We start from the raw sequence: 110,602 nt of genomic DNA, 5'->3' as shown, positions 1-110,602 counted from the left end.
TGGGCAAATTTTCCTCACGTGGCTGACATGGTGATGCTGGGCTTGTTCTGAAGTCTAGCTGTCTTCAGCTTCCACAGCACAGTCCTTTTCTTTTTGCCACAGCAAATTCCTGATACAAGGCACCATTGCTAGAGGCTTTCCTTCCAAGGCTGTGAATCTACAATGCCTTTGTCCCCGGAGTCTCTTCTTCCAGCATCAGCTGTGGTAACAAAAGCATACAATCTGAAAAGACTTTTCTAAGACTTCTTCCTATACAATGCAGATGGTTGGGGCTAGAGCCTTGAGATCATTCCTAAGAAATGTAATAAGTTGCAATTGTTATGACTCCTTTCATATACAGAGATATACCTGGGATGACACTCTGAAACCAGCTGGAATCAACATTCAAATAATTTACCAAAATTTCCAGTAATTCATGCATTACTGAGAGAACAACATGGGTATTTCAGGGCATTATTGTTCCACATTTGCTTGAGATAACTTGGTATTTAAATATGCAAAGGCTTGTTTTGTCACACTGGGATTAAGTGCTGGGAATTGCTAATTTCAATCAACCTTACATCTGCAATAATTCAGCTCTCCCCAGCAGGTTGATTAGGTTCACTGGGTCAGACAGCTGTAGGATATCCTGTGACAGGAAAGAATGACTGTTTGCTAAAACACTGCTGTTGATGGAGGCAGTTCATTTGGGAAATGTCAGCAGTGGGTGAGATGGAAAGGATGTTTCTGAAAGCTTAAAAGCTAATCGTGGGTTAGGCTCCTTGATGCAAAAGAAAGGAGAGGGATTGGAGTAATTGCTAGTTTTATTCCAACTTGCTCTTCTTTATTGGATTAGCCAAGTTAAACCCCCCTCTAAACTAATATTTAGGAACAAAGCATTTAGAATAAAAGAAATAATATTTTTGTAATTAAATTAATATGTCCTCAAATTCTCTGGTCTCCTTTGCTGTCATGGAGAGTCATATTTTCAAATGTATACACTTTGATACTATATTCCTTCCCAGCATACACAGGCTAATGTTGTTGTTGAGGCACTGAAACAATGGGTTTATGTTTTTATAAAGCAAACTAAATGTGGTACTGGTATAGAACCACTATATGTATATATATAGTGTGTGTGTGGGGGGGGTCAGGGACAAAAACACCCTTTGTTTAATCTGTATTATTCATTAAACATGATACAGCAATTGCATTGACTTGAGTAATTGTCAGCAACTAAAGAAGCCTGTGAGGGAATGCCTGGGTCTGGACGTGGAGCAGGGAGGTCTGGCTTCCATTCCCTTGGTCCCAGAGTGGGACCACTCTTAGACAAAGCATCTGTGTCTCAGTTCCTTCCTCGCACTGTGAGGGAGGTAAGGCTGACCTTCCTCTGTTTTCGTAAAACCATATTTATATTTACAAAGCCTCCTGAGAAACGTAAAAGGAACTTGTCCACCCCCAGTGTCTATGTGCAAATATCTGTGCACAAAAGATGATGTACACATCCAAAAGGAATTGAAGTGCTGAAGGGAGGGAGATCAGAGGAGGTAGCTATGGGGTCTCAAAAACCATGGAGGAAATTTCACATGGAGCTGTAAGCAAAACGAATAAAGCCAAAACAAAAGTTCATTTGGCAATTTTCAGTAGATTCCAGTACTCATGGAAGGGAAATGACCTACTCAAGAAATATTTCAAATATAATTTTTCTTTTTCTGGGTGTGATATCTGGTTTTGAGGGCATACCAAAATTAAACAAAAAAAGATCATCTCACATAGCAGATGGGAATGGATAACTTTTACAGATCTCATCATGTTTTGAAATTTAGAAATGAATTTAAAGTTCATATTGATCCTGACCATACTTCGAGCCAGAAAGCCTGATTGTAATCAAAGAAGAGCAACTTGGTTTGTTTTCATAACAATATTTTGTTAGTGTTAATAGGCAGCCAAAATGCCAAATGAAAGATGAATTGAAGCAATAGACAGGATAGAGCTGAAGTTTGCCTGGGAAGTCCTTAATGAGCAAAACACAAATTGTGTATCATTGTCAATGACCCACAAACATTTCTGGGATGAAATATTTCTTCCTGTTAAGAAGCAAAGAGATTTTCTTAAATTTAAACAAAGTGGGAAAGTGGGAAAGAAAGTGCTTAGCAATAAAAAGGCAGAAGGAGAAAGAGATTGGCAAGAACACAACAGACTGTTGGAATAGCTTATATTTTCCCTAGAGAGATTTCTCTTAATTTTCTGAAGGTCTGATCCCTTTGGTGTCAGAGTACCAAAGTATAGTATAGTGTACGTTTTAAGCCCTGGACATACATGACACAGTGTACATCTGATCTCTCTAGGGAGTTTATATGCCTGAAGTAGCTCCTTGGACACCTAGAAAATACATTCAGAGATCAGAAAATTTCAAAACTGACCATTCAAAGTCCAAGACTCTGAGCAGAGCACTGTGTAAAGTATGGCAGTGAGGTGCAGTTTTTTCTTTCTCAGGTATAGGTAGCTCAGTGGTGCTCATAAGCACTTCTGTGCGTTTGAAACTCACCACTGACCTCTCTCTAAGGATAACAGGGTTGCTTTAAGAGCATCCAAAGTTGCTTTGGAAAGAGTATCCAGAACAATTTCTGAAGAAAGGTGGTAATAAAAGCTCCATTGACCCTGTTTTTCATCAAGACCATATACCTGTGATGCAAGAAGGGTAGGTTAAACTCTTAATGCTGAGTTATGGGGGAAAAAAAAAGTAATTCCTGCTTACAAAAGTATAAGCTGTTTTCATTTTCTTAGTTTTAATAAGATGTTTTAGTGCAAAATATTCAAGGGTTAAGGGTTGTATCAAATTATGATCCTGCAGAAAACTTTTCCTCCGCAAATTCAATTTCTACCTTTCTTTTCCTTAGCAGAATGACCTCAGGCCCTGCATGGCAGAGGAGTAACATTTATTAAGCTTTAGCAGCAGGAACTGATTAGCTTAGCAAAAATGTCACAGGGGGCCATACTTGCAAGTGTATATATTGGGTAACAGTTCAGAGACAATCACTTACAGTCCAAAACAGACAGCTTCTTCATCAATGCCAAAACACACTCAGGAAATTAAATTGTTAAAAGTCGGGCTTGTTCATTCACTTTCTGGAGAGCTCGATGAAGTAGGAAAAGCATGAGAACACAACCCCTCTGGGCTGGAAGCACCACGCTCCTGCTTTGCCTGTGAAAGCCTCCGGAGGGCTGCGAGCCTCTGCTGGAACAATTTAATTACCCGGACCAGAAACTTTGCCAGAGATCACAGGGAGGCTCCAGGCTAACCATGAGTGGTACTCTCTCATCTGATCCTGGCACAAAGAGGCTACCGGGACCCTGTGAAATGTACTCATTTTTCCTGTCACAACTTCAAGACTTTTAGGCTTTTAATCTCAGAAACCTCTGGAGCAGAGAAAGAACTGATACACACTAAAGAGGTAGCAATTTTTTTGCTGTCCAGTCTGGCCATGATCTTTGGTGTACCTACTCTGCTTCTCAGCTTTCTTCTCCCTCTTTATGTTTAGAGGATGGAAAGTGTTATGGGACAGGGGGAGAAGAGAGATGTGAGGGGCTGCATGCAGGTGAGGTGTGGGTCTGGCTGTGGGGCAGTGTGATGGCATGGTGCTCAGCATGGGTCTGCCTTGTTTGCCAGCTTGCTGCAAGGAAGAGTTGTCCTGAAGGACAGTTTGGAGTCATGTGAAGTGGGTCAGTGTTCACTGACTTCAGTGGTGGTTATTTATACAGGATGGAGAGGAGGGATAATGGATGTGCTATTGCAACATAAGGCTATTTATACAAAATATGGAAGCATGGATGAGTTATTGCAAGGACATATTTATATTTACTACTGCAAGAGCACCTCAGCTTTTATGTGTGCCCACTCTTGCTCCACAAAGAAACAGGGATGCTTGCTTTTATTGATGAGTCACCCAGTGTTAGCTAAGGTACCTCAGTGTACTGCTGGGTGTGGAGCTCAGACACATCTTTTGGTCTCTAACTTAATGCTGTACAACTCCCTGGGCCTACAGACTGCCTCTTGGGAAACTGTGAGAGCTGATGTTGGCATGCAAAGCTCAACTATACGTACTGCAACCTGTACATATGACATTTCTGGAGGAGGCTATCTATGGGGGTCCACAAAGCAGAAATGACTGCCCAGGCACTCACTGCCTAGTGCCAGCACTGCCGGTGTCTGTAGGAGGTGGCTGAGGTGGCTCCTGGTGAACTGTCAGCAGCTGGAGGGAAGGAGGCGGCACGGTGTTGAGCGAGGTTTCACCTCTCAGCTCTCTCCTCAAGGGACTTTGTTGCCTAAGGGTGTGCCAGAGCTACCTGCCTTCCTCAGCGAGGAGCTAGTATTGCTGAAAGCCACAGCTGAGTACCTAACTCATTTCGGTGCTCCTCTTACCAAGTACAGCCACCACGGTGGGGCATAGTAGGGTGAAACATTTCCCTCTCCTCCAGCAGTTACTTTGCCAATTTGATTGAATCCAGCTGTCACATCCAGTCTGTGGCCTTTCCTGGCATTGCTGGGCAGGGATTGCCCTCTTTTCTTTCCCCTCCTTCCCTGCCCAGCACACTGGTGCAGGGCAGTGACTGTGGCCCCCTCCTGCCTCTGGTCTGTGTGTGATGGCGGGCTGATAGGCTGGAGCCTCTCTGCACATCCCGGTGAATGGTGACTGCATACAAAGCAGTAGGTGCCTCAGCAGGAAAAGGTGACAGCACCTTGGTGCCTCTACAGCTGTCTTGTGTGGGGAGTCAGGGAGCAGCTTTGAGACCTTGCTCACAAATGGAGCCGAGGGGAGGGCTGTAGCTCAGGTCTCACACATCCCAAAGAGCCCCTGGCTGGGGAAGTGCTGCACCTACTGCAATCCTGTCCTGCTGGAACAGGACCGCTGGGACAGGGCAGGAGAAATGACTGTTCTGGGCTTCCTGAAGTGTTATGCCACTCAGCTTTGCTTAGATGAATGCACCCCAGGCAGAGCTGCTCTGCAGGGGAAGCAGCCTGAGAGACCAAGTTTCTCGAAAACCCAGTTGTTCGGATAGCTGTGTCAGAAGTCTTCTGGGGATCTGGCTTTGTCTTGTCCATGTCTTACAAGAAGTATGTGACAGAATGGGATCTGCATCAAAGTGTCCTGTCATCCCTCTTGTTTTTCTTCAGAACCAAAGTCTTGAAAGGAAACTTCTTTTGGATGGAAAGTAATTGCTGAGGGAGGGTAAAGGAAGTTGTTTATAAAGTCTAGGTCATTGGCTCAGAAGAAAAGAAGAAAACAAAATTCATGCAATAGTTCACTGTTCAAACATCAGACTGTGACTGTTTAGAGGATTTTTTCTCAGCAAACTGTTTGCAGAAGAATGCCCATATTCTGGGATTTGTTTAGATAGAAAATAATGAAAGATCTTCTTGCGTGAAGGATGAAAGATCCTAAATGAAGAAAAAATGTCAGGTCAGGACGTCATATACTTAATGGATTAGCTTAATGGATTTGTCTCTCTCTTGAGAAGAAGTGTCTCTGCATTTTTTTTTTTTTTTTTGAATTCCACATTTGCGGACTGCTTATTTGAATCTGATTTTTTCTGACCCTGTGTTATCTCATTACCCCAAATCTTCTATAGAACATTTTCATATAAGACAGAAAACCTAGACCCACCAGCATTAAAGTGGTAGATGCAATTTTACTTTTATTCCTTTTGGGAGAGTGGAAGAAAAAGAAGCTTTGCTGAACTTGCTGGATAAATTCACATTTTGACCTTTCTCTGCTATAAAACTGATAAATATAGCAAAATCATTTTTCAGATCTTCAGGGAAGATAATTTTTGCTTTAAATGTTGCTCTAAGGCATGTTCCTTCTGTTTCAGGAACTTTCTCCCCAGCTAGGAAAAAAAAAAAAAAAAAGAAACCTTCCAGTCCTAACTGGTCTGGGCAAGCAAACTGCGAGGGTCTGCAGTTATTTAAAGTGGTACAAGAAAATGCCAGTATATATAACCTCATTCTTCTCTTCAGGAAAGTTAGGGGAAGATAGCCTGCCTTTGAGCTATTCTGTCCATTGGAAAGAAAAAGGCATTTCTCTCAAAAAGGAAAAATGCCAAGGAAAAAGCAGGATCAAAAAGCAGTGGTTCCCACCACAGACCGTGGCAGGGTATGGTCACAGCAGCTTAGAGGTAGCTGTCCTCAGAAGTGGTTTACTGGTGGGCTGGGGCCTTGCTGACTTGCTTCGACTCTTTCTGAAGACAGAGGCAGCTTCCTGGACTCGCTGAGTGTCCCCACCTCACTGCGTGGGACAGGCATCCCAAGGAGTGTGGGCTAGAGACCCCAGAAGAAAGCATTTGAAATGCTATTTGCACATATAGCTACATTTATAGGATTATGTTTCTGAGAAATCCTCCTATAATTTTCCAAATTATATGAAGCCTGAGCATAAGCTTTGTCTTTCTCTGATTGATATTAAAAACCTGGCATTTGAAATAATAAGTGGTCCTTAAGAGGGCATATAAAATAAATATATGGCCCTGTTGCTACTCTGAGAAAAGGTCTGTATCGCTGGACTGATTTGCTAAAGTATAGCTTCATATAAATCCCAGAATAATATAACTCTTATGGGGTTCTCTTTCCTTCCATGCAATTACATGGTATCATGCTTAGCCCTGGTACATCCTGACCATAGCAAGATTTCATGGACAGCACAAAGGTAATCATTATCATTATTATCCAGTTCACTGCTGCTACCATTTGCCCCTACTCAGCCAGGTAAATGCTTTAAGGTTAAGATCCTTTGCATGTGTGAAATAAGACCCATTAATTAGCTCATGAATCTTCAAACCAGTTATTTAACAAGAAGCATTAAACGGCAAGTAACAAGGTGACTTCAGGAGAGCAAAACAAAAAGCAAAGCAGTGAAACACAGCTGAGTGTGATCAAATGAGGAGGGCAGTATGTCTAGCACTGTTGTGTGTAGATCCTGCTATTTACAGCACATTCACTGGGTAGGGATTGACTTTTAAGGGGAGGCTGGATACTGTGGATAAAAGGTCACTATTATATTAATGCAGATAAACTGGCGCCCTGCAACCTGTCTGGAGAAATGTTTTGTATTTGTCTAAAAAATTGAGATAAGTTAATGAAATGCTCAGGGAGGCTGGAAACCATCCTCAAGCTTCAGGCGGATGGAGCAGCGCTGTACGGAGGCAACCACAGGCAGCACAGATGGGGAAGGCAGCCAGGCAGAATATCAGCTCACAGCAGAACCGCTCCTTTTCTGGCTGCTTGACAAAGGGACTGAAAGGGATATATCTTTGCTTTCGATAAAACTGAAGTTCCTTGAATCCACTGGGACTGCATGACTATTTACCAGCTGAAGATCTCAGCCCATTTCTATGAACAGAGCAGGTTTATGGCAGCTGCTTTATTTTGCATGAAATAGTGTAAATCTACTGGAGGGACAGACTGTAGCATGCAGTCACCAGTGGGGCAAGACTGTGCATAATTTCAGTTCTTGGGTGACTCTTTTTCATCAGAACTTTATTGTTAATAATATGCCAGCCCTTCTTTCCATCACCTTGCTTTCCGTGAGGAAAAAAAGTGCTATCTATCCCAGTAGTACAGAATCATAGACCAGGTTGCCCAAAGCCCCATCCAGCCCAGCCTTGAACACCTCCAGGGATGGGGCAGACACAGCTTCTCTGGGTAACCTCTTCCAGTGCCTCACCACCCTCAGAGTAAAGAATTTATTCCTTATATCTAATCCAAATCTACCCTTTTTTGGTTTAAGACCATTACCACTTGTCCTGTCAGCATAGGCCCTGGCAAAAAACAAAACAAAACAAAACAAAAACAACACTTTCTCTATCTTTCTTATAAGCCTGCCCCATCTTTCTTATAAACCCTCTTTATCTATTGAAAGGCCTCTATAAGGTCTCCCTGGAGCCTTCTCTTCTCCCCAGGACTGAAAGAACTGAACATCTCCAACTCTCTCAGCCTGTCTTCATAGGAGAGGTTCTCCAACACCTCGATCATCTTTGTGACTCTCCTCTGGACCTGCTCTAACAGGTCCATGTCCTTCTTATGGACATAAGAGCTGTGGTCCCATCAGAGTCTAATATTGTCCACAGGCTCATGTGTCACCAGGCAGATACACGAGAGCTCTTTGTTACAGCCTCACACAAATACCCCACTAGCTGCCAGGTGTTACAGGGAAAAGCTCCTGACACAGCCCCTAATTTTGTAAATTCCCTTTCCATACAGCTGCTAATGCTCCCCTGAGCCACTGGGCAGCCTCAACAGCTGGTCTGTGGGTGCAGGTGGGGTGAAAAATAAAAGCATCTGCTGAGAAAATCACATTTAATTAGAAGGGAATAAAATGCACATGATGAATAAAAGGAGACTGGAGCTGTTGCAGAAAGGAAGTTGAAGTAATCCATCTGGGAATTCTCTGAATAATGACTATTATTAATAACACTGAGCACTTTTGCAGCATTTTTTTGGGTCAAGTTCATTGCTGTGAATCATCACAACAAATGCAGAATGTAGGCTATGCTTTAGTATCCAAAAGTCATGTCTGATTTATAGTCGTCTATGTAACATATGATCATATCATATTTAGGCAAATTGTCTCCTTCCACCCCCACCCTCCCCCCACCCAAATAAGAATCTCATCAGAAAGAATCTAATCAGATTTGCACCGCCTTGTTTTGTCTCCTGGCCATACTTACTGTGTGAGTATGGGATAAAGTGTGTAAAACATAATATGGAATAGCTGTTCTCATCTCCAGTGTCATTTTAAAACGTGTTGCTTTCTGCAAAACTAAATTTCAGACAAATCTTCTGTACTTAGGTTTCAGCAAACATCCTCTTAGCTACTTCAAAACCAAGAACTCAGCATGAAGTGCACCAGCGCTCACTTTGTTCTTGAAAGCCCGAAAATGAACCGATCAGCAGCCAGTTTCTCTGCTGTGTAAGTCCATGGGAGTCCAGCCTGAAATCAGCACAAGTAGTGCATCACCCTATTAAAAGCATTAACCACATAAGACCACTTTCCCTCTTCAGTTCTTTGGATCCGTCAGCACCAGCAGATCATTAATTGTCAGCAGCCAGCATCACCCCCTCGGCATTGTACTTCTGGTGATGCATTTGGGAGCTGGGTTCCCCTTCTCCAAGGTTTTAAATTGCAGCAGTTTTCCAGACAAACTCTAGAGGCACTGACTCAGTCCAACTGAGATAAGCTGGTCTGAAGCAGATCTCGACAAATTGTTTGTGTAGAGCGGTGACTGAGTTTGAAAAGCAGTTCTGAAAAGAGCTATTTTTAAAAACTGTTCATGCAAATAGCATCGTCAGGGGTATTCCTGGAATAAAGGTGTATTTTTCAGGAATAAATGGGGTTTGAGAGCTTGAAATGTTTAGCAAAGGTGGTTTGGTAGCTGGTATATTTTAGATTTTTTTTTTTTCCCCTTACTTCTGCTGATTCAACGTAAGTCCAGACAGAAAATCCCTGAAAACCCACAGACATAAATTCAGTGCTGGTTGTTTTCAAGCTTTCCCAAGCTGATGAAGCATTTCAGCTTCAGCTGCTCAGTTCCCTTGGAGGAAGGACACGTCTCTGCTACGCGTGCTGAATGCAGGGGACGTTGACAGGCTGCTGCCATCAAAAGGGATGAGGTGGCTCTCCAGGCACCTCTGCTTGTTCTTGTTGATGGTCAGAGGGCACTTGCCTCTGCACTGATGCATCTGCAGAGTTTTCTCTAACACAAGAAACTGCCCAAAAACAGGAGAAATGTATCTGAAGGAAGTGGCCTACAGCTGCTGCAGTTTGTCTTAGCCCCCAGAAAAAATAAAATTGACTCGGGGGACTTCACGTTTTAATATGTTTTTAACTTGTATCTCCATGTTCATTTCAACGCTGGAGAGAAGGCCCTGGCTGAGACCCCAGCCTCCTCTCCCATGTGTTCTCCAGGCCTCCGTGAACCCTTGTTGGGGAGAAGAGAGGGAAGTTGAGCTGTGAGCGGCCACAACCCTGCGGCCACCATCAAAGCACATGTTGCTTGTGCTGGTGTTAACTGGGAGGGCGGAGGACGTGCCACTGGCTCTTCAGTTATCCCATTCAGGGGATCCTGACCAGGCTGCTCAAGTGACCTCAAAGTTATTGTTTACCAAAACCTACTATTTTCAGAATAACATTTGTTTTTCTTCTCAGGATGAATTAAATAGCACGCATGTGTGCACATACACATGCATGCACAAACATACACACAAGATGTTTTTCTATAAATTTTCTGAAGTCCTTTTCTGTATTAATTAATCCATTTTCTTTTCAATAATTAGATGGGATTTTCTGTAGAATTTGGCATGAGTATATTCAGTTTTGAATGGACTGTTCCTACTCTGATTATGGATTATTATTCTTACTTAATTTTGCATTATTTCCTGTTAGGATGGGAATGCCTGACATCGTTGGACTGGCTGATAGCCCCCTGCTGAGATGCTGTCATGCAGCAGCGCCTGCCCTCTCACCGGGAATAGATTTAGACCCTGGGAGCCACATCCCACATTGCAGCAGTCGTCCCTGCACCACCAAGCACCCTGGGGCTGTTCTGCATTCCCAGCTTGGGTACTTATTTCAGGGTAAGCTGGGCTGCCATGTGGGGGTGCCGTCCTTCTCCACTGACGACAAGATTCTAGACAATTTAGGTATTTTAAATGCCTAGTTTGTAGTTTGGTTAAAATCAGGTGAGAGGAATCCTGCCCCAGGTAGTCAGTGGCTTTGTAAATCAGGCTTTGTAAATCGTAGCTGTTGAGAATAAACCACTTCTCTCAGGTGAGAAAGGAAACTGCAACATTATTGACATCCCTCAGGGTCATGACAGCAAAAACTAAGCCTGTTTGGGTAACATGGTGCTGGGCAGATGCCATCCCTCACCATGTTTGTATAGCAGCCTGCACAGTACAAATAGCAAATGGGATTTCATCAGAGGACTTGTCATAAGTTAAAACTCTTTTAAAGGGAATGTCGAATTTAGAACAACTGTCAAGCTTATGATGGATCATTTTTCTGTATGTGAAGCAAATAGCATTTCAGAAAAGTCTTTTTTTTTTTTTTTCTTCCTTAGAATTGGTAAATTTTAATTCTAGAAAGTGCTTGGATCCATCTTCTGCGGTATCTTAACAACATAATTCCTACATGAAATTACTGAAACAAACTTCTGGTTCTTTCCCCAGCTCCTATTCTTACAGAGTAGTTCTATTGCTTTTAGTAGAGACTGTGACAATGGCAAGTGACCTCATGGACACCACACAGTCTCATGTCTTAGCTAGGGAATTGGTTGCCAAATTTGCATTTTTTTTTTATTCCTGGACAAACTCCCTTAACACAGCCAGGGGTCAGAAAGATCATAATTTGAAAGTGATGAGTTGTTCAAATACAGCCAAAAACCCAGCTGGGAGACCTGAATTCATATTACAGGCGATGAGGCATGTGAAAAAACAAACAAACAAACAACATACCTGCTGACCCTGTAATTTCTTCATTCAGGTAGGTTCCTCCATCCCTGTAAAGCCTCATTAACTTCTGATGAGCACCATTAGTACTCAAAACATTGGGAAAAGGGATAAAGCTGGAGATATTTCCCGCTCCATTTTGCCACTGTCATCTTTCAAAGGAGAATCAGGTTATAACAGTTCTGCCATAGCAGTTGGGGCATGGAGAAACATTTGCTTCAAAAGATGCACTGAAACAGTGCATGCTGTGTTGTCATGTAAAATTGAAAATAATTATTGCCTGCTCCAGGACAGGCACCATGTGTACAGCTGTATCTGCATGTGAGTGGTGGTGTGCCTGCAACCTGGCAAATTTTAATAGCCCTTTTTATAGCCTTTTAATAGCCTTTTAATTTCTTCCAAAATATATGTTTTGCCATTTTAGAGTATACTCTTCCCCATTCCCTTCCTAACTATCGCAAATATTTTATGAGTAAAACTCATTGGTATTTTTGAACTGAATTTGCAAATAGTTTCAATCCTCCAAAACTACATTTTTCAAAACAGATGAGTTGAATTGGTTTTATTCAGCTTTAGCCTTGATTTTGTTCCAAGGTATTCACTTGATTCATTCTTGGACAGGAATTGACTGATATTTGGTGTCTTGATTTTAGCAGGAGTATCACAGATAACTCAGATAACTGCAACAATGCAGACAGTCTTTTCAGAGGTTTTACCTGTCCAGTTCAAGTGCCCTATAGAGAAGGGAAACAATGAGTTTCCAGAGGCTTGTAACCTACAATAAAAGCATTGATCTGCTTATCAAATTTAATCCATTCTCCAAAGATCATAAGAATTACCAATTGTCAATAAGACTGTCAGAAATTGTTGATTTTTTTTTTAATTGTTTTAATATACTTTCCCAAATGTCATTCTTGGAAGCAGTGGAATTGTTCTTCTGCAGCTCCTAGACAAATATAAAGGTCAGCTTGCAGCTTACTTTCAACATGGAAAATTTCAGCACAAGTTGTTCACACTCAAATAGGTTTTAAGCACACTGGACACTGGGTCTTCAAATAGAAAGATACAAGGAAAATTGCCGCTGTATCTGACATCCACATACATAATGTATGTACTTTCTGGGTTTTGAGCAGCCTAACTTGATCCTGCACAACACTTCAAATGAAGTGGGAAGAAGTGCGGTACACTCATGAAAAGTTTTGCAGGCGTTTTCTGCTCCGGAGATGCTCTGAGGAACTGTTGAATGGATACCAAAGGCACGTAGCTGCCAGAGAAGTTTTACTTGACGAATTATGGTGTTTTCATAGCCTGCCTCTAAATGCTGTTAATGAAAAGAATGACTTCGGGCAGCCCAAACCTGTGTCCATCAAAACAGTCTTGCCTGCCAGACAGCCAGTCTCGAGGTTAGCATGACCAGCTGCTTGCAGGGCAGCTTGCTGTGGAGAAGACAAATAGCTTCTTCCCCGAACTCAGTGGTCACAACGCACGGGAACAAAACACTGAAAGCAAATAGGGCTCTGAAACATACTTGCTTAAATTTTCCTCTGAAATTCTTGCCCCTGGCAGGCTTCATTTGTGATGCTGGGGAAGTTACTGTATAGAAACGTGCATGAGGACAGCGATTCCTGCTCTTGACTTCTCCCTACTGTGTCCAAAAAGGCCGCAAGCTTGTTCAGGATTTCTCCTGCTGTGTGGGTACTGGGACCTTTGCTTCCTGTGCTGCTGTTTGCTAGCAGGAGGGCTCAGGCAGCAATAGTCAGCACAGGTCCCTTCCACCTTGCTCCTAAATGCCTGCTGTCAGCCACTGCTGGAGAGGAGCAGCAGATGGGTGATCAGGTGCATCTGGATTTTAATCTCTCTCTACGAGGAACACACAGGCCTTGAAATATTCTGTTAAGCAAATGACGGCTAATGAGGTGTGAAGCCCCTAATCAGGATATATGCCTCATTCTGCCATTTGTAGTTCTTTCACCCCCTGTGCCCCCCCCATTGAACCCCCCCCCCCCCCTTTTCTTTTTTTAATTTTCCGGTAGGCATCAATTAGGTGAGGGCTTTTCATTTGAAACATTGAGATTTGTACTTGGCCTGCTAAGGCTGTCAGGTCTAGTTTGCTGCTGAACAGTTCATGCTTTGGTGCTGGACAATACATGAATGTTTAAATTGCTTGAAATGTCTAATTGAATTATCCTCAAATTACAAATCAAAATGGGAAAGGCTGTCTCTGGCTCACAGGCTCGCTCACTTGGATGTGTCTGCCATACTACTGCTTTTCTTTATATTTTCTTTTTTACTTCCTGCTATGGCTGTGTTAAATGAATCCTTAAATACTGAAAGCATTTATGTGTGCATGTGTAGGGGGAAGTGATGCTGAGCTTAGAGGGAAATTTATTCACGTTCTGGCTCAAAGTTCTTTTTGTGCTGTACAAAACCCAGTTCATGAAATTTATATCAATGCATAAGAAAGCAAACAGCCAGCTGCTATTTACAAAGAAACTTTCTTTCTCTTTCAGTCACTATGATATATAATATAAAATACTTTCAGGCAGATAAATATAAATACCACTTAACTGTTTTTTATGGATGCTTACAGATTAAGGAAATGAACAAGTCAGAAAGAAGACTAAATGTATTTAGCCAGCACCCATAATAAAATCAACTTGTTATAGCCTTGCCGTTTATACAGTGAGGTAGAAACTAAAGCCTGTAGGATTTTCATTTATAAATTGTTGGGGGAAGCAGAGCTGGGTCTCCATGGATCCCATGGACCACATTCACCATGCTCATCCCCTTCCCCAGCAGCACTGGAGGCTGATCAGAAACTGGTCAGTGCAATAATGTGTCTTTCATGGGTGTAATACCTTTATGGCATTTTATAATATGCAGTGAAGCGGGCTTGACTGCTCACCTGCAACCTTAGTTCTGTACTTAAATTTTCAGTGACCGTACCAGCAGGACAAAGGGGTGTTGGTGCCGCACCCTGATCCAAGCAGCAGCACCATCCCTCCCTCTCCCCAGGAATTCCCCCTTCAGGGGCTGCATGCTTCACCCAGGCATTGCTGCCTCCCCCTCCCCGTGGCCAGGCACAGAGCCCTTGCTGGTGCTCACTGTGCTGTGCAGACTCTCTTGGTGGGATGGGCTGGGGCAGGAGGATGCTGCAACGGCACTGCTGACATGCTCAGAGTAATCAGGAGAATTGCTAATCCCCATGGCTATGCCACACATGCCATGGTGCAAGGCAGGAGAAACAAGACAAATGTTTAAATGTGATAGTGAGTGCTTTTGTATTAACTCTGACCAAAAATAAATTCAGAACATGCCAGGAATCTTGGTATTAATATTCCCAGTATTTTTTGCCTGAATGCTAACAAAATTAATTAGATTCAGGTCACTTTCAAGGGCAACTTCTCTGCTAGCTTGCAATTAGGTAATTGTTTTTGTGCTTTAAAACTGGTTGAGGATATAATAACTATGAAAGCACCATAAGGAAATGGCTTAGATATCTTTATTTTAGATCATCTTTATTAAGTGGAAGAGCATCTCTGAGGGGTATTTTTGATAGCAAAGAAATATCTGTTATTAACGAGAATGTTGACACACTGATGACATAAGACTAATACATCAGGTCTTTTAAAACACAGGATTGTTTTGAGGGGCAAAGACTGCACCTGCATGAATCAAGCACGTCCAAATCAGAGCCTCTTTCAGAAAAGGAGAAAGATGTTATTTAAAACTAATTGTACTGGACATCTATTAAAATGATGTAGACCTTGGCAATGCACGTGTCCAGATGAAACCAGTGAAATGCACTTGATAATGATTGTGTATTACCAAAATCACATAATACACCACATCTCCCTCATTATAAATCTCTTGCTCCCACTCCAAATAATATTAAAACCCAGTAATCTAATTACTCTCTTGGTATCATAATGTTGGTTCCCAGTGGTGGGCCAGTGGAGGAAGAGCACACCAGGCAACACCAGGCTTTTCTGCGTGGAAAGTTATTTACTGCGTCTCCTATTCTTTAGGAATATTTTCAGTGAGTCTCAAAACATACCCACAGTTTTTAGGTTAGGAGATCTGCTGCTGCGTTCCAGTCTAGTCAGATTTGCACCAAATACTTACCAAAGAGCACCAGTCATTTGGTCATTTTTTAAGATGCTCATGCTTTGGTTCATGTGACCATTTCACTTGGACTAGAGCACACAAATAGTCAAATGCAGATTCTGGGTTGATATTTTTATTGTTACTAGGACTTGAGGGTCCTCACCTGAATATCACCACCTTTGTCTGCAGAATGGTGTCCAAGCAGTCTCTCCCCAGTTTCCCCAGTTGTGTAAATTTCCTCTTCCCAGTGACATGCTGCTTCCTCAGCTACAGGCTGGAGGTATGGATGTTGAACTGTCAGCTTTGATGCCTGAAGCAGGGACAAATGTCTGCTGGGGGCATTTTCTTTCTCAGTGGTCACAGGGTGATTGTAATGTGGAAGCTTTCTTTCACAGAACACAGCTGACAGTAAAGTCTGGTGGATGTCACAGTACGTGGCATAATGGTTGTTGCTGTAGTTTATTAAGCTGCCACCTGCTCAATTTACATGTGTGTCGGCCTGGGGTTTGTTCAGATCTAGAGATCCTATAAATGGAGATATAAAATCATTTACTAGGGAACAATAAAACCTACTGAGCTCCAGGAACTTGGCAGACAAATATTTGTACCATGAAGAAATCCCATTTTAGGAATTAAAGGCAACCAAGATGCCTCCACACCTGAAATAAATTTCCCCCATGTAGGCCCACATACAGCTGACCTCATTCAGGCACCTGAAGGTACCCAGGGAGTTACTTTAGGCTCCCTGTTGGTTGAAGAAGCAGGAATCCTGCTGTGAGGGGATGGCTCAGGTTGGTGATGGCTTTAGAAACCCTCACAGATTGTGTTCTTCTCCTCTGTCTGTTAAAGGCATAATATTATGTGGGGTGAATCCTGGTTAAAAGATCCACATTTGCTTCCTATAGGTCCCAGTGGATCTTTTGAAGCTTGGGTCAATGATTTGCTTTTGTTCTTGTGTGGAAAAGGGAAGGTTAAGCCCACATGATGGGTTAGAATTATTGCTGTACATTATTTCTTGCATCAAAACCCCCTCAGGCACTGAGTATAATGTGAAAAGAAAAAAAATCTTAAAAGAGTTAGGGAAACTTGCAGCACCTCAGGCATAATAAAGAGAGAGGCTTTCTTGAGCTTTGGGGGTGCTGCAGGAATGTGCTAGTGCAATTCCCTAGCTCACAAAGCACTGGCTTTTGGACCCAGTTTTCCTGCCACTCACTGATGATAGCAGTAAATTCCTCCTCTGCCAGCACTGCTCAGCGGAGGGCTCTGGGGTAAGCACGGGGTAGGCAGGGACACAGAGAGCTGGGCCATGCAGCTAGTGCTGGGCCATGGCAGAGAAGGGGTGAGGGTGAGAAACAAGCAGGGCCCAAAATCTCATGGCAGTGCACGGGTCTGGGACTGAAACTGCAGGGTTGGATGAGATGGACCCAGAACCCAACCAGACACTGGCATGAGCAGCAGCCAGAAGCTAAACTGAAACCAGAGCAGAAAGCTCTTTTAAGCAAGCTTAATTCAGGCAGCAGGAGAAGTTCCTCAACAGGCACTGCAGTCGTTCCTCCTGGCAGTGTTTCTCTTTACCATGTCTCAACCCTCAGCTACATAACCCACAGGACACAGGAAACTTTTTACAAGTACATTTTTATTTAAAATAAAAATTAATTATGGTGCCTTTTTAAAATAGGGTACTGCACAATCTGTATATGCAACACAGTTTTTGGTACGGAACATACTTATTGAGCAATATCCTTAAATACTAAATATACATTAATGGCTTGTTTGAGAAACATGACAACATTAATTCTGATATTTTTTCTCTTTAGTCATTTAACCACTGATACAGATTTCCTATAAACAATATTCGTTTTCATCTGTACATGTGGTACACAGTCAAGAAGGCAGATCTTAGAATATTTACATTCATGCATTGATTTAAACACACTATTTTGTAGTTTAAAATAATATATTTTTGTTTGTACAGATGCAGGAAGTATTGTAAATACATATCTACCACAGGCCTGATTCTCCATTGCTTGGCAGCATCTATGGTCATTACCTGGTTGGAGCAGCAGGGCCACGCTTGCTTCACATGCTGTGCATGACCATATGGCATGCAAGACTGGACAATTAGGTCTCTGCCTAGATATATATCAACATATTTATATCTTAGATCTCTCCTCGTTCCTTCCGTGTCTGTTTTTGCAGCATCTACGCGAGGTGGAGATGCTTTCCTGGTCACACCTCTGTGGTGGGTCTGCGCCAGGAAGGGCCGCATGGCCGAGGCTTCCTGCAACAAGCGGACACCTCAGATCGACCTTCCTGGCGTTGTGGAGGACCGAGGAAACAATGCTTGGCAGCTCAGGCCCTTAAAGTGCAGTCTCTGCTTGTGTCTGCTAGTGGTGATGCTTGTAGAAAAGAAGAAATTTTGAGTTAATGCTCTCCCTCAGACTTAAAAAAAAAAAAAAAAAAAAAAAAAAAAGGCGGTTTTCTGTTTTGTGAGGCTGCCTGGTGGTGGTCAGAGGGGTCAGAGCACAGCAATCGACTTCTGTCTAGAAACAGGCCACCTTTGCATCTGCTGAGAATCTGGCCATTTTGTGAATGGAGCTTTACAGGACCTTTCTGCGCCTGATATTTTGGTGGCTAAAAATAAACTTGCAATGCTTGTAGAGCTGTATTTTGAGTTGCCAGTTCCCTAGATCCAGGGTCACTGCTCAGTGAGGCCCTTATCCATCAAGACCTTTCCTTTCCCTTTGTATTTAATTATAGTACAATAAGGAAGCACAGAAGGCTGTTTTAGAAAAGCATCCCAAGTAGTCTGTGGAGTGTTAAACAAACTCTTAAGCCACATCAGAAAACTTCAAAAATCATTCCTCAGAGACACTGCCTTTCTGGCCTCACTTTTCTGAAGACTTAATCTGCTTCCAGCATACTTTTCCAAGTGACTTTCTGAAGATCACCTTAATTTTTTGGTATATTTACTGCATTGAACTGTATTTGTATGCACAGAATTCTACAGGAATGGCAGCAAAACTGCCCCATAAAGAATTTCCCATCTCTGCCAGCAATGCAGCTGAGTAAGTGCTGAAAACAAGGACTCTGGAGAAGCAGAGGAGCAACTCCCAGCCTGTCTGCTGCTCTTCTGTGGCCAGTGGATTAATGAAACACACTGGGGATTGTTTGCTTATGAAGTACCTTGGAAAGTGTGAGTATTATGGCAATGATGTGCCCAAATACATTTATTTAATATCAGCATGTTGGATATGATGACAGTATAACTCTGCCTATGCAAGTAAGATACATATACATCTCTCAAAATACTGCCACAGAGCTGTTAAGTATTTTTATCTTGACTACACAGATGGGTAAATTGAGGCACAGAGAGGCAAAATTACTTGCTAGTAAACAGCAGAGTTGGAAATAGATGCCGGTCCCCATGTGTGGCTTCTTGAAACGTGCTGCCTCCCTGCTCTGCATGAAGCCTGAACATGTGTGTTCCACTGAGGAGACCTCCGGGGCAGTAGGGGAGGTTTGCTCATGGGTTATGTCATACACCATGGTTTTCTCTCAGTAAGGACATTTTACCATTGACATCATAGAAAATAAGACAGAATCCACTGACCATTTCTTTAGACTTTTTCTTGCAAAAACAGACACATTTTGATGAACATAATGAGCTACAAATCCCTTTTGTGATTTTGGCCTTTTAGAACATGCCTTTAAAGCTTTATTATGAAATAAGTAAAATCAACAACCTTTAGGAGAAAGTGCTAATCCTGAGCCCATATCATGCTAAACTCATCTGCATTCATACTTATACTCTCAGCTAAACATGCAACCAGTCTCAAACTATGACACATTTAGGCAGAAACAACTGGAGTAAAAAAAGAAAGGCAAACATAGGTAACTACACCAAAATAAATATTATAGCTTTAAAAATATTCTAGAAATATACTTGCAATATTTTTATTATAGTATTTAGGGGCTAAGTGCTTTAGGCAATCAACATTTGGGATACTAGACTCAAAATGTAAATTCTGTCATTTTAATCCCACTTTGGATCTAAGAGCATATCACTGTATCTTGTGCAAGCACACAATATAAATATGGCAGGAAATAATCATAGTCTTGGGCAAAAGGTTACTTGTTCCCTTTCACTTTTATAATTCACTTCTCAAGAAGGTCTAGCCTTTAAAAGTAATTTTATGTAGCTAAACTTCTACATAATGGTGACAGGCTAAAAAGCTAAATGAATAACTCCATAAATTTCTCAACAGCGGTATATAGCAGCATTTCATTTTTATCATTGAAAAGATACTTATATTTACATATATCCTATTGTTCAATAGGTAATAGAAAACTAGAGATGGGCCTGAGCTGAAAATGCTGATTCGAGCATCCCGGAGCTTTTTCAGGGAAGGTCTGCAGAACATTGTCTTCCTCTACCATCAGGCCAAGCTCTACATCCCAGAGATAGACCAAATGCAGACAGGAACGCGTTCAAAATCAAGATCTGCTTTCTGCAGTTCAGGCACATCCTTACATAAAACTGAAAGCATCGGTGTGTTGCATTACCGATGGACGCGACAGCTGGGGAACAGCCACATCCCAGACCAGGAGCGGGTTGGCCCCTGAGAGTTACTCACAGACACAGAGACCCAGTGGTATTGGTGCTTGATGTCCAGACAAGAAGCCAGGGTGGACGTTTGTCTTTCACTGCGTCGCTACTTTCAGCACAGAGGTAAATGGAGACATACATGTGGAGGTGTGACACAAAGAAAAGTTTTCAGGAGGTGGGTAAAGACCAGCGGCTCGGCCAGTCCAATTGCCTTTATTCTAAGGGTTGCTTACTGAGTCTAACCTGAGATCCTAAATGAAATGGATTTGGGTGGATTCAGCTTTGCTTTAAGTAGTCTGCAATCCATGTCATGGAAAGTACAACACTAAGCTATTATGCTGAATTTGGCACGACTGGCAGTCTCTGCCCAGGAGAGGCAGAGACTGAGTTAACATGGGCACAATCAGCTTACAAGGCCCTCAAAAATGGTCCTCCAAGCCAGATCTACAACATCCTTGGTGGGTCATTTCATGAGACTTGACACTTTCAGGAAACAACACTCATCAGTGAAGGAAAAGGACTCCAAAGGGCTGCTCATCCTCTCTACAAAATCTCACCCAAATGCTCACTCCAAGATGTAAACAAAATCTTTCATGTAGGGGTTTCCCCGGTGAATCAGTGTGATGCAAACACGGGGAAATGTGTAGACTTTCACAAAGGAGGGACTTTTTAAAAGATAAAAAGGATGTGATGTGGAAAAGGAGGCTAACTGTAAAGTAACAATGTTTAAAGCACCTCTTAATAATATCTCTCTTTCATTAGCAATGCTAATTGCTAAAATAAAATACTAAAATTGATTTATTTTGCCTGAAAAGTCTTCAGCCTTGGAAATTGCATAGTCACCAGACCGCAGATGAATTTCCTGGTCACAAGTTCAGTCACAAGTTCATCCAACTTTTGGTTCCTTGATGGCTTAACAGATTTTTTTTTTCCCTTTTTAATAATGAAGTAATAAAAATGATAAGAATGAGTGAAGTATAAGGATACAAAGCTGCTAGGTTCTAGGTGAAAACACTGCACGGGCTGGCGAAGCATGTAGGTGACAGCTCGCACCTTTGACCCTCAGACACATAATAAGCTGCTGCCACTCTGGCAGATCACCTTCTCCTTGAAAGACCCTATTTAAGGAGCTTTTTGTGGGCACCCAGTTCAAACTAAACAGTGGGTGGAGAGGAAGCAGGAGGCATCGTGACGTTGCTTTCATGAGATGCAGCATGCGATGCCTATGCCTTTGTGTTGCCTTTTCTCTGGGCAGCCTGGACAGGTGAATTTATCCTCCCTTGGAGAAGCAGCAAGCCTGAAGAGCAGCCTGCTTTTCTCTTCGTAGTCACTGATGCGTGCGCTATTTCTGAAATGAAGTCCGTGGCCACAGAGCCCCTTTTGGTGCCTTATTTCACCCACCTTGCATACTCCATGCGTGTGCTTTAAAAGTTTACCACCTCCTGCACCTCAGTGGGGTTTCAGGGATTATACGACCGCACTGTTGTCAACTGTTTTGTTGTTTTGGGAGGAGGTCATTGCATATTCAGCCCGACTGGTTCCGTTCTCTTCTTTTCTCATGGGTTTCCTTAGGTGATCCCAGGTTCAGTGATGTATAGGTAGGGTGTAGGGTGGGGGGAGAAGAAAGGACACAGGTAAACATTGTTAATACAGAAAATCAAGGACACTTAAGGTGCATTATAACAGTGAATATTTCCTCTATTTTCCCTTTCTGAGCACAGGTCAAATCAGCAGTTAAATTTTGTCAAACCTTATGATTCAGCTGGAAGGTGAGGGGTCTGGTCCTAAGCCACATGCTAGGCTGTTGGTCTCCTCATGTCAGCTTACGTATAGATACTGGTGTGTGTGTTGAATGAAATGAAAGCTGCCAGAAGGAGAGCCCTCCTGCTTGGGCCATGTATGTTCCCAGCTCTCCACCGCCACCTTCATCCCTGGAGCGCAGGCACTGGCTGAGGCTCTGCCTTGGGCAACTCCTGGGCCTTTTGGGCCTTTTGCCTTGAAGTGCCACATCATTCAAACTGTGATGATGGCCAGTCGTGTTCACTGAGGACCCAGCTCACTCAGCAGTCATTATAAAACCACTGTGTTCAGTCACTAGGAGAGGACTTGTCTGAGCAGGTGTCAATATGTACATCTGTGGTGACCAGGCTAGACTCTTCACAGTCAGTGGACAGAAAGAGGTACTTTTAAAACATGATTCTGATCACCTTAAATGGATACCCAAAATATGTCAGAGGCATTCCTGTTTCTCCATATGCCTTGTGAAGGAGGCCTAGTTAACTAGTTCAGATAGTGAAGTCCATCTAGGTGTTGAAACTAGTGACTGAAAACACAGTTCCTGCTATGATCTGCCAGTCCCCCAACACCAACCACTGAAGCATTTCCCTTTGTATTTAGTGGTCATTGGCACCATTTGGTAACACTGTCTAGATCCAACAATGCTAATCGTGAGGCAATTCAGCAAATGCTCAGCAAGTGCAGAAAACCAACAAAAATCTGCAAATCACTGAGTAAAAGCATCTTCTTTGGGATTTTAAAGTGACTCTGAAAGGGAAGACCTGAGCATAAGTCCTATAACAGACCATGTCACATCATGGATTGTTTCCTCCACAATTTCTCTCCTCAAAAGTGGCATGGGCTTTATTTAAAGACAAAGTTTTATACACAGTAAGAGGCAAAAGCTCTGTGCTTTCCATGTAGATACCTCATCCAATAGCGCCTTGAGTTCAAGATGCTTGTAAGAGCAAAAAGAACACTACATACACACATATAATGCAACATTTTCTGCTAATGTTCTTGGCATTATTTAACAACACAAACATCAATCAATAAAAATAGTTAATCACATTTAATTTCAGCAGATAAAGGCATTAGTGAAAGGTTTATGGAGAATGACTACAGGAAGATAAATTTGTTTCTCTTGTAATGTTGAAGAAGATAACTCTGACTATGGTATCTTACTCCCTGGTAAGGGTTAAGGCTTGTTAATATTAGCTGTGGTTTCAGCTGTTAGAGAATGAAAATGGATGGGAAGGTGAGCCTAAGAACTCTACTGAACCCCTTTTCAGCTGCTAACATGCCATGCCTGCCTATATCTGACACGAGATCCTGAGGCTCTGGCTTTCATACCATTGTAAAGCACTGATCTACTCCAGAAATGCAGAAATCTCTCAGCAGAAATGCAGAGGTAACATTCCCCTCATTTCTCCTGTTTACCCCTTCTTTCTTTATTTTGCTGTCCTATGTGTTTCTGCCCTTCCTCCCTCCTCCCCCCTCCCCCTTTCATTTCCTGCCTGGCCTCTTTCTTTCCTCAAGAATTATCTTCCTCTCATGTTTATTTATTTATTTATTTATTTATTTATTTATTTTTTCCCCTAGAAGTGATTTCAAGAATGGCCAAGAGAAAAGAAAGTTTAGTCCTCCTGAAACTCTGCTCTGTTTCCCTTCTTCCCCTTTTTTGACTTCTGCTTCTGGTCTCCAGGAGCTCTTTTACCTCCCCTGCCTGGAGCTTTGTTTGCTTGGAGACTGCCCTACGACAGTGAGACCCTTCTGGAGAGACTGCCTGTGATATTGTATGACCTATACTAGAATGAACCAGAACATATTTTTTTCAGAGCCTGAAAATAGCAGAATGGAGATTTTATTGGGGTTCTGCTGTCTCTGCAGCCCCAACATCCTCCTCTGCTTTATCGACTACTCAGGGTCAGTGTGAGTAAAACAGAGCAAATGTCTTGGGTCTCAATGAAATGGCAATCTGAGGTGTTTATTTATATAGAATCCTAGAATCTTTCTGGTATTTTGCGATTTTTAAACCATGCTTTGGCATTAGGACACTAGCTCTTTCAGTGTTGCCAGCTCTGTGTATCACTACCTCCTCTTTTTTTCCCTCAGATTTTGTTGGCTGTTGTGATCACAGTATACAGTTTTTCTCTTATACACCAAGGAGAACCCTATTACCCTATTTTGAGCCTGATAAGTAGGTTATGCATGATCTTCCTATATGCAGGATTCCAAGCTCTTTCAGATTAAATGCTGTGGCCCTGCATTTATGTATTTTCATTTCAAGGTTGCTCTTCACTGGCAGGGAGGGATGGGTCGAATTAGTGAGGGAATGAGCAGGGAACTATTCATATCTGGCATACTCACTTGGTGGCAGGCGAAACAGGCTGTTTGCTAAGTGGTTTGCACTGCTTTACGGTATGATTTGCTACACATCATGCTTTGATGTTTAGCAAGCAAATTGGTGCACTCTTCATGCAAAACATCTGTGAATGAAAAGTAAATGCAACTCTGCACTGCTTAGTACACGCCTGAAATGATGCATCTGAGTCCATAATGAGCTCTCCACCATGTATGCATTAATTTGCATGAGTCCTAAAATCAAGAAAGCATCAAACAGCCATTTAATAGTGCATTTCCCAAGTTAAGCTTCCATTTCTGATGAGGTTCTGATCACATTTAATGATAAATCTCATTTGTCAAGGAAATTCATATTGGCTCGTACCAGCTCTTTGCAGTCCTGTGTAAAGGTCAATGTAACAATGCACAGTCAAACAGAGTTTGTAGGTTTTTGTCTTTAGGAAAGCGCTTAGAGAAAGTCTGTGTTTTAACCCAGCAGGCAGCTAAGCACCACAGAGACATTCACTCACTCCCCCCTCAGTGGTATGGGGGAGAGAAATCGGAAAAAGGTAAAAATGTGAGATAAAGACAGTTTAGTAGAACAGAAAAGGAAGGGAAAATAATAATAATAATAATATAATAATAATCACGAAAATACAAAACAAAATATGAACAATACAATTGCTTACCACCTGCTGACTGATGCCCAGGCTGTCCCCAAGCAGTGGCTTACCCCCTCTGGCTACCCCCTACCCCCCAGTTTTATTGTTCAGCATGATGCCATACGGCATGGGATATCCCTGTGGTCAGCCTGGATCAGCTGTCCTGGCTGAGTCCCCTTCCAGCACCCCCAGCCAGGAGGCTGGGCAGCATGAGAAGCAGAAAAGTCCTTGGCTCTCCGTAAGCACTGCTCTGCAAGTACTGAAACATTGGTGTTAGCACATGGAGGACAAGAAGGTAATCAGGAGTAGTTGGCATGGATTCACCAAGGGGAAATCATGCTTAGCCAATCTGATAGCCTTCTATGATGGGATGACAGGCTGGGTAGATGGCAGAATATCAGTGGATATTGTCTACTTTGACTTCAGCAAGGCTTTTGACAGTGTTGTCTCCCACAACACCCTCATAACCAAGCTCGGAAAGCATGGGGTGGATGAGTGGGCAGTGAGAAGGATTGAGAACGGACTGGGTAGCAGAGCTCAGAGGGCTGTGATCAGCAGTGCAGAATCCAGCTGGAGGCCTGCAGCTACTGATGTCCCCCCCCCCAGAATCCTGGTGGCCAAGAAGTTAACCATGAGCCAGCCACGTGCCAATGGTATCCTGGGGCCAAATTAGGAAGAGTCAAGGGAGGTGATCCTGCCTCTCTACTCAGCCCTGGTGAGGCCTCATCTGGAGTATTGTGTCCAGTTCAGGACTCCCCAGTACCAGAGGGCTATTGAACTACTGGAGCAAGTCCAGAGGAGGGCAACTAAGATGATCAGGGGACTGGTGCATCTGCCATCTATGAGGAGAGGCTGCGAGACCTGGGACTGTTTAGCATGAAGAATGCTAAGAGAGAATCTTATCAATGTGTATAAATATCTGAAGGGACGGTCTCAAGAGCGTGGAACCAGACTCTTTTCAGTGGTGCCCAGCAACAGGATAAAAGGCATTGGGAACAAATGGAAACACTGGAAGTTCCAGCTGAATATGAGGAAAAACTTCTTTGCTGTGAGGGTGACAGAGCACTGGAACAGGTTGCCCAGGAAGGATGTGGAGCCTCCCTCTCTGGAGATACTCAAAACCAGACTGGATACAATCCTGTGCAATGTGCTGTAGGTGACCCTGCTTGGCAGGGGAGTTGGACTAGATGATCTCCAGAGGTTCCTTCCAACCTCAACCATCCTGTGATTCTGTGCTATCAGCATTATTCCCATCCTAAGTCCAAAACACAGCATCATACCAGCCGCTATGAAGAAAATTAACTTTATTCCAGCTGAAACCAGGACAAGGAAACACAGTTTGGGGCACATGATCCTGTCTACTCACAAAACTCAGCTGGCATGTTTGACCAAACCCTCCCTCCTAGCTTTTGCTGCTGGTGTAAATTTGGCATAGATGTAGGTCTATGCTTGTAATGCAGTTCTGCTGGTAGTGTACTATGGGAAGGTTTGTTCTCATTTGTCTCATTTGCACACATTAAAAAAAAAAAGAAAGAGTTTTTAGAGAAAATCAATCAAATGCTGAGCAAACTGTTTATTTAATCAGGACTTTATTATGCTTTGTTGTTCACAGCCATTTGAAGCATTGAGGAGAATCAGATCACCTAGAAATTGGAATAGAAGCTTTCTCCAGAAGAGTAAACTGCAATGGAGTTCAAAAGACACATCCCAATCCACATGCTCATACTTTTCAAGTTATTTTGTGCTTTGAAGGGATGAGATTATAGAAGTAAAAAGTGACTTCATAAGAAGCCTGAACCCTGCTAGTTTTCTACTGCCTGCCTCCATTGCAATGTCTCTGTAGAATGCTGTTGCCCCATAGGCAGCATTCAGGAAGGATGGATCCCAGGGAAACCCAGCCCAGCTAAGAGCGGTTGACTTTGGGCTGGCAGCAAAACAATGTAGGAATCTTAAATTCGTCTCCTGCTGGGGCTCTGATGCTCTACTTAGCACTGCCAGAATGCCTGCCTCTGCTTGGGATTTGCTGAGGGAAATGTCTACTCTGCTTCTTACAAAATGGGAATAGAACATAATTTTCCTTTTAAAAAGCAGTCAGAGGAAGAAAAGCTACTTTGCCCTCCCTGCTGTGTGTTGTTTGAGGAGAGAAGACCACAGTAGAAGAAGCTCAGAAGACCACAGTACAAGTCTTTCCTGAATAGTGGTACAAAATTGTAAAATGCACTTAAGAGGTTCTACAGGGCAAAATAAACAGCTGGAGACCTGTTCTACCACAAGGGACACCATGACTCATGAGCCCCTCCTGTGTTGTTGGTGACTGGTTGTGTGTATGCCTGTCGCTCCCCAGGGCAAAGCGACAGAAGGGAAGAGGCATACCAGGGAGTCGAGATATATCACTTGTACGTGCAATGACTTCAAAGCTACTCTCTATAAGGATAAATATTTAATTAGCTATCAACACATAAAAATTAATGATTTTCAGTAAAATTGGCTCTCATACAACACATCCATTTGCTTTTATAGGATTGGTCTATCCTCATGGGTCTTTAGTGTACTATATCCAAGCTGTCTAGGTACCACTAGTGATCCAACTGTAGCAGCATCTTCTTGAGTTGAAATGGGGTACATAGCTGGTAACTATATTTTCACTCAGTTTCACTCCTCCCAGACTCGGATGTTATCAATACCTGTGGCAGCTATGCTTAGAGCTCTTGGCAAGACTTTGTTGCTGGAAGCCCAGACAGGATGATGTGTGGACTACCGTCACACTTCAAAAAATCCTTATTTAGCAGATACAGGTAGGAATGGAAGAATAAATTTTGTACACAGTTAGTAGACCATCTGTCTCAGTAACCTGAATACTTATAAGAATGCAAAGTAAGTGAATGGAGAGTGTTTACATCTCAGCACTGTGGGCGTTCATCAAACAGCAGCTTGATTCATGCTGGGCATCAGCTACCAGAGATGAATCAGTTCCCATAATAGCAACTGGTGGGAGAAGCAAACTTGCTTTCTAAGACTGTTTTGTGAACAGGACCGCTGCTAGAGAGACTCAATGCTCTGAAGAAAATTGCTTTCTGGGACACAGCTGTCGAATCTAGAAAGCTTGTGTGCAGCCACCCACCGTGTGCCTTGCCTTGTGACTAACCCGAGCTGGCCAGCCTGGTGCTGTGGCCTGGCCATACAGGGACTGTGTCTCCCAATAAAAGGGAAGGCCACTTCTCTGGAGATTGTTTTCAGACTCATGGAAAGGGAGTCACATTCTGACTTCCATTTGTCTGTCTCAAAGGGATCAGAAAAGTTCAATCTGGATATTTTTTATTTGTCAATATAAAGATAGAAATCAAAGAAGAAGCCCTAAGGCTTGAAACCTTAGTTTTTCTCTATTAAATTAGCTAACAGCCATATGTGGACCATCAGTCTGTCCAGAAAACAAGCAGCATACTACTCATTACTCGTAGGAAGAGGTTACTAGTTCAGCTACTTCCCACGTACAGAGCAAATGTTTTACAGTTATATTAAAAAGCATCTCCATCTGGACTTGTTACTCAATTAGTCTCCTACGTGCAGAAGGGGAGATCTGTACAAGTGCATGAGCTAGAACCAGTATACAAACCAGAAAAGTCTCTTTCACAGCACTGTCAGTCATGTTGCATCAATAGGCTTTGATCTAGCCCCAATGTACCATCTCCTAAGCAGAGTTTTTTGTTTTCTGGATATTCACAGGAGCATTTTCAAGCCCGCAATTTACAGCTGTCTCAGCTCTCCCTCACAGCCATTTTTAGCTGACCAATTTCTGGAGTATATTTAAGTGAGCTCCGCAGGCATGTGGGTGATTTCCATTTTGGGGTGTTTCACACTCCCCTGTGATAGTCAAATCCCTCTCACTGTGCTCAGATTGAATGTCTAGCCTTTGCTGACTGCTCCTCTCAGGGAAAACCATTTCCATACGGAGCCACTCTGCAGCTGTTCATCAGCACTTAGAGGCTGTTGGACTGCAAAATGCAGTGGGCAGATCTTTTGCAGCAGAGGTGTACCTACCCCAGCCTGCTGAAGTCACTCTGAGTCTATCTGAAGGGAGGATTTGGCCTACTCAGACTGGAAGTAATTGCAGTAGATTGCTGAGACACACATGAAATTTAAGAAGTGGAGTTTAGTCCTCATTTATTTTTGGTAGTGCAAAGTCAAAGTAATTCCACAGGCTTTGGTGGACTTGAGCAAGACTTTTTATGAGGCAACAAAGAAAGATCTGTCCCTGGGAGACTAAAGTGATGTAATCACATTTCCTACTCAGCCTTCAATTAAACTAGCTTCAAAATTATGCTCCTTACTTATCACCTACACAAAACCTATCTTAAGGAAGAGAAGCAGCTTTATTATTGGACTATTAACTGAGGTAATTGATAAAAAGTACTTTCAGTCACCCCTCATTCTTTGCGCTCCCTATAATGATCTTTAAAAGGTTTTATTGACTGGAGGGATATGACAGCTGATGTTATCCATTGGGTGTTTTCAGTGCAGAATACATCATTGATATGTTTTGATGACAATAGGAAATAAAATGAATGGGCCTAATGTGAAACAATGAGCTCATGTTGCTGGCCTTTCAGCCTGGCAAAAAGCCACTAAATGGAAAAAAGAAAGAAGAGAGGTTTAATGCATGGAATGAAGGCACCCTGCTTCTAACAAAGCCGAAACACATCTGGAAGATGGCCAAAACCACAATCAAGCAATGCAGAAACTGCCTGATACTGTCTATATCCATATAGCACTCTGATAACTGGGACTGTAAGTAACTCTGTTGTGTTAGGCAGGGTCTGCCTAAGCTAGTATATAGTTTTAAGAGAGCAGCCAGCTCAAATTTCTCATGGAAGACAACAAAATTTGAACTATTTAGTCTAATGAAAAGAGGAGATGGGATTGGTTTTAAGGAATACTGGAAAAAAGTTACTTAAAAGAAGAAATGGGAACTAGACACAGGTAAATTTAGGATGGAGATGCAAACAAGTTTCTTGCCCTCAGAAGAATAATGGTTTGAGTACAGATTGCTGAAGGAAGGAGCAGGGACTGAGGGAAAACAACATGGCTTCAAGAAAGAGACTGATATGTTTATGGAAGAGATCAAATGCCACATTGCTCACAATACTGGGGTCACACAGGGAGACCCGAGGGTCTTGTTCCAGTGCTATGTTACTGTGATGTTCAGGCTGCCATGCTGAAGAAGCAAAGCAGAAATACTGACTACTTCAGACATGGCTTCAGTTACTCAGGGGCTGACACTCAGCGACCACAGCAATACCTCTAGCCAGAGCTGGACATGGGCTGGGTTGCTCCACATCATCAGCCAGGGCTGGGTGATGGTTGGGAATAAGTTCAGCTGGGTAAGAAAAGCAGCAGACTCTCCCATTTTGCTCTTTTTGTTGTTTGTTCCCAATTTCAGGCACAATAGTATTTCCCAGACCCCCTCTGTGAACATCCTACAAACTGGATGCATTGCTGGCGTTATATTGGTGTCTCACTAAAATCAAAATCACGGGGCTTGTGCAGTGTTGGGCAAAAATTGAAGGCTGCCCCCAAAATGGACTGTACACACTCTGTGGGCTTTTGTGTCCAGAAGCTGAACACATGGAGGCTCGGTCCTTGGTTTCTGCATGCCTGTGAGAGCTCTCCATGACTCGCAAAGAACTCAGCCATGCATGTTCGCACAGCTGTGGCATGGAGGCAGAAAGGCCTGCTCTGCTCATCCACAACTTGCTGGTAATACAGAACCATGACTGAAAGCCAAAACTCAAAACCTTCTTTCTCCGAGTCCCATAACATTCTCCAGTCTTTCTGGTGCAGACAGAACAATGTTTATCACTGTTTAGTTCTTTCTGTCCTCTGTGCTTAACAAACATTAAGGAAATCTGGAGAAACATGTTTTTCAAGTGCCCAGCTGTATCAATCCTGATTTGTTTGTTTTATAGACATCTAAACATACACACAGAACAACACATGAGAACTACCTAATTGCTCTGCTCAGCTACAGTGAGGCCAGAAAAAAAAAAACCAAAAAAACCAACTATTTATAAACTATTACTTAGCTGGGCTTCCATGTGGAATTTGTCCTTACAAAAAGATGTCTCTTTGGGAAGTGGAGGAGGCAGTGCAGGAATCCCACACCACCTCTGGCTGTTGGTGTGTCATGCTCTAGGCCAGGGGGACCACCAGTACTGGAAAAATGTGGGGCTAGAATAATAAGGTGGCAGAGAGAGATGAGCAAGGGCTGCTCTCCACTGCTATTTCACTTTCTCTGAAGGATATTATGTCTCTCACCATCCAAGAAACTACAGATATTGCCATTCTAGGCACCGGACTTTTCCATCCCCAAAACAAAGTTGATCTGCTGTGCTACTTTGTGACCAGATTTTTTGCTGAATGTAGATAACTACCTTGCTATTTGATCCCTTGCAAATTTGGGTAACAACTTGTGTGATGGACTTGATCCATATAGAAGAAAAAGGCTACTGTAATTTCACAGTCATTTGAGCAGAAGTTCACAGAATTGTTACTTGCATTCTGTGCAGGTGAACCAAAATCCTGTTGTAGAACTGTCTTTAATAGAAGAGTATTTGTAAGGCAAATAAATGCAAAGAGTTGAGAAGAAAAACAAAATTTGTAAAATAAGCTGACCTCTGCAACTCTGGAGTAACTAGAGTAACACCACTGATTTCCAAGCAGCTGCTCCTAAATTTCTCCTATCAAGAAGAAAAGTCTGCAGAGCCAGACTTGGCTCTTTGCAGAAAAAATACAAACCCACCAAGCTGACTGCACACAGTGGTCCCAGCCTTCCCGTTCCCCAGGTGTGCAACTGGGCAAGCCCATGCAGGGGCACTGCAAGCAGCAAGTCCTATGCACCTTAATGTCTGCACAAAGATCTGGGTTTGTGTAGTTTGGGAGCTAAGTAGGTTTAGCTAATTATAAGTGGGGACTATTTCTGAGGAAGGATTTGAGTTCAGCCAGTCTCTGTACTCAGAAGAGCACAAGGCTCCCAGGGTCCAGAGCAACCAAAGGAAAGAGCCAGGTTTGTGTGCAGTTACTGCTGCTTGGGGGAATTAATGTCTTTCACAACGTTTCTCATCACCACCTCAAAAAGCAGACACCAAAGAAGACACTCCAGTATTTCTGCATCTGGGGCCTCTTTGCAAGGATGGTTTAAGGCAAAGGCTAGAAAGAGGAATGACCCTGTCTCCCCACTCTTAACAGTTGGGATCAGACCCTTCACTTCTCTCTGTGCTTCACTCCATCACCTGTCATTAGCTTGGGCAATAGATGCCGTGATGCTCCGACAACAGGCCACTCCAAAAACACCATCTGACATAGATGTTTAGCCAATGATGCTCCAAGCTGGACAAACTGGCAGCACTATCCTCCAGCCTGGTGATACTGGAGGGGTGACCACATACCCACTGGCTGCAGGAACACCGCAGGAACGAAGCAGGTGTGTGGCAGAGCAGGGCCATCTGGGCAAATGCCATCTTCTCCCACCCCCAGCTCTGCCCACGTTGACCTAGTGCATGTCTCACCCTCACGGAGAGGCTCTCCCGAGTGGGGATCAGTGTGCTGCTCAGCAACTTGGGAGTGTTATAAATATTTAGCAGTAAGTACTGGGGTATGGAGAGGGAAGGGCAGAGGGAGCAGAAACCAGGCTATGCGGCCGCATGAGCAGCAAGGGGCTGAAGGGTGGCTGCAAGCAATCAATGTGTGCCCAAGAAGGACTGCAGCTCGGTATGGAGGGACCCTGTCTGCACCCACTGCACCCCAGTGGTGCAGCTCTGTGGCAGCAACGCCACAGGAAGGAGGGGGGCCACGCAGTGTGACCCCCTTCAGACAGCACAGGGCCCATGGAGGAACCGCTGGGTTGCTCCTGAGGAGGGTTCAATGGTGCCCACGTGTGTGGATGGCCACAATCCTGGCTCTTCTGGCTCTTTTTGTGCTGCAGCAAGGGGGGTGAATACCATGAAGGGCAGAAAACGCTGGAGCCGCAGCCTCCCCTCTGCTGGGCTGGCTTGGCACTCCCACCCTGGTAAATTGGTTAGAGGGAGATAGATGGGACTTGAAATTCTGTAGGCTTATTCAGAAAGAAAAGTAGGGTGACAGTGATGAATCAGGCCCACGCTTCCCTGGCTTTCTCATTCTGACTTTTGGGGTTTTAGAGCTCCTGCAAACCTGCCGTGTCTGCTGAAGCCATGGGGAGCTGCGGCTGTTCAGACACCGGAGAAAACAGGCTCTGCTGCTTTGACTCCAGACACACTGCAAATCCTCTGTGGGAAGGAAAAGGATAAAGCAATAAAGGCACCCAGCAGGTTCCTAGGGGATTCTTTTTGTGCAGAGAGAATTTCTGGGTGATACGGAGCTAGAGCAACTGATTCCCACCCTGCTGCAGTGCCGTGGGTACAATTTCCTCTGCGCCATAAAGCAGATTGTGCTGGGCAACCCAGGCTGCTGGGTTTTCGCAGACTAACAAATACAGACTTAAGCTCAGGTGCCCCCAATAACCCTGCCAAAAACTTTCCCTAGATGTCTCAGCACACTGTCCCAGGTGCCTTTCAGACTCAGCTGTCGGTTTTCAGCATCGGGGTCAGCCACAAGCACCCTCATGTCAACATGAAAAGGGGGAAATTTAAAAGGTAAATGAATTTCTTAAGAAATTGAACTTTATTTCTTTGCCTTGAGAGGTTTTGAATATGTAAGAGTCCTTAGTTTAAAGTCAGTTTTTAGACTAGTAGGTGAAGAGAACATACGAGGAGGTGAAAACACCATTTAAAACCCCTATCTCATATTTATTCATATTACTTCAGAGGTTATGGCTTCAAGAAAAACACCACATAATAGAGACGTCATTGTAAAATCATCCAAACTGACAAATCTCCTGTTGGTTTCAAAGCTCCAGTATCTGTCTATATCTTTGAATATCACTGGGTTGAATTTCAGGAATATTTCAGCCAGTACTACCAGACTAGCACGAGCATCAATCAGGTGAAATCAGTTGTGCTGAGGCAGTTACTGTAAAATACTTGCATGTAGTGCAGGATTTCTGCCCACTTGATGTGCTAGCCTCATCCACAGCAGAAAACAGAAAAATGGCAGGCTCGTTTCTGTTAACAGTGACAAGTTAAATGCCCACAGGATTGACCATAATGGTCTACAGATTTCTGTTGGCATCTTTTTCAGTACCTCACAAATTAGGAGTGAGTAAGTGAAAAAAAATATACATTGGAGAGTATTCTGTGCAATACTCGGGGAATTTGTTTTACATTGGTGGTTCCAGCCTCCTGCAGGGTTCTAGTGATCCCTGTTTTGAGGAAATAGAGAGATGTTTTAATCATTTATGACAGCAAACCTTCTCCCTACTAATACGCACTTGGGTATAACTTATGAAAGAAAGATGGACAGAGAAATCTTCCTCTGTAAGAATTATGCAAACATGCATTGCTTATAAAAAACCCAGACTGACAGCACCAGAGCAGAGCCTCCTGCTTACCTGATGAATACGCATAGTGCACAGGCAACAGCAAAGCAAACTTTCCTGCACAGCACTGCCCATGCAGCTTGGCCCAGCCTTCTGTCCAGATGAAAGGCTATTTTATCCACCCCACTCATCAGTCCTTGATCTGTCAAATGAACCTGCTAACAAGCAGTAGCAATACTTCTGGTATTCTGCTTCAAAAATGAGGCCAACCTTTTATTTGTCTTGATGTACCCAAAAATCATTGGACTGTACTAACTTGAGTGCCCCTTTTCAAAATCCCCAGTGGTGTCATTGAGTCATCGGGATGAATACAGCTGAGCTCTGGCAACACTGGGCGTGGGTCAAGTTTTGAAGCTGTTCAGCAGCTTGTCTCAAATATGCTAGCCTGGAAATCGCCGAGCAACCAACATGCAGGCTTGGGGCTCTTTGGAAGAATAACTGCTTTTCTTTTTACCCAGATTTCATCAAATAGGACTACACTTAATAAGTAGTGTTAGCTATTGATATCTCTGTGGAGACACTCAAAACCTGGCTGGACGCAGTCCTGGGCAATTTGCTCTAACTGACCCTGCCAGAGCAATAGGTTGGACTAGATGATCTCAAGTGATCCCTTCCAACCACAACCACTCTGCGATTCTATGAACTCATTGCTTGAGGGTTAAAAAATGGGATCTCCTGCAGCACAACTGGTTGCTCATAATATTTCATTTGTTGTTTGTAGATCATCTGCAGCCTCATCTCAGAATGAGAATAAATTCACCACTGGAAGGGGGGTAGGCAACACACAGGGAGGTTGGCTGTGGTTAGAGGTGCTCAGTGGTAGACACCAAACCTGTTACTGATAAGCATCAACATTCAGCCAGCAGAAAGGGTACTCAGGCTACAACACGACTGTCTTTTTGCTCTTCCAGAATTTTGAAGTTTGTTTTTCTTTTGACTGTCCTTAGTGACATTCTCAGGCCTTTCTGATGAAGACCATATGCCCCTTTGAAAGGCACTTCCTAGGGGTTGACCCCTTTTGCAGTGCCAGACTGATTTGACATCAGGAAAGTGCATCAAAGACACACAGATCTGCTCCCACAGACCCTCTTCCCTTTGAGGGGGAACCCAGCTCTTCCACCAACTATCCTACTTCATCTAATGAGTAATTACTGTCTTTCCAGCCATCTGCTGAAAATCAAGGCACCATTTCAGTGCAAACCCATCTAATGTTTTGGGGAGAACAGAAGAGATCAGCAATCTTGATTCATCTTGATCTGTCTGTTGTCTATCACACTGCGGCTATCCACTTTACAGCAACTAAGTAGACTAGGCCCTTCTTCTGTCTTCTCTCCCCATACTGAAAAACATTGTTTTGTTGCAATAAATAACAATTTCGAACTAGACTGTGCTTAGCCTCAGTGCTTCTCATAAGAGATGGCCACATGGAGAACTATACTGTCCTTGCTCTTGGGGGTGCAAGTGGTACAAAATGTGCTGGGGAAAAGCAGAAGGCCATGGCCTTCCAGGTAGGACATGCACCTCTGCACCGTGGGACACGTTTGTCACACACAGTGGCTCATCACAGCTCTCACTCCCACTTTTTGTCCTCTTAAAGAAGAAAGACTTTTTCCCTTGTAAGCACCTGCTTCATTTTGTTAAACAAAGCTAACCTCCTGAAACCTGTTCCAACTGCTGAAATTAGACCATGCAGTACATGGCGTCCATAAATCATAGGGCAATGTTGAGTACCCTAGAAAATACCTGAGCAATGAATTTTAAGACAGCGTAAATATGGCCTGTCATTTTATTTCAGTACAATGCTTTCTTCTATTTAATTGTTATCTGAAGGTGAACTCACCACCTATTTAAGGATGTGCATATGTAGGCATTTATGGCACCTTTCTCTCAGGCTATGAGACACATACAAAGCTGTTGTGGCTTGACAAATTTAGAATAGTGAATAAAAGATATATTACGTGAAACTTTGCTATCATCAACCTGCTTTCTCTGCCAACTTAGCAAGAGGACTCTTTGTCAGCAAACCCTGTGGTACAGCTGGGAGCGGAGGTATCCGTCCTACATAAAACCCAGCAGAGCCAATGAGTTGCATCCCTAGGCACAATGGTCTGATCACAGGTCATCTCAGACTGTATGGATGTTTTGGAGATACTAAGTACAGGCTTTTTGCATATTGGAAAGCATCCTAAACACCTCCTGTCAGGTTGCACAGCCTGCATATCAGCTGGCACAGAGACCTGGATGCTTGCTTGGCCCTTGTCTTCGAGAATTGGGAGGTGGCTCCAGTATCTTAATGTTAAACAGAACCAGGGATTTATTTTTCCCTTTTATGTAAATATCTCACTCCTCTCATAGCAAGGCACTGACACAGCAGTGAGCTGCAAAAATAGGATTACAAAATGCAGGTCCCTCTCTCCCCCGTTTCAGCTGTTTATTTACCAAACTACCCTCGTTAATCCTCTTTACTGCGTTTCCTTCCCACTTCCCTCCAGTCTTACTGTCTTACCATGGTTCAGGTGCTTACATGGTAAGTAGATGTTGAAAAAAGCTCAGGAGGCAGCCACCTCCAGAGCTGATTAAGAGGCACAGAGCTCCACAGATTGTTTCGGAAGCTGCACTGATTTTTGCCAGATGAAGATTTGTTTGAGCTGCTTGCATCCATAGAGCTCTTGCCCAAGTCCAGCCCACAAACCATGTAATACTGAAATGACCTTGCTACCCCCAGCCTGTGCTAAAGTATGAATTGTCCTTGGACCCCCTTCTTTTACTTCTTGGTGACTACATTCCAGGGGAAGAGAAAGGGCAGCAGATTTTTGGATGGAGAAATGCTGGAGAAATACCTGAGGTAGTCCAGATTTGGAACCAGTAATTCACCTGCTCATTCAGTCATGGTATGTGCTACAGAAATCTCTAGCTGCAAGAGCACTTTCTTTACCCCTGAAATGAGAAGTCCCACTGCCTATAATGGGTCTGAGCCCTGGCCAGTGGTTATGTCTGTCCTAGAAATCTGCAAACAAAAGGAGTCACAGACTCTGATTACTGCCTGCACGAAGTGCCACACATTCAGCCAATCCTTTATTTTTTTTTTCTAATGTGCCTTGGAAAAGTTTCTTAAGAGAAAATTCACAGTTTTTTAAAGAGGAAATATCTCTCTGCCACCAAGACCAAAAAAACTATCTGTTCCTCTACTGCATAACTGGGGATGCTGTCACCGTGTGTATAACCACACTGCAGCACAACGCAACATCACGTGCAGTCTCTTTGAGTGCTTGATCTATGCAGCTGCATACATCTTTACCAGCGTGCCAGCCATGCAGCACCCAACTCTGCTGACCCCAGCATCATACACAGGCAATTTAGAGCCTTTGAAGAGCTGTCCCATAGGCATCTTCCCAAAAGTCTGGCAGTGCTCTGAGTATTAAAGCTCATTGAGATATTTTGATATTAGTGCCCTCATGGATGAGAAAACACAGGAATAGATTTCAGCATTTCTTATTAGCATTTCATACTGGAGAATTTGAATATTTCCAGGGGAGAGATGGGGATGGAAATAACAGCATGCTGGCTTGGTTTTGGTAGATATTTCATATAAAGAAGCACCGATTCTCAAAGTTGCATTTTATGACAAAAATGCTTAGTGTCAAAAATTGGTGATAAGCTGAAGTTTTAGCTTTCACAAGGGAAAACAAACAACCTCAGGACGAACATTTTTTAAACAGATCAAATCAAAATAGAGCTGAGTTATGATACCTTGAGGACAGGTTCTCCCTCTCTTGCTGCTACAGAAAAGCAGACAGAAGAGAGTTGGATTGGGTCTGGCTCTTTGAAACCAGTAAATGAGATTTTAACTTAAGCACAATAGGATTTTTCTTCTTTTTCTTTCTACTTCAAATTTGATTCTTATGAAAGTGAGGGATTAATACAACAGATCCAAGCTCAGTGGAAATAAAACTCTGCCTGCACTCTCTTGCTAGGATATTTAACTCTTGCTACACCCTCCAAAACCAGGTAATTGCCATTATTTCACTCTTCAGCATCTCTGTAGTGCTTACTGCTAATTAAGCTGAGACTCATGCTTTAGGCTAAATAGGATATTGAAATCATTGAAGTGGGCTGTAAAACCCACTTTATTTGGAAGACTAACAAGCAGAGAAATCTGGAATCCCATTATCAAGTTATTCCAGTTAGGTTCTTTGCAATACATTATTCATAATACTTACAAATTTGTCACTGGGAGATACATACCATATATATACTAAAGTTTAATACAGATTGGATGATAATACAAGTTTTCCCACAGATAGGTGTACCTTACAAGGAGATCATGTTCAGTGTGTTCTTTGTATTTTTAGTTTGGTTTAACTCTTTTTTTAGTTGATGGGCTGGCAAAAAATTTTAAATGATTTTTCTGGTGCTCCAAAAAAGATAATGAACTATCTGCTGCTGGCAAGGCAGTTTCCATGTGTATTGCAGGCTCTCACAAGAGTGAAGGTTTCCAGATGTGAAGATGTGGATCTCCTTCCCTGGTTCCTCCAGGAAGTGGTAAAAAAAAAAAGTCCTGAATAAAAATTCTGGTGTGTGACATGAAAGGTTTTACAGAGCGTTTGACTGGATAATAATTTTTGCCACTTCCACATTTTGACTGCTCACCAGACAGTGGGTGATGAACCTAGGTGACACCCTTGAGATGTGGGCAAATGGCTTGATATCTGTCTCAGAGAGGGGAAACTGAGCAGGAGATGGGCTTGAGGGTCATTTTGTGATGGGCATTGTAAACAGTCCCTTCTCATCAAACCTTGCCACTCTCCTGGTCTCCCTCACTGCCCTTTCAGCGACCAGGAACTGAAGCTGTGCCACCTCTGAAACCTGTAGACATGCCTGACATGGCACTAGAAGGAAGAGATGCTGTTCAGTGATGAGACACAACATTATCCTCACCCAGAGATAAGAAAAAGTCAGGGTGGGCAAAGGTGGGGTCTTCAGGCTGTGTTTTGGTTTCTAAAAAGAAACAAAGAGAGTGTGCCTTCCTTGGAGAGCAAGTTCTAATCCAATCTAGATGGTAATCAGACACACTGCCTTGGAGGTGGGAGCCAGATCTGTTGGAGATGTTGCAATGACAGAAGCCCCATTTCCAGGAGATGCACAGGGACGGGAGCCTGGGAGGACTGGAAAGGAGAGCTGGTGGGATGGAGGTGTGAGAAAGGTTGGGTCAGAGCACAGCTACAGAGCCTGGGGCCAGGAACATGCTGGAGGGACTCTCAGCTTCAGCATCAGCCAGATTAACCCCCTCTCTCCTTCCCTAGACTGCAAAAGATAGAGTGGAGGATTTCTCACACTAGCTAAAACCAATTCAGCTCAACAATATGTGATAATACTTTGTGTTGAAGACAGATATGCTTCTCTTGTGAAGTGTCTTATCTTATTTCCTAGGGATTATCAATAGATACACTTCACAATGGTTCAAGGAACCTGAACTACTGTGGGAGGCTGCCAGGCACTTCAGGGCATCCATTTGACAGAGTTGTTTAAGAAAGGACTCATTGATGAAAAGCAATGCTCTAGTTAGTCTGTAAAAATATAATTAATAAGATTGTCTTTTATAGCCGTCCATCCCACATCTGAGCAGTTTTCAGCTTAACATTTGTCAGCAGTGTGAATGTCAACAATAAGATCTAAGAGGAATTGTCATTTTTTTCTGAGCCTAATGCCAGTTCAAGCTGCAGACTTGTATGTTGATATTCACACTGCTGACAAATAACTGGTGTCTTCGTCAAGTACATGTATTATTCTTCACTGACGTGAGACACAAGAGACTTGGTTATATGAACTCCCACAGCCTTTTCAAGGCAGCTCTAAATTTGTCTGATTAAATTTCTTTTCCGTACCTCCCATCTACCAGCAGCAGAGAGCAGATCTGAAGAGCAATTTCTTGCTAGGCACAAGTTGCCCTGGAGAGTTACTGCTCCCGTAGGCATATTTTACAGCCTTGGCAGAAATCATTCACAATTTGGCATTAGGCAGACAAATACAATAGTTGTTGTTGAAACAAATACAACTTCCCACTTGGAACTGAACCAATCCACTGTGAACAGTCCTAGGTAGATTAGGAACTACAAGTAAGAAATTTTGTACTGTTACCAATCCAGTAGGACTCCAGTTTCAGTCCTCTATAGATGATTTTCTTGAAGTGCAGTAGACAGAGTGAAAGCTTACCAACTCCTCAAAAATAATAAGCATTAATTTAAACTAAGCTAGTATAACAAGAATACTTACACAAATTTAATAAGATAGTATATGCAGACTTTCTTATTTAAATTCTTCTCTTTTGATGCTCTTGGACATGCTGTCCTTCAAATCCTGAATAATTTTTTCAGACAACCAGAAAGTATGAGCAATGCTCCACCATTGTGATATCCCTGATGGGGCTCTTCAAAAGTCTTGCATTTGCTTTGAATGCAAATAACTTTTTCATGAAAACTATTTTTTTTTCCCTCCAAAAACCCTGTGACTCAGATGTCACTGCAATATCTATTGAGAGTTATGGGTTGAATATTGCACTCTTATCTGTGAGCCTGGTCACCCACCTGTATTACAACCCCTGCCTGAGACCCCCTTCTATGAAACAGTGACTCAATGAAAACACAACTGTAGGGTGTCCTCAGAGCAGCACTCAGACCAATAGAGGAGAAAAGAAACTCCATCCAGTTGTGAGAATACAATTCCCACAAGGTACTTCCTTTTCTGAATCAATTTATTGGATTTAGATTTGGAGTCTTCGTACAGATTTTCAAGTTTTGACTTTTTCTACTAGAAAGTTGAAATCTTTAGTTAAAGAAACGATCCCCTGTGACATTTTTCTGTGTAACTGAAGTCAATACTTTCTAAGTGCCTGGGATCTATGCAAGCACATCTATCACAGAGGGAGAGGTAGGGGAGCTGAAATTGTTGCTACACAAAGTGTTGTACATAGACTTCACATGGGCTTTTAAATTAAAGGAAGCAGGTTTTGAATTTGATTCTGTAGATGATCATTTTGAAGCAAGAATAAACCGGAGGTAGAGTCTCCAAAAGAAAAATTACACCAACAACCCTAGAGTTTGGGTTAGAATAGCTTGCATAAATTTGAAGTGCTGAAATTAGTGATGGGTCTGGGTCAAAAATCTCACATCCCACGTGTACATTTTAAAACAAAAACCTATCAACATTACTCAGCACCCTACAGCATTATAACTTTGTCAAAGTTCACATTAATCTGAAAATTGAGGCTCTGTCCCATATTTATTTATTTTTCTCCTCCTCATGCCCATGGCTGTGCAAAATTGAACTTTGTCCTTTACACAGGCAGGAAAAGGTACATACAGAGACTTTGACAAAAAAAACACAACACACCACCACCAAACAAAACCAAAACATTGAGCATTGGATGCCTCTGTCTGCATTTTGCCTTTAGGATGCCTTTGAAGAAAACAAGGTGTTAGCAAAGACTTGGGTCAGTCTTTGTGGGTTTGCATTACACAGAACATATTAAAAGCATCTGTAGTCTTACCTTTTTATGGCTTTGTAGCAAATGATGACAACTACAAAGAGGAACACTAGTGTGGCACAGCATACTGCAATGATAATAACCAGGCCTGGCCACCAGGTCTCTTCAGTGGGGCAGAAGGTAGACTTGGGAGCTGTAAAGAGAGTGTGGAAAAATGCATGAATTCTCCCACATATGTAGTGTATAATCAGATACACTTTAGTCATCCATATAATAGCACTATGCCAGGTCAACCGATATATAAGAAGAGGTTATTTCATGTTTAGGACATTTATTTATTTATTTATTTTGCCTCAAGCAGTCTATCTCCCTGCTTGGTACTAGATATTTCTTGCCATGCTATCCAGATGGCCGAGTTCTCTGTGCCAGCGTTGTCCACAGGCTGGCACCCAGCACAGAGGAGAAAGGCTCAGCTCTGCTACCCACAGGAAAACTCTCCCCCCTCCACAATCTCCGTCTCCTGCTGCATCAGCCTTAGTCTTAGAGAGACGTCACGCTGATAAGGGTAGGCTTTCAAACCTCATTAGGGGAGGTTTATCGGGGAGCAGCAGCAGTGCCTACCAATCAGTATCGCAGCCGCTATCATTGTAACCTTGGAGCAAGGAGGGGGAATTTGTTTTAAAAGAACAGGAATTTTATTACATTTATTAATTGCTTTTAGAGGACTGTGGCTATCAAACTTCCTTCCAATTAAATTGTCCGATGTTTAAGAAATGTTAACCTTACGAAATGTTAACTCATGAAAGCATAAGTAATTGTTATTGCATTTTTCTTATTCAACTTAGGGCTAGAACTGTGCATTTAATACTACTCAAAACAAGCACTATTTTACATCAGAAGTAATATTGGTGGCATTTAGCTCAAATCTTTTCTTCCAGAGTTATATTCTTTTTCCCCATGCTTTAAGGGACACCTTTCTTGAAGGATGGTGAGCAACAGACAATGACAAGAGCAGTACTGGTTATTGCAGAGGTGGAAGAGCCCCTTCCCCCAGTGTACACAATCACGTAACCTCCATGAGAATTTATGCCTTGCTAAAGGAAATTTAATAATAAATCAGTTAATGGGAATAACTAAATCTGCATGTTCATAAAGCAGATAAGAGAATCAAATATAGCAAAAGGCACTTTTTAAGTCTAATTATATGATCAGATATATCCTATATTCTGTACTTCTTTTTGTACACATCACAAACAGCTGTACAAACTAAAATATGTCATCACACTTATTTATTGTGAGCTGACATCCTCCGTGCATCCTATGTTTAAGAATAAACATTCACATACTTTGCTAGGTAAATACTGAAGTACACAATTACTGTGCACTTCTGCTTTCCACTGGTATGATTATAGAAGAACCGATAACATTAATCCTGAGAAATCTGCAGGAGCATCTTAGACTAGGTAAAGAGCTCCTGGTGCAATAAAGAAGCAATCAAAATAATCAAGCCATCAGCTTGATAATTTATAGGCAGTTCACCATTTGGTGCCATGAAGTGCTCACGTTTCTCAGGTGCATCAGCCTTCAGCACATGCTATCACTATGATCATACTTGCCTAGCAAATATTGACTTCAAATTACTATACATACATTGACTCTGAGGGTGTTTTCCTTTGTTTCTGTTTGTTTGCTCTTCTTTTGTGTGTGTGTTGTTCTGTTTTGTTTTGTTTTCCTCAATAGGAGAAAAGAAACAAAGCTGAGATTTCAAGTGATTTGTAGAACTAAGGGTTACTGGATCCTCTTCTGACAATGAGTTCACTTCAGCAACAGAATTTCTGCTTTCTTACCATGATGTTAGCTGCAGAGTCAGCTTTCACTATAGATGGAACTATTTATTGTGTTGTGATATGAGCTGATATTTTCTGAATTATTTCAATACTGTTATTTTCTAACATAACAGAGGGGATTTCAAAGATGAGAAAATGTTTGTACGAAGGAGCATGCAGTCTTAGGGCCAACTCTACCCTCTTGATGTTGCCCTGAGAAACAAAAATAGTTCCACTGAAATCAAACGAAACACATGTGTCAGCATATGCCACATACAATTAGATACAATCATACAAAATGGTAGGCTCGTCTTCCTCCAGTGCAGGATCAACCAAACTAGTCACAGAGCAAACCAAGATGGTGAGACTGGGCTGCTCTTCAGCACAACAAACGAGACTGACAAACGGCAGAGAAAGGGTCTAAAGCAACACCTCTCATGTGCCTTTGTAGCATGTGCTCCTTCATGACTTATCATAGGATTTTTACATGGAGAATAGATAAATTCGGAACAGAATAGTGTATATGACTCCTGACAGCCTACATGTAGTTACTGACGACAGGAAATAAGAGTTGCTGATGTAGAGATAACCCCTAATTCACACTACTCAGTTCCCTTCCTCACTGGTCCACACCAGGCACTCAGAAAGAAGTGCAAGAAATCACAGTGGAAGCAGTCAAAGCCTGTTTATTAGTAGCTGGTGGTTTACACAGCGTTAAAAAATATCCTCTATTTCTAATGCTTACTCTTGCAATGCTAGGTAATCTTGTTTGCCTTAGACACATCCACTCTTCCCAATAAACTTCTGGTTGTGTGCTAGTTTCTGCCTTCCTCAGTATGCATTCATATAGCCCTCATTACTGTGACATTTCTACATCTTCAATGCATTTCTCCTCACAATTACTCTCTGAGGAAGAACAGAGCTGCTTTAATCCTCTCATACTAATGGGAAGACAAAGCCTGGCCCATTTGGATGTCCCATATGCCAGGCGCAAGGCACAGGAGTACTGCATGCCTATGAGCTGCAGCTGAGAAAGTCAGCATGGAGCAAACTTTCCCAAAGCATCAGCAAGGTGCCCAGGAAAGTGCCATGTCCTCAGAAAGGCCCCCATTTGGCTGTCAGTGCTAGGGAGACATTGATGTCTCCACTCCTCTGGGCTGGAGTTTGAAGTCCTGACCTGCTCCCTGTGATGCCCGCGTGCTGGGATGGCTCTCCATCCTATGCCAGCATCGCAGCTCTAAAGTCATTGCCTGCAATATAGAAAAATCACCATGGGGCTACCAAGAGCTGAGGGCTGGCCAGTGTGGCCACAACATCTGTACCCTCAGCCCCCACCACTGGCCTCACACAAGTGGCTTCAACTGCTCACAGCATGACCAGCTCCTGATTCCACTCATTCCCATTTGCTCTTCATTAGTCTCAAGTTCTGCCAGCTGGACAAAGAAAGTGATTTTCACAGTGCAAAGCAACTCAAGGAAAACGTGCTTTTTCTCCTAAGCCCTGAAGCACTGGTCTGTACGTTGAACAAACTGTTGGGTGGGAAGTAGTAGGAAACTGATGACATTTTAAAGAAGTTAAGCAGGGTGAGCTAAGTAATTGTAGTCTGTCATCCTAACAAAAATCTTGCCAAAATATTGAAGATCTCACTCAATTAATAAAGTATTAAAGTAAGTAACTGATACTAAACAGCATAGAGACCAGATATTTTCTGAGGAGATTAATGGTTTGGTAAATACATGTATTAGTGCTGGTGTGATAAACTTAGACTCTGGTATGACATTTGATGCAATTCTACATGATGTTGAAGCTATGAAACTGTAATGCTACACAGTAAGTTTAGCACAGATGAACTGACTTAAAAGCCAGGGGCCTGTTATGTCTCAAAGTCTACCTATACATGGAAAATCACTACTAGGAGAATTTGTTTTTCAGCAGTGACTCCCTCCTTCCCCCCAGAATACGGGACTAGATACTGGTAGAGTTTGTAAATTACTCAGGAATGTACTCAACTACAAGTGGAGACTGAGTATACTTAGTTTAGAAATAAGATAATTATTATCATTAAGTGTAATTATCCATTTCAATACTCTATCAAGTCTGGTGGAGTATTTCACTGAAGAAAATAGTTTAAGGTAGACTGTTTACTTTTCCTAAAAGAAATCTAAATTCAGCTGCAGACACTGACTCAAAAGAAGAATTAAGTCAAGAAAATGCTCTGCTTCTGGGAAGTACAGATGAGCACAATGCCTTTTTTTTTTTCCCTTGGCCTTAAAATTCATGAAGTACAAATTTTGGTTATGTTTACTTTTAGAGAGCAGTGCCTTCCCTTACTCCCAACAGCACCAAGCCTAAATAAACAACATATCAATACAATGGATAGAGACGCAGTTCAGACCTGTGGGTGGCTGGATCCAACTTCTTGAAAACTAACTCATGAAAAAGTACATTTAGAGTAAAGTAAGTTTAGAGTACATTCAAGGGTGCTTGTGGTGACATAAAACTCACACGCTTTCTTTGACTAAATTTGTTTTGGAGTCTCAGCATAAAGACACAGCTCCAATTCTAATGTTAGCAAGCATTTGTATACAAATGGGTCTAGCCAGAAATGTGCATGCCAGGAAAGATTAGCTCAGCAACAGAGGGTTTCCCTGAATGTCCAGGCACAAAAATAATAGTCACGTCACTGGAAAGAAAGTTTCCATAAGATTATAAAGAAATATCTACTTTCTCTTTAGCAAATCTCAGTGTGGATCACTCTCAGAATTGTCCTGAGTTGCTCAAAACAAAACAAAAAATAAACAGAACAACCAGTCAGTGATGAAGCTGTTTTTAGTCATGTCTTTTGGATCACCATTAAGTGCTTGTGTGTATGTTATAAAAACAACATGTACTTGTACTGCCTGCAACAGAATATAGAGATGGGAGTTGGAATCCTTGAATACATCCTCAGGTTTTCTTCAGTGACCACAGCTGTGCTTCATAAAGCTTAGATTTTGGAGACTTAGCACTCCCATTATTTATTTTGATGAGGATTACTATTTCCATTGCGATATTGCTTGCAAACTAATTGCTCTTTGCAAGGGAATGACACTACACTAGAAATTAACAGCCCCAAGCCTGCCAGGAGGGAGTAAGGGCTACTTTCCACCACAGGGACCATGCTGGGTTGAGCACCAGCCCTCCACAGCACCAGAGGGGCAGAGGAAGCAAGGCAGCACCAGGGCACTGCTTGTCCCTTCTGTCCTGGCCATCACTCACCAGTCAGCCCAGCAAAACAAAACAAAGAAAACAAAACAAAACACAGGCATGAGCCAGCAAATAGATAGGGGAGGCAGCGACCCATGCTCCCACGTAGAGTCCCAGGGGAAGCATCCTCTGGCCAGGGTCTGAGCGTGTCAGTCTGCCACAGGCTCGGTCCCAAGCAGCTGGTGAGTACGTGCTGACATGAAGTGGAGGGGTGATGGTGCCCCCTCACCTCCCTACAAGAACACGAACTTCATGCCTAAAAAAGGAAGAGCGCTTTCAAGATAAATCAAAACCGGTTATTGTTTTTCCTCCCGCTTTTATTTCTGTTCTTGCAGAAAGGTCAAGAGTGCTGGTATAATCATCTTTATGAGACATCTGCCCATTTTTAATATTGTATATTCACAACAGGCTAAACCCATCCATCTCTACGCCTGCAGCACTCTTGCTATTGTAGGGCTGTCTGAATCAGCCACACAATTTTATTTTGCTTGCTTGGAAGCAAAGTTGGACTGTGTTTTGAAGGCAGGCTCATATTCCAAAGGTCTCAAGTGTTTTGTCAGTCTTGGCTGGAACCTGAAAGGAACTGGTGATACAGGCAATGCATTACTGCTGACCCATACATATGTCACGTATGTCTCTCAGGATGCTTCGTGTCTAGTTAAACATGGAGAGAGATGCTGGATTTAAGGCAGTCTGGGGCTCTTCACATTGAGGTGTCTTATTCAAACCCTGATGGAATGGAGGGATCCAATGCATCTCCTAATTAATGTGAAACACCTTGGGGCTGGCAGGAATACCTACAGAGCCCTGCAGAGCAACAGTTACACACACACAAACACCAGGACTTGGGCACTGACTCCAAAAGCACTGTGTTGTGTAACAGATGAAAAACAAGGAGAGCCTCCATCACATGTGCACTTCCTTTTTGAGAAAGCTGATTTCAGTGCTGGGCCTGAGGTCTCCCACCTACTTTCTTGTAACCCCTCCTTGCTCCCTCCAGGAATGTAAATGAATCCCAAAGTGAGTGTATTAATGTACAATTGACTTAATTGTACATGAAAATGAACCCTTGGACAGATTAAAAAAAGGGGAGAAAGAGCTAAGGTGATGTAAACTGGTGGAAGTCCACTGAGTCACGAGACTGGTGCCAGCTGAGAACCTTCTCCCACCATCTCCCAGCATGTGATTCTGCCTGTAAGCACAGCTCCAAACTTTGCTGAAGGTGGGGAGCTCAGTCCCCTGATGGCTCTGGGCTCTTTGGGTGCAGATTTTGTTACCTAACCCCAGGCAATGTGGAGAGATCCGTGAGTCAGCATCAGCTCAAGTGTCCCCTGCTTGTTTGTTGCATTTCGTCACGTAGGAACAGTTACAGATGTGTTTGGATAGCCTGTGTGGTACAAACACACTGTGCACGCTGAGCTGCTAAGAGGGAGAGGCGGCCAGCATGGAAAAACAAATCTCTCACAAAGAGCCATCTAATGAAATGTGGGGTACTGTTAGACTTTGATACAAATATAGATCTTCAGCTGTTGGTTTTAAAAAGCATTTCAGGAACAGGAGTAGTGTGTGTCCTCTTAGGGCCTTATCCAACAAAATTAGTGGATTTGAGAGTGAAAATTGCCTGTGAGGATGGGTGAGATGAGGCTGACCAGGAGATGGGGGCCTTGGAGCCCCCTCCCCAAAGCAGAAAGCAGTAGGTATGTTTGTACCATGCAGTGGGTCCTCCACTGCTGTTTCTGCTCCCTCTGCCCAGCACTTGAGATTCCTGGCACGAGCTGAACATAAACACAAACATTCACATTTGGGGCACCTCCGCCTGAGTCTAAAACAATTCATTTTGAAGATATAGGAGCTCTATAAGATATGAATGGATGCGCTTCGCTGTCTCCCTGGCAGGTCCCAAAATCACCTCATCAACCTCCCTTCACAGTCATTGCCTGTGAACAACACCACCAGGCCACGCTTGAGCAGCCAGAGGGGAGCTGCGGGAGCACATCAAACTGCAGGCCAAAGGCAGGGCTGGTATCAGCACAGGCCATGGAGGCTGGGCCCCCTCCCTGCCTGGGTATGGCCCTGGGGACAGCCTGCAGACAGCCATCACCTTCTCTGCTCGGCCTTCAGACCGCACAGCAGAAACATAACCTGGGTTTGGCCACATAGGCTGTGGGGCCACTCCTTTGCCCGGTGGCGAGCCATGGTCATAACCAAACCCATCTAGCTGGTGGCTGGAGAGCTTTGGCCACAGACTGCACCCCTCCTGGTGCCCCAACAGCACCTATGCTCCCCTGGGAGAAAAGAAATGGCATAGAGGAGCAGACCACCTTGGAGGAACAAGATGGTTCCCCAATATGCAGTAGTACGCTTGCATGGCTTTTCAAATGTCCAGCATGGAGATGTCTGGGCCAAATGTTCAGGATATGACTCTGGCCCTGCTGCTGATTCTCCCTTGCTTCCCCCTGAGAAGCAGAAACAAAGCAAGCTCCAAAGAAGAGCTCCAAATGCTAAAGCTGTACTTATTGAGTGAATTAAATCCAGCAAATGCAATAAAATATAAGATTCTCAGAACACCATGACTTCCCAGGGCTTTTCCTGAGCTGAAGGACATGCTGTTGCTTGTTCAGAGAGTATGGGGGGGATGTGGTGGAGGATGGGCAGCACAGAAAGCCATTAGCATCCATCATTAATTTGAAGGACTGGGCCAACGCAGCAGGAAAGTAAAGCAGGAATGGATGACAACTTCAATAACAGATGAAGTCAGTTTGGGACAAATTCATCTCCATTAAATCCAAACATCATGGAAAGGATTTGGATTATGACAGTCCCCAAAGAGCACTGACCTAGAAAGCCACTCTGTTGGACCTGTTCCCTGAGATCCTGCCACAGAGAGCAAGCACCAGAGGAAGATGCTGCCCAGTGAGGAAAGTCCAAAGAACTCTCTTAGACCAGCAATGTCCTATCCTACCATCCTCACCTCCAGAGTATGGCTGCAGCTGTACAAGATGTGAATAGACTGGCTTATATATAATAAGAACTGCCTAAATTTGCAGCAATTTTTGGTGCACATATACAGAGAAAAATGAACAAACAACAAAAGCCAAATGTCAATTTCCGTTCTTTCCTTTTTTTTTTTTTTTTTTTTTTTTTGTATTTCTTTCCTTTTCCTTTTTTTGGTCTCTGCTCTCTTCTCCTCTCCTCTTTCTTTTTCTTAGTCCTGTGCCTTTTCTGTTGCTTCTAAACTTAGGGCCGTTTCCAGAAAGCCATGAACTACTCAGGTAAACAACTACTACCAAGCAATAGTGGTGTGCTCAGCAAAAAGCCTGTCCTGATTTACTGCCTCCCTCGAGTAGCTAGGTTAAATAACACTGGTGGATATCAGCTATTCCTGTAGCAGATGATACTTCTGTTTATCACATTATGTTGCAGACAACTTTATATCAGGCAGCTGCTCTGTGCATATGTTCCTACTACAGTTTTAAGGGGGTACTGCTATCACTGTGCAGTGGGATCTTCTGCTGTAATAAAAACATGTGTGGGATGATGCTGGAGAAATTCCCTCCCCCACAGCTTTTACACTGTAGACGCTGTTTTTCTATACTTTCAGTTACCTCCTTTCTTTACCTCTCTCCCCCTTTTGAAAAATAGTTTCCTTCTGAAACAAGAAACATGCTAATTTTTGTGCATGGTTTTGGAGGATGGAGCAAGAAGTGGAAGAAAGGGGCAGTTTTGCAGTTTTCTGGAGGTCATGAGTGACAGCAGTGCTGCTGTACTACCTTAGAAGGTCTCATGAGCTGCTTTCCCCTGGCAGATTTTAGAGTCCTTTAGAAAATGAAACTTGTCATTAATACCAAAATAAAAATAATACGAGATGACAGTATGAGTCGCCCAGGCATAAGTGAAGCACATTGAAACAAAGCGGCTTGCCTGAAGTCATCACAGCTTTGTGAAAAAACAAGGAAACAGAATGTCTTTTGACTCCTGAGCAGTCTTACATTCTGGCTCACTTTGCCTCCTCCTTGGGGGTCAGAGGGAAACACTGGCTTCAGTCATAACTACATGACTGGGGTGGAAGCAGCAAGCTCCCTGGCTGACTTCCCATACAGGTGCCAGATCTCTGCCCCATGCATGCCATGCCCAGCACCTCTGTGCGGCCGAGATCCATGGACAGAGCCAAGGTGGCATCCCATCGCGTTCCTAGGACGGGCTGGTACTAAGTTTGTAGGATAACATATTGGCTTCAGCATCACTGCAGAGCAAGAACAGTTCCAAGTCCTACATGCTTGTGGAAGAATGATGATGCAGACAGCAGAGCAAACAGAGGAGCATCAAAAAATTAGGAAGGGAAAGTCTGTGCTCCAAGCACTCAACAAGCTGAGGACCAGATCTGCCAGCTTTAATCCTATTAGGTTGTTGGTGGAGCTGATGAGACCCAGCAGAACTGAGGTACGACTCTGCAAATAGGAGCAAAACATGGTTTCAGCTGCCAAGGTCCTCTGGAGGACAGTGGGGTTAGTGAGCGCGGAGGGAGAGTCTGTTCTCTAAAGCATGATCTGGAGAAGCAGTAGCACTTAGAGGCCTTGTGGAAAAAAGGCTTTTAAGGAGATTACATCATAGCTAGTTTCTGTGTTAACACTCTGCTCTGGCATTTATCTTTACAACAGACACTCACGTCAGCCACTGCCCTCTGATCTTACTTTGTCACATGTTTTTCTAACCAACAGTCTCTGAAGAGATGCTGTTTCCCCCTCTCCATCTGACTCTCCCTGAGCAAAAGAACAAAATTGTTTTTACCTTGATTAAATCACACACTATTGATTTCTGTCCCAAGCAAATCAGAATTGAAACCTGTGGCTTGCAAGGCAGTCTCCTCCTTGCAACAGTACAGTCCTTCTGGAAAGCCTGGTGGGCACTGTTGCATTTCCCTGCTGTCTGTGACCTGGACCAGCACCAGACTTCGCAGCATGGAGGGAGCTGACACCCCACATATCCCTAGTGTATGAGAGCCATTGCTCAGGCACATGTTGCTGTGTCTGGTGGCCTGCTTTTCGAAATGCAGGAGGAGCTGATCAGATTAGTAGGTATCTGGTGCCTTCAAGAAACAGGTCACAAATGTCTGAAAATTTGCTGTTAAATTCTGGAATTCATTTTAGAAGGTGACCTGATTTCCAGAGGTTCTGAGCACTGAGAGCCAGGATGCTTTAACATGAATACAGATATGCAAGCTTAAGTTTAACCTTATGAATTTTATGATACAAGGATCAACCTCTCTTTACTTAGGCAGAGTATCACTCTGGGTAGAGGACAGAAATTCTTCTGAGGACATAGGTCCTCCAATTTTCCTCCAGGACAGGGACAGTTGTCCCAGCTTTCCAAACAGGTACAAGATAGAAGGATAAAATGTGCAACATAAGGCTGCGTGTTAGCACCGTTGCTATTAATTTCCCAGCTCTGTAATAAGGTAAATATTTTTTACCTTTAAATTGCACCTTTTCCCTTACAAGTACTTCAACTGTATTTTTCTAGTATTTCCCTGGCTTTCTCATCGACCATGTATTCAAGCAAGCACAGCAGCAAGGCTGCAGACTGGGGCAGGACAACAACAGCACAGCCCTGACCTGAGGACAGTGATCCTCAGTTCTTTTGAACAGTGGCACCACTGAGAGGCACAGACATGCGCCAGCGCAGTGCCATCCACTTCATTGCACAAACACACAGCCCGGCTCTCCAGCAGCAAGCAACGCATGCAGGGAGCATGGGTTGTTCTTCAGAAGGGAATATAAGTGCTGGGGATCAGCTGCTTGTCCCAGCAAACCGCAGGACCCCCTCACATTACAGCAGTGAAAAGAGCATCCTGGAGGAAAGAGGCCTGAAAACACTGAAGTATCGTGCTGAGTCTGCCTTTGCCTTTTTGGTGCTCTAATACCTGATTAACAGATTTCCACATCAATACTCAACAACCGCATACACATGTGCACGTACATGCATCTCTGCAAGTATCTATACGTGCATCTCGTAACGAGGTTAAAAAAACAAAGGCAATTGTTTTTTTTGTGTTTGCAGTGGCAGGACCTCTGGCATGCCATGGAGAAACAAGTGTTGAGGAGCAAAGGTAAGAGTAAAAATCATCCTTGTCCTCCCTCATGACCTCCTGGCCAGCACCCACCTCAGCTCAGCAGCAAGAAACCATTGAGCAATAAGCACTGAGAAAGCATCATCCTCCCTAAAATAAGGTGGAGTGGGCCATGGCTTAGCACCCTTACTCGGTGTTAAGTGGTTTGGAGAGCCCACTGAGAAACTATCTGCGCTTTTAGGTGCTTAAAAACCCTTTAAAAGCTGGCTGTTGCTTTTACTGAGCTTCGGGCAGCCTTGGATGAAAGGCATGCCCCAGCAGCACTGTGAAGGCAGGTACGGCAGAGCCTTATCAGGTATGGCTGAGCCTTATCAGGTACCAGTGATCTTTTCTGTCTGGGACAGAAATCAATAGTGTGTGATTTCATCAAGGTAAAAACAATTCTGTCCTCTTGCTGAGGGAGAATCAGATGGAGAGGGGGAAACAGCATCTCTCTGGGAAACTGTTGGTTAGAAAAACGTGACAAAGTAAGATCAGGTGGCAGGTAGTGCCACCCCTATGGACACTTTCAGTACATGTAGTGATAGCCCTTACAGACTTTTAATTCCCATATCTGCTGATACACGTTTTTTTTTGTCAGGTGTTGGATGAAGCTGTAGCATCACTGACAGAGGACAAATAAGAAATGAACATAGTGATGCCCTGGTACCTCAGGCTGCCTCCTTTCTCTTTACCAGGTGGTGATGGCATGGCTATAGGCTCTGCCTATTCCTCCTGGCAGGGCAAGCACCTTATTCTCTTCGGTGCATGGTAGGACAGGAACTTGCCGATCACTTCTGTAGCAATTATTGTTCATTTTTGAGCCTAACACTAACAATATTCAGTGCTTCACATCCACTAGTCTCAGATCCAAACTTTACAGAGCTTCTCTGTTTCAGACATGGTAGGGGTGAGTGGCTGATGGGTTAATTGGCCCTCGTGGGATCCCACCAGCAGGTTAGTGGAGAGGGAGAAGCAGCACCCTGGACTCTCTTGTTGATGTTCCTACAGGGAGGGAAGGCACCTCTTTTGCAAGAGTCACAGTACACCACCATGAAGTCTTCTGAAAGCTTATCCATCTTTCAGCTCTTGCAGTCAACAGGCCTTCAAAGGAAGGATGATGTAGGCTGAAATCCAAACAGATGAAATATGATTTCGGAAGTCTAAGCTCCTACATCGATGACCAGTCTTTTGGCAGAGAATGATTAATGAGATACCTCAGGGCTGGCAGATTCAATCCCACAGAAAGATGACAGATTTTCTCTTTATCATGTTCTATATACAGATCAAATTAAAGTCCAGATCTGCACAACTTCTTCAGGCTGAACGGTATTCACAAGAATGGTGCCATCAAAGACAATAAGGCTATGAAATGCAAGTAAAATTCAGTACTACTGCTATGATTAAGATATTATCTCTTAGATAGTGGCTTTTTAAAGAGCTCAGGAAACTCCAGACAATAGCGAAGATTGGACAAACCTCACAGCTTGGAGCTGAAACTTTCTCCAAATTAGTGCCTTCAGGGAAGCAAATAGAAAAACAGCTTCAGCCAACTGAAGACTGACTTTCATAGCACAGATAATAGAAGACTTGGAAATGCTTGGAATATTTTCTTCATCTGTTAGTAGCAGCAGTTTCTAAGTCACTGGTTTGTGTCTATCTCTGAAAAATTAATGGATTGTGTGTTGGGCATTCAGATGCTATATGGAGAGTGGTTGTAGTAGACATACACTTTAGATTGATAACTACAGATGGCTTTAAAGAGTTCAGTTTACAAAGAAAGACATTGCAAGTCACATGTCTGAGTTTTAGGGAACAGCTGGTTTACTATGTAGCAGATACTTCTGTTAGTGTACAGCATCTACCTAAGCATAATGTATTACAAAGTTTATTCCTTATATCACTTCAGTGGCTCAGTTTTTGCTGGAAGGGCTTCAACTATCATTTAGAAAATGTCCCTGGGACCAGTTAGTAATTCCCACACTTAGTGCACTCAGGTTCCTTTTCCAAATTATATTTGGGTTTCACTAAGAGAAGTATAGCTAAAATTGATGATCTGGCTGGAGTGAAATGGAACTAAAATGTGAAATGCTTTCCAAACAAGAGGTATATTTAATCCTAATAGTATAAAATTCCATTTATCAACTGATAGATTCTTTTGCAATGCTCATAAAATATAGAATAGTTAAAATGGCAATTATATCATGTTAACAGATCAAGTCATTTCACCATGCTAAAGGCCCAACAGAAAATCCTCAATCACCACTTGGAGTACACTTGTAACTCTCTGAAAGCCAAAAGGTAAGGTACAACCTACCTCACAGTCACAAAAGCAAGCTACTTGGTTACTGGTCTTTTCTCTGCACTTTTCTCTGTCTTCACACAGAAATCTAGGCCTGCATGGTAGGCAAACACTTGCAGAGATGCTGTTGACCATCACTCCCTCCTGAAGCCTATAGCACTTGGCAGCCAGTGCTAAAGAATAAAGCTCTGTAAAGATGAAACAGCACCTGCAACTTGCTAAATCAAAATGAGGGTTAAAACAAACCCTCCCTTTGGTCCACTGAGAGTCATTTCCTTCAACAGTAGCTATGACATAAGAGTATACCTTCCTTCCAGAGGGAAAGGAAAATGTTCAGTGATCATTCAATAGAATTTGCTCCACTGGCTCCCTCATAAAATTCCAGTTTAACAGTATAACTTGCCAAGGGACAGACCTTTGTGTAAAATATTTTAAACTAATGAAGTGATGAAATATCAGCTCCATTTAAAAGACACTCTTCAAAGTTATAAAATGATTCATTTTAATAACAATTAGGTATTCATTATTTGCTAGTATATATATGCGATTATAATGGGATATGATTTACTAGGGCAAACGTTAAACTAACTCACATAATTATTAATGATAATTTTTGGCAGTGGTATCAGTTATTAAGCTACGTTTTTATTACATTAATGGATATTATGTACTCACTTCAGGATAACATCCCAAAATGTTCAGACTGCTTCTTTCCTGATCTGCTATGCTGACTTAAAATTTCCCCGTAAGTTGCAATTATACAGGCAACACAACACCCTTTTACCACATTTTTAACTAAGACAATGCCCAGAACCTTATGAGAACATATGATTCCGTGGGTGCTTTATCAAGGTCAGCTGCTTAACCTTTGTTGCTAGGACAGCTTGTGCCAATTAAGTTTGCTTCTGGCTTGTCAAGATGAGACACAACTCCAGTCTGCCATGGGCATGAGAACTTACAATTATTTGTAACTCAGCAGGCTCTGACTCATCAGTAACTTCACTGAAGATTTGTTATCTTCTCAATCAATGAAATGGTAGTCATGTACAAATGGACTGCCATCCACACAGGGAATTAATGTCTTCAGTTTTGCCAAGTCCTTTTTCTTAAAAGAAGAAAAATCAGGCTGTTGGCGTACACATCTCAAAGCAGAAAGGACGGCTGTACTGCAGAATGAGTTTAATATCTAATGCTTCTTGTTTCAAAATTAGACAATACTTTTAATCTATAGATAACAGAACTCCCAATGATTTCTGCACTGCGAAAGCCAGCCTGAGGCTTTTACTTTTAAATACTGGAAAGTGTATGAAGGAGTACATTTTCAAGAGAGTGGATTTTTCCATAACGTGAATTTATTACTGCATGAAAAATTGAAAACAAATCTGCAAGGTCTCAGAGCAGAGGGAATATTCATCACTTGCCTAAATAAAAATTAGCCTTGACAAAACATTTCAGAATTTATTGTGGTGAAAAACTCTGAACTGGGAATTTAGCAACAGAAGCTGGAATTGACAGTCTGATCTAACCACTATTTTACAAAGACAGACAGTTTACAACAGCACAATATGAGATGTTACGTACACAGTTGATAGCAGAATCCTATGAGTAAAGTATTTGCATGAACCTTTTCCAGTCTTACCTGCTTTCTAATCACTAATCCAGCTCTTCAGATTTAATACAACATCCCAGATGCAAAACTAATCCAAACTTCATATTTGATTGCTGCTTAAGAAATCTTCTCACCCTGAACATTTTTCCCATTTTGACTTGGAGGTGGAGACCTCTAACTTTTATTCCTGCACTAGAAATAACTGTGCTAGATGAAAAAAAATAAATAATCGTGATATTGAGGTCTTTATGTCTTTGGTGTTTAATTCACCAGCACCTGGAGTGTGAGGCAGGAAATCTAAGCATTGCGTTTCTGATTTAGGTGGGTGAATTCTGCCTAAATCCCACCTTGGATGCTTAATGATTTGGTTCACTGTGCTAACAGGGAAGGTAGCATCTGTGACGTAAAGACAGCATGATGGGGACCTGGGCTCAACTCAGCATGTGCTCTCATATGTGTCTCCAGGCTGTATGGCTGGATTTCAATTTAGATTTGAAAGCCTCGAAATCATACCGTAAGTTCTTAGAATCACAAACCTTCAGTAAACTGAAAGTGATCTGGGAGAAGACAAGAAATGGATTTTGGTTTTGCTTTTTAAAGTATAAACAACAGTCTCACACAGGAGTGTAATTCACAGTATAACAGCTGTGTTATCAAAACTGAAAGGGCTTCCCTGTTTCAGCATTCTGCTTGCATTTAAAAATCACTGTCTAGACCAATATGCTAAAACAATGTTCTCTCACAGCAGATGTCATTGCTATAAATTTCTTGATGTAGGAGTCTGTGTACCCCTCCACTTTGGGTGTTACTGTAGTTCTCTTCCATTACTGCTCAGTTTTGCTAGTAGGTATTACATATGAAGCATGGAGGAAAACTTCTTCCCCATTATCATAGAAAATGTGTTTGCTAACAATTTCTTTGGTCATCAATATTTGGGAGAAGCTAATCATAAACTCTTAAAATGTGCCTACATATCTCAAAACTACTCAAACCCAGTCCTTCTGGCAGAAGTGGGGTGAGCAAGGGCTGGTTATGCCAGACAAGTTCTTAGGGTCAGAATTACAGTCACAGCACATGTTTGGAAAGGTACAAAGCACTCAAAAGACAAAAGACCTACACAAAAGAAGCTGGATACACAGGCCATACTGCAAGAGCTGTATCTGATGACCTGCAGCAAATTCTTTGGTGCTTCATGTTTTAAGGCATGTGGTGGCCTCCAGAAGGATTTAAATGAAGTTTTGCAATCACAACCTCCCCTCACCTCCTGGAGGACAATCATAGATTGGCCAAGGCCAAGAGTCCTTTTGGCCTTGCATAGGCAAGCGCCTCAATGTCTGTGCCCATGTAATATGACAGGTGATGTGCTGAGCACCAGGACCATGCTTAGCTCTCCTTCTTATACAGCCTTTTGGAGAGCATATTTATGTGAGGCTCAAACTCATTCTCTGGATCCACAGTGGGTTACCCCGCCCATTCTACTACTAGCATTTAGGTCACAGAAAAGCCTAAGGAAAAAATATTTCTTATTCTTTTATGTACCAGAACCATATGGTTTTCATTTTTATAACAAGTTCCTGCTGTGAAAGGCCATGTTGCTAGTGGTCAGCAATCTGAATCTGCAAAATTTGGTTGCTTTAAAACCTCCTCAAAGTTTAAGAAGTTCCAGTCTGTTCCAGTACTTCAGGCTCCAACATATTACACACACTGAGACCATCTGTCCTTAAAGATCCAAATGTCCTTAGCTTTCCTGTTTGCACTGAAGGGACTCTGCACACTTTCTGAAATTAAACTATGCATTTGTGCTCATATAGTTGCCAAAAAGTTGCTCCCTGACTACAGTTGGTCATTTTTGTTTTGGCATTTTCAGACCAAATCATTAGTTAATTAGATGCATTATCTCCAAAGATTAAGATTTCACCTTGAAAAAACAAATTGTACCATTACAGCCTTGAGATTAAAGTCCTCTACAATGATGTCATTCACTTTGGCTTTGCACTGTGACTTGATGGTGCTTTATCTCAACTGAGAGCTTAAGGCAAACTCACAGAATTCAGGAGCTATAAAGACCTAACTGTGTATGTATGTTTAAGTGTCCAATGAGTCAAAGGCTGGTTCACATACCCAGACTCATTTGTGCTAGTTCTGCTTGTAATGATCTCAGATAAAAGCTTTTATTCACATTTCCTCCTCTAGGTTTCAACTGAAGCACTATTTGATTTGACAATTCCATCATCAGTGAAGGGATGGCGGTACCATGGACTCTTTACCCAGTGCAGGAGATGGACAGAGAAGAGACAGCAAATGTTGCCAACCAGTGAGGGAAGTGTTTGTGCTGAACATCCTTTCCCTTCCTTGATTCATTTTGAATAAGTCACCTCTGAACTGTTTTTTCCTCAAACCTTAGGCAGGTTAAAACTGATACTGACTGCTGTATTTGTCTCTACTTGGATGTCTGCCTTCAATCCTTCCCTATTTTGAAAGCCCAGCTTCTACTTCCAGATGAATTTCTTTCTTCTTTGCCATGGCCCTGGAGAATACTGTGTGCTTACAAAGAATTTAAAGGTTGACAACTGCAATGTTTTAGATTTTGAAGGGTCAACATCATTTGAACTAGCTTAATCTCATGAGTCTGTGTAGCTGGGTTAGAAATGCTGCCTAAACAAGTACTCCATCCACCTTGCCTTACTTAGTCTTGGCTGAAATCCAGAGACAGGGAGGAAAGTAGATGGGGTGGGGGGAAGAAAGGAACAGTTAATTAATGGCCAGATTCTGAAAATCCCTAGCTCCTCCAGGTCATTAAAGCAACGTCTAGGGAACACGGTGAATTTCATTGAAAGTTCATATGTTCTTTGCTGTTAGCATCTAAACTTAGTTGGCCTTAAGACCCTCACAGCCTCACGAGCTTTCCCTTCACTTTGTTATCCAGCAGTTTTCTAGGCATGGGTTAAAGAGCAAGCTTCTGCTTGTATAAGGAGAGATACTGTAGAAATATAAACATGCCAGACAGCCTGGAGAAACTATAATCGGCTCAACCACCATGTCTCCTGACAGCTGCCACCAGTTTACCAGTTTGCCACACAGTCCCCAGCATCCTAGCTACTTCTGACATGGCTGGACCTCCTCAGCTTGAAGACCATCAGCAAGGCACATGTCTATACCAAAACAGATAGCAGTATCTGAGACATAAACAAACAGCACTTTGCATGAAGCTCAGGAAATTCAAAACTGAAATAATCATGGCGAAGATCACGTGTCCCAATTTATAGACTGAACTCTGGCCTAGCGGTATTGAAAGAAGCAGCACCCACAGTAACCAGTGTGGTTGACCCAGCCTTCGTTTAGATACCATAAAGCAGAAGGATTCACTATAGCAGACCAAGAGTCCTCTACTCAACATGGATATGCTGCTGCAGGGTGTGGAGTAAAGTCCCACGATAGTTGCAGAGCAGGTGCAGTGAAGGCAATAATAGGGTTTGGAAGAGATATTGGAAATGCCAATAGCCTGTGTGAAGGAGTTAGAAACATGGAAAAAGCAGGCCTCTGATTGTGGCTGAGGGAGAACAAAAATAGCCTGTGTTTTCTTTCCTGGGACCTGCAGTCTGGGTGGCGGAGACATTCCCTGAATCCACCAGTCCGTAATTTAGTTATCCATGTTGGGAAATATATTGGCCAAATGATCTAATTTAATTTCCCGTACTTATATTGCTGAATGGATGATACATCTCCACAGGGTGCACTGAAGCACAACCCATACATTTCATACACACAAGTTGGTGTTTTTGTCACCTCTCATTTGTTTTGCCTGACTGCTAAGTTGTATGTGATTCTGTTTATTTTCTGCGGAGGGAATTAGCTTATTATCCATCAGAGTGAACACAGAATTTATGAGCAATTATATGTGAATTCTGGAATTCATAGTTTTATATAAATCTTTTAAATATTATCTGTAGGAAGCAGAGCTGAGGATTTGTCACTGGATGGACCAGCCTGAAGAGATACTAAATGCAATCTTATTGTTCCTGAAAGTCCTGAATTATTGTAAAAGAGGAGAGGTTTAGATTAGAGATTAGGAGGAAATTCTTCACTCAGAGGGTGGTGAGGCACTGGAACAGGTTGCCCAGACAGGTTGTGGATGCCCCATCCCTGGAGGTGTTCAAGACCAGGTTGGATGAGGCCCTGAGCAATCTGATCTAGTGGGTGCTGTCCCTGGCTATGGCACTGGGGTTTGAACTGGGTAGTCTTTAAGGTCCCTTCCCACCAAAGCCATTCTATGATTCTATGATTCTCAATGACAATAAAAACCTATCAGCGACTGATTCAGCTGCTCACAGGCAGGTATCTAATGCCACTCTATACATCCAAGTAGGGCTTGCAAAACATTGACGTGTGATTGATGGAGAGTACACAAAGAGGGTCCTCCACTTTTCCGTAGCAGCAACTGGAGACCAAAAAGCACATGTCAAAGAGTGCTTCATTTAACATGGCTTCATTTAACAGATAATTGAGCTGTCAATGTCTGTAGTAGCTGGATGGACAGGAGTTACATACGTACTGGCTTTCATCATTAGGTCCAAACCACAACATGTGGAGATCATCTATACCTCCAACAACTTTCAGTGCAATTGCACAAATAGCTGTTAAGGACTGTGCCTAGCAGGCTGCAGCATTTTGGGGCCAACAAAGCTCTGAAAGCAACGACAGCGTCTTCTCAAAGACGTAAAAGTAAAAAACTTGTGCCTCCTGGGCTGCTCCTTCTTTTTGCTGAGGTCTTTCCAACACTTTAATCACTGAAAAAGTGCAAAGTGCATACCTAGCATCAACCATTTAATTATAGCTTGTCTTGTCCCTTTACTGCCCTCTCCTCCAAATGCTGCTTAAAAGCAGTGTCCGTAACATCAATATTTAACCACAAGGCTTGCTCATTCTCACAAGGATGGGGATTGCTGTACATGTGGGCTAAATCACAGTGCCTAGACAGATGATAATAATGAAAGCATCTTTCAAGATGAGGCATTTGATTGCTACTCTAAAGCTTACTCGTGAAAGGAATGTGTAATCTATTTTTTTTATTGCATTTGAAATGAAATAGCTTGTTTAAATATTAGTCATCTGGATTTATACAGCTCATTTTTAGAACTGGGCTAGCACCTGGCAATCCAGCCTGAGTAAGCATCAGGCTATCCCAGTCACAGGCCCGTTTGATTTCTGTTTCCTCTTTTTGCAATGTGTGACAGACTTATTTTTTTCTGGTATGATTTCCTCCCACTTCGCAGTAGACAAATCCATGCATGCAGAGCAGCTGCCTGGCGGCAGCCCAGAAAAAGAAAAGCAGAGTCCTCCCAGAGCAGCTGAGCACCATGCTGAGGACCAGTGCTGGCACTGCTCTGCCGCTTCGCAAACGGGTAAGAGTGGTTCCCCAAGGCAATGGGTAGCCCAAGTACAAGAAAACGGAGTGGCAAACACTTTAGTTTCTGACCGTGAGAAAAAGATCAAGGCTATTTCTACTATTAACATCCATAACATTTTATTGAATATTGAAAGAGATTTCTCCTGCTACTAAAAACCTTCATCTCTGCTTTTCAAGCTGTCTTTGTACTTCCTTTTCCAAGTGTTTCAAATTACTGTTTTTTTTTTGTTTTTTTTTTTTTTTTCCTGCCTCTGCCTTAAATTTCTGCAGCCTGGCACAGATACGAAGCATACTGCTGGCAGAAAATACTGCAAAATTCTGCCTGTCCTCTAGCAGGCTAAAAACTGTGCAGGAGCCTTCCTCATGTCTTCTACAAATCTGGGGATGGAGCTGATAAAGGCAAACATCCAAATGATGCTACCTAATAAATTCTTCTCCCATTTTACTTTACAACACTGTTCCAGGGGAGTTTATCTAAGCAGGGAGAAGAATTAATAAGCAGCCTTTTAGGGAGAGACAAATTTGCAATAATATAGTAGTGCTAAGGAAATTTGCTGTAATACCAAACACCTGGGATCTAAAGGTGCCTGCACAGGGTTCAGCCCCTGTCCCTGCAACCAGTTAGTACACGTAGTGCCAGCAAGGTCCATTGCACTACCAAGGAACTCCTCTCTGGGGACCGCTGACACAACTATCTGTGCACGAGGCGACTCTCCACTCTCTGGAAAGGATTCATGTGTCAGAGATCACAGAAGTACTGATTTGGAAGTAAATTGGAGACGAGCTAACTCCAGTCTTCTGCTCAAAGAAGCCCTTGCCTGTCTGCCTTTTGAAGACTTCCAAAGACGGAGACCCCACACAGCCTCTTTGCCAATTCCACCTTTCCCTCCTGGGTTGGACTAGACAGAATGCTGAAAATTTTGCCTGCTTGTAAATTAATTTGCCTCAGACCACGAGGACCTCCAAGGTGTGTACCTGGTAAAACAGTAGGTCATACAAATCAAGGGGAAGCACAGCACTTTGTCTGCGTAGGAGAGCATTTCTCAGGACTAGGACATTAGCAAACCAATTAAAGCCAGGGAATCATATATAATACAACAAAAGGAGGGAATTTCTCTGGCTTTCCTCCAAAAGCCAAGTACTATTCATTGATCAGAAAACAGATCTCCATCTCCACTGAGAACATTTTTTCCTCCATTTGCTAAGTGGAAAATGACAAATGAGCTAGCTGTGCCCTCTCCCACATCCTTTCTCCTTCCATCTGTCCAGGTATTCCCATTGCTTTGCACCCCTTCAGTGCACCACAGCCATACCAGTGGCTACTTACCCGGCACCACCAGCAACCTCGGGGGCGGCGGAGGTGGAGGGGGTGGTGGCAATGGTGGAGGTGGTCTGCACTGGCAAACTTCCTGGCAGCTCTCTGTCACTTTGTCTGCTACAGGCTTGGGGCATGACTTCTGGGGCTCGCCCTGAGTGATCTGTGAAGAAACAAGTCATTGCATGAGCAGCAGAAAGAGTGAAAACTTATTTTCCATGAATGTGCTTCTTGGACTTAAGCTCCCGAGTGGCACATCATCCCCTGGTGAGAACTGAGTTCCTGCCGCCGCCTGCTTTTCACTGAGGCCACTACAAGGTCTCTTCCCCATGTGGTCTCAATTTTATTTTATTTTTTACTTAACATAGTATCTTCAAGACCTCTTTCCCTCTGTCAAATGCAGTTGAAATTGGACAGCTGGTTTCTGAGTTATTATGAGGTAGGGAGAAGGCGGGTAGTGGCAGACAATATGATTGCGTAAGCCTTCTTTCCTTAGGAAAGCCATCTAGCAGCATGCATTATTCACAGGGTCGTTGCTGCAAGCCAAAGAGAGCTAATAAAAAATTACAAGACATTTAGGGTCAGGATTATGTTCATTTTCCTTATGGCAGAACTGAAAGCCAGATGAGATCTCTGTTGTGCTAGCCTCCCTCTGATGTTTGGAGAGCATTTCACAGAGTACTTCACTTCCCACTATGGCGAGAGGGAACCCACATTTTACCCATCTATAGGCCACATCTATGGCATGGTGAAAATGGAAATGCCAGAAACTGTGACTTGTAGCCTCTGTAACATGCAGTATTGGTTAGTTAGAAAGCTGAAGAGGGGGCATTGCAAAGCCCAAGTGTAAATACTGTTGAACCCAAGTGGGTTAGCCCTGGACAACAATTTAGCCAGTATTCAATGTATTCAATATCTTGATCTCATCATGAAAAGCAGCACGTATTAACAGCATATTTTTCTTACTGGCAATAATATTTACATGACTGGGGACTTAAGGAATATTCAGTGACTGTAAAATTCCTGATCAAATGCTAAAAAATGAAGTGGAGTAAGTCCCTAATGAAAAGTAAATTTGGGGAATATTGCAGGAGCCTCTGACTGGTGTTAATTTCAGAGGTATTTAAGCCAGCTTTTTTGAAAGGACTGAGACTCCAACAGAGTCTCAGGATACTCTTTTAAGGAGACAGAGCCTATAAGATGAAGCAGCATGTTATCTAACAAGAACTTTGAATGTAGGGTTAGGATCCTGCCTGAGATGGACCCATGTCTCACTGAAGCCCAGGGAAGTGACACTAGTATTCAGCTGTTGCCTTGTACAGTTTGGTGTTGGGAGGGCTGTTGTCCTAACAGTTTTAGGCTAACATCATATTCTTGAATTATCTATTTTCCATGGCACGTTGGTCGTTACACAGAGGATGTCTCATGCCTGCCCCTCTGACCTGCTTTAGGTAGGCCCCTTCTGCGTCCTTATCTATCCCCACAGCCACCCTGGGTTGCCTCCCTTCTCCTGCCAGCTCCAGGCATGCAGAGCCCATCTCCTCTCCCCTTCATCCCCTAGCCCCCAGCATGGTCAGCAAGCTTCTCCCATGGCCCACAGCCAGGTATCTCCTGGCTGCAGGAGAGCTGCACGCAGTCTTTTCATGTATTTCTGTCCAACAAGAGAGATGTGGCTAATTAAAACAGCATCACAGCACAAAAGGCATGTTCACATGCGTAGGAGGTTTCTAAATGCAGAAAGATGCATTACTCTGGCCTCGGGGAAATGGCGGTAGGGCTTTGTTGATTAAATATTATAGAGAGGGAATAAAAGAATAGAAAGAGCTACGCGCAACTGAGTTGGAAGGACGGCTTGGCACAGCACAAGGCAGAAGGCTCAGTTCTTTAAACAGCATGTCAAAATCTATTACCAAACATAGGGAAAAACAAATTCAGTACAAGTGCCTTCCAACTTTCCCCTTCACCATCAGGTAACAGCAAGAGGATGGCTAAAGATCATCTCAGGCAGCTTCCAGGAACTTACACAAACTCTCTGAATGCTCTAATGAATCAAACTGACTGGGCTTTGTAATCCCTCATAGCTGGTAATAAATCTGTCTGCTAAGTAGGTATATTTATCTTTAAAGTAAGTGATCACAGGCAGCAAAATATCCTCTACACTGTTTCAGCTCTTCCAAGGCTGTTTGTGTGTCAGGCTGTGGTGTTACCAGCATGTCCAAGAGGAGCCCTGCTGGAAGAGCACCCAGGACTTCTGGCTTGGACCCATGGGACAGCACCTGCAGTGCTCACAGAGCAAGTAGGGCTTGCTTTCCACTGGCCCCAGCAACTGATAAAGAAGCAAGTATTAACACCCAGCTCTAATTATTGCTCCCTACCTGGTTCTCCGGTTGCTAAATGCTATGGCTCACTGCAGTCTTGCAGGAGCCAGGAAAGTGGGAGAGAACAGAGACGAGGAAGAATAACATTCAGCAGGCTTGGAGCCGACCTCATATGCAGACCAGAAACAGCTTTGTGTATATGAGTCTGAACACCGTGCTGGTATGGAAAAGCTATGCTGACTTATTGCTCTAACTTAATATCAACCAGAACCAAAAGGCTTGCTTGGTCTTTTTTTAGACTATTGACTGCTTTTAAATCCCTGGAGGCTCTTCTACCTTAGGCTGATAATAGAGTGTCCTCAGAAACCAGTGAATATTTTTCTCAATTACTTTGCAGACAAGATTAACCCTACACATGTCCAGCTGCTCTCTGTTTCTGCATACTTTTCCTGATAATAGAGAGTTGTTTGGTCTCCCCATACCTTAGTCTGATCATTTACCAAAATTGTTTGTTTTCCTTCCCTTCTCACGCAGTAGAATGTCCAGTTGCTAGAAGATACTTGTGGGAACACAGATTTTACCTTGCCAGGGGTTTGTCTTAGAGGGTTAGTATGCAAGAACAAAGATATTGTAAACTGGCTGAAATCTGGCAAGAAAAGGAAAGACACAAATTGAGTTTGAGGGTCTTGAGGGGGAGAGAAATAGTGGAGGACTGTTTCAGGAAGATTAACTAACAGTAGAAAGATAGAATTAAGAAAAAGGAAAAGACATTTGGCTCATTTTCAAGAAAAAAAAATCCCACTGTTGATGTCTATTAGTCTTGTTATGAAAGGAATGAAGGCTATTATTTGTGTCTTCTAAAGGTAAGCAGAACAAATCACTAGAAAATACGCTTGAGGGAGCAATCTTGCTCTGGCGGAGGATGATGAAATAAATTACTCCATGTTTCTTTCCTACTGTCTGCAATTCAAGGTAAACTGCTTTTACAGGAGATGGCAGGAGAAAAAAGCATGTTGAAAGAGCCTAATCTCTCTCTGGACCAGTCTGCTAATTAGAGCCTGTCCTCAGACTTTATTGCCTATTTGTTTTGCCAGACACCAGTATGTCCCTGGAATGGCTTTGGATGCACTTTGTAGATGATGACCAAGAAGACACCTGCCAGGCTGCCAGTCAGCTCGTGGCACAGATGTTGTCTTGGTGAGGGTTCATCTCTGGACCAAACAGGTCTTGCTCCCCAGATGTTACATCTGCACCTTCCAGCCCAGCTGTTGTAAGTGCCATGAACACGTGTCTCATTGGCCTCTCTAAAACATAGTTGATTGTTTGGCCTGAGGCTTTCTAAACACACTCAGAAGTCTGTCAGTTTGGACATGCATTGCCTGGATATCAAGGAGATTCATTTTTTTCCCTGCTCTGAAAATAGAGAGTTGACTTTATGGATTTGTGCCTTTGATATGAACATGCTTTGCAAAAAAACAAACATCTTTAAATATTCATCGACGTGGAAGTCTGATCCACAAATGTCCAGGGAAAAGCAAGCAAAAAGTTGTAAACATTGGTTTCCCTCTATAGTTTCTCAGTTGAGGTTCATATCTGTGATACATCTTTTTAATCCAAGATATCCTGCAGATACAGTGGTCCTATTCCTGCTTTGCATGGAGTGGAAAAACAAATCTGCATGTGGTGTTTGGTATTTCATAAGTGTTTGGTATTTCAGTAGAGTCCCATGGGGTTGCAGCAGTTCACAAGCATGATCTACAGAGTGGAATGGGGAAAGAGGATTAATATGGTCCCCACAGCATGGTCCTCTTGTGATTTTGTGAATCAGGTAAAAGGAGAAAAGCTTGAAAGGAAAAGTGCAATTGACTGAAAAAGCACAGAGACCTCTAAAAGCCTGCTGATGTGGCAAGAGCATTTGTCTCTTGGAAGCAGTCTACAGAGAAGAGTTCTCGATGCTGCCGTGTATATCCCAGAATGGCTCTGCATAATTCACATCAGAGTTAATCCAAATCCACATTTATGAAACCAAAAAAAATGTGACACCATTATTTATCAGAACACTTAATTAAAAAAAAAAAAAAGTATGTCAAAAGCCTCAGACAGAATCGCCCCTTCTTTCCTGTCATTGTTCTGGCTACTAGGCTAATAAAAAAGATTTTTTTTTTTAATAAGATAAATGTTTCTTGTCTGATTAGTATTTGACAGATTCTCTAAAGTGTCCCAAGGCAGGGCTTGAAGAGGGAGTGCCAAGATGTGGTAGAGAAGGCTGTACCCCACATAGGTCATAGCACAGACGAACCAGTAAAGAGGGGCTGGGAGAAGAGAAGTGACAAAACACAATGGCTGCTGCAGATGGAGCAGGGACAGAGAGTGACAAGATGGGACACTCACAGATTAGTTGAGAAGAGTACGGCTTGCGAAACTTTTAAGATAAGAGTAAGGATTATAACTCAACATGGGGAAGAGAGTCACAGGAGGGATTCAAAGACAAGGGAGTTCTTGTCACAGGAAGGTCTTCATGCTGGTGAGTGCTCCACACCTGTCCTTTCCATTGCTACATGCCACTAGGATCCTTAGATATGTCAGAGTTTTGGGAGAGGCAGGCAAGAAGCTTGAGTCTGAGGAGGCTTATTGATTGTCCTTACACAGAACAGTAGGCAGTTGCACAGGTATGGATGAAGAATGGGACAACAAAACTTCCAAATTTTTGCATGGAAAGGCAGGACCCCTTGACTTTTGCATTTCTCATAGCCTGTTCCAATTGTTATAAACTAAACATAATTACTTCTGAAAGATTAGGTTAGATCACCTAAGTAGTTTGCAGAGACATATTTATGCAAGGTTTTTTTTCTTTTTTCTTTTTTTTTTTTTTTTTTTCCCCCCATCTGCTTGATTGACTGAGTGATTACAGAAGAGAGGTTTCAGAAGGCATCTCTATACAACTGCACTTCCCTTAAAGATGCAGTTACAGTTTTAACTTATGGCCAGATGGCTGAATACTTGAGCAGGACAGCAGTGGTAGTGGTGGAAGAGGTTTTTACAACAGGGGCATTGGTTTAAAAGATGTTGTTTTTGCTGTATTTCTGTTCATTTTCATCTGCAAGGATCACAAATCCTCTCTGTCATTCACGGCAAGAGACAAGATATTAAAACATCTCTATTTAATCTCTTGGGAGCCACTAAGTTTAGAACAGGGAGTCAAAGACGTGGAGTCTCCACTGTGTTTTCTCCAAGAAACTGCAACCCTTCTGTTCCTGAACAGCACTTGGCTGGCTCATCAATCACTCCTCTGTAGACATATATTACAAATAAAGTTTAAAATATCAAAGTGACGCATTTGAGTTCAGCTTTGCTGCCGGTCTGGTTCTCCAAACTGGATGGCCACTCTCAGTCCATCTCCCTGCTCACTGTGCACCACGACCAAGGTCACACGTGTCCAAGTTGTCAAAAAGCTGCTTTTGCCCGGAGAACCCCCGATTCCCCACCGTCATTAAACCCCCACGGCCAACCACGACCACCACCAGCCCTCCGGAGCTGGGCTCCGTGCGCGCCTCCTTCGGCCGCCTCTTCCATCCCCAGCGCAAGGCGCTGTCCGAGCCGGTGGTCCGAGCGAAGTCCCGCTCCGCCAGGCTCCGGCCGCAGCGCGGAGTCGCCCGCGGGCTCTCGGAACCCGGGCGCGGCTGCCCGGCGCGCTCGGTCCCGCATCGCGGGCACCGGGGGGACCGCGTCGAGCCCAGCCGCGGCTTCCCCCGCCTCGGGGGCTCCCGCCGCGCCCCCCACCGCCCGCCCCCGCCTCGGGTCCGCCCGGGGGCTCTGCCTGCTGCCGCCCCCCGGCCCCTTGCCGTGCCAGCAGCGCGGCCCTACCTGCACGGAGCCCCAGAGCGGGTGGAGAGCACAGTGCAGCAGCAGGGAGGGCCAGCAACAGCGGAGCAGCCCCAGAAGCTCCCGGAGCAGCATCCCTCCTGGGCGGGCGGGCGGGGGAGCGGGCTCCGGGCGACCTGGGGACGGAGCAGAGCGAGCCGGCGGCAGAGGCGTTGGCTCGCACCCATCCCCGGAGCGCCACCGTCCCAACTTTAATTCTGGAGGGGAGGGAGGGAGGGAAGGAGGGAGGTGGGCGGGTGGGGAGGGGAAAGGGTGGTCGGGAAAACCCAGCGCCCGGCGGGGAGCCGTGCCTCCGCCCCTCCCCGCCCGCCCCCTGCCGGGATGCTCCGCCGGCCGCCCGCCCGCGTCGGGAGCTCCCGGGGCCGGCGCTCACCGCTCAGCCCGGGGCTAGCTCGCACCCCGGGGAGGGGCGAGGGGAAAGTTTTGGAGGGCAGAGGGGCCGGGAGCTGCCGGAGAGGCGGGCAGAGCGGCGTGGCAGCCCGGGGATTGCATCGCCCCCCTGCCCGCCGCCGCCGCCGCCGCTGCTGCAGTGATTTTTCAAGCCCATCGAGGCAGTCCCTGGCGCGCCCGGCTCCCCGCGGCTCTCCTCCCTCCCTCCCGGCCTCCTGGCCTCCCTTCCCGCCCGGCCTCTGCCCGCCGGAGACTGCACCGGGCCGGGGGCGGCTCAGGGAGCCCGCACGCCTGTCCTGCGGGGTCCTCAGTCCCAAACTGCAGCCCGGCGTGCTTTTTTTTAAATTATTTTAATTATTTTTATTTTTTATTTTTAAAAGTGCTTTAATTTTAATTATTTACGTATTTTTTTTTTTTTTTTATTTTTGCCCCAAAGTGTTGCAAAGTCTTCTCCTGTGACAGGCCCGGGGTGTCAGCTCTGTGTCCCAGCCTGGGGTTTGGGATGTCATAAGGAAGATGCTTCGTGGCATTGGTGTTTCAATAAATAATAATTAAATAACAAATAAAAAGTAATAGCACAACACGCTGAAATAATTGCACTTGTGGGGATGTAGATAAAGAATCCCCCAATATCATGGCCGTACAGGGAGCTAACAGGATGGAAAATCAAAGATGGAAATGGTTTTGCTTGCAGTGAAGTGATTATGAGCAAAACCTCTGCTCTGTGAATGGTGGCCATTGCTGCAAGTTGAACTTGGTGTGCACCAGAATGACCATAAGTGTCTGTTGTTGAGTCAGCAGCAAAGGGGTCCTGTTTTTAGTGTGTGGATGAGTAAATGAATTCATTTCAGTGAATGAAGTAAACAAATGGGTTCAAATAAGACGTTGGGCTCAAGTTTTATATTTCATACCCAGCTATGTCTGGGTTTCAGGACACGCATTTTATTTTTTCCCCCCCATTTCTTGCACCCGCTGAGCCAAGTTTCATAAATTGTTTCATAAAAACCCGCTCAGTGGAACAAGAATGAAAATGCATTAACCCCTCAGCCAATACAGGGCTAAAATTCTCTTTTCACGCCACTGTATCTCCATTCATTTCAATCCCAACAGATGCTGGTTTAAATGTCAGGGCTATCGGGCTCAGCAACATCTTACAAATGAGGACAATATAGTGGAATTTAATGGAGTTACACCTGACTTGAACTAGTCCCATTGTGGCTAGACATTTATTTGTAAATCCCTATCTAGTGGGTTTTTAAGGGTCGAATATAGAGAAAGAGAGACAACATGACATTGGGTACAAGCAGTAATTGTGGAGCAAATATATTTTCTGTAATGATGCTGAAAAAGATGGCGTCCTTTTCTGTAAGTCTACTGTGTAACATATAGTGCTTAATATATTGTGCTCATTCAATTATAGTTTTACTGAGCTGGAGTCACAAGAGACAGCAAAGCTTTTCAGGCTTTCTGGTGATTTCCTGAAGGTATTTCAGCACTTGGTCACAGTACAGAACATAATAAATTGCACCATCTGTATACATAGTCCTTGGTTCCTGACAGAATGAGAGATAAGGCTTTAGGCATTGCACGCCAAAAGAAAAAAAAAAAAAAAAAAAAAAAAGAACCACAAACCACACAACACATATTTCTTTTCTTTCAGTGTTTACAATGCCTTAATGTCAGGAGAACTGTGGAATTTCCTGCCATTAGCAATTCTCCAAATGCCCATCTCTAAGTGTTGTTCCTTTGGTTCAAAGACAACCCAGGGAACTGGGGACACAGGGCCAAGTTCTGCCTGCAGTTGCACAGAAGCAGGTGCAACCAGGGAGACTGCTGGACACAAATAAGAGCAGAGTCTGGTCCAGGTAATCAGCATCTTTTCTATTTTGCTCTGGTAACTGACAGCTCCCTAAGTGAAATGATTAGGCTGTGGATGCATTAAAACCAATCTCCAGCTTTGGCCCCAGTCATACAGTCAACACGCAGGCTTATTTCCCATTAGACTGAATGGCTGAAGAAAGAGCTGAATATATGCCCTCTTGTCCACATGATACCAGTGCTTTTCATTAATTTCATTGACTTCTATTTTGTAGTTTCTATGGAGAAAAAATAGAGTCCAGGAATTTTTCCCACTTACAAGGAAGATAAATGACATAGTGCCCGTAAGACTGCAGGCTCTGAATCAATGACAGGCTTTAAATACATTTTCCTTAATAACACAGTAAGTGTTTTGTAGCACCAGGACTGGTGCGAGGAAGAATATGATGATCTGTCTGCGGCAGCCACACTACTTAAAGGTTGAGATGGATATTAACTGCGGTACAACCCCTGAACCATAATCAAGATTTCTTGAGTTCTGATCCTACTGCAACTTCTCTGTTGCCTTGGACATGTTTTTAAAATGACCTGCATCAGTTTCCTCGCCTCCCAAAACAGCACATCTAAATCCAGCTACCCAATGGCAGCAGCGTGTTTGATGGCTGAGGCAGGAACAGGATCCTGTCTTCCTAGGTGTATTTATCACAGCACAAAAATCAAGAACAAGTCCAGATCCTTCACTGGTGGGATCAACACAGTTCCATGTTTTCTGGCTTGGTGCTCTGGAAATTGAGTCCCATACGAGCAAATGCCACTGCTCAAAATACAAAGTTAAGCTATTTGAAAATATTATTTTGTTTTCAGAAAAGTGGTCTTTCAAAAATATTAAGCAAATATGAACACTTGGTAGTATAAAAAGCATTAAATTTTGTATTTTTTTTTCTCTTTTTCTCTTTTCATGTTTGGTCTGTTTATTAGAAGAAAGTATTTATCTTACTTTTTTTTTTTTTTTTTTTTTTTTTAAGAACAATTCCTGATAATCAGAACAATCATGATTAACACTCCAATACAGTAACTACTCAGGAAACATTAGTAAGGAATGCTACACTGATTAGCTGTACAAACACATTATCATACTCCTTTAGTCTAAGAAGCCATTATGGTTATAATGGATTCTAAGAGGCTATTTATTTTGTCTGTATAGATTGATTTTACAACATGTGTACAAGTATTCAGAGGGCATGAGAGAATATGAGAAGGCAGCTCTTCCAGGCTGCCTTGTCAAAACCTCATCAAAATCAACAGATACTCACCAATCTGTCTTTAGGTAGGATTTGTTCCCACGTCTTCAGATACCTTGGGATGTGTTTTAGCTGGAGCCAGAAGCAGAGGAAGTCAAGGTGACCACTTCTCAAGGCAGGGCTTTGTGGTCAGCCAGGCCTAGAACGAAGGCCTAGGAAGAATCCTTTTAAGCATTTTTTGCTAATGACATTTCTGGATGCAAGTCAATGAACTTGAGAAAAGTTTTAGACACAGAGAAACACTAGCCAAAACATAAACAGAAAATGTTTCAGCACTGAGATCTCAAAGCCTCCTGCTGCCTGAAAGCACTGTCTCTTTCAGACTAATTCTTAGTTTTGAGTCTAGAATACCATCAAGAGGCTGGTAAATGCACAGCATCAATATACTTTGAATGTTGGATCACACTCAAAATATTTTTCTTGCTATTCTTTTATAGATATTTTTATTGCTTCATGTATCTAAGGCAGTGCTTTCAGTAGTAGAAAGTAAGTTTATTGTTCATGGATTTGAAGACTCTACACAGGATCCCACACCTTATTGATGAATTTTTATGGGTTCACAGATTAATAAAGTTCACAACAGTGAAAACAGTAGAAGAATTTACAGTTCTCCAAATACCACCGTCAACTCTCAGGGAGTGGAGGAGATTGTTCCTGATGATCCCAATTATTTCAAAGGATACAAAAACAAAATAAAACAAACAATCAAACAAAAACTTTAGGACTCTTAATTATATTTGCACATAGATTTGGTTTTCAGAAGACTTGATCATTCAGTTGTTTGATAATTCCAGTTTGTGGAAACCAGAATTCCCAACATTGAGCACATCTAGCCTAAATATATAGTCAGCTGATTCTTTTATTTTCATTATATTAAATGAAAAGTTTATCAAATACTCTAAATGTTTTTTAAATATTAAAAGTGTCAGACTTTCAGCTCAAGTTTTCTCCTAGATCGACCCTAGAAAAATATGGGTTGGTACAGAAGAGGAATACCTTCAACAAAATCAGTGAATCCATGTTAGTTCAAGTGAGGGGTGAAAAAGACAAACATGGAAAATTGCATCATGTAATCTTTAGCTTGTGCTCCAGCACCTTAAATTATAGGATACCTCAGATCTGTATTCATGACCAGAAATGCTCTCTATTATGACTATACGTGTATGTCACAGAAACCTGTTCTTGCTTTTTCAGTTTTCTAGCTCTGAAATGTTGCATCCAGTGATACATTAAAGTGATAAAGGCCTCCTGCTTACTCACTTTCGGTAGCTGGTCACATATTTTTTTTCTCTTCAGAAAATGGATTTGCTCAGCAGCATCACAATTCTTTGTTTAAAAAAGTAAAGGTAAAATGCGTAGTATTAGCTACTAAAAATGTCCAGAAAAATCCCAGATGTGAGGAAGAGCATGTATGCCCCAAACACATCTGTTTTTCAGCTATATCAATCACATTATTTCTCATTACAGATATTACATTCCAAGTCCATTGTGGCTATTATAATGAAGTCTCTACATCCTGAGTGGACTGCAGGTTGCAGAAATCATTTAAGTGCTGTATCAGATTTATACTCAATATTCATTACTGCTTAGGTTTCATCTGTTTTTACAGAAAATTAAATACTCATTATTCAAATGTGTAAAAAACAGCATGAAAACATTGCCTTCAGATTTACTCTTGGACTCCATTTGGCTCCCTTGTGGATGTCAGGGTAGGTTACACATTTCTAGGAGGAATTCCTTATCCGCTTTACTGCAGAAATTCAGTACAATTGACTAATACAATGTGGTCTGTAGCTGCTCCACTGGAAAATGTCTAGTTAGATGATAAAAAGTCATCAAACCTTAGTAAGCCCTAAAAACGTACCTCTTTGTTTACTCCATACTAGTATTAGGAATATGTTTCTTTACTATCCTTGAGGTTGTTATAGACAAAGAATGAAATAAGAACAGAACTGTGATTGCCCAGACTGTTACAGAAATGGATAGATGACAAGGATGGGGCTGTGTATATGTACAAAAAAGTGTAAGTAGCTCCAGCTGAAGAGCAAGGAGAGAAGGAGAGAGAATCACAATTTCTAAGAAAAAAATTCCCTATCAATTTTCTCTCTTTTTTTTTTTTGTTTTGTTTTGTTTTTGTTTTTAACTCCCCCAGCAAGTAGAAACCTGCACATATTATCATCTGTTTTCTCTATCTGATTTCATTAGAAGAAAGCTGAAGTCTTATTTGTCAGTCTCTTGAGTGAACCCCATAATCTTCCCCAAAACTACAAGTCTAAGAGCTCCTATCCCCAGCATAAATATGGTCGAATTGCTTTGGTGACTAAAATCATTGTCTGTACATATGTTTATTGGACATTTTATTAAAAAACAAAAACAAAAACTTGAAAGATGTTCCATTTCACAGAGCACTACTCTTTTTTATCCTGTCTCTCTCATCTCTTATCTCTGTCTCTAACCAACATGATTCCCAGTCTGAAGAACTGGGAACCTGATTTTGAAAACCTGTGAGGTGTGGGTCATACAGCCTGTCCTTGTGGCTGCAGCCACACAGACCATCTGGACTCAGATCTGGATTCCAAACTATGGGGATGCCTTGACCTCAGCACTCAGGTGAGGCTGGGGAACATGGCACAAAATCCCTGGAGGAGGTGCAATGAAAGACAGAAGAGCAGAGCTGGTTCATGCCTACACCTTCTATGTTTTAGTACTTGCTGCTGCTGAATGAGATCTGGAAAGTGACTGGAAATAATCCAAGGTGAACTTCTCAGAAAGGATTGCTCCAGACACAAAGTATCAGGAGAATCAGCAGCCAGCAGGTCAAAGTCCTGGTGCCCAGCAGTCCCCTCTCTAGCTATGTGCATGCGCAATGCTTACACAGGAGGCATGAGCACAACGTGCTGCCTGATTCCAGTCCATAAGGGTTTTTGATGATAGTATAAACTGCAGGCAAAGCTTGAATTATGTATGAAAATATTCAATTATTAATAAAAGTAATCAGAAACGTAATTGAAAACTACATTTGTGCATAGTTTCTTATCATTATTTTATTTTTCCTTGTTGTTTTGGTCAGTGGGATACATTTGAAACCCAATGGCAACAGTCCCTCCATTTTGATTTAGCAGCCCTCTTCCTGTATTGTGTATGGAGACATAGGCATGAGGGATTTGCTTATTGCCAGGCAATTGCTATTTCTGTGAGAGGTGTGTGGAAAAAAATGAAATCTGCCACAGGAGTCCAAGCAGATGACTTAGCCAGCAAGATAATATGGGGAGATGGAAGGAACAAGGTGGACTGCATTACGTGAGGAGGTGAGCAACCAGGTGCTGCTGTATTCACTGCTGTGCGAGACCAGACTGAGGAAGGAATAGATGGAAAATTGTTCTTGGTGGTCCTCCTCCTGCAGCTCTTCTTCTGCTACTGTATGCCAGACCTATATCTTGTTGGAGATGGCATTGTGAAAAATTCTATGCAAATTGCACTGGACGATTCCTTGGCATGAAAAATTACCCCATAGTTCAAGGGGATGTGAGAAGAATATCCATGTGCAGACAGGAAGGAGTTACCAGGTTGTGTGTGCACCTATGAATGGTCACTGAAAGGACAGAAGCAACTTTATAATGATGATTTTTTTTTTTTTTTTGAGATGTGTATGCCATGTTTACATTCACTATTCCCTATCCCACCCCTGCTGAAAGCTCCATCAGGAAGGTTTGGAGATGCTTGGATCCCACAGTGAGGTGTAGCCTGTACCCAGGGAAGAACAGCAGGGTGGCCTTTGTGGACTACTGAAATAAAAGGATTTTCAGGTTTGACTCACTCTGGTACATGTAGAACCATGGTTTGAAGGTGCACATAAACTACGCACCCTGAGAAGGCCCCCTGCCCTGCAAACATCCTCCTCTTCCCATCACCACAGTGCCACTTTTGGCCCTGGGGGTCAGGCTTATGGCCTCCTGCACACCAGCCCACAGCAAACACGCAAAACTTTACTTCTTCGGGCGGGCAAGACTTAGGGGTCCCTTTGTCATTTAGCAAAACAAGGCTAAATTCTGACAAACTTCATCAGTGCGAGTTGTGCCTGACCTTGGTTTGAAGAGAAAATCACAAAGAGATATTAACTGTTGTAGCAAAATATGGTAGAAACACATCCCAAATTATTATTATTTTTTCACTTACTCTTAAACCCCACAACAGATTTTTGTAAAGAGATCCATTATACTGTTTCTTTAACAATACATCCAACAAATGTGGCATCTATTGTGGTGAGATGGATGTGGTATACAGTATTGCAGCCTGACATTTGTTAATGGCAGGGAAAGAAAAATGGGGTTGTGCCAATGTCTAACACAGAATTTTGGTGAATATTTTATATTGGGTGAGGTTAAGAGTTAAGAGCCAGACGCTGAACATCTCTGATTGTAATGGGCCCATCTGTCTCACAACAGTGGCTATTGATCAGGTTATTAGTCTTACCTAATAGGGAGCTATCACAAAGACACCACTGGCATCAGAGCTCACCACTGAGATCTGCTGTATTTGCATAGCACTGGGGTTAACGGGGAGAATTTCTCTCCAACATCTGATTGCTGAGAATCAGACTCGGCCCTGGGATAAGCACTGACACATCTTGGTGACATTATTGGTAGCAGCTCCCACTTCTCCTTGGCAGTCTCTTTTTGGTATGTAATACAAGCTTTTGTATCAGGTATTAATTCAAAACTGTCCAGTATGTCTGTTCTCTCTGAAAATTTACTGTGGTTCTTTCTGCAGCTAGGGAGGAAGATCCATCAGTTTGTCAGTGGTTTCTAGGCTTTTACAGGGTGTTAAATCTCTGTAAGCCTTTTGCATCATGTGTCTGAAGTCACCATGAGGACTGCATGCCAATCCAGTTGGCTGCCCACGGCCATCATTTCTTAGATCCTGTGTGGTCTGCATCTGAAGCAAGAGACAAAAGACATCTGAAGTGGTGTCTATGCATTCTGGCAGGCAGAAGATATACTGAGAGCTGTTGGCTGTCCATAGGTGATAGCTTATCTCCATGTCTCCTAAGACATTGTTATAATGTCTTAGATAAGGCTAGCCCAGAGAATCTGGGAGTGTGGCTCCTTGGGACCTGGACTGACTATCAAAAAGCCACATGCACATATTGCCTGAGATAACTTGTCACCTTCCTTGGGCAAAAGAGAGCAAAACACATAGGTCTTTCAGGACTGGCTATTGTACTAGTCCTTGCTCGGCCTTTGAAGACCATACTGCTGTGGAATTTCAACAGTCAACATTATAAAATATTCTAGGAACTGAGAGAGTGCAAAGCATTATACTTTTCCCAGCACCAGCCATGTTTGTGTTCCTAAAGCAGTCCTATCCAGTAGTGTCCAGTGGGTTTCTATTGTCCACTTCGGCTCTTTTCTAGGATCAGATTTTTATTTTATTTTTATTTTTATTTATTTCTATTTTTATTTTTATTTTTGTTTTTATTTTTTTCTGGGAGAAAGGCTCAACACAGTGGTAGGCCTAGTGGTGTAAACATCTCAATGAATTTTCTCAGCTAGACAAAAAGGAAAATGTTTAGAAAATTAAAATTCTAAGAAAAAGATATAAATAAATATAAATTTACTTATATTAAAATAATAAAATAAATATCTAAATATAGATACAATCTAAATATAGATATAAATCTGTAAGCTCTTTTATATTAGAGATGTCACTGTGAGATAATTGACAGAAGAAAGAGTTTGGATCTAATTTTAAGTACCCTGTCACTGGATGTTTTTAAAGATATTAGAAATGCATCTGACAGGATCAATGGAGGCTGAAATTCCTTGGGGAAAAGAAGAAGGATCATATCTATCTCTGTTCCCCAGACCACCAAGTATTGTCTTGTGCCATCTTTTCACAACAGCTTTCAATTTCAAAATAATCTAGGTTTTGAATGTTGATGTTCGTATTTTTTCTTTCCATGTTTGTGTGATTTTTTGTAGTTTGAATTTTTTTTTTCTTATGTCTTGGAAACCCCTAGGGGCCACTGTTTTGGGGAACCTTCCCATCCATTTGTCCATTGCAGTGAAGTGAGATAACTGGTGTGCAAGGTGTTGCGGAGAGATAATTGAGGCAGCAGCAGCTGATGTGTGCTAGTGATGACACATGGCAGCTCACCCTGGCTCCACTCCTTCTAAGCACGCAGACATGCACAGCCTCTGAAGTGCTGGCTGGGGTTGCTCGCTTCCCAGGAGGTAACGTGGTAACATGTAGTACTCATGCCTCTGACTTCCCCTCGTACTCTTTTATCTGTCCCCATGTTTGAAGGTCCAGATTTGTTTTACTGACTGTTAGGCCTCTGGTGACTCTTCCTATGTCCTCTAGCTTATTCCTCAGTGCAATTCCCAGGTGCATCACACCCTACTAGCTGCTGATTTGGGAAGAAATGCATCCTCTAAGACTGACATTATTTTGCATTCAACTCAGTACCTCTTAAGCATTTCAGGATCCTCCGATGAAAGTCATTACATAAATGCAAAGCATTGCATTGTTAAAACTTTAAATCATGATGGATTTTGAATACATCCTTTTTGTGACTCAGTCATGAATAATCACAATTTGCATATAATATTTTCCTGGATTCAGCATACACTCCTTCTCATTTAATCCTTCTGATTTATGCTGCTGTAATAATTTTAAACCTAAATTATAGAAGCTACTGTGGATCACCTTGCTGTTTAGTTGGTGATGAGTGATTTTGATATACCTGTAGGTAGTTGACAAGTGTTTGTAATGAGCAGGGAGGAAGCCCATAATCAGAGGAATCATTTCTTTGTTTATGAACAACTGCATGCGTTTTGCTTTCTTTGTATCCAAAACTATAGTAGCTATTTGTCTAGCGTGAATATCATTTCCTTGTACATATTACTGCAGCACCAAGGGATGAGCTCAGATTGGGGTTTCACTTAATAAGACCCTGTGCAAACACTGAGGAACAGGCAGTGCTGCCCCAATGCTCTTACGGGCTTAAGGAGCAGAACAGGCATCCATCAAGAAGGTATCAAATGCAAGCATTAATGGAAAGTGATAAGCAATTCTCTGTCTTTGAAGTATCTTCTTTTGCAAAGGACAGCTTGTTTTTTCTCGGAAAACTATGCTGTTTATTTAGCCAGCTCCTTAGCTTTTTTTTTTTTTTTTTTTTTTTGACTGAAATGCCCACGTATGCCCATGTCTGTAGAGTACAAGTAGGATCTTGCTGTCTTTTTTTGCCTTCAGGAAAGGACTTTAGCAGACATTGGACTTTCCTGGCCGGGCAAAGCCTCAGGCCCTCTGTGCTGCCTTCCATAACACAACCCCTCTGCCCCTTTGAAAGTCTTTGCAACTTGTCCTCCCAGTGGAAGGGAAATAGGATCCTGAAGATGGTATATCCTATGGCTCCTTCCATCATATGGCTCCTTCCTCCCCATTTTCCATGGGGAATTTTAGTTTGGATGATTTCTTTCTTGAGGGAACAAATGTTTCTACCCGAGTAAGAGAACTGCCTCACAACAAAGGTGTTTTGTCAGATGCTGGTTTGCCCCATCCCTATCCCACACTTTAATATACTCTCATAACGCTCTTTTTTGCTGGAATAATCCAGCATCAGCAACACCGACAAACCCACAAAGAGCTATTCAGAGCTGCTAAGAGCTGGTTTGGGTCTCAGAGCAAATAGGCTGGTTCTCTCCCACTTCTTTCTTCCTTCTTCATCCTATAAGTTAACCCAGTACCGACCTTCCCTCTGCCCTGCATTACTGGTGTTGGTGATACCAAGGCACTTGCTGAGGTTTGACTCCAGAGTACCAGGGCGTTTGCTCATGCCCCCTGAGCCATTTCTGGTGTGCTCTGGCAGCACTGATCAGGGTGCACATTGGTCCTTATTTTATGGTGCTGGAACAGTGTTAGCTCTCCGTTAATACAGGTCTCACCCTTCTCATCTTTCCAAGTGTAACAGTCATCGGGCTCCTTCCCAAGTATCTTGTACAAACAGTTATTGGATCCCATTTCACTGTTTGAATCTGGAAACTGAACTCGCATGGCCAGACTAGAAAATAAGCTGCCACACAGCTGCAGAAAGAATAATTGTAACTGAATAATTTTTCCTTGCTGAAAGCTGGCAAACTCTCTGGGTGCATTTTCACATGTTAGGGGTGACCTCCTTGCAGTCTGCCACCACTGTGCAGATGCTTGCAGGCACTCTCACCTCTGCTAACATCCTCCATCTGTCACAGTTCAAACTCACTTCTGTAGCCAGCTTGAGTGGGGAAAAAAAAAAAAAAAAAAAAAAAAAAGACAGTTTCTCCTCTCCTCACAACCAGTTCTAGACAGAACCAGTTTTTAGGCAAGTTGTAGCTTTGGCTTGATCATTTGCCTGAAAGCTTTCGCCATTGTGTTGACCTTTTGCTTTCAAGAACGTTTCTATTTGTGTTATTTTATTTCTGATCTGAGGGTGACGCTTAGACTTTTTTCAGATACTCATTCATGCTTCCTTTTCATTTGTTTAAATTGCACTCATCTGCTTGTCCACCAACATGTTGCATTGCTGATCACAAAGGTAATAAACTCCTGTGCCCATAAACACTTTGGTTCATAACTTCTCTCACATCAATATGCTCATTAACTTTTCTACAGGATGACTTGCATGAGGAAGATGACATATGTGCTCACTGGTAGGAAGATAAGAGACTGAGGTAATTGGATTTGCTGTAATAGAAAAATGGGTGAGCTGTAGAAATGGAATTCGCCCAGGACTCATTTGGAACACAGAATATCTGAGTGCTGCAAATCTGAGAGCACATGGTGCTCATTTAAGTGGCTTTATAAGTATGTGTATATATAACATTGAATGTGTGTATTATTTATTGGGCTTAGGGGGTCATGCACCTGTAGATAAATGCAGACAATATTCTTTGATGAAAAGGAGCCCTAAAGGATACATTTGCGCAGGCTAAGAAAGCTATAGGTATTTCACCACATTTTATAATACAATAAAGAAACAAAAAAGTCACCCCAAAAGTCTGAAATAGCAATGACTTCTGCCCTCCGTCTCCTTGTTTTACCTTCAATTCTGAAGCAACCCTGCGTATTTAGTTATGTGGGTGGTTTGTCAGACCCAGCTGGAGAGTCACCTTGAAAGAACAGCACTGACCTCTAACCCCAGAAAGAACATTTAGAATCAGTTCTTTATAGAAGGCTTAAATTATGCAATTCTTGAAGGCTGGCTACAGAAAGACAGAGCTTGGACAACTCGCACATACCACATACACACCTGTGACTCGTACACATCCACTAGACAAGGTGAGCTTGCTCCATTCTGTGGACCTGTAAGGACCAATGATGCCTTGTTTTAAAATTTAAAGCCTCTGGTACATTCACCATGTCCCTCTTCCCTCTCTCCAATGACTTCCTTCTGTGCCCTGTCAGTGATGAAAAGTTCAGTTTTCCTACCGGTGTCCTTACTGGAGCAGAACAGAGATCATTATCCCCTGCAGCAGCCTCCAGGACCTGCATGTGGCTCCTGGAGACCTGAAGTTTCATGTCAACCTATTGAAACTGACCCAAAAGTCAGCTCTTTGGGGCCCCTCGACTGCTGAAGTCAGCTAGCTTTGCCATGATGTCTGTGTTGCCTGTGACAGAGCTGTTGTTTCCAAACCCTCTTTATCCTGTTTTACTCTCATTCAATTTACAGTTGTCTCTGATAGTTGAGATTAATATGGATTTTATTTTATTAGCAAGGAAGAAGTTCATTTGCAGGGTATTTATTGCTCTAGCCACGTAGAGGAGAAAAATCACATTGGAAAGACAATGTCCTGTTGCTCGCTATGGACTCATTGAGTTTGTCTAAAGTCATAAAAAATTCCCATATAATCTCTGCCTGGGGTTAATTCCTGTGAAACTAAGACTGAGCAGAAAAAGCGCAGAAAGGAATACACAGGACAGGCAGCAGTACAAGAAGTGATTTCATACTGCCTCCCTCCTCCAGGGGTGCTCACCTGTTACATCTTTCCACAGGCTCTTAAGCTGTTTCTTGGGGCTTGGTAGGGACAAACATATATATTTAATTATATACATATTTTTTTGTGTATTATCAACCAATCTATCCTAGTGCTTGTGCTGTAGTCAATTTTGGTGTCCATTTAGAAATGCCAGAAACAATTTTGCTGTGTTACCTTGTTTAGTAAACACACTGAGAGACCCACCCAGAATGACAACTTCATCCCCTACCTGTGTGCTCATGCATGTCTTTTGCTTTTGCACTATGCAGCCCGTACTTATTGTGACATATCTTCATGCAAAAAAAAGAGTTGCTTTTCTTGTATGCAAGGTATCCATCAACTCCATGGGGCTGTTTCTGTGCTTATAAGACTTTCCATTACAGTGCCAAGGAAACACAAGTTTTCAAGTAAACCTAACATATGACTTTAATTTTTCAGCAGCTCACAATGGAAACACAATGGTCTTTTTATTTCTAAAATTTTTCATGTCTCCAATCCTGGGTATTGAAATATTGGAGAAAAACTGGTGTTTATTTTCAGACATCCATTCATTCCACTGCCTTTGATGAACACCCCAAAATGTCATGTTTGATTTTGCTTTCAGCTTCTCACAGAAAACCCGTCTGCTCCAAGGGGACCTGTTGTATTAAATTAAAAACCATTAGATGAGGGGGTTGTTTCACTGTGATTTAGTGAAGCTGAGCAGGCTTCTTCTGCAGCTCAGAATAGGAATCAATCCCCTGCTTACCCCAGTGCCATGCCCATTCTTATATCTGGGTATTTATGGACACCACACATACTTGTGAAAATGAGAATGTTGTAACCTTGTTGCTCAGTACACACATATTTGAGATGTATATCATTTCAGCCTCTCAGTGCTCAGCAAAATAACTGGAGAAGTCTGCTAGTTTACCAAATAGAACAAATGCCTAAACACAGAGATTAAAGTGCACTGGTAAACATCATTGATCCAAATCCCTTATGTGCTTACCGTAAAAGGTAGGAAAGAAAGGTCCCCTTCTATAATAAAACAGAGCAGAAAACAGAATAAGTAGGAGCTGAAATGATAAATTATAGAGGACATCATGTGGAGAAATCAAATAAATCTCTCTAAATATTTTTAGCATGCTCAGTTTCCTTTGAATAGCTCAACAGGAGGTTCAGCAGTCTCACCTGGCATCTTATTAACACTGCACTGATTGGTGAGCGTGCAGGAATGGAGCAGCACTGGCATCTTGGTTAATCACATCTTCTAGGAAATTGTGAAAAAGACACGGGAGATACTTCACAAATGGCAAGCTGAGGTTTTTCTGGGGAAAAAAAAATGAAAGAAAAAAAAAACACAACTGTGTTTCCACAGCAGGTGGTCAATAAATCTAGCATTGTTATGGATCACAGCTATAAGTCAGTTTTCAAATGTTCCCAACCACATGTAGCATCTGTCTTATTCGGGAGTCTGATCACAAACAGCCCTTGCTGCAAATGAAATATGGAGTTTCTCCTGCATGTGAGCTTGCTCACTTTCAATTCATTTGTGGCTTTACTTAAGCTGCTCTTTGGATCCTGGTATTTCAGAAGACTATTTTTGATCAATGTAATCCTTCTGCAGTGCCTAGTGATTTCCTTATTTTGAACTAAAAATCTCTTTCATGAGCGATTCCCTATAGAAATGCTTGTTTTAGTCTTATGCACCACTTGGATTTTTCCTCAGGGATGGAATGTTATTTTTCCTTTTAATTCTCTTTAAACTGATGACATTAATGCTTTCTATAAAACTTGCTGTGGTCCCTGCTCTGTATTTCATATATATTTGGGATTAGGGGGAATTTATTATCATGTGGTTTTAAAGCAGCTTTTTCATAAGTCTTGAGTACGCTCTCCTGTCAGGTGAGTGCTGATTATATATCATAGGAAAAAAAAAAAAAAGGTTTTAAAAATAGATTCAAAAGTGAGAAGAATCTGAATGTTTGTGATGAGCAGTTAGGAGATAGAAGACTGGGAGGAATTTGCAGTGAGAGTTCCCACAGAAGATGTTCGAGTAGATGCTGATTCTTCTGAATGGGAGAAGCTGTAGACTGGGAGGTGACTCAGTGGTGTGAGACAGACACTGTGATGGCCAGAAGACATGGGACACCTCAGCTCACGTCTCACCAAAATTCAGGAATTAGAATCTGTGGTTCTGATTCCATTCAGCAGGGCTGGGGGACATGCTCAGCAGAAACCAGATTTACCCTCTCAGAGCACACAATACATAGGCACACATACTGCATATGTAAAAATACATGATCTTTTGGAGCACGTATAAAGCTGAAAAAATGCCTTTTGAATTAGGCTCTGTTCAGACACACCTAATCAGACACCTAATGTGTTGGTCTGGCATTTCCACTGCTTCTGGAAAAGATATGTAAACTAACAAAGAAATATTACATGCCTTGTACTTAAAGTGATTTTAAAGGCAATCAATAGTTGAAGAACTATTCATTATGAAGAAAAGAAAGGATACTACTTCTGAGTGATTGCTAAACCACACAAGTAAAACAGAAGTGTTTGTGTTTTGTGAAAGGGAAAGATATCAGAGGTTAAAGAGGCAGGTTTCAGGGGAAAACGCATTTCAGTGCAAAATGAAAGGTTATTATAAATATTATCCTCCTAAAATTGGTAATACTCACTGCAAGCTTGGGAACTACTCAGAATTTATAACCCTGATAACTTCAACTACAACAATATATATATACATCTATATACATATATATATATATAAGTGGATCAATTTTTAATATGTGTAACCGCAAATCTGACAGAGATAAACCTTTCAATGAATCACTGGCTCAACTTCTTGTTTGAAGTTAAGTCATTTCATTAGGTCTGACTTCAAAAAACAACAACCCACCTTGCCATAATTTAATGTTATAAATTATGAATTATTTAAATTGCTCATTGAAAACATATTATTAAAGGATGTACTTTAAAAAGTAAGCAAACATAAGCAGGCTGTATATTTTACAGGTTACACATTGAATTCTCAGGAGACCATTTTACACTGGTAACTATCACGTTAACTAGGCATTGTGGTCTTGTGGTATGAACAGGAGAGCAGAAGTTGCTGGTTCCAAGGAAAGCCATATGTGACTTTGAGAATGACATTTCACCTCCTCACTGTTTTTTCACCTGTAAAGTAGAGAGAAGGGGAAAAGTAGTGTAACTCTCCTGGGGACTGAACTAAGTTAACATTTGCAAAGTGCTTTGAGGTTTGCAAATGGAAAAGGTGCCAGAGAAATGTTATAACTTCACTTCTATCATTTCTAATTATTATTGTGATTATTGTTATTTGAAGTGGGGGTCAGATTCCTAGATTTGGCCTTTTTGGTTGCTTCTGTGTTGTAAAGAGATTGTAAATCTGCCCTCACAGTGCAGCTGGTGGGGACCCCTGCACCCTGTAAAACTGCCATCCTATATATTTCTTTTGCAGTTAGGTCCATACAGAAATATCCAGCACCTTTTTCACTTGAAAGTTAATAGAAGACATATGGTGGAGGTAAAGAATTAAAATATTTGTAAGAAAACCAGAGTTTTTCCATTCCTATAAAACTAACCTCCCAGCGTATCCATCATACTGGTTGCTCTAACCAGCATTGTGGCTCACTTGTTCTGGTTGTGTTATGAAAAGCCCCGAACCATTCATTTCCGTTGCTGTTTCTTAACTCCTTGAACTAGTAATTGACACTAAGGATTTTAACGCAGGTTGTCTTCTTCATTGACTTTGATTCGTGCATATATATATACAACCCTCAAAAGCATTAAATGTTTTTAATATGTCACGCTTAATATGTCCTTTAGCATCAGCAAAACTTCCACCTTAAACATTCTGTCTCTGAAGCCAAATTGTTCCATGTTATCTTCTGTTAATGTATATAAAATTTCATAGAATCATAGAATGGGTTGGAAGGGACCTTAAAGACCATTCAATTCCAACCCCCTTGCCATGGACAGGGACACCTCCCACCAGACCAGGTTGCTTGAAGTCACATCCAACCTGGCCTTTAACACTTCCAGGGACAGGGAATCCACAGCTTCTCTAGGAAACCTGTTCCAGTGCCTCACCACTCCCATAGTAAAGAATTTCTTGCTTATATCTAAACTAAATCTACCCTTTTTTAGTTTAAAGCCATTACCCCTTGCCCTATCACTACAATCCTAGATAATTTATTTCTACTTCAAAGAAATCTCTGGAGCACTAGTTTATGTTTGCATTTATCTGAGTGTTCATAAAACAGTGACCAAAATTGTGGTAGAACACAACTGTGACACTAAGAACATCCAGGTGGAAGGAGGAGGGGTTCAAATGCCCCATGTGAGGTTTGTCACCACAGGCACAGTACTGCTGAATCCTTGTCCTGGTCCTGGTTCCTCCTTGCTGAACTTACTGGGACCTGATCACTCCCTGGAGTCCTGTGTAGTCCAAGACATTGCTTTATCCAGGACATTTGTACCCATGTAGACTGGACAGTTCTGATTTATATTCTCCTCTACAGTAAAGGTACCATTACAGGCTAAATAACAAATTCTTCTATGCCTGGTCAATGCTGGCCCTCATGAAACCCAGACTGATGGGTCATATGCTTTGTGTCTGCCACCTCTTTTTCTCTCACAGTCATAAAAAGCCTTTTAGGGAGGCAAATTTAATACCAAAACATTGTTGAAACATGGGCTAACTCCCATTGCGTAATTGTAACCTCTATCTCTGGGAGTTATTAGCTAGGATGACAGTTTTTATTTATTTATTCTTCCAGTGGCAATGAGAACATCAGAGAGCAAAGGTTCCTTGGGGAATGCTCCATCTCATTCCTAATCAGTGAGCTTAATAGTTTCTACCACAGGCCTCTTAAGCTTGAAAGCAAACTGTGTCCTATTAGCTAGAAACCACTGTTCAGCAAAGTGACAGTCAAATCTTTTAGAACAGTATTGTTATTTTTAATATACTGGCCTAAGGCTTTTGAGTGAGAAAAAGGGAGAAATAATTGCTTAGTACTGTGAGGCTCAGGCTTAATTTAGGAGCTATCCCTATCTATTAAAGTAGAATTATTTCTACATTGCACATACAAGAGAATAACCAGAAATTAGATTTGCACTTACAGAAACAAATGGCTTTTCTTTTATAATTGGTTCCTGCTCGGAGAAAACCTGTCAGCACATTTTGTGAATGTATTTCAGCCTAATCCAACCTGGATACACCTTTGTGATTGAATTCTCCTACTGCAATACTAGGTCTCCAGGGGACTTCCTCATGCTGGCAGTAAAACTAACCAGGCATTCTTCATAGTTTCAAAGTTAAAAGCTCGCTCCCTGCTCAGTGTATTGCCAGAATTCAATAGGGGTAAAGTTTTTGACAAGATGATTGAGATGTTTTAGTGTCAAGGACAGCGGTTTTATGCTCCACTATTGAATATATTCTCTAGAAGACCAGAGAGAGGGGCTTTCAGTCCTCAAAAGTCCTCTGTGTTGCCCAACAAGTAGCTAAGACTTAAAGATCAAAATAAATATGACTTCACCCATATGTTTTACTGAAAAGCGAACTACAGAAACAAAAGAAAAACAGAACAAAGTGAAAGAAGCTCATGCTTCTCTCTGCTTCTTTTTGATGAGCAAATCTTGACAAACATTTATTTCCATCTTGTGGCATCATTGCACTCATAAAGTCACATATCAAGCATGTGCAGACATTATTTCAGATATCTAACTTTTTTTTTTTTTTTTTTTTTTGGTGTTTTCTTTATAGTTCCATAAAAGCTTTTACAAAGCCTGGAAGGTACTTTGTGCTGTTTGGTATTTCTTTGGGGACAGAGGGTTCATAAAAATAATGGATACAAGGGACTGCATTAAAGCAAGATTCCAAAGAAATACATAGTGTGCCTTGAAACACAGGTTATTTAAGGTGTGATTTGAAAGAATATAAAATCAGAGCTATCCTGTATTCAGCATGACATAGTCCTTCTTTTGATGTATATTCTACCACAGCAGTAAGCATCCAACCAATCACCTGCATTCCTATTTTTATTGTATTCTGTTTATTTTCCAGTGCACTGTGACAGATTTTGTAGTGTAGATGAAACAGAAGGTCGCAGTTTAGACACCTGGCAAAGCACAGAGGTCATTTTGAAGGATTTGGTTATTAACTTTGAAGAATGTGTGCACAGAGCAATAATGATGAAATGAATTGAGGGCCTTAGGACATACTGAGGACAAAACTTTGACTGTGGTAAACATTTAATCCCCATACAGGTCAACAAGAGTTTTCTAATTAGCTTCAAGAGATTATTCCTCCTCCTAGAAGGTCATGATTTAAGAATCCATGCTACCGTACAGCTGCTCCTATACGAGGGAACACAGAGCAACCAGCTCTATGGATATCCTCTCTCACTCTGTCTGCATCTATCACCTCTTACCCATCAAGCACTCCAGACAGGCTGCATTCTTGCAACTTTATGGAAAAGAATGTAAGACAGCCAACATACAAGCAAATTGTCTTGAGATATATGCTTACATGAAAATGAACAAATGAACAAACTAAACAAACAAACAACAAACAAACAAACAAAATCTCTCTTACCTTGTTCAGTGCCTGTCTATAAATCCTCCTTCCTCTGCAGGGTTATTAAGAACAACTGGCTGAAGCAGCACTGCTGTTAGCTGAGATTCTTGCTATCCTACAGACCTGTCAGCCAAGTTACAGAAGCAAGCACAGAGAATCAATAGTCTTTTTTGGCAAAGAGAAAAAGCCTACGTTGATTTCTCCAGCACCAGCAGCTGCCTTTCATGCTCTGCCCTCTGTCAAGGCCTATCTTAGCCAAGACGTGGTCCCATTACAATTTTGTAGGTTGACCATAGGAGGAAGAAGGGTAAGCCTACAGAGCCCCATCTTCCTTAACATCCGTGAGTGAAGGACTGGGTGAGTTTCACAAGACTTCAGACTTTCAAAAGGATAGATGGGACTGAGTTAAAAGGCTCTTCTCATTCCTTCTGAGCTCTGTCTCAGATGCTCTACCATATGGCTATGTTCTTATTTTGAAGACATGCCCTCAGTGGGCTTCTGGAGAGGTCTTCTGTCATAATTTAATGTATCAGACTAGATAACAAGATATAGTCCAGAAACACCACTCAATTAGTAATTGTAGATTACAGTCCCAGGCTATGCCATAGACATACAAAACCTTGAACTGGCAAAGGAGCCAGTTTGCTGAGATTTAACACAGGCAAAAACAGAGAGAATGATGGTCTATCCACATTATGATAATAACATTTATAAGGCAAGGAGTCATGATACTGTTCCTTCTTTCTCCCCATACATTTCTATGACAATAAATAACACCACATTTAATTGATAATGCTTTGCAAACTTTTTTAATATTTGCTTTTTCTTAACTCAACCGTGTTTTGAAATGTGATACACCTCTGCAAGAGCCCAGTCAGAGGTGGGTAGAGGAATTACTTTGTAATGATTATTATTAATACTAAATGCCACCTTGTAAAACAATCTCTTATAATTTGACTTCATTAAGCATTCTTTGTTATACATCTTTAATTCATTAACCTCGGCATTGTCGGCATGATGCCACAATCAAATTCAACTTACTCCTTGTAGTGCAATGAGAGTTGAGGGCAGATCTCATACTGGGCTGTCGTCTAATGGACCTGAAGCGCCTGTTAAATGTAATGACATTCCACTCTAAATGTAGGCATTTAACAAGGGGAGAGGATGTACGTGCTGGAAAAGAACGCGTATACTTCCAGGTGCTGAGCTGGGCATACCCAATTCCATTTGAACCTTAATACCTGACAAATTTTTGAAAGCCCAGACCGATTCCACTCTTGAGCTACAACTAAACACAAATTCACCACGGGGCTCTTTCAATTTTGCTTACTTGGATCCTGTTCTCAAAGGAGGAGAGATCTGACATATAGGCTTTGCACAATATCTGCTGTACTTTTCAAACTGCAGATAATCAGTGGATAATGCAAAATGATATAATTTGCATCAGAAAGATAACTGAAAAGCCTCTTACATGTATTAGGGGGCATAATTTAGCCCTTTGATGTGAGAACAACAAAAGAATATTAAAGACAAGTTCTGCTTTGTACAACATATGATGATAAAACAGCTGAAGCCAATGATACCCTGCAGATCTCTGCCACTTTTTTTCATGTTGGCCCATCTCTAGCCAGCTTCCAAAGGTCCTTGTAGAGTAATATGGAATACAATGAGACCCGGACCTACTGTTTGGAACAGACAACTTTGTCAACTCAGGGATTCAAAAGATCTGTAGTCAAACGTCTTCTGTAGCACTACAGAAAGAATGAAAGTGATAAAACACACCCTCAGGAATTTCTTTTCAAAAAGATAAGAAAAATTGAACTACTCAAAGCTGAACAATTTACCTCTACAGACAATTGACCTTACAGACAACATAGCTGCTATTGAAGGTGATGATTACAGTGATTTACCAGCAGAAGCTCAATCAAGTCTGTGGCTGTAGAATTTCCTTCCAGACTGGACAACATGGCAATGTTGCTGGTATTTTATAATATTTTTGTGTGTTTGAATTCATCATATGCTTCTTAGTTGGTCTTCCCTATGGTGGTTGTGTCAGTCCACACTCTACCAGCAGGAACAGCCGGCTGGGCATGGTGGCTGGTTTCATACCTGACTTTCTGCCCCTTTTGCCAATATTCCAATATGCCACAGTTGTTAGGCTATGTCAGAGGAGCCATCATTGCTACTATTACCTATGCTCAGGAGGTAGCATGGTGAGAGGAAAGTGTCATATCTTGTAGGCTGTGGTGTGTTAAAGCAAGATAAAGTTAGTTGCTGCCATGCATTCACACAGAAGAACAAAATTCAGCACTTTCAGCTCTATAAATCATGTTTTTGGATTCAACCTTTGCACCTTCACCACAGTCCAGACAGACTCTAAAAGATTGTTGAGGTTTCCATCAGCTATTAGTCTTTAAAGACCAAAGATTAATTCTGTTTAAAGAGAGAAAAAGGTTTTTGTGTTTGTTAAAAAATGACAATTTAAAGATGACAGATTTTGCAAATGGATATGACATTTACAGGAATCAATGAGCCCTTCTGATACTTATAATAACTATATTCCAGAACTTCAGATTTTTATCTGGCTTCTTGACACTGTCATTTTATTACTGCATCTGAATCAACATACTTGCTAATAGCAAGGCCAATTACCTCTCCTGCTTCATATCTATATGACACCTCTTTATAGGCTTTATTCTGTGCCTGGCCAGAGTGGTCCCTAGGACAATCCCTCTAAGGATGCTTTACCTTTTGTTTGTACAAATTAATATTCCGAACTGCCTATCAACTATCATGTTTCAGCTGGAGGCCTATCGATATTTTATTGCTAGTGGTTCGCACTATTCAAGCTATAAAATGGTAATCAATGTTCTGATGACTAGTAAAGCAGTTGTTTACCACTGGAAGTAACAGACATAACTGGGATTTCAGCTATTTATTTAGATTATCCTGAGTTACGCCAGCACACACAAAATCAAATCCCAAGTCTTCTGGCACCAAAAACTAACATAACTTCCATGGAGTGGAGCGCATGGAATCAGGAGAAGATTTAGCTGCAAGTATTACTGTGCAGAATGAAATGGCTCTTCCTGCTCTTGTTGAACTCAACAGGCAACACCCACTTAATCAACAGGATCAGGATCTAGGCAGCTGGGGAGTCTGTATTTATACAGAGATGGATTCTTCTCTTACTTCATGTATTTTGAACTCCTGAAATTCCTCTAACTTCAAAGGAATCAGTCTGGATTTACAGCTGTGTAAATGAGAGGGAAATCACACTCCAGAGAGAAAGACGCAGGCCACTCAGTGGATTTCCTTGAGACAGGTAAGGCACTACAGAGAGCATGGTGTTGTGGTTTCTGATTGATAAAGATTTATTTTTATTTTCTATGGTTTCTTTTATTAATGGCTCTCAGCCATACATCTCAACATCTTGGTCCCACATGCTAAAAATATACCTGTTTTTAATATTGCTAGCACTGGCTTGTAAGAATTTTTAAGCCCAAAGGCCTAAATCAGTAAAAGCCCTCTACCCTCTCAAGAGAAACAACTGGTGCAAATGAAGACTTATAAGCTGGCTCAAACATATCATAGAAACATCTGACTCTAACATATTAGAGGTGGAACAAAGCTGGGAAAGATCAACAGTGTTTCAGTGGCTGGCTGCCTCTACAGCAGCACCGTATGAGCCCAGGTGCAGTTTTACCTGCTGTCTCTGACCAAACTGGGAGATTTGGTTCCAGTGGAAGCCTTTTGTGCAAAGAGAAACACAATCTTTTTTCCAGCCCGCTCCCTGCACTAGTGAAAAATGCAACACTTCTACAGTCATGTAACTTTGCAATTGTTGAACAATAACTAAGGATAGAGCTTGCTTTATAGGACAAACTTCCCTTGGTATTAGGAAGAACTTATAAAAAAAAAGTTAATATAGGTCTTCCTACCTCACCCACCTTTTCCTTTCCTATGCTTACGAGAAAGTAAGGACCTATGGGCATGCTGAGCTTAGGAACCAAATGCTGTGGTTTCCATTTGTTGAAGATAATTTGTAAAAATCACTTCACCTCATAGTTCTTCATCCTCCATTTCTGGACTAGGGATAAAAATTCATTCAGAAGAGGTCATGTAAAAAAATATTTTAAAAAATGCCAATGCCTAGTGGCAGATATTGCTTGTCACTACCATAGTTTGATAATTTACAGGAAAACCCTAACTTTGTAAATAGGGATGAACTTAACTAGGTATAGGGTGTGGGGTTTCTCGCTCATTCATGCCTATGGTGTGCACTGAGCTGAATGCTCCTGAAATGTCAGGTCCCTCTGCTCTCTTAGTACTTCATCTTGAGTGTTTTGATGGTTCTTTGCTGGCTTGCCTCAAGTAACACTGCAGCCTGGCTGTGGTCACAGTCTGTGTAAGGGAATTTAGAGCTTGTTCAGTTTTCCTTTCCTGCAAGAGCTAATATGGGTAATATAGGCTGGACTGCAACTGATATACCTTGGTGTGGCTTTTTAATCACCAGGGACCTGCGCTGACTCGCTACGGTGACAAAACTAATTTTGCTTAACCTGGTAACAGCATGTTCGCTTCATTGGGTTGTAACAGAGCTAAATGCATAAATCTATTCCCGGTGAGTTGAAGCAGTACTGTGAGACCACAGGTTTGGTAATTTGTGGAGCCAAAGAGGGAAACAAAGTGATTTATTTTTTTCCCCCTTCTTTCCCACCTTGTTTAGGGGCATTGGCTTGGGACATGACACAACTGAGGCTGTAGCTGCTGTTCCAATGAATGATTAATAGTTATTCCTTAGTCGGGTTTTTTATTATTTATCAAAAAACACAGTTTATTCAAAGCAAGAAGTCTAATGAAAACTTACTGCTTTTGAGAAAACCTTCACTGGTGAAATATGTTACTGAGCATAATGAAAACAAATGCCTGAACCTTGATTGTTTTGGAGGCAGGGTCCCCAGGACATAAGTAAAGTTATTTAACTTCCTTCACTTCAAACATTCATGCTTGGGAAATGGATATTATCCAACCAGGTCACTGCTATTGCTTTTGTTTAAATTTCTCTGAGGGAGAAAAATGGAAGTGGGTCTTGGGGGGACATGGGGAAAGACACAGCAGATGCTTGCAGCACAGTTTCAGGGCCTTTTACCCCTATAAAACACCAGCAGGGCTTGGGTTATAGCACTGCAGCTTTGGCAGTCCCATCAGACCAGCAGGAAGCAAGGACAGTCCCCTTGGGCCGTGCTCTCTGTTCTCGGTCTGCAGATCCCCTGCTCACATGCAGGCCGAGGCCAGACAGAGTGTCTGCTGATTTACTCTGCATGCTGAGCTCTTTGTAGTGCTTAGCTGGCCTTGAGGTTACCGGAGAAAATAACTTTCTATTTAATGTAAACTCCTACTTAATAAGTGGAAAAACTTTTGAATACTTGGAAGACCTCTGACTAGTTCTCCTGCTTTGCTAGCTGCCTCAGGCTGTCAATGCAAAGGGAGGCTGGATGCTGCCTCCCATCTTGCTGCTGTGCTTCTTGTGTGCCTGCAGCCAGGTGGCTGATGCCAGGCTAGAAGCACACGTATGGGCAGCTGAGTGGGAGAGCTCCCTGGTGTTTTGTGGTGAGCTGAGCCTCCCAGCCCCATTGAGCCTTGTCCCAGGCTTAGCACAGTTTCTCCTCTCTGTGAGTGCAGGCAAGCCAGCCTCTGTCACACTCTACTCCTCTTCCCCATCCCTGCAAGGCAGAAATTGATGAACACTCTATTTGATTTTGGATGAGTGTCTCATGACCAGCAGGAGTCACAGCCCCATGCATGTAGACAAGGAAGTAATACATGTTTACCACATACGCCATGTCCTTTGGTATTGGGAAGACATCTTCAGTAAAGCCGAAGCTGATGGGGGATGGAGTCCCAGGCTTCAAGTCATGGTGACCAGACGGAGCTTCCCTCCAAGGCCAGGGAGGAAGAGCCAGGGCCAGGCTTCTCACTCGAGGCTTCAAAAATGGCATGGTGATTGACCTGAGCTCGGGTTTAGGCCAGCCCTTAATACACATCAGTTCTGTTTAACTGGTAATATTTCTTTGCAAATGGATAAACCAGGCAGCTCTGGAGGCAATGGTTACACTTTAAATTGGTTGTTTATTTTTTTGTGAAGTGGCTCTCCGCTGTTTTATGGAACAAAAAATGTACTTTCTGCAGCTGTTCTCAGTCAATGCTTATGAGATCTGTAATGCTGTAGAGTCTAGCTAGTGTCTGACTACTCCTATGGATTAATCAGACCCCCACAAAATTTACTCTAAATTTCCTACATATGTTTTGGTTTTACTCTGGGGAAATCTATTTCTGGGGTTTACAATATTTGTTTCTTTTCCTGATGTACCATTTTGCAGGTTTTGCATCTTGCACTGAAAAAAAAAAAAAGATTTCCCATGTCATTCCTGTGCACTCTGCTTTGGAAATTACTCCATGAAGCTTCACATTTTTTCATGATTTAAATACTTAGATCCCTGGCAAGGGGTGTTGTCATCAGGGGATAATCACTACCCCAACAGAGATGTGAAGTACGAGGTGTAAATGAGTACCTGGGACTCCTAAAGGCAGTGTTACCCTGCAACAGCCACAGCTGTTGCTCCTGGAGCCACTTTCGCAACATCTTGGCTGATAGTCCTGAAGCATCTTAGCCAGCAACAGCTCCAGGAGCCTTCTTAGAGGTACTGGGGAATGTCTTGGTTTTCCATATAAATCATTTAAATAAATTACCGTGACAGCTGGTAAATGTCTGATACTAAAATGTCTTAAATGAATATACAAACATAATTCTTTTAAGCACTTGCCATCATGCCATGGTCCATTAGACCACTGCTATTTAATAATGGGAAAGGGGCAGTGGCAAGGAGGGTCTGGTTGTGAAAGGACTTTGTATTTGGTCTGGGAGGCAGCCAGCGCATAGACTGAAGGGCAAAACAGGACCACTACACATTCAGAGGAAGTTGAAGGATCCCAACATGCCCAGCCCACTGCCTGCTCTCTCCTTTAGGCATGGCCAAGGTGGCTTCAGATTGTTGAGGAAAGCTTGCCAGCATGCACAGACTTCTGTGCAAAAAATTGCTGCTGTTTTGCCAGGTCCTGGTGCTGCTGTTGCAGGAGATCTCCCGGCCTCACTCCTTTCACATTTCAAGGCAGGCATCAGCCTCTGCTGTGCAGGAGAGGCTTCATCTGCATCCATCAACCTGTGAGACTGACAGTGGCACCTGATGTGCATGGTGACTGCAGTCTGCGTGAGGCTGAGAGATGCACATGTTCTGTTTAAAATCAAAAGGATACCACGGCCTTTTTCCCATCCTTCTTGCTTGTGATGGGACAAGGGTTTTGAAAAGTCACTGGAAGGGCTTGGATGCTGCTGGTTTGGAAGGAGAGCAATAGGGCAAATCTTCTGTGCTTGAGATTACTTCTGAGAGCAGGTTGCTGAGAAAAAAAAAAGACAACGCTATGGACAACATGGCTTACACTGTGTTCAAATTGATATAAAGCCAGGGTCTCCCAGGTGTGGACAATGAGGGCTTGCACAGAACTCACTACTTAGCACACCTGGCTGTGACTCACAATTTATGGCAGATAAAATTAGAGGAGAAGGCATGTTCTGTGATTCATGCTCCAAGCTGCATCCATTGTGCATACTCTTGCAAAACAGCTGGAGGCTGTACGTGATCAGAAAGGGCCTAGCTGACAGCAGTGTGCACAGGTCCTGCTGATGCCGCTCTAGGGATGCTTCTGCCAGCCCTTTCACCATCTATGATGTCCCCAGAACAGAAGAGAGCAGTGCTGTCAGCTCTCCATCACCCACAACTGCCTTACCCACTGTGTATTAGCTGCTGCACAGAAAGGGTCACAAAAAGCCATTGTGGTGCCGGCAGAGCTGATTAGCCCTGCTGGACCTGCTCAGGTACCTCTGGCATAGCACATTTTCCCTTTTCTGAAGCATCCCAGAAGGGAGCTTGTGACCCGAGACCTGTGGCTGGTAAGCACCAGCTGAGGTGGAAGCAGGGCTAGCATGCTGGAGCTGAGGTCCTGAAGAGAAGGGGCTATGGGCTGGGGCATGCTGGTATGCTGAAGAAGATGTAAAGGTGTAATGGTGAGTCTGAAACACTTGCAGTGTTCACAGCAGGGAGGTCTGGTGAAGGGCATTTTGAGTCTTGAAAGTGTTTTGGATGTAGGAAGCTTGGCACCTGGAACCAAGGGTGGACTGGGTACCATCTACACTCACCATCCCCTGCCAGGGGCAGGAGCAGTGCTAGTGCAAGCTAGGGTTCATTCCACATCTGCAGTTCTCTTTCTGCTATGGCCATCTGCATCTGGGCTAGGCACCTCTTCTCCCTGGGTTTCTTTTTTCTTCTTCTCTCTCTCTTTTTTTTTTTTTTTTTTCTTCTGTCTTTTCCTGTTCCAGTTCTATATCACAGAGAGCCAGTTCCATAATACAGAAAGCCCCATGACACAAGCAGAGTGTGCACAAGAAGCCCTGTGGTTGTAGAGGTGCCCCCGTGTTAACTAAATGCAGAAAAAAAGGTTAGGTCTGCAAATAAGTAAGCACAGTATACTCTGTACACTCTATCTTTCTGCCTTAGTGTGAGGCTTTTGTGCTCAGGCAGGGAGAGCTTTCTTGCCATGAAAGCAGTAGAGCAATGTGTGCCCCAAAACTCTATGGGGGCATGTTAAGGTCCACCACCAGAAATGGTGGTGATGGAGCTGACTTACCTTAAAAAAGTAGCCAGAGGGAAAGCCTGTAGGAAGTAAGAGCCATTATTTGCAGTGAATCTTGGCAAATAATGCATCTATCAGTACACACACACTCCACGCTTGAGAAAGTCTTCCTTTTTTTTTTTTTTCTCAATCTTCTGAAGAGCCCTTTCATTATCTGCACTAAAGTCTAACATCCTTATCTCTGCATAAGGTTAGTGGGTGAACAAAAGGGGTGGGATGCAGCTCAAAGTCTTCAGCTGCTGGGCTGGGGGTGTCGGGGAGCTGCAGTGCCACCTAGGGTGGGGACTGGCAGGCAGAGCCCTGGTAATGGCAGTGAGAGTGGGACCAGACTGATCCCAGTCACCTCCCTGTTTGATATGCAAAATGAAATGGGAGAACTCAGGATTATGCACTGAAAAATGGTGTCTATGTGTATTTAAATAAAGCAGGATGCATGAATTCATTATGATCTGAAAGCTCTTCAAACACTGCCTAAGTAGGTACAGCAGCCTCGAGTGAGCCTCAGGACTGGTTTCTGATGTGTGTATTTGAGAAAGTTTCCCTGGGTTTTTCACAGTGCCTACTTACAGCTGTAGAGCTTGAGATTGTAATGCGTAGCCATGCAAAATGAGGTATGCTAAATGAAGCCAAAATCTCTAAAAATATTTTCAGCCTAATTTAACTCTCAGTTATGGGTCTGCAAATTTCAGGACTTCCTATCCATTCTGTAGACAGGAAACAAACTATACTTTGGTCTAGTGCTTAGCAGTGAAAAAGATTATAATAATAAATTGTTGCAGCAATAAGCATACATTCTGATGTTGCCTGGAAAATAACCTTTTCATATAGCATAATTTTGAAGCTTAAATGGTTCACTATATTCAGAAGACTGTTATGATCTTGTTTGAATCTCTGGCTTTATCTATTTATTTTTTTTAATTTTATTATTATTATGTGGTTTGGGATCATATAGAGGATTATTTTATCTTGCTGTGATTTTGATAAGGCTACAGGTAACAATCCTGGCAAAGAACCAGAACCAAAACCTGGTCTGTTGGATATTTGTTGATGTATATGTATGTAGGAAAGCAAGAAAGAGTCATGTATCTGTGATTTAAACATCTCCACCCCGTTGTTTGGTTGTGCATATTGTCTTTATACTTTTGTGCATGAAGATAACTTATGTCTTCATCTAACTTTCCACCTGTGCTACTAAGGAAGCATTTTCATTCCCACGCTGTAGATTTCCTCTCCAGTCTCCTCTCTCTGGGGTCTCAGACTCCAGTCTCCAAGCTGCAGACTGCAACAGCTTGCTGAATCCACAAAGCCTAGCTTTAGCTTTCCAAACCCTCCTGGCAGCTCTGGTCATTAGCAAGACAAGCTGTCTGCAGCTTTAACTCTCGAACCCTCCCAGAGCTAACACAGAGCACAAGATGCAACAAGCAATTGTCACCCAGTTGGCACCAAGACAGGTTCTTCCCTGTGGCCCCACAGCTAGCTGGTGGCCATGGTGGGACCTGCACTTGGGCTCCAGCCTGTCTCCTCCAGCCAGCGATCCTTCTGCCATCACCAGCCTGGGCTGCAGGGTGTCCTGCAGCTAGGAGTCCAGCTCTCACAGATGAGCAAGACAGTATGCACTACTGCTTCACCATGATCCCTCACATATTGCTTCTGACATTGAATGAGTGCCCTCAACCTCCCTCCCTTTGTAGGACAAGTTCCTGATTTCGGACCAAGTCCCTGGGAAGGGAAGTCCTTTCAAGTCCTGTTTTCAAGAGCAGCTCAGCTCACGGCACATCCCCAGACACAGACAATGTGCATTTGAAAGGCAGTTTTTCATTTCTAGGAAGAAAAGGTCATGAATATCAGTCACTCTCAAATTCAAATGTCTGTTTCTTCCTAATCAGGAAGGTGAAATGTCTCTGGCTGTTCTCTGAATCTAGTGCTTTGCTTTGGGGGTTTCATAGATGCTCAGTGTCATCATGCACACCCCCAAAATGAACTGGGTTCACTATCTGGGGCCAGGTCTCTTATTAGAAGTCCCATGAGCTGGACACCAGGCAAAGACCTGTTCTTGTCCTGTACTTGTCTGCAGTGTGGTGCAAGTCACTGGAGATAAAAGACCAAGAGACAAGGGAATAAGGGATGTACCTCAGGCCCTGACCCTACCCACACTGTGGGAAGCAAATCACTGCTGCCATGCTGGCAGTAGCTGAGTTGTTCTGCCAGAGTGATACAAAGTGAGCAAGAAAGAGCCAAAGAGTCTGAACTGCCTTTGTTCAGCAGCCAAGGTTTGATGAAGACCCTACACTTGGGTCTCCCCCATGTTTCAGAGTGGGTACTTAATTTTCTGCTTGCAGTAGACATTTGCAATGAATAAATACTTGGAAGGATATGGTGTGCAACTGGATCAACTTCAAGTTTAAACTTGCCCCTTGTCCAACAGTTTCTCAAAGTTCAGCCTCATCCCCCTGTGTTGTGAGGGTGTAACCATGGCTTTAGTTTTACAAAGGACACAGCTGTCTTGGTGAAACAGGGATAAAGCTCAACAGTAAAGCCTGCTTGTGAAACTGGGGTGGGATGCAGGAGACTCAGAAAAATGGACACTGAAAGATTTTTTTTTTTTTTTTCCTGCTCCGCAGACTAGAAATGCTGGGGTTTTTCACAGAGCATGTCAGCTCAACCACTGTTTCCCTGGGGTCACTCCCTGTTCCCAAGGTGGGTTCATTCCCAATTGCTCAGCACCTCCAACAGGGCCCTTGGGAGAGGGTTTGTCCTAGTGGGAAATAGGGAGCAATCCTGTTACAAAAGCAGCCCCACCATTAGGGCTGTGGTGCTTCCTGGAGGAGCAGGCCCTGTGCAGCCAGGCAGACCTTGCAAGCAGAGTGGGTGCAGCACTCAGCAGTGCTCAGGGGCACCTTTCAGACACCTGGCCGTTCTTTGCCCAGCCTAGCAGGTCTTTCTGGCCTTTGGAGTGTTAGGGGGATCTGAATTTTGCATGGATGAGCTGATCTTACACAGTTGCTCCCCCTGTTTGAGACAGAAGCAGTTCCCTTGCCCCACACACTTCACCCAAGCCCTCAAGACAAGTATATGCCACACCAGGCAGGAGCCATGCTGCAGCACTGGTGCAGGCCCGATGAGGAGGCCTGGGTGCTGTGCCGGCCTGCGAGAGGCAGCCTGCAGTGCTGCACCTGGCTGTGTTGCTGATAACCTTCCCTGTTTATGTCCATTGTCTGTCACTTCAAGCTGCCGTACTCTATCTACAATGTTCCTAAGAGTCCCAGGTCTTAAAATGTACATGCTAAGCCATGGAAGCCAGTCAGGTGCCCTGAAATTTCTCCTGCTTGGTCTGCAGACCAGCTGCCCTGGCCGTGCTGCTGGCAGATGCCAGTTTTCACAGCAGTGCTGCTGTATTTTGAGGCTATGAACAAATTATTTTTTTTTCCTTAGCCTGGCATGAACTGGACAACCTGTGAAAACCAGGTAATAGGACCTTGTTTGAGAACATGGTAGATCCGTGGCCAGGGCACTTTTACAAGTGTTTTAGCTCTGACAGGTGAAGTTTCCCAGAGTAGCCAAAGGGCAGCAGGACAGGACATCGCTTTGCTGCATGAAGGAAGGGTGAAATGGCTATGAAATGGGTCAAGAGAGGAAGAAACCTTTCCAGGTGATAGCTCTGGCATGCTGGGACTGCAAAGGCACCTATTTAGAAAACAGTGCATGGAGAGGTACTGCTGCTGAAATTTAGCAGGAGTAAGGCAATGACTGTGAGGGCCTGGGCCAGGCTTCTCTGCCAGCAGCAGTGAGAGGAGGGCATCCCTCAGTGCTCTGGTAACACGCTTCTCACAGAGGTCCGTGGAGGCCCAGCAAGGCCTCGTGTGTGGTCTGGTGCCCCTGAGCACTGGCAAAGGCATGGTGCTGGCAAGGGAAACTGTCTCCTCCTGCCAACCACTGTTACATTTGTCTTCACAGCCAACTGCTCCAGCTTTCATGCTTCACCCTTCTGGGCAGCCATGAACTGCCTCCTTTGCACCAAGTTTTCCGGCCAAGAGAAAGCAGCATTCCCTGGGACTCCCAGCTCTGAGATACTGAAACACCACAAAACCAAATGAATGAAGACAAGGGCATGGAGAGGGAAGGAGTTTTATTTGTTATAAACTTGGATCCTGATCTGCATGACTGTACCTCGTTTCTTCCTTTCACCTGAGCACAGGGAAGAAGTGACTCACAAGCCAGCAAATGTGGCCTTTCTGTACCGAATTTTCAGTTTGAGCAAAACTTTGCATAATCCTCTGTAAGGTGTTCGTGAACTCCTTGCATTTTCCAGGCACTTAAAGGCACTGTAAATTATAATGTAATTGAAAAATGAGTCTGTTTCTTAGAAATGAAGTGTAACCAATAGCCCCGGTCTGCTGACTTAATAGAGAAGCTTAACATCATTATATCTATATTAATAACAAGGCCAGTCAGCCATTAGCAAGAGGAGTTCATTCATTGCATCTCTCTGACACTTTCCAGCTTGCTTTTTTCATGGTAAATGAGTGTTGCTTGTGCTCATTTTCTATTCAGATAATTCCTATTAGCAAGATAAACACATGGGTGAAAGATGCTACTTTCCTCTACCTCTAAATAAGTGCTGTTAGCAATATGATGATAAGAGTAATATCAACCTGTGACAGATGAAAATAGAAAGACAAGAAAGACCCATAAAGAGAGCGGTTCTGGTGCAAGAGAGCAGAGAGAGCTCAGAAGGAGGGACCTGCAGCCCTGACCCAGAGGGCCTCAAGCCTTTTCAACACCCCACCCTGCACTAAAAGACACTTGCTAATGGAGAGCAGCGCCAGAGGGACTGGGACATGCAGGCAGACAGCTGAACTCACTGGAAGCTTATTGTGTTTAGCTTTATAGAAAGCTCCTAGCCCAATCAATATTAGCCACGTACTTTCCCACTGGTCTTTCATTCTGCCCCACAATCTTGTTTTGAATAAACATCTCAGCATTTGAGAGATTTGTCAGGCAGTCTGGATGTATTTCATTGACCATATGCACTTAATATAATCTTGATAGAGCACTGCAAAGGATCTGTTCCCTTTTCCTCATCACCAGCAGATATGTACTCAACAGGTTAGCTCACATACCTCAGAAATTCATAGCTCTACTGGGCACTAGGTATTGCCAACTGAACAAAGACATCACTTCAGTGGTATAAAATAATGTCATCAGGTGGTAGCTGCAGGACTTCCTCATATCTCCTCTTGCTTGTTCCATTCACCTGCTCCATGGGTACTGGGCATCCTTTGCTCATAATCAGTTAGCACAGTTTTTAAATCAACAACTAGATTATCTATAACTATATAACTATCATAACTAAACTAAACTCAGTGTGAAGCTTGATGCCTTTTTTCAGACCTAAAAAAAAGGATTTTTGTGTTCAAAAGCTTACTTTTTTTTTTTTTCCAAAAGTACCAGTTGCACTGATATAATAAATTTCTGCAACCTTTTGCCTTGCTTCCATCTGCTTGAAGCAGAACAGTGTGAAGTCTGGTAAATGGTAGTTCTTAAGGAGAAAAGCTATTCACTTTCTGATGTGTAAAATGCAGATACAACTAACCAAAGTGCAGTGTTCTTTCATGTAAAATACGCAGCAATCAGAACTTATTTTTCCTACAAGCCTTCCTGGAAATGGATTACCTAAATCATCTTCCTGAAAATCAGTGTTTCCACTACCAAGCAATCTCTCCAGAGCCAACAAGCATTCAGCCTCTTAACGTTCACTGCAGTTTCTAAACACCAGGCTGATACAGCTTTTGTATTTTTGTATTGCTGATTAGGGCTGCCTGCGCACCACAAACAACATTTGTAAATATTTGTGAGAACCTCCAAATGCTGTTGGATTGATCCATGTTCCTGAGCCATACATTAGTTGCTATTTCATATATTGCTGGAAAACTTTCCCTACGCCTTTATAATTATTGGAGAAATTGATGCTTGTGACTGAGACTCACTCCACACAGAAGCCTAAAGAAAAGGACAATCAGGTTCTGGTATGTTAAGGCTTCTGTGTACTACAGTTTCAAAAATAATGCTGAGTTGTTGATGGGCATGCTTGTGCATTAAAATACAAAGGCAATTTTACAAAAAAACAAAACCAAAACCAAAACCTGTTTTTTTTTTTTTTGTTTGTTTGTTTTTAATTTTGCTGGATTAGACTATGTTTCTGCTTTTCTTTACTCTCCCTCTCTCTCTTTCTCTGTACTAACAGCTAGTTCTGGGAAATAGGTTTGGATAACAAAATTACTTATTCCAGTGGTGATAACAGGTGATTAATTTTTTTTTAAAGTCACTGTTAGATAATAATAATAATTTTAAAAAGCCCCACAGATAATGGTGCTGATCATTTTGTAGGGACAGTTATTATTATTAATTAATAATTATTATATTATTCTTATTATTAATAAGAATATTTTTTTTCCTAGAAAAGCTTTGTAAATGGGGACCGTTTTATTCAAAGTATTTGGACCAGGTCTGCAGTGGCATTTTCAAACTCCACTTACTGCCTGTGCAGCTGGTGTGCGGCATTCACCCCGTGGTGGCTGGCTGCACTGGCCTGGATGTAATCTTGTTTGCGTAGTCAATCACACACAAAACCGAGAATTACTCTACTGTATGAACAGGGTATTCATTACTTGCTACATCCCATTTTAAAGGTTTCATTCACCCAATCAAGAAACAAAGATGACATGGTGTGACCCAGCTGAACTGACACAAAATGAATTAACCCAGTAGCTGGAGCCTGGGCTACTTAAACATTTCAGGAAATCATAGCTGGATAAGCAATGAATAATTCTTAGAAGGAAAAATAGCTTTATTTTAGTCTTCAAGGAATTTATGCCCAGTGTACTTGCATAAATATGATCTAAAAGTATAGCAAGAAGAGAAGGAAGAGACTAATGCATCTGTATCAAGCCACAGATACTGTTGTGCTAGAAATCCTTATTCAGCTGATCTTGTTCTCAAGGTGGCATACAGAAGTTAAACAACCAAAGTAGTTTGTGGGGTTTTATTCCTAGATACTCTAGGAGAACACTATGCTTATAGGTCAATTCATATGATATAATAAGCCTTTCCAGATCTGTCACACCTTTCGTCAACACACATTTAGCAGTATCCCCAGTTTTGTTCATTGAGTTGCTTACACTGGAAGAGACCCTGCATGGAGAACAGGGTCTAGTCAAGGGTCTGGTGCAGACAGCCACCTCTATGTGAAGCAGTCCCAGCTGGTGTGGGACACATGGGTTATCTGTGCTGCTTTTCTGAGCTTGTATCTGGATGCAATCACAACTAGAGTACACAAAATACCAGGTGTGTGCAAAACCCGAGAACAATCTTCTCTGTCAGAAATCAATCCATGTCTGCTTTGCCCTCAGAGTGACGTTGTAGAATGACAGTCATGTTGTTGATTCTGAAAACAAAAAACAATAGTAATTGCAAATCTATACAAACTATAAGTAAAGCAAATTCCTGAAGAGCATGGGAAATTCCATGGAAAATAAAGATTCTGCTGAAAGAAAATTTCCATTTGCAGACTTTTTACCAAGTCTTGGCTGGTCACTTCTCAACACTTCTATACCTGGAAGAACAGTTGATAAATTTCCATCTGTTCTGACTGTCTTCCAAATGTTAAATTTGTGCATATTGGTTGATTGATATCGCTTACTTATTTAGGTTTTCTATGTTTTAGAGAAAGCTGTATCATAGCCATTTATCTCTCTTAAAACATTTGTTTCGAGAATCTGCTACAGTTCACCACAGAAAAAGACATGTATGTGTGTTTGGAAGGAGAACTTACAACGTGTGGTTATCAAGGCCTGAAAAGATGGCAAGTGGGTTCTAATGTTTGAAATGAATGTTGCTGGTTTCAATGGCAAATAAATCTTTGGAAATGTTCTGCAAACGGATGGGGTGCTTCCTTTTGTAGACAATATTCCTTCTGCTTTCCTTGCCTGTCATGATTTATACTTGCCTGATATTTCTGGTATCCATTTATTAGAAAACAGGGAAAGGATGCTTTCCATAATAGCTTTTTCATGTATAAAGGACGGTCCAAAATGACTGATTTTTGCCTGGGTAGAAAATAGCAATTTCTCAGTCACAACTGTGGTCTGCATTTTATGATACTCTATCACTCTGAGCAGCTGTGGTCTAGTGTAGGGATTGCCCTTCTCCAGCAATAGGATTGTGTCCTCAAATGGCTGTAGATAAGCACATTCAGAGCCTTACCGAGAACATACCATCACATTTCCATTGGTAATGAGCAAGACATCTACAGCACTTTCTGTCTGAAATGGAAGCTAAAGATAACAATGAGTAAGAAAAAATGTTACATCAGGTGTGCAGTAGCCTCCTGGAAGCACAGTGGTCTGGCCCTTACACATTAGCCATCAAATTCATCCCTAGGATATCTCCATTAGTCAGGGATGCTTCCCTACAAGGGAAGTTTTTCTCATTCCTGAAGTTATAACAAAGACGATTTTGAACCAGAGGAAGGTGTAAGACTGCAAATACCAGGGCTATGACATGAAATGGAGATGTAAAAATTTACCATTTATGCAAGAGTTAGGAAAGGAAGGAAAAGATGACTTGGACGTCTTTGTGCTCCTCTGACCCTAGGCCATATTGGTACTGAAAGCTCCCTAGTTAGTTTGTTTCCCACTGGCTACAGTAATGTTGGTATCAGCCAGGGAGTCTGTAGAATGTATAATGATGGATCCTACCAATTCTTTGCTCTCATAACCCCTTCTGTGGAAGCAGGGCTGAATAAATGGAGTAGGAGCAACATTGTGATTCAAGACCCCACAGGTAATTCTTACTAAAGGGAATTCTAGCATGAGACATCTTTCCAATTGCTTTTTTAATGGTAAAACAATGCAACAATACCTTCTACTCAGTCCCTTTAGTAAATATACCTGTGATGTTTCATTCAGATGGATGAAGTGACCTTAGACCCAAACTTTGGGCTATACAAACAATTCTCACTGCCCCACTGCCCCGGGATCAGCGCAGGAGACAGCCCTTGATGCAGAGCAGACAGGTTTATGACACATGTTTTATTCATGACCCCTGTAAGCTAAAATGGGAGGTAATAAAGCCTTATCTGGATTTACATGAACAACCCACCCTCTGAAATGCTTCACCATTTTCAAAAATCCTGATTAAAAAGTTGGACTTCTCTTCTAGCTCCAAGCAGGCAGGGACTGCAAATAAGACATTGCCTCTTTCCTCTCACTTTTCTATTGGAAGAATTTTACATAAATTAAAATTAATGCATTTTTTCAACTAGGTCAGTGGAATGTAAATGTTCTGTTCCAGTGAGGATTATGCATCGTAATTCAGTTAAGGGACGCACAGCACAGATCAATCCTGCTGCATTTATCAAAGCAGAGCTGTTTGGAGCAGAAAGCAACCAAAGTTTTCCTACCAAACATTTCACTTCAGTATCTGAAGGCTTGTGGGGCTGAGGAACATATTTGTCTGGCTTCTGGGAAGTCTCAGAAATCCTTGGCTTTTGTCTGTGTATCAAATGTGACCTTGAGTGTGGCTAGGAAATCTGTATGAGTAAAATGGGACAGCAGAAATGGGCCCAACTCATTGCTTTTTAGCTCCAGCGGGAGCATGCCTCCCCAGTGTTTGCAAACAAGGCAGAGCAGCTCAAGACACAGCAGCAAGTTGAGCAAAATTGAGTTTGTGCTGCCTCATGAACTGCCAGGACCACACTGAGGTGCTGCCAGGACCACATCGAGCTGCTACCAGCTGTGTGTCACCCACAGCCACGGCGTCAGACATGTAGTCATCCCTGGATGGAGTCACTGCACACTGAGCTGGTGCATCTGAACCCTTGGTGGGGTGTGCAAACCAGCAAGCAAGAAATAATGTAATTATATATAATTATAGGGCTTTTCTTGTTAGTTCTTAGTTCTGTGAGCTCATACATGCTTACATGCACTGAAATGAATGGCCACGTTTGCTTCCAGGCGCGCTGGGGAGAGGTTTCAGAGCTAAGCAGGCACACGGCTGTTCTCAGAGCTGGACTGGGGCTGTTGTTTCAATGGGCTCAGTATATTCTGGTGTAAGAAAAGATGTTGTGACTGAAACAATGAAACAACAGCAACCAATACAAAATCTCAAAAAGATAACATCTTTCTTCATGATGGATGACACTTTGAATTACGTTAGCTCCCCTTAGAGCAACCTCATCTTTCTTCTAAAAAAATATCATAAGTAAATCTTTCTGAGGTTCAGACTTTCTTTTATGAGCATTAAAACAAAATCACTATGAATACAGAATAGCCCCAACTAAACTTGTAAATAGTAGGTAGAATGATATGGGGCTTTGCTCTTCACCCAGCTGCAGTGCACCCCTTCCATGTCTCACACTGCATGGTCATACCCAGGATGTATTTTATTGTTCCTTAGGGTAACAGATGCTCTACTGCATGAGATCAAAGGTCTCTCTAGTCCAGTATCCCATCTCAGATAACAGCCTGTGTGGATATTTAGGGAAGGATGCAAGGACAGGGGAAGTGCACAGCGATCTGTTCCTCATATTTTCTTTTGGCTTTTGACAATCAACAGCCTCGAGAGTCCCTGAGCTACAGATTGAAGGTGGATTATTCAGCTTAATGGGGGTCCTATATGGAATGACTTTGTCTAAATCTTTTTTAAACTCATTTGTTATTTGGCAGCAAGTCCCACAGTTTAATGCACCATGTGGAAAATTCCTTCCTTATGGTTTAGACCTACTGCATGATAATTCAATTTGTTACCCCTAATTCTTGCATTGGAGAAACAGAAATTAACCTTGGCTTCTTTACCTTCTCCATGCCACTGGTGATTTTTTACACTTAAATAATGCCCCCTCAGCTTGTTTTCTTTTCCAGATGAAGAGCTCTAATTTAGTCTTTTCTTGTATAGAAACCATTCCAGACCTCTGGCCATACTTGCTACCTTTTCTATACCTATTTAAATCCAACGTTTTTACTTATTTTTGAGCTAAGAAGAGCAAAACTGCAAGTAGAGTTCAAAGGTGTACAAACAGTATAAACAATGTTGTAATTACAGGTTTCTGTTCTGTTTTACTCTGTTCTTTCATTAATTCCAGCTGTTCAGTTTGCCTTCTGATTGTTGCATGATATTTTCAGAAACCTCATACCTCTGTTTCGGTTGCCCAAGATCTCTTCTTGAGTGTTGCTATCTAGGGCCCATCATTGCAGATGTATAAGTAGAGTTATTTTTTCCCTAAGTGCCTTACTTTGCACTTGTCAATATGGAATTTCATCTGGCACTTCACTGTCAGTTGGTATTATAAGCTCCTTCTGCAACAGTCAGCTTTAGCTTTGATTATTATGAATAATTTTATATCATCTGCAAACTTTGCCACTGCTCACCCTCTTTTACATGCAACATGCAGAGACGGTGAACGGCACCAATGCCAGCATAAGCCCTCTCGGCACTGCTGCAGTAAATCTGCCTCCAGTCCAGAGAAAATGATGATTTGTTCTGTTATTCATACAACTACTTATTATGTTAATCATCTTTGTTCCTTGGGAGGGAGGCTGGTGTAAGGTCTGTGTTTGTATCTCAGCAATTTCGTATTCGAGCTCTTTAAGCACACTTGATTGAATGCCATCTCATCCTCGTAGTGTGATCCAGGTCAACTCACCCAGGAGGGTCTGCTTTCTAGAGGCTGTCACTGCTTCTCTGTGACCAAAGACATTTCT

General features: G+C 42.6%; 1 protein-coding gene across 2 annotated transcripts; it reads right to left on the bottom strand.

Moving 5' to 3' along the window:
* Positions 1 to 17,205: 17,205 nt before the first annotated feature.
* Positions 17,206 to 70,372, bottom strand: PRIMA1 (proline rich membrane anchor 1). 2 transcript variants are annotated; one of them, XM_027458228.3, is made up of 4 exons: positions 69,964 to 70,284; positions 63,794 to 63,944; positions 42,034 to 42,163; positions 17,206 to 21,765 (listed from the first exon to the last, which is right to left on the bottom strand). In XM_027458228.3, the coding sequence occupies exons 1-4, from the start codon at positions 70,054 to 70,056 to the stop codon at positions 21,666 to 21,668; spliced, it is 474 nt and encodes a 157-aa protein (XP_027314029.1). In that variant the 5' UTR covers positions 70,057 to 70,284; the 3' UTR covers positions 17,206 to 21,665. The 2 variants fall into 2 exon arrangements, with proteins under 2 accessions (XP_027314029.1, XP_038035862.1); XM_038179934.2 differs by lacking the exon at positions 17,206 to 21,765 and adding an exon at positions 24,409 to 24,572 and having other exon boundaries at positions 69,964 to 70,372.
* Positions 70,373 to 110,602: the final 40,230 nt, after the last annotated feature.

The sequence above is a fragment of the Anas platyrhynchos genome, chromosome 5, assembly GCF_047663525.1.
Source record: "Anas platyrhynchos isolate ZD024472 breed Pekin duck chromosome 5, IASCAAS_PekinDuck_T2T, whole genome shotgun sequence".
Lineage (NCBI taxonomy): Eukaryota > Metazoa > Chordata > Aves > Anseriformes > Anatidae > Anas > Anas platyrhynchos.
This window is presented reverse-complemented; position numbering and strand designations above follow the sequence as displayed.

Excerpts from the sequence above, each read along its gene's own strand:
- PRIMA1 (XM_027458228.3), bottom strand. The coding sequence starts at position 70,056 with ATGCTGCTCCGGGAGCTTCTGGGGCTGCTCCGCTGTTGCTGGCCCTCC. Across the intron at positions 63,945-69,963 it reads CGCTCTGGGGCTCCGTGCAG|ATCACTCAGGGCGAGCCCCA; the intron begins GTAGGGCCGCGC and ends GTTTCTTCACAG. Across the intron at positions 21,766-42,033 it reads TGCTACAAAGCCATAAAAAG|GAAACCCATGAGAAAAGAAG; the intron begins GTAAGACTACAG and ends GGATCACCTAAG.